Source organism: Lichenostomus cassidix, chromosome 14, assembly GCF_008360975.1.
Source record: "Lichenostomus cassidix isolate B80296 chromosome 14, HeHo_3.0, whole genome shotgun sequence".
In the NCBI taxonomy this organism is placed as follows: domain Eukaryota; kingdom Metazoa; phylum Chordata; class Aves; order Passeriformes; family Meliphagidae; genus Lichenostomus; species Lichenostomus cassidix.
In genome coordinates this window covers 7,928,540-8,072,718 of record NC_139495.1, presented here as the reverse complement: position 1 = coordinate 8,072,718, position 144,179 = coordinate 7,928,540, and the positions used below count along the sequence as shown (strand labels likewise).

The 144,179-nt window shown below is 41.9% G+C and overlaps 3 protein-coding genes and 1 long non-coding RNA gene across 7 annotated transcripts; 1 reads left to right on the top strand and 3 right to left on the bottom strand.

The window, feature by feature from the left end:
• Positions 1-54,456: 54,456 nt before the first annotated feature.
• RPS15A (ribosomal protein S15a) lies at positions 54,457-58,823 on the bottom strand. Its single transcript, XM_085074771.1, has 5 exons — positions 58,718-58,823; positions 57,486-57,623; positions 57,248-57,327; positions 55,712-55,797; positions 54,457-54,592 (listed from the first exon to the last, which is right to left on the bottom strand). The coding sequence occupies exons 2-5, from the start codon at positions 57,616-57,618 to the stop codon at positions 54,499-54,501; spliced, it is 393 nt and encodes a 130-aa protein (XP_084930897.1). The 5' UTR covers positions 57,619-57,623; positions 58,718-58,823; the 3' UTR covers positions 54,457-54,498.
• Positions 58,824-59,331: 508 nt separating this feature from the next.
• On the bottom strand, positions 59,332-65,847 carry ARL6IP1 (ARL6 interacting reticulophagy regulator 1). Of its 3 annotated transcripts, none has more exons than XM_085074767.1 (6): positions 65,741-65,847; positions 64,039-64,172; positions 62,263-62,382; positions 61,316-61,433; positions 60,614-60,698; positions 59,332-60,388 (listed from the first exon to the last, which is right to left on the bottom strand). In XM_085074767.1, exons 1-6 carry the CDS (start codon positions 65,774-65,776, stop codon positions 60,270-60,272), a joined length of 612 nt encoding a protein of 203 aa, XP_084930893.1. In that variant the 5' UTR covers positions 65,777-65,847; the 3' UTR covers positions 59,332-60,269. The 3 variants fall into 3 exon arrangements, with proteins under 3 accessions (XP_084930893.1, XP_084930894.1, XP_084930895.1); XM_085074768.1 differs by having other exon boundaries at positions 62,266-62,382; XM_085074769.1 differs by lacking the exon at positions 65,741-65,847 and adding an exon at positions 65,224-65,480.
• A 3,870-nt stretch (positions 65,848-69,717) lies between these two features.
• SMG1 (SMG1 nonsense mediated mRNA decay associated PI3K related kinase) lies at positions 69,718-131,472 on the bottom strand. 2 transcript variants are annotated; one of them, XM_085074765.1, is made up of 63 exons: positions 131,161-131,472; positions 122,092-122,255; positions 118,077-118,232; positions 115,436-115,572; positions 113,111-113,169; positions 112,208-112,421; positions 111,310-111,435; positions 111,143-111,215; positions 110,311-110,408; positions 108,653-108,826; positions 107,458-107,682; positions 107,245-107,346; positions 106,556-106,825; positions 105,867-105,997; positions 105,008-105,169; positions 104,421-104,539; positions 103,918-104,005; positions 103,734-103,835; positions 103,013-103,153; positions 102,505-102,704; positions 102,061-102,257; positions 101,214-101,381; positions 100,269-100,423; positions 99,055-99,200; positions 98,199-98,400; positions 96,325-96,434; positions 95,807-95,954; positions 95,286-95,445; positions 94,516-94,636; positions 93,628-93,876; positions 93,050-93,334; positions 91,942-92,086; positions 91,530-91,668; positions 91,010-91,240; positions 90,736-90,913; positions 89,965-90,126; positions 89,491-89,708; positions 89,157-89,311; positions 88,029-88,251; positions 86,827-87,073; positions 86,008-86,237; positions 85,220-85,468; positions 84,697-84,835; positions 84,500-84,609; positions 83,659-83,877; positions 83,053-83,243; positions 82,275-82,447; positions 81,609-81,888; positions 80,614-80,886; positions 80,254-80,488; positions 79,707-79,933; positions 78,395-78,545; positions 78,114-78,303; positions 77,416-77,885; positions 76,663-76,800; positions 76,021-76,173; positions 75,506-75,685; positions 75,073-75,300; positions 74,433-74,644; positions 74,122-74,228; positions 73,234-73,413; positions 72,985-73,091; positions 69,718-72,278 (listed from the first exon to the last, which is right to left on the bottom strand). In XM_085074765.1, exons 1-63 carry the CDS (start codon positions 131,247-131,249, stop codon positions 72,201-72,203), a joined length of 10,989 nt encoding a protein of 3,662 aa, XP_084930891.1. In that variant the 5' UTR covers positions 131,250-131,472; the 3' UTR covers positions 69,718-72,200. The 2 variants fall into 2 exon arrangements, with proteins under 2 accessions (XP_084930891.1, XP_084930892.1); XM_085074766.1 differs by lacking the exon at positions 122,092-122,255.
• Positions 131,473-131,509: 37 nt separating this feature from the next.
• Positions 131,510-133,383, top strand: LOC146430793 (uncharacterized). The gene is made up of 3 exons (XR_014855110.1): positions 131,510-131,879; positions 132,497-132,674; positions 132,961-133,383. It is a non-coding gene; the product is annotated as an uncharacterized LOC146430793 (long non-coding RNA).
• The last annotated feature ends 10,796 nt before the right edge of the window (positions 133,384-144,179 follow it).

Sequence of the window (144,179 nt, the reverse complement as noted above, 5' to 3'; positions counted from 1 at the left end):
AATAAAATATAAATTCCCAAATGGAATTATCTTCCAAATAATTAAAACAATTAATTCTCATTACATCTTTAACCCCCCTGAGACAATCAAATCAATTAATATGTGTATGTGTATTACTTAAAAATATTGTAGAATTGTCTAACATTTAACATGTTAAGCAAAAACAGGTAAAACACTGAAGAAGACGACTGAACTAAAAACCACAAAAGAAGTAAAAGAATCGCCAACCAATGGCTACTCTTCTTCGTTCCTGATTTGCATCACATCCTCCTATGACCTTGAGATTCAAGGGGTGGAAATAATCTACCCTACATGGACTTATATCAACATAAATAACTTGTTAAATTGTCTCCAATTTCTATGGACATTCTGAAGTTAATGTCATATTTACTAATCCCTTAGTTGTTACTACTAATGTTTCTTTTATATATATATTTTGCTACATAATCTACTACATAAACCCATAAACTGAAGCAACAGCAAATGCTTCCTATTAACATAGACAACGTTCCATTAAAGAATAATACAATTTAGAAACACAATATATACTAAAAATTTAACAATAATACCTAAATTAAAGAACGTGAGTGCGTTTTATAGCATGGAGGCAAGAGACACCTGCACTGTCACTTCATGAAGTAAGAGTAGTGTCTTTGGGTCACAGGGGTGGATTGTGGCAGGACAGACACCCCCCCCCTTCTCTCTCTCCCTGATTGCTAGCCGAGATCGATGGCTCAGATTAAGTCAATGGCTTAATCCTGACTATCAGTGCTGGCGTCTGGAACTCAGAGCGAGACACTGAGAGAATGTGAAGAATTTTCAGGTGACCGCAAATACACACTCTTTTCCCTATAAAACACCACGAAAAACTCAGTAAAATCAGAAGCTTTTGTACATGGATACTGAAACGTGAAGTAAAAGCTTTCTCCCCTGAGTTTGGACGCAAACTTTGCGGTTACTTCCCGAGGGATTGAGTGAGGACGCTGATGTATCTCCAGCTCCAAAAACTAGATTTGGTGAGATCATTGAGTTTCCTAAATTGTATTATTCCGGCTAACTTATAGGTACCTTTCTTAACTTGCATTTCAGCTAGCTCAAGCAAGCATTTCTTAACTTGCATTATTGTTCAAGCAAGCATTTCTTGCGTTTTTAACTATCTTTATAGTTCAAGCAAGGTTTTACCCCATAATTGCATTTTTAGCTACCATAGTGTTGCAATTATGTATTCATTGTGTGTCTGTGTGTGTCAATCTGTTCTATGTTTGTATGTTTGTTATGTTCTGTGTCAAATAAATGGTATTTTTAGACAAATCAGCCAGATATCAAAGAATCTTGCGAACGGGACTAAGTCTTGGGGAACTAGCTGTCTTAAAGCCTGTCAAACTGCAAAAGCACATAAATCTCCTCTCTCCCATGCAAGACACAGGGAAAAAGAAAAAGTGATCTTAGAGTGTATGTAATCCTGACAGGATTTTTTTGATACAAAAAAATTAGGATAGGCCTGGATATTTTTTTTATAAAAGACCCATCTCTGTACTTCTCCCAATGACAATTATCCATGAGGGCTGTCTGTCAATTCAAAAACCCTTTAAAAAATGGTGTGGCATCAGAACAGGCTTAATTCAAACAATCTGGGTGTCCCAACACATTCCTTTAAATACTGAATCCTACAAAGACTGATTTTCCTAAACAAATCTAATTTCTTCAGCAATACATAGGGAAAAAACCCAACCAAGCAAAAAGCCCTCCAAAACCTATAGCTCCTATGGTGGTATTTTTACCAGCAGTCCAAATGCAACAGCCATTGATATTAATAAGAATTTTTCCACTGGTTTCTGTATATATCTGATCTGAAATCCTAAGAGAAAATGAAGCTTGAAATTCCCAGAAATAGAACTCTACTACCAGCAAAAAATATATATATATATAGATAAGTGTGTATGCATGTATACATGGATATGTATGATAAATTATTATATTTCATTTGCCAATAATGGGGGAAAATCAATATATTTTTATTTATGTATATAAGTTTTTTTTTCATTACTGGCTACTGAAGTCTGATCATTTTTCACACAGTGACATCAGCCTCTAAGACATTCCTTCCCTTTCTCTTTAGTTCCCAGAATGAAAGTGCTTCATGAATCACGAAGGTTAAATACAAATAACTCGCATTACCACTCACAGCAGACATGTGGTTAATTGCTGTCTGCCTTTATTGTTAATTGCTGAACACCAGTGCACTGGCACACCTACCACAGGCTTCTGAAGATAAACAAACTCAGCATATGCCCTAATTGTTTGTGTTCTCTTTACGACACTTTTTCTTCCAAAACAACCTGGGTAAAATTCACAGATCCTGTCCCTTGATCTCCTTTCCTTTTTGCTGAACACATGGATTCCTCTGGCTGGTAACTCCTGTGTTACACCAAGGAGTATGACATGATCATACCAGACCTATCCAGCTCTGGAAAAACCCCACAGGATGGAGAAAAAGAAAGACTGAACACTCACCGTGGAGTGGTTTGGGGAAGTGAAGGAGTTCCACCATTTGATCAAACAATTCTTTCAGGTTTAAGTCCTTTGGAAAGAGGAAACTTTCTGGTGAGGAAAGAGGTCCTATTCCTATTCCTCAACTATGCTGGTGTCTGCAGCCCTTGCAGGATCCCTGGACTCTTCCCAGTCCTTTTCTGGGTTGCCTAAGAGATTTCTCATTGCTGCCAAGAAAGTAAAATATAGGTAACTCAGGCTCCCAGGACAAGAACCCCCACAGGACACTTGTGCTGTGTGAGACTGAGTCTGGCTGGTCAGGAAGGCAGATCTCCCCTGTGGAACTAAATTCTGGTCACACAAGGAGTTTCCCTCCTGCTGACACCTCAGCAGCCTCAGCTCTGACCATGCAAATGCAATTTGAGTCACGAGATGAGATGTATTGTCAAAGCAGCTCTGGAAAAGAGGGCTGCACAGATTAGAGACAGCACATTCCTCAGATCAAATCCATGGATTCAGACAGGAAAACAGCCTGAGTATTTGCTGGGATGATACACCATCTGCCTGGTGCTCCTCTTGAGTTCCCATATTGGGTTCTTGTTAACTTCCTCACTGTTAACCCTCACAGGCAGTTTTTTTTCTCCTTTTCTTATGACATCAACTGAGTTCTGCTAGAGAGCAAGGGTTCTTTGCATTGAATTTAATTTTCTCTCTGTAGAAACAGACTAGCAAGAACCATATTTTCCAGTCTATTCTTGGCCGTATCATGTTCCTGACAATCAGGCTGAAAAACCTAGAAGGCAACAACCTTGCCAAAAGATTCAGGTTAGGATGCAATTGGAGATAAAATCAGTAACAGAAGTGATTAAAGAAGTGTAGGTGCTACTTTAACAGGAAAGACTGAAAAAACTAATCTGTAAAACCAGGCTGAATGATAATTAAATTAAATCAGCACCTTTACGGAATATTGAAGCATTAAAGGCAAATCTCCAAAGACATGGAAATCAAGAGGATTTGGGCCCCTGAATGGTTCTGAGAAGTCAGGTGAGCATGCCAGATTAATATTTTTTTTCTCCGCAGGCTTTTGAGGAGAATTTTATTCCAACTTCATGTCATTGGAATCATCAGAGTCACTGGAACTTTAAATAGCTCCCTACTTGTTACGGAAAAAGCAACAAAATTGCAGCTGAAGAAATTAGAGGATATTTAGAGTGATCGATGGAAATGTTACCAAATAACAGGGTAAAAATGAAAGGAAAAAGTCAAAGTACAAGGTGAGAATCTCGTATTTGCAGACTACTGACACACTGAAAATTGGAGTGGCCAAAAGATGAGTGAGGACAGTGTTGTCCTAGCAAGTGAAGGAATGTTTTTACCTAATTGAAATTCTACATTTATTAATTGCTGTATCACTCAGGACACAGTAGCCATTTCTTGAGAGACAGCAAAGAAGAAAGGAGGAAGGAGAGGAAAGAATGGAACCCTAAGAAGTCAACGGTCAAGAGCACATTTAACAGGTATGGAAAGCATGGAGCCTTCCTCCCTCCTGGGAGATATTTGGAGGTCTCAGCTCCTCATTTTCCTGGAGGAGGAAAGTGGAGGAGAGAGCACTGCCTGCTGAAGGTCACCCAGCAGGCTAACAGCAGAAACAGCAAGAAGCCCCAAGTCTCCAGAGTCCTGCTGAGAGCCTCCTCCCTCTTCTTGCTGCCTGTTTCCATTCCTGGGATCCATCACTCACTACAGATGTCATTAAAGTCCAAATAAAACACAGCAAATACTTATTATTAATTTCCAAAAGAATACAGGCCTATTTTTCCCATTGATTCCTGGCAGATTCTTCCCTGAAATTTGCCAGATTGGTACGAAAACAAATACATATAAATTAGCAATATACGACATGACATGAATGAGAACATTCACTCTCTCTAATCATTCCCACAAGCATTTTGTCATTTTTCTGTCAGTTCTGTTGATAGGAAAGGAAACTGCTTTGCAATTTTAATCTCTTTTCCCTGAGCACATTTTGTTCTTAAAGTTCACTGATATAAAGCGAGCGTATTGGAAACGGGGGAGGCTGGTGAGAAATATGGAAGGAAAGAAGGAAGAAAATGGAATATCTTTTTGTTTCTCCCTGTTCCAGAGCTAACAAACATCCACTGGCACTTTTTCAGGCATCTCACTCCTCCCCCCATCTCCTCACCTCCTTAAAATACTCAAAGACATATTCTCTTTGAACCTCTCCGAGAAGGAAAAGAACTGATACTTCCTCTTGATTAATCCAAAAATTTTGAACAAAGCCACCAGCTGACCTTGATGTCAGGCTCAGAACAGCACAACTGTATTTTCACATTTGCAAAACTAGACCACATCAAAGGCATCAACATATTGCCTGCATCTTCATTTTCTGGCACCAGTCAAGTGAAGCAGAGAGGCAGAGAAGAAAGAAATGGTGAGCTCGAGAGTTGGTGATGAGCACCATGGCCACACCACCCTCCCTGCTCAGCCCTGGGGAAGTTTGTTGCCACGTTTAGATTTCAGTTTCTCATGTACTTTCTTGCACACTAAAAAGCAGATCTAGACATATGCAAAACCATGATGAGTTTATGACAAAACTGCTGTAATATGATATGCTGCAATAATATGACTATTCCATTGCACAGAAGGGAACAAGTAGGGCTGGGAAAAGATGAGATTATAAATGATACCACTGTTTGTTTGACATGAACTGAGGAAGGTTTCACAGCAAAGGAAGGGATGAGGAACTGCACCTTGTGCCCCAGGAATCAGAACAACTCAAAGCTGCAGCAGATGTCAAATGGGGCAACAACTAAACTGTGAAACATTGGCAGCTTTTGATTAATTGGGCCCAAAAACCTGCTGTGGTCTTTCAGAGGGAAGTCTAGGTCCATGGGCCTGTGAGTCTGGGTCATGAGATTTGGAATTACCTCTTCCATAAGGGATACTCCCATGTAACTTGTCCAAAACACATTTTATAAACTAGAAAGACAACGAGCTCTTGTGAAAGTAGATGTTCAGTCATTCCCCAAATCAGAGGCATCTAATAAAAATCTGCTCTCCTATCAGTTTAGATCGCTTTTCTTGGCTGAGACCCATTTTCTGTGAATATAAACTATGTTTTTGTGCCTATTGCTTTATCTTTTTCATGCCTCTCAGACCTAGCTATTATCCATCTTGCCAATAGTTATTTATTACCCTGTGATTATGGGCAAAGTAGGTAATGACCTATTAAATCACAAACCCACACTTATTATCACCAAACCCAAACTCCAATTGCTAGAAAAGAATCGCTTAATTTCATATGTGGTTAAGAGTTTACTTTCTTTGCAGCCAAGATAATAGATGGTCATTGCAAACCTTTCTCCCAGGAAACTGGCAATAGGAGTAAGTACTCTATAGCTCATATTTAAACTGTAAACAGAGGAATTGTTCTTGATACATATTCCAGGGCCAGAGCTATACCCAGGGCAGCAGACAACAATAGCAAATGTATTTTAGGTTTTATATTACAATGTGCTCTAAAAAAGCGCTGGCATTTGTCAACACTTTGTCCCTGGGAACAGCTACAGGTGGGTTATGCAGGCAGGCACAAGGCAGGTGACTCACACACCCTTCCTCCAAGCATTTCAAATTCTCCCCCAGAACCAGGCAGGAGCCCCTGAATGAGGAGCAGATCCAGCAAATGGGGATGTTCTTCCCCTTGAAACAGGAAAAACAGGCAAAAAGGAGCACCAACCTCAGCATCACCTGCCCAAGGAGATGCTCCTTTTACCAAAGAGAGCCAAGTGTCAGCCTGCATTGCCACTTGTGCATTGATGTTTGTGTGATTCTTGATGAATTATTAGTATTGGCTCTGAAATGGACACAAAATCACACAGTGGCAGATACAAGCTCTAGCAAAAAATAAAACAGCAAGAAACATGATAGATATTTAGATCAAATATAAACCAACTGTATGTGTTCTACATGGGAAACTATATTTAACTAGTATTCAAATAGTTATCCAGGAGACTTAGTTAGCCAGAGGTTAAAAAATCTTGTTTGGAATGAATTCAAAATCCAGGCCAAATTAAAAAAAAAAAAAAAAAAAAAAAAAGTGTAGTTAAATTTGACATGCTTACATGAAAACTTTTGTGATAAGTAACTGCAAGTCTTCTGCCAGGACCTGAGTGACTGCCAAAAGGTTGTGTTTATAAAGGTTGTTAGCAAATCATTGGCTCAGGTCTCCATCCAGAAACCTGTGAAGTCATAAAAAACTCTTTGCAATGTTCAGTGACTTACTTTCCCCACTCCCAAACAGTAAACCGTGTTGAAAAATAGCATTTATTAAGCAAAATAGGAAAAGCCCAGTGCAGCAGATAAACCCATCATATAATATCTGTACATTATATCTGGCTCCCGAGGTATAATTAAAACTATTTCAGTTTCTCCTCCAGCAAGGCATTTCTTACCACAGCTGGTTTTATCTTCCTTTTGCACCACCACAGCTCTCCCAGCTCAGGGCTCAGGGAGCAGCAAAGCCTAACTCGAGTCACCTCTGCAGGGGCATGAGCTGCACCTCTGCTGCTGCCAGGCAATTCTGCCCTCTCCACCCAGGCTTCCTCCTGCCTGCTTGCTCAGCAAAATCACAGAACCCCCTTCACAGTTAGTTTTGGCTTTCCAGGTTCTGAAATCCATCTCAGACTTCTCTTTTTTATGCTCAAACCTTTGCATCCTAATAGTAGAAGCCATTGCCTGGCTGCATTTAGGGATATACAAAGCACACTTGGGCATAATAAATCACATGGCAGTACACTGGAGAACCTTTTATTGTTTCATGGCCCCTTTCTAACAGAAATTTCTCTCACAGAAAATACAGGAAAAGAAAAATATTAATGTTTCAGACCCTTTGGGGCTTTGCATTTATCTTTCCTTCCCTCCAGCCCAGTGTTTTCTCTGTTTTGGGATCCTGTTGCCTCTGAAAATCCAGCTCTAGGAAGAGAGTCAGTGGGGATTTTATTTTGTTTGAGACTCCAGTGCCCAGACCTGTGCAGCCTAAGACAAAAAGCAACAGAGCATTCTTCCTGACCATTTTTGATCCACTTCTGCAGCTGCAGCAGCATGAGATTTAAAGTAATTTCACTGTAAAGGCTGAATCCTCAGCTGATATGGGCAGGCACAGCTCTGCTTGGACTCCTGCACAAGATGTCAGATGAAAATATGTCTGGAGAGCATTGGAACCAAAGTCAGGTGTCCCTGTGTGACCCCATGAACCGCCAGGGAGACAGAAGGGTGTACAAATATGTTACTGATTTCCCTTCCAAGAATAGCCCCTATAGACTGTCAATAAAATGGCTTTTTCAGAAGTAGTCAGTTGTACAATGGAACAGAGAGATCCAGAAAATCTCCAAGGTGTCAGCAGAAAACAATGATGAGAGGCCTCAGCCCAAGAAAGCACATAAAACATATTAGTTACAGCATGTGGAAAGTCCTGCTGACTTCTTTCTAAAGAGCCCAAAGGGTCTTGGATTCCAGGAAACTATTTGCTTTATGGGCTTGTTAATACTGATGTGAAATTGGGGTGCTTTGGGCTTTTTCTGTGCAAGAACTAATGGAAAGCTTAACTGTCTTTCTTTTATTAGAGCCAACTGCTTGTTTTTCTTCTCCCCATTCTGGATACTTTCAAAAGTGAAGACCTAGAAGAAATGTATACTGAGGGTTCCCAAAATCTTGCAGCTGAGAGAAAAGTGCAAGGAAATTATTACTGTTTCTATTTATTTATTTGCCTTGAAATACTGCCCAGAATGTCATCTGACATGATAGGATGCAGGATCTCTGCAGAGAATAACTCACAGCCTAAATAAAAGACCAGCCAAATGCCTCACTGGGTGCTCACATTTTGCCAGCCACTTCTCAGATGTTATCAACCCAGATGCTGCAGCCAAGGCAATAAACACTGATCTTTTCCTTTCCTTTGTGCCCAGAAGAGGCACAGCAGAGAAAGTCAGCCTGGTGATGCTGGGAACACAACCTTTCCAGCCACAGGGACACTCCTGGAGCTTTCCTGCACTTGCAGGACTGTCCTGGCTGTCCTTTTCTGCCTCCCTTCCAAAGAGCTGGAGATCCTTTCTTCTCAGCCAAGGTGATGTGGAACCCGTGCTTGCCATACAGCAAAGAAACATAAAAAATATAATTTCCATTTAAAATAGGCTATACAACATTCTCTACACAACAATAAATAGCCTTTATCAGAAAGGAAAAGACCTTTACAAGTTACAGAGATAATATGGACAACACGCCTTGGTAAATTTTTTCTCTTCCCATTAAGAGGTCAACAAAAGAACTGGAGAAAGTTTACCTCCACCCTGCAAAGCAATCTCCCTGTTTGCTCATTGTTGGCTGTGAGTTTTGTGAGGTGATTCATTGGGAAATTTTTCTGTAAAAGTATTTGCCAGGACTCTTTAAAAATGTGTTATATTTGAAATGATACTCACAGAACTCATCCAACTGAGAAACAATACACAGAAACTGTTGTTCTGCTGAGTCCAAATTCAAAGGCCGTGATATTTATAATCTTACAGCGTTACAGATATATTTTAAGTCTTATAATTTCCTAAGGAAAATTGTAGTTTAAAAGAGTGATGCTGGGAAAAAAATCTGTGTGAAGCCACAGGAGCTCAGGTCCTTTGAATTCCAACATATATTTACCAGTGAGTGACTAAGATGTATCCTCTAGCCCCAAACATACCTCATAAATTTCTTTAACAGAAAACACAGGCTTAGAAGCTAGTGCATCACTTTAGTGTCTAGTTCTTTCAATTTCAGAAGGAGTTTGTGTAATTAAACCCTCTTCAGCCCAGGGATCTGCACACTACTGTACAGCACAGGCTCTTTCACACCTAAATGTTCTAGAGAGACCTAGATCAAAGAATTTTCATCCCCACCTTACAGAAAAAAACAACAGACTAACAACAACAACCAAAAAAACCCAAAAACAACAAAAAAGAAAAAATAAAAGAAAAAAACAAAAAACAAAAAACAAAAAACAAAAAACAAAAAACAAAAAACAAAAAACAAAAAACAAAAGAAAACAAACAAACAAGAAAACAAAAAAAAAAACCAAAACAAAACATAAAACCCCAAAACAACCCACCAACACAAAAAAATCCACTTATTTCAGGCCTCATCTGGTGAAGGTATGGCTGCACATCTCTGCAAGTCTGGCACCAGCTCTGGGAGGCAATGCCTTCTGCAGACTCAGTCCATCCCCCTCAGCATTCTTTTGCTTAAAGCTACCCAGTACCTGCAGAATCCAACCTGTAAATCCAAGGGTACCAAATCCCCTTTAAAAACACCTTCTTTTTCCTTTTCAGAGGCTTTTTTTAAGCTGAGGCAATTATTACTTGTCATAAATAAGAACTGCCAGCTGTGAAAAACATTCCATTCGCTGTTCTAAAAATGCTTTATAATTGTTTCTCTCCACAGCAAAGAGTTCTCTAACTACTCTGTGGTGCATCCAGCCAGTCAGGGGATGCAGTGGGAGGATTACTGATCAGGCTATCCATCACTGTCAGTCACAAGGATTGGACCCCCAGAGTGCACTCACCAAGCACAAAGTGTGTTTGCAGCACTCTGGCAAATCCCTCAGGATTGCACTGCAGATGAGGATGCCCAAGAAATATCACCACACAGAATGAAAAATGGTATCCATCAGGCTAAAATCATGCCTTTGCCAGAGCTGGGTTGGGGTTCTTTGCTTTTAAACTGTCTTTCCAAATAGAGCATGCATGAATTATGTAAAAGAGCATATATGGATTATGTAAAGGAACAAACAAGTGTCTTTGGCAGTTAATGCCCAGGACAGAGCTGAGAATGAGGAGCAAGGATGGAGAAGACATCACACTTGCAGACAGCATTGCCTGCAGATGGAGGCTCCAAGAAAGAAGGCAGACTAAGAAAATAACTCTTGCCTTAAGTAACTCCCTTGCAGTGTCTGAAAGAGAGCTGGAGCATGGGAAGATGAGCTGCTCAAAGTTTGCTTGTCAAAAAATTCATATGAATCCAGACAGATTTGAGTTTGCAAGAGTTTCACATTTCCAGATTTTCCTTCTTATATTTATAGGTTCAAAGATCTCAAAATGAAAAGGAAAGAAGTCTTAGTTTAAATGAATGGGGCACAGTAAAAAAGAGAAGAGATATTTAATTCACCTATTGATCCTCCTCTGCTATTCAAGCTTTTTGGGAAAGCCCAAAATGGGGAAAGATTTGGAAAAATCAGCACTAATGAGTGGCTTCACTTTGTCTGATCTACAAAAAAAGAAAGCCAATGGGACAGCTTGATAGTCTTTCTATACATTAAACATCATTATTAAAGGACTATGAGTTCCAGGTTACATTCCACCCTAGTGGCTGAGGAAGCAGGAAGAAAGGATAAGAAAAAAAATAGTGCTTTATTAGCAGCAAAGGTTCTTTTTAGATAGTAAGAAAAATATTTTCTTAAGGTAGTAGGGGATTGAGATACACTGATGTGCAAAAAAACCTCTCAGAGCAGCTGTTGAGAGGAGTTAAACTGTGCTATGTCATGGGAGCTGTGTGGGCTGACTGGATCCTTCCTCAGAGCAGCACCTTGAGCTGCAGAGTCTCTGGGAGATCTCTCCAGCCTTTCACTCTGGGCTTCCTATGTGATACCCTGATGCAACATCAAGAGGAAACATTAATTCTGCCTTCCTGTGGCCAGAGCTACAGTGGAAAATATCTGACCAGGGAATTGAGGGGAAAACATCTCCATGCCAGATGAGAGTGTGGATGACACAGCCAGCCTTGGGGCCAGGGGTGGAAATGAGGGAACAATCACACAGATGCTCACAGCAAATCCAGCTGTAACAGGCAGCCCAGAGTGTGAGCAGAGGCAGCACAGCTCTGAGGGACAGCATTTCAGGAGGAATTAGTACTGCCATGGAGAAAGGCACAGCGTCTGCTCAGTGAAACAAAATCATCTCAAATGAGGTCACGATTTCCACAGCCAGCTTTTGGTGGTTACACAAATGCTTGCTTCCACCACCGGGAAAATGTTGCCTGAGAGGTAGAGTGTTTCTAATGCTAGGTCTCACTGTGCTGTCAATAAAATCAAAGTACTTCCAAGGGAGGAGAGCCAGCCCGGTGCAGCAGAGCAGTTCTGCAGCAAACAGGTTGATTTTTCTCTCCCGAGGCAGCAGCAGTTCCAGGCACTCTCTCCACTGCCACTGCAGCAGCACCTCGGTGTGTCACCACCTGGAATTCCTGTGTCCCTCACAGAGCACCTGGTCATCCAACGAGCTGCTGACATTCCCTCTTACTTCTCCCCCAGAAAAGGAGAATGGATGTCACTGCTTCTCTGCTTGATTGCCAAGAGGTGTTTGGCTGTCACTGTTCCTTCTTGTCACCGAGCTCCTCTTCTCCTGCCCAAACCTGTCAGCTCTTGCAGGCTACTCTGCCTCTGACAAAACACAATCCCTCCCTCATACCAGGTAGCACAGTCACCACATTCCTGAACTCATTGTATCTTCTTTCAGAACTCTGGGATGAAAGAAATACTAATCAGTCATTTTAGCATGACTACAGACCTGGCTGAGAGATTATGTTTTCCAACACGACTTGTGTGCTTAGATGTTCCCAGGTTTGGGAAATAGTAACAGCTCCATTTCCAGAAACCTGTGGGATCTGATGCTTTGGGGATAAATACATCAGGATGTGTGCCTGAATGTCAGAGCCAGCTCAAAACTGAGCAGATATTTGCCAGTGTAACTCAAATGCAGAGTCATGCCTAAGTCTAAGCAATCCAAGCAGGAAGCTGAGAAATTCCAGCTGGAAGAGCCATACTTGGTGAGGGAGCTGCTGGCACTGCTGCAGGCAGGGCTCAGTGCATGATCTATGTGCACTGGTACTAATCATGGTAGATATTCAGCTTTGAAACGCTCATCAAACAGTTTAACACCTCAATGGAGCAGCATAATGCAATTCATCCTGAAGGTGCTCTGTTCCCATTCAAAATGATGGCTGGGCCATATTTACAGTGAAACTGCATTTGTCCTTAGAATTAGCTTTCAGAATGCTGAAAAAATGTGAATTCTCTGTCAGATGCCAACTCTGAGGATGGGTTATTTGGCTCCAAGCCAGCATGGGGCACAGGATCCATCAGAGCCTCCAGGAGAGCTCACATGGCAGGGCAAGCTGGGAACACTCCTGCTCTTTCCCCTCACTGCATTTCTGCTCCAGCCACACCACAGCCCCTCTGCCTAAACCTCATTTGGCTGCCAGTGTCACACACAAAACCAGCACTTGTCCAGCAGGGATTTATGCCTGGTATTCCCAGCTGTGGAGATCACACACAGAAATGACAATATAGGATCAGCTAAGTAAGGATGCCCAGGAGTGCTTCAGCAAGGATTACACAAACCATAGCTAAAGAGAAACACATCCCCTTGCCAGGGAACCAGAGAATATCAAGAAAATAGGTTAGATATGGCAAATCAGAGAAAAAGGTCTTCTCAGTTTGGCCCCATTGGCAGCCACCTGGTGATTTGACCACATCACTCTTCCTCTTCATTCTGTCACAACTGTGTGCACAAATACATCATCTCAACCCCTTCAGTGCTCTGGTTACCTCTGATTTTCCATGCATGCCATTCCTCTCTTGCCAGGCTTCAGGCTGAGCACAGCTCTCTTCACTCTGGGGACAGTCCTGCTGTCACAGGGTTCCCCCCATCCTCATGTCCACCCCTGAGTCCACACTGACAGGGCTGCTCTGGAGAATCAAAGAGAAAGGAGCTGCATGCAAATTGCTCCTTGCAATTCCTATTCTTCTAATCCCTGCCTGACTGCTCTGGCCTCCTTCAAACCATTCCCAGGTCCCTGAGCCTGTTCAGACCATGCTCTGATTCCCACTCCTGCTGCCACCTCCACTATTTCTTCTCCCAGCTCACCTTCCCTCCTGTGCTGCAGCTGAGCAGGACATGTGGCCACACTGCCCACCCAAGGGGTTTGCTGGTTTGGGAGAGAATAACAGCAAAAAACCCTCCCAACCAGAGCTGCAGAGGCAAGGTGGGCATACACAATGAGGAAAAGTGCAAAAAATGACAGGAATGTTCAAATACTTCTTTGATGCTAAATGTGTGTGGAAAGGAAAACATCTGAATTGAGCATTTGTGTGTGAGAGGGTGGTGGCTGTGTTTGAGGCTGGGTTACTTGTTCCAGAGGCCTCTCTGTAAGAGTTCCCACAGCTAAGACAGAAATTCTCACAGCCTAATTTCCAGCAGTGCTCATCACCTGTCACTGAGTGAACAGCTTCAGGAAGAGCTCAGTCATACCCAGTAAACACCTGACTTTCAGAGAGGCTTCCCATTTGTTCTTTTGCAGGCTGTGATTTGAATCCACAGCCTTTTGAAGGCTCAGAGAGCTGAAATTTGTACTGTCAGACAGGTGCAATTAGCTCCATCTGTTCCTGCAACTCATTTACTAGTTTGTGTAATTTCTAGTGCAAAACTGAGCCTGAGGGGCAGGAAACAAAAAGTTATTGCAGAAAATCCTTGTTGGGACATAGGATTTGATGTTCCCACAGTATTTAGTGATGGGACAGGGGAATCAAACATCACTGCAGTCAAACCTTCCCCAGCAAGCAGCCTGGACAGACCTCACGTGCATTGCCAGACCTTTGTTAAACATAAACATGACAAAACCACACAGCTGATCCTAAAACCTGATGCACACGATGCTATTACTGCCCAGCAAGGACCTCTGCAGAGGGCAAGCTCACCCTGCATTCCCTCCCCACAGCCCAGGACCAGCCTCAGACTCCTCCTGAGCTCCCTGGCTGCTGCAAGCACTGAACTGCTACCTTTAATTCAGAGCTCTAAGCTGGGCAAAAGGAAAACTGAATTAATAGCAAACTCATGCTTTGTAAATTTGGATTGAATTCAGCAAGTACTTAATCAAAGAGGGAGAAGCACTGAAAGCCTGCTGGCCTCACTTTGTATTTTCAAGATTCATTACTGATATTACATTCCCCAGAAATTTTGTTCTTTCTTTTCCCAGCAAAAAGTGAAAGGCTTAGATCATTTGAAAATACAATCAGCTATTCATTTCAGGCTGAATAAAACATCTGGGTTGGAATGATGTTGGGTTTCTTTCTACCTGCATTTCCCCCAGAATTAATTCTTTAATGTTGTCCTCATCAGAGGAAATGGCATGCTAATAGCACTGACTGTCTTTCAAGCAGCCTCAGTCTCAGGCTGGTGTGTTTGGGGTTTGAAGCCAGGAATCAAAATCTTATTTTATATTAACAAATGGATGCACAAAACTCTGTTTGTGTACCACAGAAAGTGACAGCTACATCTGCTCTGCTTTTGTGAGGAGTGAAAGGGGAGATGCAGGTCCATGTATAGCTTAGATATATTAATATCTCAATTTGTTTGGTGCATCAAGTCATTTCAACAGATCCTTTTATCAACCTGCAAAGAATGAATCCTACCACATCATCTGACTGGTATTAAAAACAACGGGCTGTATTTCCATTTTGACAAAAAAACATTCCCAGCAGGTATTACAGATGCTATAGGAAGGTTTTTATTCTCCTGCATCAAAGCACTCAGAGTATTATTTGAATTGTTATGATTTAGCCCATCTTGGATACAGGTGCCCACACCTTTCTAAGATGGTGGAGTGATTGCAATGTTATAAAGATGAATGGGATGGTATTAGTCACCTCTATGATGCACAGTATTTTTGGAGAAATAGTGCCTAAAAACAACAAGCAATCCCTTTTTATAGGTGTATGAAGGCACAAAGGAGTGGAGATGGAGCAGTGCTGCAGTAAGGATGTGGTGAGTGTGGGGAGTGAAAAGCACAGAGATATCTCTCACAACCATTGTAACACCACCCAGTTCAGTGCTGAGTAGACCAGGGCTGGGAGAGGTTTACCCACCTTCCTAGCCCTTATTCATACCAATTTTAGTGCTAAAAGGGACTAGAATGGTCACTGGTTTCTCCACCTAGCATGTGACAGGATATCCCCCAGTAAGTCCTTCACCACACACTATCTCAGCAAAGATTATTTTCAGAAAAAGCATCCAGTTTTGATTTAAGGTCTTCATGTGACCATGAATCCAGCACAGTCCAATGTAAATTGTTCTAATAATTCATTCCCCAGGCAGCAAAAATGTACACACATTTTTAGACCTAATACATCTGCTCCTTCTTCCCTGCTTTCCCACTAAGCAGCAGAGATGCTCCTACACCCTGCTCTGGTTTTGTGGCTTGGCCAGCAGCAGAGCCAAACACAAATAATGGGAAGGGTGCTCAGAGGGCTGCACAGCCTCAGCCTTGCCCCCTCACTGGGCACAAAGCAGCAGCCTGTGCTGATGTGCTGAATAAAGGCTGCAGTGAAGCAATCTGTGCCTCTCCTCACCAGGATCAGGCAAACCCAGCTCAGAGACAAACCCACAGCCTTGCACTGCTGGGCATGAAAGCTCAGAACTTTCCCATCTTGACAACAGCAGTGATTTACAGCAGCACAAAAGCTCTGCAGAGCAACTTAAAGCAAGGCTCCATTAGTTACCAGACAGAAGATAGGAGCAATCAATTTTGCTCAGTCTGGACTGAGGTTCTGGAACTTTCCTTGGGTTCAAAAGAAGCACAAAGGTGTTTGAGCATCATTTTTTTTTAACCTATTGAAGAGGAGATGATCAAAAAAATTCATGGGAAAAAACCCCACTGCTTGGTTTATGCTTGGCTCTCCAGCATGTATAAACAAAATTTAAATAAATGGTGGTTGAGATAAATGAGGATTGAGTTAAGATTTTTCTGTTCCTCCTGGGGCTACTTTTTGCCATGCTTCCTGCCATTAAGTAGGACCTTTCTCCTGAAACAGTTCAGGGTGAACAGCAAGATTATTCAGAGAAAAAACTCTTTACACAAGAGCCTACACCAGACTACAGGAAAAGTCAGGATTTGAATAAGAAGGTGCTTTAGGCAACTGGACCTCAGCTGTGCTGAACTAGATCCTTGGTTTTGCACTGCTCGGTGTGTCAGGTGCATATTGTTTCATTTTATCTTCAGTAGGTCTGTCAGAAACCATGGGGGAAAGCAGAATAAATAAAACAATGAGAAGGAGAATAAAGAAAACAACGAGTGATGATGAGGGCTTTGAACAGGAAGAGGTTTGCAGTTGTGTTTTTTTTTTTAAATAAAATACTTTCACAGAAAGGTTTAACAGAATTTACCTACATTGTAATACCCTTAGATTAAAGGCTTAGGCACTTTTGCAAAACGAAAATGAATCCGGTGTTTAATCATTCTATTATAAAATTCATTAATATTGCAACAGCTTTGAATTACACAATTACACAAATATTTTGCATTCTATGATTTGATTCAGTAATCTCATTTATTTTAGATTTTATTAGCTATTTGCTTCAAATTTTTTCAGTGAGATGCTCATTTGGTTTGCAGCAGAATGGGAAGGACAATTTCTTCACCCTAATGGGAAGATCAGAACCAGCCCTCATATCTCAGGGCTGCTCTGGAGATTAAGTCTCCTCTCCCTGGAGCATTGTTCCCCTCAGACAGGGAGGTAAGTTAATCTCCTACCTTTCCCTAATTTTCTTAAAGCAGAGAAAATACACTGAATAAATAACTGGTATTTTTTGCTCGTGGAACTCTCCTGTGTTCCTCAAGGGCTTTGCTGCTCCTTTCCCTCATTGCTGCACCCAAGCTGACAATCCCTACCCTCTCTGTTGGACTTCTCCCCCACTTGCAGTGATCTCCCCTCTCCTCCCCAGCACAGCAGAAGGGGCACTGATGCAATATCTGCTGCTAAGGCACTGAGGACACAAAAGAGCACAGAAAGGACTGCTTGGCCTGTTCTGTTGGTGTGCAGGGTGGAGGAGGAGAATACCTCAAAGTCACGGATTTCTTCAAAGCCTCAGAGGACTTTTGATAAACTGCACAAAACTTATTTTGTTGAGACCATTTCCTCCCCATCCTCCCCCAATACACAGGGATTATACAACGTAACTGATGATTTTAGGTTAACAGAACAAGTGAACAAAAATGAGTCCCCATGGACAGACCTCCACAAACAAATACTCTTCATGACTACCTGATCTGGAAAGCAATTTGTTTTAACAATGAATTACATGTTAAATATACAATATTAAGTGTATTTGCAAAAGCAATGGTTCAATTCCCTTGTCTACTGCTGAGGCATCTCCAGTTTAGAGATGACTTAAACCTTTGGAGCCAAAGATCACTGGGTATAATCCTTCTCTGCTCTTACTGAATCTGTAAACAGATAAGGCAAAGCCTGAAGAAACAATCTCTGGAGCAGGTCAGACATGCACACACACACTTCCTCTGTTCCAAAGGTTCAGAGTATTTTGTTAGCTGGAGGTAAGATTAAAGAAGAATTTAAGTCTCCCAAAGCCTTTCCCTAAATGTGAGCTTGTGATAAAGAGTTGGAGTTGAATCATCAAAAGCAGTGAAAGTTGGGACTGAGAACAATGACAAAATCAGTACTGCAGATTCACATGAGCAATGATTCACATGATTAGCTCTTTCTAGGGGTTAAAAAAATGGATATAGCAGGATTAATGCAGGCAGCCTTAGGCTTTGAAGGCCCACACAGAGACACATTTCCTAGGCAGAGGGCTTCATTCCAACTTGAAAGGCAGAGGGAGGAAAATAAGAAAATAACAGGTGTGATGTTCTAGTGCATTGAGAACTGAAAATCTGCTTTCCATATTCATTACAGAAGAATAAACCTGGAGTCACAACACAACATACCCACACAAAATTAATAAGACCTGCAATTTATACGAGAGTTTAAACCAAATTTTGAAGCCCCTGTAGGTATTTCTAATTCATAATAATGATGTCTTTCCTTAAAATAGCTGGGATGCATCCCTCAGCCTCACACACACACTCAGGCAGATGGCACAGGTGCTAAGCAGAGTGGAAAGCTCGCTGTCAATGGCTCTGTGCTGTGTGATGGGTGAGGACTGACCCTGTTCTGAGCACTGCCAGCACCATCCATCCCACTGTGCCCAGCTGCAAACCACCTGCAGCATCCCCTCAGCTCAGCTTTCCGCCCTGCTGGGATCACCTGCCTGCTGCCAGCCCACTCCAGGGAGCTGCTGAGGAGCAGGGAACCCAAACTGAGCTGTCTGAGCAGCAGACACTTTGCCTCTCACCCCCATCGGCTCATCCCACTGCAGAAACAGCAGCAAAACTGCCCACAAATGGACCAAACCTAACCCACCTCCTAAGGGAAATTAAAGTCTCAAGGAGGGCTGGGGAAGGCAGCAGAGCCTGTCAATGATGTCTCAATTGCTGGTGGTGGAAGGCTGAAGCACTGTGGAATTTCCGCCTCCCTTTCCCTTGCTGAGCTATCCAAAGCTGCTCCCAGCACTCGTGGTGCTGCACAGATGTAGTTCAGAGAGCAGCAAAGAGCTCAACAATTTCCTCACCCCAGAGAAAGCCTGAGCTGCCTTTGGGGGCAGTTTTGGCTGTCTCCAGGGGAATGGCTTCCTTGGCCAGCTTGGCAGCTCACACCAGCCTCTCCTAGGTTCAGAGTGAGGCATTGACAGGAAGAAAAAATCACCAGTTCCAGCTTTTCCCTGCTGCTGCCAACCTATCTGATGGCTTCCAAACTAAGCCAGTAGAGCCAGGATGTTGGACACCTCTGGTAGTTAAAATCCCCTCTGACCCTGGGAGGTGGCTCACTTCTGCCTGGTTCTCAGAGCTGCAGGATGGATGAGGTGTGCTGCTCCAAGTGTCATCTCTCGTGAGCAAGCCCTGTTCCTTCAAATGACAAGAATTTATAAATATGTAAGTGTGCAGCATTTATCTGAAACACTGGCAAACACAAACAATTGCTGCAAGGTCACTCAGACAAGAATCCATAATACTTTGCATCACCTCTTCTCACTGGATATCACTGCAGAATGGCCATTGCTGCCTTTGCAGTCCAATTTTAAATGGTTCAATTCTATTGTGTTTGTACACAGAGCATTGCATTTTGACTTCTAAATTACACCAAGATCAGTAAACATCTATTTCTTGAAATCAAAATTTCATTTTTTCACTTGCAAACACAAAGTCACTTCATGTCAGGGAATATCTTCATACTGTGTATATGGGGACCTCAGTTTCTGCTTCAAGGGAAGGAAAAAGACCCAAACATATCCACGGCCCAAGAGCAGCAGCTCTGTCAGGGATGCAGGGCCTTAAGATGGGTCTTTTTATACCCAAGAAGTGGTGGCTGGGGCTGAATGAGAATCAGATCTGTCATTTTTGTCACAGAAACCAAACTGCAAAGTTGATGATGAATTTAAACCTGCAATTTTGGTTTATCCCAGCACATCCACTGGGTATTTCCTCTGTCCAAACCCCTTTCCTGATGTGGTTGCCACAGTGCAACCTCCCAGAGCAGTTATCCCCCTGTGAATGAGGAGTGCTATTACCTGCATTTTACACCTGGAAATCGGGGGGCAGGGAGGCTAGATGAGCTGTTCAAAGTCAGGCAGGACAGGTTTGAGCTCCAGGTTGCTAACATCAGCCTGCTCAATGCCTCCTGCACGTCAGCTGCTCTGTATGGAGCATCACCCAGCTATTCTCAGCTGAGTCTTACAGAGACACAGAGCCAGGCAGGCATGGCAAGGAAATGACTGCAGTAGAGGGAGGGGGTTGGCTCTAACAGACATTTGAACCACAAAACCAAAACTAAATTAAAATTAAAGCTCCCTGATTAAATTTCTAATTGTTGTGTGATGCTGTGCCATCATTTTTAAACCACTGGCACCTTTCTTTTTACGTGAGACAAATAGAGGAAAATATGGGCTGAATCCAAGCCTTTGTTTGGCTTTATTATGTGCAATTCCTTTTTTAGCATTCTGAGCATTTAACCTTGAAAAATAGTGTTGTTTTGCTGCTGTGTTTTCTGATTGTTAGTCTCAAGGCATCTCAGTGGCATCTTTATAAATCTGCTGTAGCTGGTAAATATTTCTTGTGGTCCAGAGCTGAAGACTGAAAAAACCAGATCACTTTTAGCTGTCAGACAATTAATGTAATCCAAAGGAAATGAAAGGTATGTGCAACTGGGACTGCTTTTAATAACAGAGGGTTCCTGACTCATGCTTCTAAGGGGAACGAGGGAAAACATCAATAAAATAAGGCATAGACAGGGTGCTGGGAAAGAGACTCTGAATGCCATTTCATTGCAGATTATGTGACAACTATTATTTTGAGAGAAAACACTATAAATGTATTTATTGATATCCTGTTCCAAACAGCAGCCATATTATAGTTACACAGGCCTGCATCATCTCACATCATCAGTTTCTAATTTTTCCCCTTTTGGGTCATTCCTGTGTTTTAAGTAAAGCCAAGTACAGGAAGGAGGTATTTGTGTTTAAAGGTGCAATGCCAGTAGTGATGGCTGTGCTCTTAGCCAAAAGACAAGGGGACAGGGGGCTAAGCTGATGGGATACAAAGGTAATAAGGAAAAGGATCAATAACCTGGGTAGATGAGCCAAGAGCTAAAACAAGTTCCTGGGCATAGGGATGCTGCTGCAATCTGGAGTGCAGGAGCAGGGATTTCAGCCTTCACCCAAGTGGTGTTGCTGTAAGCAACTCCAGCAGGTACCACTGAAGGCCAAGGGAGAAGTCAAGTGCTCAGCACTTCAAAATTCAAACCAAAGTTTAGGGATTTGGCAACCTAACTGCAATATAGGGGTTTGGCTATCTAACCAGTAGCCTTTTGTTTGATCAGTAACCACTGCCAAAGGTACAGAAGACATGCAAAAGGAGTGAGTTCAAATCCTGTTTGGTGCAGGGGTGGAGGTGAGTAAAGCAAGGGGCAGGTTTTGTGAGCTTCACCAAGGACCTCTGCACAGCTGGAGACATTAGTGCTTTGGCAAAACAGGGGTTAAACCTGGCAGGACACAGGAGAGAATCTTCCAGTCTCAACAGTGCCCCTGGGCACAGCTGGGGAGCACCAGTGCTAGCAGGACACAGCTCCTCTCCCGAGGGTTTCCAGGCACCTTCAGCCCCCAGAGTCTGCAGGATGTTTCTCTGCCCAGTTCTGCCCCAACCACTGAATAAACAGACCTCTGTGGCATCTCTGCAAGCCCAGAGCCACAGCATTCCTATTTGCATCTCCTGAGTAGTTTAGTTTGCATTTCATCTTGCTTTCTTCCTCTGGAGTCAGAAAGAGTTCTGTCTGTATTAGGATGGCAGGATCAGGCCCTTTTATGGCACTGCCAATATAGAATAATTAAAGCAAACTAAATGAATAATTCCAGCAGATGAAAATCAGCTCAGCCACATAGGCAGATAAAAGCCTCTCCTGTTATTTGAAGTGTCTGTGGACCTGCACCTTTAAACACCATGGCAACCAATGCCATTACTGAGTTCTTTTTTAGATCTCATTTAAAATGTAGGAAAATTGATGCTTTATTCACTCTGGGGTTTATTTTCTTTTTTTTTTTTTTAATGTGAAAAAAATGATACAGGTATGGTCCTGTTTTTAACAACCAAATCCTTTTTCCTTGTAACAGCTGTCCTCATCTTCTGCATACAGCTTTTCCTTCTCTAGCTCCCTGCAGGTTGACCATTTAACCAGCACCAAACATTCCTCTCCAGGAGCCCCTTATCGATCTGTTTTCTCCTCTTTATCATATCCTTTCCCAGCTCCAAAGGCTGCACCTCCTCTCAGGGCTAAAAGCACCTCAGTACATTTTCTCCTTGGCACCTGATTCTCTCAACAGTCCACAAACACTCCGTGCCTTTAATCACCAGAGCAATCACTCATCAGTCCTGTTTACTAACTTGGAGTTAGCAAGTCTCCCCATGGCTGTAAGAGAGCAGTGTTCTATCCCCTGTCACACCCAGCAGATGAGAGGAAGTGGCTCCCTTGGCACAGTGTCACACAGCTCATTGTGGATTTGCTCTGCCTGGTTGGCATGTGTGAGTTATGGTCAGCCCTTTCCTCTGGAACACCACTGCAGAAACCAGCAAACAGACAGAAATCTGAATTCTTCTCCCAGAAAGGCCAGCTTTAAGCACAGGAAGGCTGAAAACAGCAATTGCTCTATGGGATTCAGAAGTCAAGCACCTGCTGACCAGTCCCAGACACCTGAGAAAAGCTGATTACTGACAATCTGTATGAGAACAGGCTCCATCATCCTCTGCTATGCTTGTCTACACCATGGCTGTGCTGGAGGCATCCACAAGGTGTAAAAGATGCATGAGAACTGCCAAAATGGACCAAGGCTTGCACAGGTCCTGAAGGACACCAGACAGCTCCAGATCCATGCAGGACAGGCTGCAGCAGGACACAGGAGAGAATCTCCAGCCTTTCATTTTCTTATTCCAAAAAAACTTCACCTGAGCCACTAATAAAATTTAATTTACAACCTGAAGGACAGCATATGAGTTCTCTTCCATCAGCCTTCAGGATGTTTTTGCCACTGCAATTACAAGCCCAATCCCCTTTTTATTCTTGCTGTATCTTGGCTGCAGTGGTGCTGCTCCAGAACTTAACCCCACAGTTTCCACTCTGCTTGCTGTCATTATCTAACTGTTCACATCCTGCTGAAAAGGCCAGAAATCTGCTGTAGCACTAAAATATACAGGAGGCAGTTTATACTGGAGTAAAATATAAGAAGCCCCTTAGGTCCAACTCTGAGCTACAACAGAGGGATCACACTTTTGAGTCAAACTGTTCATTAAATAAATTACTTATTCAATAAATTCAGCCCTTATTCAGCTCATTAACTGTCCCTCAAAAAGAAACATATTAATTTTTACAAGTTTGTTCATTACTCAGAGCTGCTTAAGATATACAAGAATGCAGATTGCTCCCAAGGTGGCCACAAAGAGAACCTAAACTGTTGGTGGCTGTTTGCTACTCTGAATTTACCTCTGTGTGTCAGTGGCTATTGGGTGTCAATTCTCCCAGCTGAATTGCACATTTCTGATCAATCTTAAAATAATTTTACATTTTTCTTCATACATACTCTGTTTCTTCAGACCCCCAGAAAGGGTTTGCTTTTTCTTGAAGAATTACCTAAATTAAACTTTGGCCATTCAAGTGTCCATGAGCAGTAAAATGGACAAGAAACAAGGTGCCTCTGGTGATTATGGGATCAACCTTACTGGCTCTGATTTTCTGGGTAACATGAGGTGTATCATTTTAGTGTTCTGCTTCAAGGTTAGAAAGGATAAAAGATCTTAACTGTTCCATAAATCATTTAGGATGATGCTTTGACCCTGTAAAGCACCGAGTAAACAGCAGATACAATTAATGGTGTTGAACATATTAAATCCATAATTCTACCCACCAACAAGTTTTACTTTGAGCCACCCTTCCACGGAACTGTTTATAGCCAATGTGTCAGCACAAAGACTTTGGGCAGTTAGATCCTTTAGAGAAGTTTAAAATCAACAAATAGCTTCTGTGAGCTATTTTTTTCATGAAATTTGGCCTCACCAGCAAGTAAGTTACAGCAGAGCTTATACAGATCTACTTTGTCCTCAACAGAGTTTAAAAACTGCTGCATATTCCATTATTTGCACTTTTCCCACTCACTTAACATAAAAGTAATGACATTTTCTACTCAATTCTGCACACTGAGTTAAAGCAGCAATGGCCAGCTCTGAGCTTTCAGCTCAAAAGACTAAAGTCCCTATTTGCCACCCCCAAGAGGGTGACAGAAATTTCCAGGGATGCAGTTTGTACTGGCTGGGATGTCCATCCTGCCTGCTAGCAGAGAATACACCATTCTTACCCCAGTGGGAGTGTTGGCACAGGTGTTGCTTCCAAGTTCAGGTATTGATAGAACATTTTCCCACCACTGCAAGTATTTTTCAGGAAGCACCACACTGGTGCCACAAACACTTGATCAGCCAGGATCAGAATATTGGGAAGAAAATTAAAATCAACACCACTCTTGCCTTCAGCTTGCAGGACATCTGGCTCTAGTGCATGGCTGGAATAAGAGCCCAGCACTCAATGCAACTCCATTCTAAAATCAAGAAAATTCTAAGACCAAGAAAGAGTTCTGGGTGAGAACTGAGGATTTGCTTTGCATGTTTGAGCTTTTGGGATTTATTACCCATTTTTAACAGGCTATTGGGCTGGTATGGGCTGTGCTAAACACAGGGACAGGAAAAACAACTTTATCTTTGCAGTTGGAACAGACATGGCCAGTCAGGCTGGGATTACCTCGAGGCCATCTGCCTCCTGATGGCACTGGTGACATGGAGCTGAACTCACATTTTCAGTTGCCATAATTGTCATCCACAGCACCACTAACATTTTTTCAGTAACAGCTTGTTTACCAGATGAGATATTGCACCCATCTACCAGCAGCATTTTAAATTTGTTGTTGGCACTTTTTTTTTTTAATGTCACTCGACTGAGTGACCTAAAATATGTTTGCAACCACAAAATGTACACACAGATGCGTTATTAGAAAAGATTCTAAAGAACTGAGGAAAATAAAATATTGTACTATAAGCCAAAATGCAATCTTCACAGACCTTCTTATTAAAATCTGAGAAGCAGCTTTTTTAGTACTATTCCTTCTATTGATACATGGAGAAGTGCCCAGGATAGCACATTAACTCTCAGAGAAACCCACTTGGTTGGTTTGGAGCCAGGAGCAGAACTCCTCCTTCCCCAGACAAACAATATTCACTGCATTCACACCTGTTATATTGTGTACACCTAGAAACAGTTGGCCAAGGATAGCCCTGGAATAAATATGTCATTACAATTGAAAATCATCAAACCTGCCTGTCCAGAAAAGAATTTGTCCTTTTGTCCTTAGGGATACATTTTGCTAGAAAGTCCCATGCTTTCATGGAGCTTTGACCCCTTCATGGGAGAAATAGGAAAAATACCACAACTCTTGCTGACCTTTGTATACAGCTGGCCAAAACCTAAGACAGCTGATAAATCAATATCTGTTAATATTGAAACAAACCATGTTATCACCTGGATTTTACTTCCTGAAGATGAAATAATTTTAACTAAAATTAAATTTTTCTTCTGAATATATTTTATTTTGTGGAAACAGGAGCACAGAGTTGCTTGGGGATTTAGTTTGAGGATTTTGCATTTGCAATTTACAGGAAAGCTCTTCCAAACGAATTCCCATTACAAAGGCAACACAAATGGATAAACAAAAGCCACAAAATGCAGTGAGACAGCCCTCACTTAGCTGATCCAATGTAGCTTACTATAAAACCCACACACTATCTTGCATAGGTGAAAAAAATCAGTTTAAGTGAAGTCAATTTCATTACAACTTGCTGACAGCTCTATTATGATGTACATATGTTTTGTGGCACAGAAACCCAAACATTGCTGGTGTGTCCACACTTCTCATGTACACATTAACATGCAAGTCAATCATCCAGAATCACTTTTGCCATCACAAACAAATCAGATGGAGTTTCATTACGAAGATATTTTTATAATACATAATTGACACCCAGAGAACACAAAATATTTCATCTTTTGTCTGCAGACCTAATCTCTGCAGCTGCCCTTAATGAGCTCCACAACTGCACTTAAACTCAGCAGAAAAGTTCCCATAACCAATTAGGACTCATATGCCCACATAAGGAACAAAACATACATCAAGTGAGGTAAGACAGTGCTGGGATTTTACAGAGGCACTGTGGGATACATAAAAGGTTCTCTGCTTTCCCCCAGTCCCTGCTAATATCTATTCCCTACTCTCTTCCAATGCTTTGCAAAATAAATGTGGTTTAAGGATTTTCCAAGGTATAAATTGCAAGAGGGAGTCTTGGACATGCCATTAAAGTATTATCTGGCCCTGCTGGTTCCATTATTTCTCCAGAAGGAAGCATACCTATCAATAAAAGACCATAAAAAGACCATATTATTACCAAGATGCCTCACCCAGGAAGTCCTTTCTAGGATCCTGGTGATGCAAGACTGGAATGCAACCTGATGGCATCAGCAACACCTGAAAAAAAGATATTTACTAACTCCCTTTTGGGCTCCAACAGGTGTGGCTGTCAGAAATACTGCAGTAGACACCTCCCAGCCTTTGCTTTCACAGCCTCAGAGGACATAAGGAGGCAGAGGGAGGCTCGTGGGTATAACTGGGAGACAAGTCAGCAGCACCTCCCAGGCTGGGCAGAGAGGCAAAGGAGCAGCCCATGGGGGAAAGGGAAGCCTCTGGAGACAAAGCAGCTGCTGTACAGAGCAGGATGAGGGGCTGAGACATCCCACCCACCTGCAGAGAGGAACCACTGGCTCTCATTCTGCCCAGCTCTGCAGCTGGCTGCACCAAGGTGGTCCAGGGCCTTGGTGCCAGCAGCATGTCTGTAATTTACCTGCCTATTTCCCCATCTTCTGCTCTTTTCACTCCCCTTTTAAATCATTCTCTCAGCTTCTGTGCTGCACCATCCTCACAAACAGCCCTGAGGAAAGGATCTCCTCGCAATGGGATTTTCTGCCCTGACAGCTCACTATAAAGCTCCTCATCAGCCTGGCTCCACCGTGCCTGTGCCACTTCACATCACAGCTTAAACAATGGGAATAAATCAAGGAAATGAAAATATGCATCCTGAAGGCCTAATGCAAGTGATTTCATCCATTTTAGGAGTCACCAGCTGTGATTTACCTTAGAACCTTGCTTCTGCCTTGAGGGTGCCTCTGAAGTACCCTGTGACTAATGCCCCTATTTTTAGTTTTGTAGCAGAAGCCAAGGAGAAATTAAAGAAATAAAATGGAAAAAATAATGAGAGCTCATTCCAGTTTATAATGGTATTTTCTCAGGTGACTAAACATTCATTTGACTTTTGGTAGTGTTGAATTTGTTCTCCATTAGGGCAAATATGATTTGGAGGCTAGCTTGACCTCTGAAGTGTAGAACTTTATCTTTATTGCCAGCTTCAGTTATTTATCAGGTCAGTGTGCGTGCCCAGATTCCAGCAAAACTGAGCAAAGAAATGAAATTAGCACCAAAGACAAACACAGCCAGAGAAGCTGGCTGTTGACTCAGATGAGCAATTTCTTTCAGACTGTCACCAGCCTCAATACAAGATGAGATGCCTGTCAGAGTCCAGTATCTGTCATCTAAAGATTCATTTCACTGTATGATGGGAATAAGAAAAAACTTTTTCTTTTTTTTCCCCCTCTTTTAAAAAAAGAGTCTGGTCTGGAAGAATTTGCAATAGGTTTTCACATATATCTGCTCCTTTTTGCATGATCCTACAGCATACAATTTCCATAGAAGTCTTTAGAAATCTCTAACAAACCCTAGGGTATGTATTTTTAGGAGCTAAGATTGCTGTGAAAAACACATTTATTAATAAGTTTCATGTAGAAGAAACAAATGTTCTTCTTGAAAGGCAAAGTCAACTCACACTCTGAAGGTGGACAGCTTATTCTGTCTCTTCATCTGTGAGAGACATAAAAAGAGGGACCAGTTTCAGACTCTCTGTGGGAAAATGACAGATTTTTCTGATTCAGATCAAAATATTTCTTTATCTCCCTGGCAGGTCTGAGGCCCCATGCTGGGTATTGGCTGCATTAAGGTTTAAATGTGCCCCAGCCTTTCTCTCAGCACTGCTCCCATCACCTCTGTCCCAGCCCTGCTGCAGTGAACCACTAAGTCTGAACCCATCCACAGCAGAGATTTTGCTAACTAGAGCATTGCTAACTTATTTAGCAAAAAGTCATCCAGGACAAAGACCTTGCTCGAGTCTGTTTTGCTGAGAGTTTGTGTTATGAAGAGAGAGAGTAAAGTGGGTTGGAAAGCTATTAGTAATGCTGCCTCTGTCCCTTGAGAAACACTAAGCCAGATTCAACAGGGCTAAGAAGCTCTGTGATACAAGTAAAAATGGTTTCCAGCTGCAAGGAAAATAAAAAAAGAGCACAGCCCAACCCCAGCTCTGTCAGTGGGAAGTGCTCCGTTTAGCAAATTCAATTCTTAGCAATGCAAAATGCAAACTATAATGCTCCCTGTTGAATAAACGGCACAATTGGCTATGTTCAGCCAGCCTGTATGAAAAGTGACATTTTTCCCAGGAATACCTCGTAGAAAATTAAGGATTTTTGGTGGTTATTTTTTCACAGATCACAACGGGAATTTCTGCACTAGTGAAAGGTGCCAAAAGCAGCTGCAGATAGTCAAATCCAATTTATTCCTCAGCATGAGCAGAGCAGCAGCAATGCAAGCCTCTGCAAACATGCCTTGAAAATGTCCTTGAAAGAGCCATTTCCAGAGGTGACCAGGGAGTTGCAAGTCCCAGCTCCTCTCACAGCATTTTGCCCACAAGAGTGTCAAATGCAGCCTTTGCAGGGCACAGAGGTCCTCACCAGGGAACAGGGTGGGGATAGAGCAGAGTCCACCTAGAGGGGAGCAAAGAAAAGGTGGTTTTCAGGCATTATCCAGACCTTCTCATGCAGGTCAGGTACTGCTGCTGGACCAAGGATCCAAACTGCCACCTAGGCAGAGGGTGACAAGTTGTTCCTTGCTCTCTGCCACCCTCAGAGGGAGAGGAAAACAGAGGAAGCTCTGAGCATGGAAGGTAGAAAAACAATCATCTTCATTAATTGAAAATGAAGTGTGTAAGGAATGATTTCTGGATAGCTGTGCTTCTCTCAGTACAGATTACCTACCTGCTGGCCCTGCTGATAGAGCTCAGTGCCTCATTTAGTTGCAGTGTTTTCCCTTTTTTTCTGAGAAGATACTTTCCTATCAAATTTCTGCCTCAACTCTACTCCATTCTCTGTGAATCCCAGATCCATCCTTTGTTCTAGCAGCACCAGTAGGACAGGAAGGATGACTTTGACACCATGGTGGGTACCTGAGCATCAAACATACCCAGCTGTGCCACTGATTAATAGGTAACACACAGGCTTCCCTGGCAAAGTGCTGCTCACAGGAGCAGAGGTGTTTTGTAATTAATGCTGGAAGGATAAGGGGGATCAACTTGACTGCTGCACCAAGGGCCAGGACATGACAGAGCTTTGTTTGAGTTTCCCAATTAGCTAGAAGAGAAATTAATTTTCTCGAAAACATCCTCTTTGGGATGACAGGAATGACCATAATGGCTATTTCAGCCTCTTGTTCCCCTGCAGCACAGCAGCACACAGAGCAGTAAATGAGAAGCAGAGGGTAAGATCCCCTGCTCCAAGGGCAGACTAAAAGATCAGGACCACAGCAGATCCTGCAACCAGGGTATTCACTTTTTAAATCCCTTTCACAGAACTGAGGATTCCTCCCATCAGGAATTCCTTTCTATGAAAACACTAATTTTTTGTCTCTTAAAAAAAATTAGTCTGTGAAGGCAGCTATCCTGCTTTGGGTAGGATTTCAGCTTTTGATAGCTGCTCCTTCCACTTATTTAACAATGTAAATTATAGTCACAGTGCCACGTCTTCATTCCACCAGTCAAAGGATTTTGCCTCCCACAATGAATTAGAAAATGCACATTAGGAAAAAGCTGGCAGACAGATTATTGTGATTATCTTAACAGCAGGTATTTAAAGCTCATTGTCACTAAAGCTTCTTGCCAATGCCCAAATTCCTTGCCACAGTCGTAAGGTCTGTGCTGCTGGGCTGTTGCCTTGACAGACAGAATCTCCACTGGTGATGCTTCTCGTTTGGGCTCTGTGAGTGCAGCTCAGCGTGTGCTGAAGCAGTGCCACGGTGACATGGGCTATTCATGGGAAGGAGACGTGACCTGCCATCTGCTCATCCTGTATTTTATGGTCTTTAAATTGCACTGTAATAATTTCCTGGCTGTCATCCTGGAAGGAGACGCAGGCAGCGTGAGTTCAGTCAGCCAGCAAGGCGGAGGTGAGCAGAGCTTTCAGCCATTAAAGAGGAGAATTATTCAAGCTTCAGGTGCTGGAAGGATTCTTTCATCTTATACATGGCTGAAATGAGAGGAAAGGAATTATTTTCTGGCGTCCAGCTTTTTCCTCAACATTTGTTCACTCTTTAGCAGAGGAGGTGTTTCTGAAGAGGACACTCAGTGGACAGCAACTGGTCAGGATCCAGCATGGGAAGAGCACAATGACAGAGTGAAATTGCTTGAAAAGGGTTGAAGAAACGACTTCCCATCACTCAAATATCTGCAGCTTAAAAGTGTGTTCACTCTGAAGTTGTAAAGCACATAACAAAGTGCAAGTTAGTTAAGGAACAGCTTTGATCACAGGAATATCATCTTGCCTGTGAGGTTTTGAAAGCTGCACCCCAGGCACAGCTCCAGGGAATGTGTGGCACAGAGGCCTCTGGGGTGCAGGAGTTGAGCTCACATTGAGCCACTCAATGTCTGTGGCTCCTGAATACAAATACCAGGGCAGAAAGGCAGTGGGAAGGGCAGGACATGAAGGACTAAGGAACAAGAGGCAGCCTGTTTGCCTCTGCACAAGGCTGCAGTGGATGCAGTCAGGAGGAGCCATGTGCTCCCAGCAGTCCTCCAGGCAGGGGTTAGCATTCCCAAGGGTGGGGGAACATGTCTTGAGGAGAAAATAGTGGTCAGAGACTGAGGACAGATAAACCAGATTATGATTTTTGCCTTTTCTATTATTTTTTCCTTGTTGAACAGGTTAACAGCAACTATGCAAGCTCTAATGCCAAAGGTCATATTTTTAAAAAGAAGGAAGAATGAAAAATTAGCCATCTTTCGGGGAAACACGGTGTTATTAACAGTACAGACAAAACAAGCACTGGAGGAAAGCCTAAGGAAACATAGGATGCTGGCACAAGAGTCAAATCCTTTGGGTTTCCTTTAATTTTTTAATTTTCTCTCCTCTCTGTGAAGACAAACTGTCATATTTAAGGGTGAGAAAGTGTTTTTGTTTGCTTATCAGGGAAAATGAAGGCTTCACAAAGCATGTGTCCAACAGGGCTTGAGCACAATCTCTGCATGGTCCAGCAGTGACTTTGTCACACGTCTGTCCCCCAGTAATTCTTTCTCTGGTGCAGCTCAGCACAGCAGTGTGTGATCTGCCTCTGCAGCACCAGGGCAGCTCAGCCTGCTGCTCCTTGGGCAGCAGCACCTCTCACCAGCTCTGTGCTGAGCTCAGAGGGAGCCAGCTGACAGCAAAGTCAGCTTTGGAGAGGGAGGAAAGGAAGGGGAGAGCTGTGAGGTGTGCAGTTATGGAGCTAGAACTGGATCACCACAGTGCCATCTCCCACAGCATTGTCCTCCTGCAGGTCCCCCAGCCAGGCAGGAATGATGGCAAATGCTGGCACCTGATCCACTGCTGCTGAGCAAGGCTTTAATTCCAGTCAAATTAAGAGAAATGCAGAGTGAGAGCCCACAGGTTATTGCAGCTGGGATAACTCTTTACCTTTCCTTGCCAGAAATGTCAACACAAACAGGGTGAGCTATGAACTCAGGAGAGTCACTGGTATTTGCCAGCTGGCTACATCAAGCTTTGTACGAGATGTGATAACAGATATGCCACACTGCCTCATCAGCCAGCTTCTGTCAGCTGCATCACAAGCAAAAATTAATGCTGCTTTTAAAAATTCATGTATTTACCTATTTGTTTCTTCCTTTTTGGGAATCTGCCCAAAAACACTGGGAGCAATTCTCCCTGTTCCCAAGCTCCAGATAAAAAGAGATCAAAAGTATTTAAGAATCCAATATGAGAGGGATTCAGACACTACAACATAGGAATCACCTGCCTTGTGTCTGATACACATTAAAAAGTGAGGTGAAGGGGTGGTATCCAGTGAGAGATGCAAGTTAGTCTTTTTTGTAAGATGCAGAAGTGATGGAGAGAGGAATGTCTAGAGCACAGAAACTGAGGCAGAGACTTTCTCCAGCCTCCCCAGGACTAACCACTTCTGGCAGACTCAAGGGCACCAGCCACTCCCTAGGGGACATGTTGCTTTGTTCCATGTCACCATCATCTGAAGTCCTATATCCTCGTCAGAGCAGTCAAGTGTGCTCCGTGTTAATGACCAAGCAGCTTGTGATAGAACCTATTGTTTGAAATAACCCATTATTCCTGCATTCATTAATATAGACACTTTAGCAGTAAAGGAAATTTACAGTGGGATGAAGCATGATCTGTTTGTGCTCATATTTACAGAACATGCTATGGTGCATTTTTGTCTACCCAATAAATCACAGAAACTGCTGCTGTGTCTCATGTACTCCAATATATTAAATGCAATAGTCTCTTTGATATTCTTCAGCGGAGAGGAGTATCTCACACTGGCTATGGAGATTGCTCCTAATGTCATTGAAAGTCAGCAGCCAAAAATCCCTGAAGTACTGAATGTCACTGGCAATATTATGGAACATGGGCAGACGAACACGATGTCAAGCTCCGTGTCTGCTCCAGAAGCTGGAAGAAAAGCACTGTGTGGAGAACAGAAGCCTGTGCAGCATGGTGACTGTGCAGCAGAGGGATTCCTGGAGCTGCTCCCATGATAACTATTAAACCACAAATCCTCGTTTTACAGCAATGCTCGATAGTTTTCTAGGAATCATCCCTTAGGAAATGAGGCTATCTCATCAGCAGTGCAGAACTGGCTACTCTGTAATGCCATACTGCAATTTTGGAGCGCTGGAGAGCTCCTGCCACTCAGAACCAGCCAGGCTCACACAGAAAATCCCAGTGCTGCTCTCCACAGCACACTGTCCCAGTGCCAGTTCCTGCCCCTTGGGAACACCCCAGGGACCTTCACAGAAACCTGAACTGAAATGCCACCCCTCCCCTCACCAGGCCGATGGGGACACTTCCATCCCGTGCATGGGGACACCTCTGCATTGCACGGAGGAAGGGACATGTCTGTGGAGCCACCAGCTGCCCTGTCTGCCTCAGTGCCAGAGCAGAGGTGACAAAACCCCGTTAGGGACTGCAGCCTTCCAGGGGAATCCCTGTCAATCACGGGTGACATTCCCCCAGCCTCACCACCGCGCTCTGGCAGGAGAGATTAAGGGACAAAAGGTTCACCTGTCACTTGCAGCAGATTTTCCCAGGAGAGAAGCCCAGCCCGGGCAGGGCACCGCCTTGCAGAGCTGTCCTGCCCGCCGCTCCCCGGCAGGTCTGACAGTGCCATCTACTGACTCTGCCGCTGGCCACCCGGCTCCCGGGGACAGTCTCCTCGTTTCAGTGCTCCACAGGAGCCACGGCACAGGTAGGGGCTGCCACTGAGGCAAAACAGCTGAGAAGCAAGAAGTCTTTTGTGTTTCACTCACTGTCGCTCCCGTTTCGCCCCAGATTTAGCAAGCATTGCACAGATTGCAGCACAAATCAGTCAGCGAGGATCAGCTATGGGAACAGGCTGATAGACACATGTCCCTGTGCTTTTGAAAGCCACGATAACATGCAGTACTCTTGGCTTATTTTAATTAACAGAGGCAGAGTGAGCTAATTGTTGATGCCTGGGAGCTGCACTGATCCTGAAGGACAGCCTGTGGCACAGTGAGCACTGTGACACACCCTACTGGGCTGGTGTGAATGGGGGCACAGGCAGAGAGAGCAGAGAGCAGGAAAGCTGCAGCAGTGTGAATTCCAGCCCTTCCATCATCAGCAGCAGTGCTGCCTTTGTATGAACAGCCCTTGGGGAGCCAGAGCAGCCAGCCTGCACTGAGGACACACCAAACTCTTTGCAAGAAGAGTGCTGGAGAAACAAAATTTAGAGCACAGCAGAGAAAATGATCCCACCAGCTTTTGTACAAAGTTAGGCAGCAAAACCTCCACGGGCAGAAAGCAGCACAGTGCAACAAAGCAAAAAGTGGTGTCTCTTTTTTAACAGCCTCTGGTGTTTGCAAATAGCAGCAGTGAAGGAATGCAGAGCTAGCTGACAGCTGCCTGCAAGGAGCACGGAGGAGCTGTGGCTGCAGCAGGGACACAAAGGGCTGCCAGCCCCACACTGCCCAGTCCAGCCCTTTTCAGCTGCTGGCACTCTTGGTGACATTTGCTGTTTTGCTCCCATTCATTTTTTCTGCTCCTCTAATATTTCCTGGCTGGGCAGGCTGGGGGATGGCTTGGCAATCAAGGGCTCTGCCACAGCAGCTCCACCAGCACCACCAGACACGAGCTACATGGCCAGTCTGTCCTGGCTCCCCATCCAGCTCCTCGTCCTGGGGCTGCCTTGTCCCTCAGCTCCCAGCACACAGCACTTCTCATTTGCTCTTTTCCCCTCCCCAGCTGTTCATTTTTTTTCCTTCCACTTGTAATATCTGGGAGTTTTAAAATTATCTATTGCCAGAGATTAATCCCACCCTCCTGAGATCCCAGTATGTGGACACTCTTCACAGACAGCCACCTGCCCTCTGCAAATATCCACCTGAAGGCAGCTTTAAACCCCACACCCCTCTGTTCTTTGGGTTCAGTCCCTCAAGTTAATGAAAACTCAGGTCACAACCCCACATCTCAGTATTAAAAGCAAGTTTTGAGTCCTGTCTTTTGCTACCTGGAGTTCACAATGGCTGGGGAACCTCAGTCCATATCTTAGCCACTCAAGAAACTATGAATTCCACTTCCACATCACAAACAGTTTGTTCTGGTCAGCCCAGGAGTTATTTAGGGAATAAACTCACAATTTGTTGCAATGAATTTCTGGAGAATTTAGCAATCTGCTCACAGGGCATTTGCAGACAGAACAAAGGAGGAATTCATCCAACAACTTAATTAATTGCAAATTAATTTCTCATGTGTAACAGAAGGACTTTCCACTGAGCTGTACCTCCTGTGCAAAGGTTTCAGAACACTTTGCATACAGCAATGCAGCAGCACAACTACACTGTCAGAAAGGAAAAACTTGCTCTATTTTAGAAACTGAAAACAATGAACCAAAGCTAAGCATGAAAAAGTAACTAAAATACCAAGGTGAAGAGTGACTGCAAATTGTGACTTTCAGATAATGCGAGCTCAAAAGATTTGTCGGGGAAACATTTCTTGTCCTGGGGAGAAAAAAGACAAAAAAGACCAAAAAAGGCATTTCCTCTTCCCTAGTTAATCCCAAGAAGACAAGATTTCAACATTTTCACAAACAAACAAGCAAACAAACAACACCAACAAGCTTTGAGGAGTGTCAACAACTATCCTGAATGCTCTAGCACAGAATCAAGCAGATTTGCCAAACATATTTTAAAATGAGATTTTGGATCCTGTTTCTGTAATTTCAGACAGTACCCAGCAAAATCCAGTTTGGGAGACTTGCAGAAAGCAGTACTTCCCTGTGGCCTCCCTTTCTGAAAAACACGGAGTTCTTACTCTAATTCCAGAGAATTAGCACACAATTAGGAAACACCCTCTGCACAGGCAGTGCCAGCCCAAAGCATTTGACATTTCAGCCATGCAGTTAACCCCTTTGCCTTTTGCAGCAGAGTGAGGTTAAACATGAGGAGATGTCTCTTTTCTGGGCTAGCCTGGGCTGATGGCTGCACTTTCCTGTGATGCACAGAGCACTGTGCAGGTAACAGCAGCTGCCAGTTATAGCCACCAAAAATAGATTTACAACTCCAGCAAAGTCTCACACAAAGTGAGGCCCTAAAAATAGAGCTACAGCTGAATCCCCTTTCCAAGAGAGGTCTGTCTGACACAGCTGTGCTCCCCACTGCTGAAAAGGGATTTCTTAGCTGCATGCTGAGCACTCTGGTCACTGGTGCTGATGCTAACCCACCTCACTGCATTTTGGTTTCCAGTTTTGAGTTTGGATGTGTCTGTTTTTCTTCCTTGGGGAAAGAGGTTTGTTTTCCTCTGTGTCACTGAGGTCTACTTACCTTCTAATGTGAGAATGCCAGGGTGCTGCTGAGTAGCTTCACATGGAGAGGTGACAACACAACTCAGGGAACAGCCAGAGGGGTTTTCACCCCTTTGAAGAAACACTACCAGACAGTTCTGCTTCATTCAGGCAACTTGGAGCAATAAGGCCCAAAACTTGTATCAGTATATCAAAAAAATTTTGAGACCTCTAGAGTCAGGCATAAAATAGAGCTTGCATGGTAATGTACTTATCTAAAATGCATCCTTATATTTAACTTAACTTGAATAGAATATCCTGTCAAATGATCATTAGGCTTTTAGCAAAGTTAAAATTTCAGAATAGGCTGTTCAGTTGTTTTAATCATCTATTCCAGTTCTAAGTTCCTATTGTATAAATAACATCTTAATGGTGTCACATAAATTAACTCCACATACAAAAGTGAAATCAAATACTTCAATTAAGGTTTGTGTGGTAGAAATATCCTCATCTAAATGAGCTCAAAGGAAAGCACTCTCAAGACTTGAAAATCATTTTCATTCTTTATCTCAGCACAGAAAGAACAGATTTGAGTTGAGGGGGGTTGGGAATGCACTGCTCCAGCAGCTCAGCCCTGAACTGAAGATATATTGCAGATGCTTTATCACCATCATCACCTCAATATTCCCAGCTCAGTGAGAAACCCAGCGTTCTTCCAAAAAGCTAGTGCAGGATTTTCCTGGAAACAAAGCATAGGTGACATCAGGAGCCCAAAAACTTCCATAGATTAAAAAACCCCTCATTTCAGAACAGTTGTGGCTCTCAGAACATCTGCCTTAGAAAGGTGATTTTAGTGCCTACTAAAAGCAGAGCAAACTTCAATTGTCACACAATCAGCACAGCCTATTGAATAGAGAAGCATATTTATGCACCTAACAAGTTTGAATCTGCAGAAAAACCTGCTGGGAGTGGTTTGAAAAGACTAATGAGACTTTTCCCATCAGCAGACGGGTATATTCTCCTTTAAAGGTTTATGAGCATGTCATTCAGTTTCATTACAGCTTTTGCAAAATCATTAATGAACTTGTGAAAACAATTAGAGAGATAAAAGGGCAAGAAATGTATGTGTTAGCCTGAAACCTGTGATAGTTCAGAGTAGGGAAGCAGAGGAGAATGCACTGCTTTGAAGGTATCAGACAGAAGATGCTGGTGGTTTATGCCTTTTAAAATTATCATTCCTAGTTTTGCTCCTGATAATCCTTAAGTGGAAAAATATCTTTTTAGAACTTGATCTTGGGGACTCTGCTGCTTATTAAAACAAGAGGGACAGCAGAACAATCTCCTTAGGGTGAACAGAAAGACATGAATGCCAGGCCATATAAAACACATCTCATTAATATCTGCATGAACTGAATGGCAAAGGCATGAATGCTATAAAGACTGCATCTGTCTTTGATCTTTTGAAGCTACCTTTGAATAAGCCCCAACCAACTACAGACTGGAGAAGAAAAGCAAATGTTCAAAGGGAGAAAGGGCCTAGAATCACAGACTCAGTGCCACAGCAGTCTTTTCTTACTCTGGGTATGCACGGGTTATTTTGGCAAATAAGCCCACCAAACACTGTGAGCAGTGAATACACTGACTCCTTTCCCTTGCAAAGGCATTTTCTCTTCTGTGCCAGGCTTACAGAAGCAGAAATAGACATGGAGAAAACCCTGTTGTACTCTCAGCCCTGTGCAGCTGAGCCTGAGCCTTGGCATTCACCTAAATTCCTGCAAGTGGTTTCTCTTCTTCACCAACTCCTCTCAGTTATACAATTGCTAGGTCAGAAAATGGAGACTGCAAGCGTCACTTCTTCGCCTTTCCCTTGGAAACACCACAAGTTTGGCCAGCTATGTGGCAAAAATATACCTAAATATAGGTCAAAAAACATCAGCTCTCGATGATTTACAGGTTAAGTTTGAATATAAATTACAGTAGAAACTCGCTGTCTCTGGGAAAGTCTGAAAATTGAGTCCCTTCTCCTCTGCACATTAATGACCTGGAACTGGCAAATGGGATCACAGTAGTCTGTCCCATCACAGCCTCATGGCTTAGGTAATGTCTGAAAAGCATCTGGACCACAGGAAGGGGAGCGTTTCCAGTGCGGTTTCATTTCTTAGGTGACTATGTCACTTGCAGAAATAGAGTTTGGCTGCCTCAGTTATGCCATCATTTCTAAGTGGTTTAACCTACGTGCTGGGCTCTCTTTTCCAGTAGCTATGGGTAATTCTAGTTTGGGTCCAGAGTCGCAAAGCTCGAGACAAGTACACTGAACTCCTGGCTTGGAGTCAAGTCATCCTGGAGCGAAAGAACGAGTGCAAATGGCTCAGAGTCAACACAGAGTGATGGGAAAAAAGTAGGATATTTTACCATCCCCTCCACTCACACAAACTGGACTGCACTAAGCAGGATTGGTCCACAGCCCAGAAAAAGTACTGAAAACCTTGGCAATGACTTCAGCGATTTTAAATCATTTTGGTGGTGAGTGAGAAACCCTAGCTAGGATCTTCAGCCTCTAGGATCCACTTCGAGGAAGAGCTGCATTGTATCTCCTGCTGCAACAATCAGCATCTTGCACAGACCACCCTTGTGCAGCCCAGCTGCCACTGCAGCCCCTGCTGCCCCTCTGTAAATCTCCTCACTCCAATACTTGCTCCCCTACACCAGAATCTGGCCCAGCCTCTGAGCCTGGCAGGAAAATTGCATTGGAAGGTTCTCCACACTAGTCATTTCTTCCTTCCCCAACACACTCCAGTCTTCTAATTGCCTTGTTTGGATTCTCCTCTCATCCCTCAAATCTTCCTGATGGGAATAAAACACACAGTAGATGACAACTTTCAAGTCATTTTCATGCCACGTCTGATAGCTGCAGTAGGAAGGTTATTGATACTGTTATTAATTCTTTCATTTCAGTTTTCCCTATACATTTCTGCCCCCAGCAAACCCTCAGTATAAAATTATTTCCTGAACTGTTTCCAGCCTGTTCCTGATGTTGCTCTCAGAATGATCTGAAGACAGATAATACAGCTGTCATTTCCCAAGGCTCCACAGCCATGCTTTGATAAAACCCAAATCGTGGTTTTGATGGTGCCAGACTTTACAAGCCTATTAAGCTGTCTCTGCCAAGTGATGGTTTTCCCTTTACAAGTTCTGGGCTGACACAGGGTTTCCATGCTCTCCACAATGTTTAACATCCCATCTCCACCCAATCGTCTGCTTTTTCTTTTTTAATCTGACTGCCATTATAGCAGCAGACTCAAATGAAAAAATCAGCATAGCCACGAGGAGCAATCATTTTATATGTCCTCAAGCAGGGTGTCAAGGACAAATATTTGCATTTAAACAGGAAAATATAAACTATGAAAAAGAAAAGATACCCTGCCTTCTGGTTTGGATTTTTGTACTTTGTTTTCCTGTGAAAAGATCTCACATTCCCTCCTAAATCTCACAAGTCCCTCCGAAATCTGAGACATTAGAAACTATGCACATGGCCAAGAGCTGCATTGAAATCCCAGCAGCTTTAGTGAGACTCAGACACTGCAGACAGTAGAGATGTAGAACAGGTGGGAAGAACAAGACCTACATTTCATTCTAACACGGTTTGATTACTTCAGACATTTACTATTCTGATCTGCAAACTGGGTCTTGCAGGAGATACCTGACCTCCTCCAGTCCTCCTAGATTTCACTCATGTGGATTACACTGCACAGGGGGCAAACACATTAATTTAACCTTTACTTGAACACCAACTCCTGGCCATGATATCCACCTTCTGAGAGTTTTCAAGAGGCTCGCCAATCCTTGCTGTAAGTTGCCAAATAAAAGAGAGTTCATAGCAAAGGAAAATTATTCATCAAGGATCCAAAAGGACAATGTTTTGTTTAGAAGACAGAAATCAAGGATTCAGAGAAGAAAGGAATGGTCTCTGCAATGCTGCTGCCATTCTTGCATGACTGAAGAGTCAGGCAGCATGAAAGAAACCTTAACTTTGTGTAGACATAAGAACTGTGTCCAGGCCAGAGTCAGCTTGCAGAGAGCAGGAAGACATAGAAATGAGTTTAAATGAGAGCTGAAAGGAAATCAGGGCCAGGAGAACAATTCCTGCAGAGACAGACATAAGGAATTTAAAGTGTCTGAGTAGAACAAAGGCACAACAAAACTGATACTGATATTTTCACTGGGAAGACCCAAGAGTGAGTCTCAGTAAATAGGGCCTGGTGGGCAGAAACTGAAGTCAGAGAAATCCAGCTTTGAAATAAAAGCTTGTTTCCCAGCACTGAGAGTAATTAAACCATGGCTTCCCAGGGAAGCGGCAGATGTCCCCACTGGGAAGTGTATCCCTGCTGGTGATGTACTTTGTCTGCTTCACCTACCCCTACACATCCAGGCATGCCAAACAGGCATATTGCAGAGCTCTGGTCCCACATGGCCTGACCAGGGCTGAGGGCCTTTGACCCATGTGTCCTGCTGTGAAACCACAGTCTGGAGCCAAGGAACATCTTCCCTGGCCAGGGCTTGGCTCTCACTCCCCTGGCAGAGCCAGCAGGAGCCTGGGGACCTCCAGGCTCAGAGCTCCTGAGCTTTTACACTCAGAGACAGATCCTGTTTAATTTTTCTTAGAACTATGGAATATGCTGAATAAAAAGGTATACCCAAGCACTAATGAGTGGAACACATGACAGATTTCAGGTCATTCCAGCCAGGCCACTACTCTCTCCTTTTTTTTGACCTTCTTTCTCAGTAGGGTCACTCTCTGGGAATGACCGTCATCCCAAGGATGCTGAGCCTTGCTGCCTTGGCTCATTAAAGAATCATTTCCCAAAATCCATATTCCAGCCATATTCCTCCAACACAGCAGCCCACCATGGAGAGATCATCCCCAAAATGTTCAGTGTGGCTGTGTCATGGAACTGGCTCATTTTCCTAAACTCTGTGGCAATGTCTGTCACAGGGACTGTGCTTCCCAGAGGAACCAGAGCAGAAGTTTGTACTCTGAATAGCAAGACCAGAGTTGTCTTCAATACAAAGGTCAGTCAACACAGTTCGCTTCAAATTCTTCCCTTCCCATCTTCCTAGACACCTGAAAGAGCCAGCAAAAAAGCAAATATTGCTTGTTCAATTGTTTTTCCATTCATTATACATATTTACAACCAAGAGCCTTTGCTCCAACTAGATAAGCAACTGAGCCACATTTACACTTGCTCCTAAATCCCTGACTTCCCAGTAACCACTTTAAGATGGCAAGAACATCAAGTTAAGAGGCAGTAATTTCCCAGCGTGAAGAGATGAGGTCATATCTGCCTATTCTGCTTTAGATTTTCCAGGGCAAGAGTGAGCCATTGCTTGTTATGCATTGCAGGCGCCTTTCAAGCACGCTGTAAGTTGTCTTCTAACGAGCTGGAACATCTTGCTTGATGACATCTCTGCTCAAATTGTTATTTTCCTCCAGCTGGGTCAGGGCTTTCTGACTCTGACCCAATGAGAAAAGCACACACATTTCCCATGATTTATGTATTGCAAAGGCTCAAGTGTCCACGCTGGCAGATGCAGAGCTCTGGCATCCACTCCTCTTCCAACCTGTTGCTTCCCTTTCCTACCAAGCTATGACCACAAGGGGACATTCCCCTGTCTCCCCTCAGCTTCTGAGAGCAGAACCCGTCACGGTCCTTGCACAGGGTGACATGTGACATTTTCCTGTCTGGCCCACAGTTCAACGTGAGGGAAGCAGCCCGTGTCTTGCAGGGAGGAGCAGCAGCACCAGGCACCCTGCAGAATGTGTGTCTGACGTGTGTGACACAGCCAGGGCTGCTGCCAGGTGAGCTCACCTGTCACAACTCACAGGTCCTCATCAGGCACTTGGCCAATTTGCAGTTATTTGCCTTTCCAGTGTCTCTAGCTTGACAGCAAACCTCCCCCTGCTGCAGTTTCACAAATAGCCACGCAGGGCTTTTACATTCAAAGGGAATTCCCAGTGAGGCCACAGTTTCCACTCCATTACTCTTCCCCCACTGACACCAGGTGTCCACCCTCCCCAGCAGGCACGGAGCAGCAGATGTGTGACAGACCACACTGCACAATTTGTGAGATCAAGGTTAGAGAAAGCAATAATAAGCCTGTCTGTCATGGATAAACAGAGCGGTTTAATTATGGGTATGCTCTGACAGGAAGAATTTGCCATTCAAGCCTTTCATGGCACTCTCCCAAAAATAGATGAGGACCCCAAGAACATCAACAAACATATCCTCACAATCATCCCTGCTGCGTGAAGCAAAACCCATTTTACAGAGAGGAGCTTAAAATGGGGAGTTTGCCTACAGAAATCCATAGCACATGGAATCTACCATCCCCTATGAGGTCACAGCAAAACAAGTTTCCTTGCTGGAAAGTGAGGCCTCCCGTGACAGGTAGGCAACTCATTTAACCCATGTGCAACATTCTACCTAAAATGTCACAGTGCTTTATTAAGCTTTGTGCTGTTTGTGCTTGGTTTATCAACACCCATCACTCAAATGATTTACCTTTCATTTGCATTGCAATTCCCACTGTCCATCCCAGGCAGCCCAGGCATAGGAAAGGAAAATGTCAGCCAGAAATGGAATATCTTGGAAAAAGGACAGCAGCACCATTGCACTAAACACCTGAGATAATCCTGCAGGGAATGTGCAGCCTGAGCAGCAGCAAACCCTCCAGGGGCAGCAAGGCTCTGAAGGGTGCACACAGCAAAGCAATGCACAGCTCATCAAGAATTTGGTCTCCTCTCACCCTGACTCTGAGGAGGTGGTCAAAAAACATGGGAGTGGAGAAATGGGAATTTGGGTCTACAAAAAAAGTCAAAGGACAAGTAGAAGATACAGCAGTGCTTCAGCTGGTATTTAAGGGCTGGGTTGTGCTCCCACCCTTAAATCAGAGAGCAAAGAGCTCAACAAATGCACTGCCTGGACCTCCTGCTTCTGGCCAGACATTATTTGGTGGCCACTGCCACCTCGTGGCACTGTCACCTGCACAGGGCCCAGAGACCAAGCAAGGACTCTTCGCCCTGTCACTCAGCTGTGAACAGCACAGCATAAAACAAAGGAGTTCTCTGGACTGCACAGTGGCATAGAAGCAAGATGAGACCAGACTGTGTAGTTTTCCCCAGCTGGAACACTTTGCAAAACATCCCCTGCCTAATTCCAGGCCAGTCTGTTCAGCCCAGGACTGTGATGCCTGTCCCTGTCAAGACATTTTTGCCAGTCCAACAGAGCAAAGCAGATTCTGCTGCATTCAGAGCACACTTGTAACTAACATTTTTTACATGTGGTACAGTTGCCCTTTAAAAAGGGGGAATTTAACATTTATAAGAACAAGGCCTGGAGAGATAAGAAGTTCTCAGTTCTGATGCATGGCTAGACAAAAGCAGCCCCACTACCACCAGAGAATTTGTTTGGGGCTTGCTGGGTGGTACCTCCTGCAGATGAGGTGTTGCTGGCCTCATCCCAGCTGTCCCTGCCATCATCCCAGCTGGCCCTGCAATCTCAGAAGCTGTTCCAACAAGATTTCCAGCCATTAGCACTACTCACTGACAGATCAAACAGCAAAGCCTGGGTTTCCTGATTCAGATGCTCCAGGGTCAATCTGCATGCAGGCCCCTGCTGAAGGCTGATGTTTAAAGTCTCCAAACTGCTGTCATGCCCTGGTCTGCCTGTATCACCACACCAGGACACTGCTGTGACACTGTGTCACCTTCCTCAAGGCAAACCCTGGTTCCTCCTGCAGACTGACCCACTCATCTCTCCTCAAGGCAACACAACCTCCTGTTTGCTGACAGTGATCTCCCACCACTGTTACAGTACGAATTTCTCCTGAGGACTGCCTTTAGTGGCAGGTCTTAAATCTCAAGTTTAGCACCATTTCTACTTGCCTTTTATTTTATTATTTTTCTCTAAGGTCTCTCTGCCCTTAAGCAGAGTGAAGCTTCAATCAATGCACACAATCCAGCTACAGATGAAATTACAAGAAATGTCTGTTTGAAAGCCAGGTTCCTTCTTCTAGGGGAAAGGGAACAGCTGGGGTTACATTCTCAACAATCTTGAGCTTCCCTTTGCCACTGCAGGAAGATCACTAGACATGTATTTGGTAGGAGCTGATGTAGAGCTCTGTTTTCATGGTCTACACTCAATCCTTTGGGCAAAAGTCACCACAGGTTAATCCAGGCAGCACAACAGCTCAAAGCATTTCCTCCAGGGGTAAAAAAACCTTTTCCAGTCTTCCCCTCCACACACCAATAGCATAGCAAAGCATCTGTAAAAACGTGGGTGAAACAGGCAAGTTACACCCTTGGAGATGTAGCATCCACTCTCAGATGTCCAGCAGAAGACAGCCTGACCACACCTTATTTTTCCCCTGCAGGTTATGTGGGAGAGCACTCACACAGAGCAGGCAACCCTGCATGGAATTACAACTTTTAACTGCCTTGCCCCAACTCCTGGGGCAATGTGAGCAAATCTTGCTGCTGTGTGACCCCTGCCCACTGTGTCTCCAGTGATATTTACTGCTGTGGTCTCCCTCACACTGTGGGCTTTCTCCCAAAGTCTTTTCATTTTGGAATGCATCAAGTAAATGGAAACACAGACAGGGAGGGTAATTTAAGCATCTGGAAACCAAACTGCCATCAAGACACTGGCACCCACAGGAGCACATGCTAATATCCTATGGAACAATAGCCAGTCTGAAAAAATAATGGGCAATTTTCCTCTGTCTCCTGTTCTTTTCATGGCTGATACTACCTGTCACAAGTAGCTATTAAAGAGCCCATACTGCAGCATGGCCAAGGGGAGGGGAAACCCAAAGCCTACTACAAAACCTTCTCCCTCAAATTCTGCCCATCAAAGGGAATTTAATCTCCAGCCGTCTAACATTTAAGAAATATCAAGTAAAATGGTGAGAACAGACTGCAAAATGTCGGGTTTTGCCATTATATTCACTACTGAGGGAAATATTTTTGATGGGGTGACCTTTGCATCGAGCTGTGTTCATACTGAAATGCATTCTGCAGACCATGAAAGCAAAGCTGCTCCTTTTGACAGCTGAACTCAATACATAAGAACTATTTAAGAGAAGCTGCTTTACAAACAGTGGGTGGCAGATGACAATTAGGTTTTTTCTTCTATTATGGTACTGGGGGGGAATGGGAAATTATCACCATTAGTCACAGTGTGCTTGATACAACAACAAAGAAGGACCAGGCTCTCTCTGTCTTCTTTCCCATGCTTTATTTTCCCTGTGTATCTGCATGCATTGCCTTTATTCCTCCATACACTTATTCTCCAGTCTGTTCCAAATTTTCTCTCCCTGTGCTTTAATTCAACCCTAAATATTTAAATATGCTAAATGCAAATCTGGGCAGCTTCCTGAGCTGTTGGAGGCATTTTGCTTTGGTCCTTGAAGATCAGTATAAAAAAGTTGAATCCAAGCAAGATGGGGATTAGAAGAGGAAGAGGGGAAGAAGGGAGGCACAGGGGAGAGGGAGCACAGCCCAGATCTTCCACCAGCACTCAGTTACAGGGACAGCAGGGGTTGGGACAGAGGGAATGCAGGAGCTCCATCTGAGCAGGGCTGGGGGGTCCTGCCTGCAGCCCCTAAAAGCTGGGTGGGCCAGGAGCTGTGCTGGGCCATCAGCCCAGCCTCCTCAGGAGCCATGAGCTCCTGCAGACCTGCCTGGCCCACCTGAGCCCACAGGCTGGACACAGCACCAGGAGAGCAGAGTGGCAAGGGCAAAGATCCCAAAATCCCTGGGAGAGGGGCTCCTGGCAGAGGTGGCCCAGAAGGAAATGGCAAACCTGGGTGCTGCTTGGCTGCAGAAATACCTGGTTTTGGAAGCACCGTCCCATTGGGGATCCCCAAAGCATCACCTCCCTCTGCAGCTCATGGTTCTCCTCTGCCTGCCAGCTGAGCCTGGGAGCACCAGCAAAACCCAGCTGGGCTCAGGAGCACCAGCAAAACCCAGCTGGGCTCAGGAGCACCAATAAAACCCAGCTGAGTCTGCCCATGTCCTCCCCTCATTCCCAATGGCCCCACCAGCAAGGACCCTGCTCCCAGTTGCAGTCCTCACCAGGACAAGCTGTGGCACTCCCATGTTGTGTCCCCTGCTGGTATCAGTACATGCTGACTTTATTGTGTTCTGGACTGGATTTGAGGACACTTCTGGAGCACCAGACAATGTCCTGGGCTGAGTATGTGGCTCACTTTTGCTAAGAAAAGGACTAATTTCACCAGACTATCTGCAGAAAATTGACTTTTTTCCTCAGCTGGGCAGACACCACATCAGACTGAGGGGGCAGAGGCCACGAGAGCTGCAGACTCGTGTTCAGCATGGGCCTGAGGGTGCCTTGGGAGACATAGACAGAGATATTTATTGAGCACATTCCCATCAGGCAAGAAAGTAAACAAAAGGGCAAGCAAAACTAATAAAAAAATCCTATCAAGAAGTTATTTGGCCATAAATGAATATCAGGGTGGCAGCATCAGATATGATGGTTCTCAAATACTTTCTTTTCCCCTGAAGGTCAGGCAGCCCTTTAATAAAATTTGAGAATCACAGCTGTAAAGTCTATTCCTGCCTCTGTTCTTTGCCTGCAGAGAGAATATATATGCATGACTCTGTATTTCAGATAGCTGGGGCTAAGGATAACTCAAAAGATCTTCAAAAAAGGATAAAAACATCCTTTGTCATACAGCAGCTCCCAAACCATGATTTTGGTTGAAAATAGGCACAGTCATATGAAAAGCTACACAGAGCATACAAAAGGCAACAAACAAAAGTATGTGAATTCAGGACACGGCTGAGTCATTTTAATATCAGCTGAAGCTTTGAAAATGTGATTAGCATATAGTTAGGAGACACTTCTCCTTTGCATCTAAAAATACCGTGCCAGCTCTGGAAGAGAGCAGCCACCAGCAGAGCTGGAGTTGCATAAGCCTCCCTCAGCCATTGTCTACAGGGAGCAAAAGGGCCCCAGGTGCTTCCTTGGTGTGGTGGAAATAGCAGATAGTTAATTTAGCAGTTTGATTTTTATGACACTTAGCATAACAAACACATCAAGGTCAGCCTGAAATAGTCAGAAGACATACATATTCACACCATCCATTGGCATCCTTTGATAAAAGGCTGTGCATCTCCTGTAGCTCTTAAAAAGTGATACCTATTTTTAAATGGAGTAGGAAACAGCACAAAGAGACCCGTTTTGTGGCTGTGATTTGCATAAGTCCGTGCTGCCACATAGCAGGGACAATAACGACATCCATGGGCTGCTCTGAAATCAGCCCAGCTGGCAGAGCTGCCTGTGTGAGCCAGCAGAGCCTGCTGGGGTTGGAGCTGTGCCAGCAGAACTCTTCCCTGGCATGGCTGGAGCTCGGATGGGGAGCTGGCACAGCCCTGCCCTCGTGGGGAGATGGGCTGAGGAAGGGCAGCTCAGCACAGCTGTCCACAAAGGGCAGCAGTTTGGGGGTGGATGTCCCCAAGCAGGAGCCAGGAGCAGCCCTTGTCCTCCAGACAGACCATAAATTGCTTTATCCTTCACACTGGGCTAAAGGCAAAGACCTGAATGTCTCCTAGACTGCAATGGGAAGCTGAAATCTCACTCCTTTTCCAGCCTGGGCAGGAGCCCTCTGCTGTGCCCCTGTGCCCTCCCAGCTGAGCACTGGCACAGCCCCAGCCTGCTCCCCACACCCAGCCTGCTCCCCAACCCCATGTGCTTCCCATAAAACCCCAGCTGTGGTTCTGGGCTGGCTGCTGGTTTTACTTAGGGCAATTCCATGCTTTTCATTGTGTTTTTAATTTTCATTTCACCGAGATTCACTCCCACGGCCATGTTTCCTGGCTTCTTCCAGTTTCTGTCCTTTATTTTTACTGCTGGAGTCAGAGATGATTATCTCCAAGAAAGAGACTTCAGCTGCATTATACTGATGGTAAGTGGTGTTTTTCCTGCTCTGTCTGATTTTCCATGCAAGATGCTTTCTGTGTAGCTCTAGCTGTAACAAATTGTTTGCCACGTCTCCAAGTTTCCCTTTCCCCGCTGTGGAAAGTGCCAGCATTCCTAAAAGAAGGGGATTGCAGCCTCTGGCAGACCCAAAGGAGCAATCTGATCAACCTTGGAGAGGACCAAAGAAATCCCACCCAAATGCAGGCTGCTCTGGAGCAGCACAGCCTCCCCAGGTGGTTCCCTGGTGTCTTGGAGCACCTCTGTGTGTGTCCCAGGCAGGAGGGACCCCAAGGGGATCCCAGGCTCCCAGCAGCCAGCACATTGCACTGCTGGGACACAAGCTGTGACACCTCCATCCCTGACAGCACACAATGGAGATCCTCCACCCCACTGGGAAATGTCCAGGCAGCAGGGAAGCACTGCTGAAGCCCAGGGCTAAAGACACTGATGCCTCCAAAAGTCAGTGGGAGCTGGAGCTAGCCAAGACCATCCTTCTGGAGCATCATCCTCTCTACCACAGGAGGTGTATTAAGGTGCCACATGAATCTCACCATTCTTCCTCCTTTCAGACAGAGCACAAATGCTCTCCCCACCTCTCCAGCAGTGCTCTGTGTCAGCCTTGCCCACTCTTCCTCCCCAGCACCATTTTTTTCCTGCTCATGCTGCAGACCAGCAGCCCTCAGCTGCTTCCTCAGCCCTTTCACAGCTCCCCAGTGGCCTCCCTGTCCCTTCACCCCTGTCACACAGAGCCTGGCAGGGCCACAAGCTCCCTCACCTCTCTTCCTGCACTGGCACCCCAAGCTGGGAGAGCAGACAACCCTGTAAGGGACAGCAAGAGCATGAAAAGTGTCCCCACATTGTCACAGGTCACCAGCAGCCACAAAAGATCCAATAAGGAAATAATCTATGTCAGGGCAATGCAACAGAGCAAGCACTACTGAAAGTTGCTGCTGGCTCAGCATTTTTATTTTCAATCAAAGCAGCATTTTTTATTTTTTTGTAATAGTTTTTCCCCCTTTGGCATTTTCATTAAAAGACCAACAGGAAAAAAAAGTCCTCAACAATCCCAGAGTGGAAGTTATAAGCAGCCTGACACCTGGTAATGAGATATTTCAAGCTCTGGCCTGGCACTTTTATGGTATTTCTGAACCAGGCACTCAATCAAGTGGACTTAGAACAGAAAGTTTGTTACTCCCAGGTTTTTCATCTTATATCTCAGCCATGGAAGAATACAGTACAATAAGGGAGGCAAATACCTGGCAAGTAAATACTTTTACCACAGTATAACTATTCCCCTCAACAAAAAGGCTTGTGAGATGGCTCCTGAGACAGAGCTCAGCATTCACAGCCCACCTGAGAACCTCCTGGCTTCTCATTTGAAATGCCTCAGGACTTTTCTTCAGGAGAGAGAGCTCTGACAGTCCCCACTCCTGCTGCTCTTGTTGGGCACAAGGAAGGGAAGGTTTGCTCAAAGCACAGCCATGCCTGGGCCACTCACTAACTCCCTCCCTCCCTCCCTCCCCAGCAGCTGACACCACCCAAACACCGGTGCTAATCGCAGAGACAGCAGGATCAGCTGCATTCTGCCCAGAACAAGCCATTGTTATTTTCACTCACGCACACACAGACGCAAGTAAAGAACCCTTCTCATTTCAAGCTGTGCTATTATGCTAACTACAGAGAAATAAATATGCCACACTGTAGCTAATAAGTGTCATTCACATCAGTATTTATTCCAAACATGTTTCCCCCATCACGTCTGCTCTGCCTGGAACTGCTCATCACTAAAGAGGAGACCTTTATTTCTAGTGATTTAAGCAGACAGGAGAGAGCTGGCAATTAAAGCACACTTTTGTACAGTTTAATTCTTTTTATTTCAGTTATCAGGGAGCATTATGTGCTATCACTGTATCTATTTCTGGAGCCACCACCTACCAGCACTGGGTTTGTAATTCAGCAATTTGCAAGATGTGTTCTCTGGCCTGGCATGGGAACAAGGCTGACTCCTGATGGACAATGGGCTTGTGGCTCTCAGCCCCTTGCCTGCTCCACAGGACAGGGTGTCCCTCAGGAAAATGGGCTCAGAATCATTTTTTTCCAAGCTCAGATGCATTCCTGCACTCAGCACTTTGCTCTCAGGCAGTGCCTGCAGTAGGTGGTGGCTGCAGGTGGCTGCAGGTGGCTGTCCCAGCACTGCCACAGCCACCCCAGGAGCTGCCAGCAGCCCAGCACGGATCCAGGCATCCCTGCCTGCTCCCTTGAGGGATTATTTCTCTGCTCATCAAAAGCTGGTGAGGACTGAATGTCATTCAAGAGAAGTATTTCAGAGCTAAAAATAGCCTCCTGATTTTTGCTTCCCTCCCAGAGAGAACACCTGTCTTGCAGATGTGGTCCTACGACACACATCTCATCTTTCACCTGGGGTAACACACACTGCACCAGGCTTCACACAAAACTCCAACTCCTGCTACTTGGGCTGAACTAGAATGTTAAACTGAAAATAGAGCCAAGCCAGAAATCCACCACCAGGCATGGAAAACAAGCAAGGCTATGACTTCTGCCCACGAGGGACAGATCCATGTGCCCATCCTGAGCAGAACACACACAGATCCCAGCACAGCCACAGTGAGGTGTGCAGTCAGTTCCAACCTCAGTTTCAAACTCAGACTTGAGGAGTGCAGATGTTTAACTGAGGGGCTGATGTTGGTGCCCTAAGGAATGAATCCCAAGGAGTGAACGAGGGCCAGAGCTAATTACCAACCCACACAGACATGTGGATTGTGTGTCGAGGATCCTGTTATGCAAGAACACAGCTGGGCATGTTCCTGCAAGTGAGGAGACAAGCAGCCATGTGGATTGCAGAGGGGTGGGGAGGAAAGGAAAAATAACTTTAATTTCCCTCCTTTTTTTCATTCTTATGGTTAAAGGACTGATTTGTAAAGATACTAAAAACCTAAAGCTGTCATTGATGTTCCTGGACTTTGCTTTTTAAAACGGCACAGAACAGTGGACCAAACACCAGTTGGGCTCCATCCATGGAGCTAGTGAGACTGGGATAGTGCCCAGAGGTGGGCTTCAGCAGCAGCTTTTCTTCTAACCTCACCCATCAACTACTTTTCCTCCACTCCCAGATATAATCCTTGCCTCTTCCCACTGACAGCCTGGTCCAGCTGAAAGCACAGTTAGCCTGCATCAGTGGAAGACAAGAAGAATGGTTGTGCCACATTTCTTCCCCACAAATGAAGGGGCCAATCCTATTCTAATCTAGCTGGGGAGGTGAAGATGGAGGAGTGTTGCACATACATATTTCTATCCAGGATCACATACCAGTGTTTTGGTTCTTCTTGCCTTTTTCATATTTTCTTATACTAGGGCAAGAGAGACATCTAGAGATGACAGGCAGGGCACTGCAAGCTCCTGGAAAGAGCTTTCTGGAGAATGTGTAGCATGGGTTGTTCACAGAGTTGGAACAATAAATCAAGGGAATTAAATATGAAAAAAAGCAAATAAATCATAAAGGTCCAAGAGGGAATGGCAATGGATTATAGACTAGCAGGAATGCTCTCCATTTCCATGGCACTCACACAGCACAATCCCCAAACTGTGAAAAAAGCACCTCCTTGGCAGTCAGAAAGTTTGGGTCACATACCCTGCTAGAGTACCTTGTCCTAAAGCAGACAATGCCACAGGAATGCACAATTATTAAGTGTAGCACCAGCAGATAAAACTCTCAGTAAAATGTAACTAAACTAGACTTGGCACATGAATCCTGCCCTTTTAATCCCAAAACAAAGCCCCATAGCCATCCCACCAGCACAAACACACCAACAGCATCACTGTTCCCAATTGCACCACATGACTGATGAGATGAGCTGTCCTGAGGATCAGGAAAATTACAGCTCATTACTGCATTAATACAGCAGCAGTGCCTGAGCAGAGAAAACATCAGAGACATGAACAAGAGCAGAGGCCATCAGCCTCTGAAAGCTCTTGACTCCACTAGAATAGTTCTCTGGACTGAATTGTGGTTAAATCCATCCAGATATTTACTGAGAGATGGATATTTATGTTAATTGGCAGTAAGACAAAGCCTTCTCTTAAATATAAATTAGCTAAGTAGCATTAGACAGAGGGATGAGGAAGGAAATGTGCATTTCCTGTGAAGCCACAGTCACACATCAGGTTTCTTAGCCTGCTGCAGTATTTTGTAGGTCCATACTTATTCTCACCTCCCATATTATCTTAAAATAGGCTCAAAGCATCCAAGACAGAAAAAACTGTCTTTGTGGACTGGGCCACAGAAGTCAGGAGATTCCTCTACGCACACCAGGCTCCCTCTGTCTCCAGCGATTCCAGGTCAGATGCTGCCATCTGCTGACACCTTCTCATGCACCAGTATTTCTCTGGATTCATGGCAGGCAGCTTGAACATCTTCATCCTGTTCTTAAGCTATGGCACAAGGAGCAATGGCATCCCAAAACACTGATCTGACCACAGAAGTGAGGCTGGGCTGTAGTAAATTCATCCAAAGGAAGCCTTAAATTGTCACTGACCTCCTTTCATCAGGTATGAGAAACCTGTGTTCTATTCTAGACTTGATACAAACCAAGATTTTATAAAAAGGAATAGTGGAACCTTGATATAATCTTCAGAGTAACACTGAGCAAGCACAGAATCTCAGGTATCAGTGCCTGGTTCTCCAGAATATCCATTAAGGATATGAGAAACGTCACCTGTCACAAAATAGCTTGATTTGACAATAAAATAGGGGTTTAAAACAGACTTCTGACATTGTAACTACTCTAATTCAGTGTACAGATCTTCAGCTGAGCAGAGTTGTTTCCAGTCAAACTGAGAACCACAGTGATCCCATTTGAATGTTGATGCCATCTCCAATCCACACTTTGTGACATTAACCATGACAGCTGTGACAGAGCAGGTAAGCCAGTTTTAGACTGAGCTCCTGCTCTTCTCAGCCAGGTTCAAGTCAGAACAGTGCCACGTTTCCTCTAAGCACTTTCAGAGCTCTGCTGGCACTTCCATATTCCTCGGTGAAGCACCACATAGGTGACACTGCAGTGTCTGTCAAAGACCAGTTTGCTTAACAGTATCACCTTCAGCTTTTCTCCATAAAGAGTAACATAGTGAACAGAGAGAGGTTACAGTTATTGAGCTGAGTTGGTGCCAGAAGAGTTGCTGCCATGCCAAGGCTCTGGGAAAAGGTTTCTGATGAAGTATCACCGTGAGGGCACAGCACCTCCAGCTCCAGCAACTGTACATACTGGGCATGGAGATGTATCACTGAGGAGGAAAACTTGGTTTCCAACTGGTTGTAGCAGAACTACAAATGCACCAGCTGGTTTAGAGTGTGTTGAAACAGGCTTGCTACATTTCCTTTCCTGCTTGCTTCCCACCCTCTACCAACTGAAATTGTACTACTCCATGTACTGCCTTGAAATACATTTGGTTTCTCTGTATCAAGTACATTGTGCTGTCCTGTGCCTGAAGCAAACAGCAACAACTCATTCAATACTAAATATTCCCTACATGTAGGTTCAGACAACCCTATTTCCTCACTCGAAAAACTTTTAAAAATTCCAAACAGTTCTATCTTTATGCCAACATGCAAAGCAGGTGCAAAGCAACCACCCTACCCGAAATTCTGTTATTTCAAAAGACTTTCTAAGTAGAAATTTGAAGGAAAAAAAGAATTATTTACCTCCCAACCTCAGTTACTCCTTAACACTACATGCTGTGGAACAAGTCTGTGATCTGGTATCAAACTTCAACCATCTTAGTCATTCCAGAATCCTACATCCCACAACTTTTAACTATAAGCAGGAGATACCTTCTGGCAAGGCATCTTCAATTATTGAGCCACAAGGTGAAACTCCAGAATCACACACAGGTAACTGTGGAGACACATGCATTGAACACCTGTGGGATGACCCCATGCAGGACAGCTGGGATTAGCACCACTTTAGCATCAGAGCTCCCCTACTGTGGCTCTCCTGCACAATGACCCCAAACTGCCACTCCAGTGGTAACTACTAGAAGTTCATTATATCATTAACAGAAATAGAACTGTGACCAGGGATGGTGTGGAACCCAAACAGCATCTGAAGTGAAGCTGGAACTTGAGCACTATTGAAGAGCAGTCTGTTACAAGCATTGTGTGTAACAGGCAGTGTTTGAAGTCATTAAAATATCGACTGGAAACAGCAGAGTCCATTTGAACAATTTATTAGTATCCTCTTTTTTTACAAGTTTTAGAAAAAGAATCCCAGGATTTTGCCTCCTGTGTGTTTTCGTCTCGCCTCCTCATGGTCCATGATGCCAGCTGAGGTTGTCAGTACAATATACCTGCCAGGAGAGAACAAATGCTCAGTTAATCTCTCTGCTGCAGTCTGCTGCAGAGCTGACAGCACCAACTTTATCTCTGTGTTACAACAGGAAGGCCTGCTCCTGTAAGAACAGGCCCAAGGCAGTGAGATTGGGTTACCAGCAGTGCAAAAGCAGCTCCTCTCACGAGCACAGTGAGAGGAGCACACAGGACAGCAACAGGACAAGCCTTCTGTTCTCCCAACTATTCACCTCTTGTCTTGCATATTCCCCCTGGGCAGTCCCTGTCCACCTCTGTCCTCCACAGATGCTGTCCCCCAGCACAGGCAGAGGTGCCACAGCTTGGATCTCTGCCTCAGGTCTGAGCCCTGCCTGGTGCAGGGGAGGATCTGCATCTAGGCTGGCAACTGCAACAACTGCCACTGCTCATGCCAACTTGTGGGTTACCAACACACCTCACCCACAGAGCTTCATGTCTGAGAACCTCCTGTCCCACCACAATACAAATACTCTTAAAACTCCTAAAGACAACACACAGAGTAGCTACACAGGGAGAGCTGAAGCAGGAGATACTGCTGGAGCTTTAAGAACAGAAACAGCACAGAACTCTTAATCCCTTTGATGGGACAGACTGGCTGAGGCCCTGGAGACTCTTCTAGCTCTGCCATCCTGGTGCACTGGGATTTACTGCTTTTGATTCATTCAGTACATTTTGTGAAGAAAAAATACACTGCACAATAGTAAGATTTCCTGTGCTGTGGAGGTTTCTTTCACAGAGACTCCAAGTCTCTTATCACTTCATATCAGATTAATTTGCACACAACCAGGATATTTGAATTTAAGTAGTACAGTCAACTTTCAGTGACTTGGTAACTTACATAACTCCTCCCCCATTTAAAAATGGCCATTGATAAAACCAAAATAAGTATGAGAAAAGTCCTGTTTTCTGGTAAACTGTGAAATGATGAAATGAGGATTTTACCAAAGCCAAGAGGAAACAGATCCTTGCTTGGCAGTGTCCCTTTAAAACTGCTTTAAAAGGGAATTTATATGGCAGATGGATTTTTAGACTGGTATTTATCTCCAGACTGACCCCACATTTTTACACACAACACACACCTGACCCTCCCTCACACTTACCCAAACTGACGGGAAGGCAGCAGGTTGTTCTGCCACTTTTCCAAATCCTTCAGCTGAACATCAAATCTGGGACTGATTACACCACACTGTAAAAGAAGATTCTATTACAAACTGCAGAACTTCATGGATTTGCACATTTGTGACCCCACTTCCCTGCCTGAAGGACTTTAACAAGTGCTGTTACACACACTCCATGACCCACAGCACTTCCTCCTACCCAGGACCCTCAGAGCCAGCAACTCTTCACCAGTTACTCCATCAGCCTCACCCCTTCCTTCTCACCTCAACAGCCTTAACCTGCTGCTGAAACTACACCACCCAAGTAATGCCCACACCTGGGGGAGCACAAAAGCACTCTGCAACATCAGCAAAAGTCCTGTGATTGCTCAGGGATATTCTACCTCTAGCCATCACACATGGTGAGCAAAAAAACATGTAGATTTTAATCAGGAAGAAATTAACATGCATCAAAGCTACTGGAGTTTTCAAATTTATCACATTGCTGACCATGACCACCACTTCCAATTAACTCACTGGCTCCAATTATCTTAACAACTATCCAACACCAAACCAGAAGCACACTTTGCTGCACTATGCACATTTTTCTGAACCAAGTAACTGTTCCCTTATTGCAACGATTGAGAGAAACATTATATCCAGCTACAGCCTGGAAGATCCATTACAAATCACCCTGGAAGAGTTCAAGGAAGCTACACTCAAACCTGACACACATCACTTTTATAACACACACACAGCACTGTAATTACTACAGTAATTTGGGGTGTCAGGATTACCTGCCTTATACACTCATGCAGTTTTCAGATGCAGTATTTATTCATCATGGAGACAGCCCCCAACATATTCTGACCAAGTAATTTTTTTTTCTTTCTTTATTGAAAAGCCAACTCTCACTTGAAGAGCTTAACTGTAAACAATGATGCACAGCAAGCCACCACAGAACTACACAGCTCAGTAGTTTGAGACATAAGCATTTGAAAATTTTCCAAAAAACATATTAATGCCTCATATGTCCCAGGAACTTAACAAGCACCACTTAATGTAACATCCAACTTTCCCTCACTGCAAGCAAAGCCCACCTGGCAGCAGGAGAAAGGCTTGTCTTCTCCACATCTGCAGGTATCAAACACCAGTTGGAAACAAACTCAGCTCCTATCTCTTAAGACAAGTCTTCCAGATAGCTTAAACATCAAAGAAACTGAGAAAGCACTAGGTAGCCAGAAAGCCTTTGAAGAAGAGAAATACACAGCACTTGCAAGCAGACTTCCCTGAATGCCTATCTTACATACTGGGAGTTTAAAAGAAATGTAATTAGTCACCCATACCATTATGAACCTAGACAAATTAACTAGCCTTTTAACTGATAACATCCATGCTACTCTCACTGACACAGATTCAACAAATACCACCTTCTTTAGAAGCAGTTCTTTTAGAAATGGAGCAGACAAACACCAAATTTTAAAAAAGTCTCACTGAAACACCTTCTTAGATAACTGAACTCAGGAAGACAAATCCTACCTTGTTGAGTCTGCCTGTGAGGTTGACAACAATCTTCCCAGCTCTGTGATCATCAATTATCTCGAATTCACCGATATAACCTGCAGGAGACCAGCAGACACAGAAACATGAAACACTTAGCTACAGTAAGTGTACAACTAATTAACTATGTTGCACTCAACAACTTCAAGCAACTCGATTTACTCCTTTTACCACAGCAGCACCCCCAGACACCCCGGGAAGCAGGGCCAGGACTCACCGTGCTTCATCATCACGGTCAGGAAGCGGACGATCACTTTGGAGCACGGCCGGATGAGTACCTGGCGTTTGCCACGCTTCTCTGCATTGTTGATGCTTTTGAGAGCATCGGCGAGAACGTTCATCCGCACCATGGTGCCTGCGGGAAGGGCAGCAGTTACTGCAGCAGCTCTTCAGCACACAAACACGGAGCAGCGCTTCTTCTGAGGCTAATTCTAGATCTAAAAGATCCCAGACTGGCAGAAAGCTGCATTAAACCTTAAAAAGCACTCCCAAGCGAAATAAGGGAACCAAGTCACACGCTCAGCTGTGATCAAGAGGAGTCACCACTACCATAACAAGTCAGGAGATCTAACAGTTAAACTCGGCTTTATCAGAGCACACACACGAAAATTTCAAACCCACCCTCCAGACATCATGTCAGCAGTGTGACACCTCCCCAGGTAAACCAGTTTGGCGTTAAAACCCCACTGCACAGTATCAATCCTGTGCAACAACTAGATCCTATGTGGTATTAGACCAAGAGATGCTGCTCGGCTCACTGATCTGCAAACGACCTGCAGAATGCACGAGCACAGCATTTCGGAAAGGCAATCCGGCAGCAGCTCTCCCATGCTCACGAGAAGGAGCCCTGGAGCAGCCCCGGCACGGCAGAGATGACTTGGCACTCACACTCCTCTCAGGCAGAGCCCGGGCGCTGTCACAGCCGTCCCCAGAGGTGTCCCCGACCCGCTCACTGGGGCACGTCCAGCGGCACACGAGGACTCACCACTGAGATACCACCACCGCGCCAGCCCATTCCCGCCCCGCGGCGAGAGCCGCCAGCCCCCCGTGCCGGGGCCGCCTCTCCTCCGGGCCCTGGCCGCGCCCGCTGCCCCGCTGCCTCCTCCCCGGCCTGCCCGCACGATCCGCACGCCCTGGAGCCCACCAGCACCGCGGCTGCCCCGCGCCCCGCTCGGCCCAGCTCCCCGCAGCTCCGGCCGGGCCCGGCCGCCGCCCCAGCTTCCCGCCGCGCACCGCCGCAGAGCGCGCTGCCAGGGGCAGGAGGTGCGGCCCCCCGCCCCGCATTCCGGCGGCTCCGGACGGCGCCAGCGCCGCTGCCGGCGGCTCAAACCGGGCCAGGCGCGTGGGGCGGTGCCGGCTGCCCCCGGCGGCGCGGGCGGGGCGGGCGCGGGGCGCGGATGGCGCCGGGACGGGGCGGATGCGCACGGCCGCGGCTCCGGCCCTACTCACCGAGAGCGCGATGGCGGAAAAGGAAGAGCCCGGGCCGCGCGGGCTGATGGGAGGGCCATCGGCGGGGGAAAAGATATCGCGAGACTTCGCGGCGCAAGCCTGGCCCTCCCCATTGGCCGAAGCCGCGCGCCGCACTTCCGGAGCGACGCCACCGCCCCGTTTCCATAGCAACGGGGACGCTCCGTGCGGGCGGTACGGCGGGGCGCGGCGGACAAAAAGCGTCTCTCGGCTAGACAGACCGCGCAGCTGAGCCCCGAGCGCTGGGCGCGCCCGGCCCGGGACAGTGGCGGCTGGACACGGGGACACGGAGCTGCCGTGAGCAAAGCCCGGCTGACGGGCTGTGCCTGTGCTCAGTTCCAGCTCCAAGGGGCACACGGCAGCGCTGTGACAGCAGCGGGCACACCTAGCCCGCTGTCAGTGCATTCCCAGCTCTTGGGAACACGGCAATGGGACACTGTGCCATGTCACCCCTCGGATTTCACATCCAGCATCTCTGCCAGCGGCAAGCTGTGACAGTTCAGCACAGCACTTCCTCAACCATTCCCAGCTTCCCTTTTGATTGAAAAATGCACTGACACCCTTTCCTGTACGTTCACAAAGAGCAAGTCTTCAAGTAGTTTCTCTTTAGTCTGTATTTACCTATTCAACAGTTACAATAGACACTGAAGAGAGTTCATTTTAAAACAGTAAACTTTTAAAACATTAACACAGGTTTTAGCTTTTTAAAGAAAAAAAGTTCAGTTTTAAAAAAAGAGGGAGAGGTCATAGAAAAGCACAAACAATTCAGGCTTATTTACAGAGTCAAACTCAGCATATTCAGAGTAATTTTGTATACAGACAAACATTCATAAAACCAAACGTGCTACAAGGCTCCATGACAAGAGCAGTTTCCAGAACAATCAGCTGTTAAGGTTACACACACCTTCACTCATTTTCTACAGTCTCAGTGCAATGAGTTTACACTACAGCTAAATAACTGAACTACAAATTCATATATTCCAGACTCCTATTCAACACATTCTCAGGTACACAAAAGAAGCAGTCAGGGGGACAATGGAACCACCTTCTGCCCCCATTTTGGATGTGCACCCTCAGCTATGGCCATTCTCACTCAGCTAGTTGTCCTCCTGCCACAAGGATCAGTAGTAACAAAACTCCAAGAAGCATCAGCCTTCCTGCCTTTCACACTTGCTGCAGCCACAATTAATGATCAGCAAAACTAACACAGTTACAGAAATACTATCAGGCAATACAGCTCTGCTGTTGGGGTAGTTATGCACAGGGTCTCTTAGTTTGAAGAAGACACTTAACAAGCTCCATACATCAAAGGAGAGGATCTTTCACACAGGATCAGCTCCAGGCTGCAGAACCCTACTCAGCACACCAAGAGACAAACCCACAGCAGTTGCTGGAGTGACTTTTTCATTTCATCAGGGAGCCAATTAAAAAAAAAGTCAGTGAGCAATACAACTTCTATAGTCTTAATTATACATTAATTCTCAAAACTGTTCCCAAGAAAACCTTTTACTAGAGTGAACATCAGTTAAGTTCTTCATTCATTTTTCTTTTCCTTGTGCTTGAGAAGTTTGTTGATCTCCCTTTTTGCCATTCCAATGTACTTTGTGATGATCCCATGCTGGTTTAGTCCAGGAAACAGCAACACGAAACTTACTAGAGAGGAGGGAAAATAAAAGTACTTAATACTCCCTTAACAAGCTTCTGTCACTCTGCAATTCTTTGCTTCCCTTAAGCCCCATTAACTGCTTGAAAAGAGAAGAACATAACCCTGCAACAAAAACACCCCACCACACTTCATCAAAAAATACTTCCACCAGTCTCAATCCATTTCAGGCAGCTAACAAAAGAGCTCCTTGTGTTTTGCATGCTCACACTTACCAATAAGATAGGTCAGAAAGAGATTGTGAACTTGCTGTCCAATCCAGGCAACCACAGAAAGAGTGAAGAGCATAGTCATGAAGTACTAAAAAGTGAGAAGGGAAGAGTTACCACAGACCTGCTGCGGATTCTCCCTCCCCTTCAGTATTTGACAACACTTCAACATTTAAACCTAACTTGATATCTATGCACAAGTGTGTTAAAAATGAGATTACAGGATCTGTAATTGTATGTTCTCATTTATTTTCAGGCCATCAGCTGGACTGGGTGGCAGTTGTTTCCTGCCCAGATATCCCTTAGTGCCAGACTATGCCATCCCCACACACTGCACCCACAGCTGGTTTTGGGGCAGTGGCTCAGTAGCTCATGTACCAGCTGACACACTACTAAAAATCTAGGTCTTTGGACAGCTTGTGCACACTGGAAAAAGCTTGTTTCCAAAAATTTACCTACCCAGAGATATCCATTCTTCCTTTATATTATTATTGAGAGTATGCTCCTAAACTGCACATCTGTAAGTCTTGTACCTTGCCACTCCAGGTTTGAATAAATGTGTGACCAGAATCAAGTCACAGCCAGAACTGTCACTTCTTGGTTTGGAATACCAGCTCATTCAGGCATGTGCCTTGCTCAAATACTTTAGACAAAGCTAAATCAAACAAAATATTAAGATAATAGAGATTAACTCCAAGAACTCAATACCATTTTAGGCTTTTCTTCCTTCAGAGTGAAGAGGCGCTTCCACCAGCCAACAATCCGGCGACGAGATTTCACCAAATTGCCGCAAATCTCATGAAATCTTTGCTGCTGTTCTGTGGTCCTTTTATCAAAGGGAGGAAAAAAAAAGACAGAAATAAGAATTCAAGATTTAATTTAAGTTTTTTAAAAACCTCCCATGGCATCAGTGCTTATCTTGGCATTTGTTTTGCTTAATTTGATATCTCTTACTGAGCACTGCAATGGAAGTGCCCATGTAATTTTCCTGTATGCTGACTCTATTAAATTGACTCCCAAAGAGCAAACCACATTCAAACCAGAGAGCACTGATCTTAATCTGACACCAGTGTGATACACACAATTAATACACATCTGCATAAGAACATTCATCTGCTAGTCATCTTAGAGCAGATACATTAAAATTCACCTTTAACTCAAAATTTAGTTCAAATTAGGTTCTTCAAGTTACTTTTATACAAGCCTTGCCCTTTTCCAAATGTTTCAATCCCAATCACATTCATACTCTCTGCATTACTCTCTTCCTTCCTCACATTTACTACTGCCTCTTTCCAAACATACAAATCAATACTCTTCCACATCATTTTAGTTCTTAGTATCTATTATCCACTAACTACTAAAAACTAGTTTAGCAGAATCAACTAGCATGCTTAATGGAAGAATGTACCTACTTCTTAAAAAAAAAAATCTTATTTTTCCAAAAGAAAAGGAACAAAGGTATGTTGCAGTAGTTGTCTTTCAGAAAAAGAATGAAGAACACCTTGCTACTATCCTCACTTTATGTGTTACAGAGATTGCCAATTTCTCACTGCAATGACTCTACAAAGTAACCATTTCATACTTCAAATCAGACATCCATTTTGATAAAATCCTATTTACACTCAAGAAACTGTTTTAATTGAAACTTTCCTCACCACTTATTAGAGCCAAAGATCCGAGGAGCAAGAGCAGGAACCAGGTAATCAGCCAGACAGAGGAACATAACGAAACAGGAGACGCCTGAGAGAACTGATGGGTCCAAATAGTAGATCATCCTGCAGAAAGAAGATTAATTATTTCTGAATGCTCAAACTACTAAACACTACACATGCTTGGTCCATTCTTCAGACTGGCTCTGAACTTCAAAAACTAGACCCACTCTCCTGCCTAACCTCAAACAAAATTACAAAAAATACCTTTTTCCCTTAATGTACCGGATAAGAATATGTTACAAGCAAAGAAGGTACAAAGTTCACTAGAAGTAAAAATTCATCATTATTTGTCTCTCAGAAATTGACACAAAGTGAACTTAACACTGACTGAGGGATGAGGATGAGTGAGCAAACATATGAAATAAATAGGTAGAGTAAAAGCTGTAATTTTGTTGTTCAAGTCACAGAACTCAGAGCCACTACAGGCTGTCATTTGCTCTGTCTCTCCTGGGAGAGCCAGTCAAACCTGCTCTGGACAAGAAGCCATCAGTCTCTACTTAGGACAATGCTGCATTTTCCATGTTCAGTTTGCCTTCACTCAAACACAGCAGAAGGGCAACTGGACAAGAACCAGCTCATCTCCCAAGTGTCTGATAACACCCAGCTGGAGCCTCTGCTACTCTACTGTACTTCACAGAACACTCTGAAAACTGAAACAGTGAAAGCAAAGAAAGAGCCCAGCCCACAGCAGGGCCAGGTGTTCTGTACATCTGCACAGTGCTGCTGTGCTGGATGATCAAGGTCATTTTGATGAATTCAGAATCTGAAATAGTTCTGCATTTCCACAAAGTATTATTCAACACAAGATCTTTCCTTCTATAATCACAGAATTCATAACAGAATACCCTCAATTTCACAAAATTACTTCTTTTAGAAGTTACTTTACAGTTTCTGTTTGATTTCCATCCTCCTCACATCCCCTGAGGACCATAAGATACATTAGCCAAAAGACCAATTATCCCTGTCTCGCCCGATTCAACATTTATTTTTCTAACTCCTCTCCTTACTGCAGGAACAGATACAAGTGGCAAACTGCACAGCTGGCATGAACAGCTGTCTGTGCAAGGCAGGTCAAGTCATCTTGACTACAACCATGTTACATAAAAGTACATCTAAAGTGCCTCCAGCTCCTCCAATCCAACAGGCAACATCCTCCCACCCTGCTGACTAGAAGTTACCTGCAGCCTTCCTTTTTCCCCCCTTTCTCAAAGGACGTGACAGAGAATGTAAAAAACCTGAGTTCTGCAAAAAACCCTGAACTTATCCTAAACATCGCAGCCAAGATGCAGAATAGGAAATCTTGCCCCATGGAAACAGGCTTTTCATAATGATACTGCTATTGGCTTGGGAGGGAAAAAAGCCAAAGGAGATCAGCAGATCTGACTAAGAAGCAGGGTACAAAGAATGAGGGCAGAACATGATTGCACCACTAAAGAACATTCAGCTGAGCACAGTAAAAACCCCAGCAACCACTGCTGGCAAACAGCTTTTGCAGAAAGCGCTGTCCCACCTCTGAGCAGGATGTGACTCGTTTTACTTCCTGTTTTCAATACCTCTGGTCTTCATTTCCAACAAAGTTCACACGTTTTAACAAACAGAACCTGAAGTAAAAGCCTTCCTATTAGACTTCTCCAGATGTCCTCCTAATTTTCTTAACAGGTTTGGTAGCAGCCATGAAGATGCAATGATGTTCCCAGGCTCCCTCCAGAAGGTACTTACAGGAAAGAAAAGGAAACAACACTCATCAGTGCCAGAGGAAACCAGGCTCGCTCCCAGCGAAGAACTTTATCGGTCATCAAAATCACTTCTCCCCATCCTTGCAACTGCTCTTCCAAGCTTGCCGTTTCAGCAGCCTACATAAAAAGAGAAGAAAACTCCTTTACTAACCAGAGTATCCAATTAAGTCCCACACTGAAGAAGCTAAAAAAAATCCAGTGCAATAATTAAAGATCCCAGTCACAAACCTTTCTGAGTAATTAAATTTGGAATAATACTGTGAGTTTTGTACTAAGTTATGACACTGTAGCAGTGATGCTTTAAAATAGTCAAAATTCTAGCAGCATGTATAGGCCAAACAATACCTCCTCCCAGATCTTGCCAAGATGTTTTCCCCCAGTCTCCCATTTACCATACTCCATCCCCCCAGATTAGTAGAAAGCCAGGTTTTAAAGCCTAGCTAAAGCCTCTCAAGTTTTCAGCGTTAACATCTGGAAAACAAATATTAAAACTATTTAAAAATAAATGTATTTTCTAAGACAACTCTACCACATTAAACTGAAGCTTTCTAGCTGCTGTCCAATGCCAATTTCTTATTATGAGGAAGATGCATAAAGACTCAGAATCCACAGTAAAGTTACCCAACTGATCACATTTGAACTGCAAAGCGAGTTTTCCTACAAGCTGCCCAAGACAGCCTTTAAACTTCACTTCCTATGCGATTCCTACATTCCTCCCTACACCTTCCTGCAAGGAGGCCTCACCTTTGCTGCCAGCAGCTTGTTAAGCAGTTCACCTGAGGTGTTCCACATTTAACAGAGCTTAACAATCTCTCCTCGGTGGGAGAAGGCATCGCAGAGATTACAAAACTCAGGTAACCGCGAACAGAACCGCCTGCTGCCCGAGCAGCAAGAGGTGAGAAGTCGTCTCGACATGCACGTCTGCCGTGCAGCGGGAACAGAACAGGTTTCACCCAGCTACGTGCTACACTTAATTCCAGCGAGAACTTGGACACCACTAGAACAACAAGGCCAATACAGCTCCGTGGACTCTCCGCAAACGCTGAGCTCTCGGAGCTGCTCTGTGCCCAGCCGGGGCTGCAGCACCGCAGCGCCCAAACGCCTCCAGCCCCTGCCGCTCCGCAGCCTTTTACAGCGATTCTCCCCATTTCGCACGGCAGCCGCTTACCAATTGAGGCATAACTATATATATCCTTGTGTTTAATTAACTATTCAAGCCCGTCTTGGCACATTTAGTTAAGCTGATCACCCAGCGCCTGCCGCTCTGCCGTGTCGCCGCGGCGCTCGGTCCCGCAGCGGGAAGCCTCACGGACACAGACGGACACACCCACACGCTGACAGACAGACGGACACATCGGGGGTAACCCCCGCACGGCAGGTAACGCCAGGCGCTGGTGGGGCCCGGCCCGCGAGCAGCAGCGCAGCCGCCGGCCCCGCGCCCCGGGCCTGTTCACCAGCAGCGCCCCACGCGCGGCCCGCCGGGCCTCGAGCCCATCCCGCACCGAACCGTGCGGGAGACAAACGGCGTCACTGCGCGGGGCGAGGCGGCGCTCGCCAGCCGCCGCCGGGGGTAGGACAGGGCAAGGCAGGGGAGGGGAGGGTAGGGCAGGGCGGGCCTGGCTCCCCCGCCGCCCCCGGCAGACCCGAGCGGCCGCCAGCCCCTGCCGGGCGCCGCCCGCCCTCACCAGCTGGTAGACGCTGTTGTTGTCCCCCTCCGCCATCTTGCGCCGCTCCCGCACCGCCGCCCGCCAGCCACGCCCTCCCTCCCCACGCCGCGCCGCCGCCTTTTATAGCCTCCGCGTGCCGCCTGCGCGCTGTGATTGGCCAGCCCCAGCGCCCCTCCGGCCGCCGGTTGGCTGCCGGGATTCGAACGGCGCGGGGCGTGCGCGCGCCCCTCCTCCCGCGCCGCAGTGCGGCTGAGGCAGTGTCGGCCGCGCCGGGAGGGAGCCGTGAGGGGAGACGTGCCCCGCGCCGTAACCCAGCCCGAAAGTCACGGAATTAGTTGCGTTGGAAAAGGTCCCTGAGTCCAACCTGTGACCGAACACCACCCTGTCACCTGCGCCATGGCACTGAGTGATACATGTCGAGTCTTTCCTTAAAGCACCTCCAGGCACGGTGACTCCACCATCTCCCTGGGCAGTCCGTTCCAATGTTTAGTCACTCTTGCTGTGAAGAAATTCTTCCTTATGTCCAACCTAAACCTCCCCGGCGCAGTTTAAGACTGTGTCCCCTTGTCACTTGTTTCCTGGGGCAGAGCCGGACCTCCACCCGGCTGCAGCCTCCTGTCAGTGATAAGGGTTCCCCGAGCCGCCTTTTCTCCTTTTCTCCAGGATAAGTTCCCACCGCCCTCAGTCTCTCACCATCACACTGTGCTCCAGGCCCTTCCTCACTCCCCTCTCTGCCCTTGCTGCAGCCCCTGCTGTCCATCCTGAGCAGAGGGCCCAGAACTGGACACAGCACCCCAGGCCAGGCCTCACCATGTCCAGCACAGGGCCAAAGCTGTTGGTAACATCAAAGCCCTACGACATGCTTTATTTCCTTCAGAACTTGTGGCAGCTTGGGAATAAATATGGGAGAAAGGCACTGGGATATAAATACTGTTTCTGAGTCAGCTTTCTAAATTCTTCAGGCACGTGTGGTAATGAGCGAAATCACTGTGCCCAGGATGCAACACAAGGCTATAATTGAGAGCAAAGAAAACAGCTCGGGCACAAAAACTGCTCTGGCACCAACTTGATGGAGAGAAAAAAAGAGAAGGACTAAGGAGGACACTGTAAAAGTTAACATTGCAGTCCTGAATGGTTTGGTCTTTCACAGGCTGCTTCTCACAGTCACTCAAGAATGTACGTAAAGAACAGAGTCTACACTGAAAAACTTTCAAATTCACATGCTGCTGAAAGCTAGCAGTATTTTTGTGTAGCATTTTACACGTATAAATGGTGGAGTTCACTCTCAAAATCTGTAATTTACCACAGCAAAACTCACACAAAAGGTGATTTCATAAGGAAGTGATGCCAGCAATAATTTTATTTGTCTTTTAAGAGTATGGAGCCATACAGAAGCATGACCTCAGAGCAACCTTCCAGTATCTGAAGGGAGCCTACAATGAGAGGGATTCTTTGCCAGGAACTGTAGTGACAGGACAAGGAGCAATGGTACAAACTGAAAGAGGGCAAATTTGGGTTAGATGTTAGGAGGAGATTATTTACTGAGGGTGGTGAGAACAGGTTTCCCCAGGGAGATTCAATTCTGGGAGATGTCCCTGCCTATGGCAGGAGGGTTGGGATTAGATGGTATTTAAGGTGAATTCCAACCCCTCAGCATTCTATGATTTACGATGCATTGCATTTCCTAGGGTAGTTGCAGTGTCCTGCAGCAGCACTGCTCTGGCTGATACCATCAGCCACCTCCTGGATTATCCATTTCTATGATTCTCACCACAAAAAAACCCAAGCTCTTACCAGTGCAAAAAGCAGCCACTTCCATCATCTCCAGCCCATCACATTCGCTGTCTTCCAGCCAGTCTTTCAAACACCAGCTCCCAAATCAGGTGGCCTTGCAGCTTTTCTCCATCCCAGAGGGCCTGCAGAGGTGCCTTTCCCTCCTATGAAGTGTTGCTCCTCACCTCAGAGGGGCAGAGGGGAAGGTGAGTGTTGCTGGATGCCCTCACACCCAGAGATGCCAGAACACAGGACAGGCCCCTTGTGGCGCCCCATGTAAAATAAAAAAATTCATGTGCCTACATTTACGTGTGATTTTAAATTTCCTTGTTAAAATCTGGGCCCTGGTGTAGGAGGCAGAGGATGAGCAGTAGCTCAGTCCCACCTCCTGCGCTTTACCTGAGCTACACACAACTGTTTTGCTTGGCTCAATTCAGACCATGCTGCAATGGGATCAATTCTTCCTGCACCAAGATTCTCTCTTAGCACATACACAGGAGATTAAATGCCCAAGCTGACATCAAAGCATTTTTAAAAGGGGCAGTGCAATTGCTCTGTGCACTTAGCACAGACACAAAAAGTTTACATGTCAAGCCTCCACCCTTTCAGCATACTTAATACACATTTATTATGCTATTAATAAAAAATTAGCCTGATGAATGCCAAAATTGCTCTAATCAGCTATGCATTTAAGTACACAACAGTAGTTGTAGATAATATCTGTCTTTTCTATTAAATTCTTTAGCTAAAATGTTAACAGTATACTCATTTTTTCCACTATAGAAAAAAATGCATTTTATAATTTGGGACCATGTTAACAAACACAGATGGCAGGTATCATCTCACACTTTTGTCCTAGTCAAACTCTTTAATGCACAAAGTGTGTCTGCTAATTTTAGGAAAAGCTTGACAAAAAAAGAAAGAACAGAAAAAAGCAAAGAAACCTTTGAAGTACTTGAGTGTACTAAAACAGAATGGCTAATGTACCAGGCACAGAACATATTGATGAATAATTGAAGTAAATTAACCTTAAAGAACACAGCACTTAGAAAAACTTTTCCATCCCTCTTCAATATTTCTGAAGGAGTACATTTTACATGGTATTTCTCATACAGAAACCCCAAAGGAGTTAACAGGGTAAATATAATTTGATCAGTTTACCAGAGGGTGGACAGCACTGACTGTCACCAATGCTTTTATAGATACCTCACTCATTCTTCCTTGGAAAACTAGCTTCTTCCCTCTGATTTATGTCTAATTTATATGGGGGACTTGAGTCTTTTGCCAACACTTGAAAAATTAGACAAAACATTACTATTTAAATAGACCAATCCTTAAGGGCAAAACTAATTGTTGCAAAGCAAAATCAGACCGTGAAGTCCCGAAAAAGTACAAAACTAATTTCTGTTAACTCTATAGATCTGCTGCATTTTCAATTTGTTATTTTGACAGTGCCATTATCCTACCAAAATAATCTAGAACACCACTAAAGACTCCAGTTTAACACCTCCCAGCAACTCATCTGGAAGAGCTGTGTTCAAATACTGCCTTTACACAAGGGGAGAGGGAAGAGAGCCAAACAACTCCATTTTCAAAGAGTCAAGAGCACCTCAACCACGAGCCTATATAATTGTGAGGGAGTAACGAAACTGCTGAGAGTATGTGAAATTTGGCTTTGAGAAATTACTTTAGAGCATGGTCCCTTGGTTAACATTTACTGCAGGTTAGCAGCAGGCAGTCGAGCATCAGTTGAGCTGTTTGACTTCTATAGCTCCAGTTGTATGTATTTGTGTATTTAGAGAGGTGATTCTAGACTTGCATTATCCTAGGTGTGCCTCACTGCAGAGAAATTAAACACCAGTTTTACTGAAAATAAAGGAAACACCCTTATGTCTTTGTAAGAAACTGCCTTTAAGGGAATGTAACTAACACAGTTTTATTTACTATGCAGGATGTGTGCGCAGAATCTGAATTTTAGGTTTCACCAAGACTGTACCAAGCCCCCATCTTGTCAACATTTCCAAGTCAACAGTGACAGTCCCACAAACGCCTGCATATCTGAGCTGTCTCCTCTGCATTAGTTATGCAAATTTAGGTCTCTGGAGAATCCTGCTCTAATTTGGGGTTTGGGTTCTATTTGTTTGTATCAGGCACTTCATTCTTCCCTGTAATTTTCACAACCACACAGTTTTGCATACAAGGAAATGAAAAATACATATTCATTTTTATTTTTTAAAACTTTATTAAATTACGCAGTAAGAACCCATCTCCACACAAGTGTTTCATTTCTGGATGGCAGAGGTATAATACATGAGCCACAGGTGAGTGCATTACCCCTCCCTTCCCCCCAGCTTCCAAGAAACAAAACAGCAGCTACAACACACTCCTGTCACCACGCTTCTCCAACAGATTGTTCGTAAGGTTATTTTGAACTGGAGAAAAATGAAAAGGACCAACAGAGTCAAGTGTCTTGTTCTGCATATGAATGTTCTTCACTGCAACATTCCAACAGCTTTTCCTGCGATGCGTGTGGCAGAGGGTCAGGAAGCAGTGGCAGTGAAATGCATTTGCACGGGTATTGTTAGATGCAAAGCCTGTGACTTCCCTAGAGGTAATCAGGCAATCAGAGTGCAAGGAAGGCCATATGACTGTTGAAAACTTACACTTCAAAGTGCATGTCCACAAAAAATTGGCAACAGAGGAGAAAGTGAATTCTAAGACCTACTGCGGAGGCAGAGCAGTCAGCATAGTGCAAATACTGAAAGGAACAGAAGTTTGCCTGGAATTATCCAAAAATTGCCAGCCAAGCTTCCTACTCAGATGAACTGCTGCAAACCCTTTCAACTGAATTAATTTTATGCCAGTAGTGGGCTTGGCTCAAATCTTTTAATACTTGGATTTTGACAGAAAAAATGCAGTATTTAAAGTGTGGTTTTACTCTGAAAAGTGACTACAATGGCATTAAGGATCTTCCCACATTTTTCAGCAACGTGCATAATGAATTCACCAAGTTTACAAAAGAGGAACTTTTTATACATAGCTACACAAATTTATCTGGTTTGAGAATACCAGGGTGCATTTCTGCTTTAGCTATCAGCACCTTTACAGTTCTGCAGTTGTAACTCAATTCTGTGGGGTTTATTTGCTCTAAGAAAAGGAAGTTGCCTTTTCCTAAAGGTATCCCACTTAAAAAAGCAAGAAGTCTTTTAGACAACCAGCAGTCAAGCAGGACCTTGATGTAAGATGATGCCATTTTTCAAGATACTTTTCTGACCATAATCACACTTTGAGAACTGATTTAAAAAAAACCTTGGTGGAAGATTCCCTATGGATGCATTACTGAACAACCATCTATAGAAGAAATATGGCAAAGGAAAACTATTTTGCAGAAATCTTTACAGATCTAGTTGAACAAAAATTTGAGAGTCCTTCATTTCTTGGATTATATGTATACCCCTGTGAAGTGAAGCACTAGAATTTACAAGTGTGAACTAAAAGGATTAGGAAAGTGAAGTAAAAAGCGTATCACTCTACCTCCACCAGAACATCACTTTATTGTTTATCTGTCATCAACAATGTAAAACTCTACTAGATACTCTATCCTGGTTTTTAAAAAGGTAAAGATTACATTGGATTAGCTACGTACGAAAGAAACTACAGCAATCACAGTAGAATGAGATTGGAGGGACAATTTGAATTACAAAAAAGTGTACACTGCAAGCAGAAGGAAGTGCACATTAAATCAAATGCCTGTAGGAATCATTACTTTTAAATGCACAGTGACAATTTTGAGAAACTGTACATAATAGAATCACAAAAATGACTTTAAAATAACCAAAATTACATTTTGCATTTGACCATCCAACTCATAAGTAATCATTGATGTTCTATATTTTCAGTGCTTTTGGAAAAACTGTTTACCAAACAGAATTTAAGTTGTTAATTTGACTAAACTGTGAAGTAGAAGGATCGAAATTAAAAGTATATTGGAAGTACGCCTAACCTACAAGAATAAGCCAAGAGGGGTGTATGCAAGGAGAGGCTGGGAGGGAGGAGTGAAAGGAAGGAGGAAAGGGAGAAGAGAACAAAGGCTTTTTCTTCTATCTCAGAAGTTCTTCCAATGCAGCGTGTATCTGATGTACAGCTCTTTGCTTTCAGTCCATTTCTGAAGTTTACATTTTGTAGCCTTTTCCCATACTAACTGGTCAACTCAACCAGCACTGCTGCCACGTAACAAGAGGAACAAGAATCTGAATGCATCAAATCTGCCCTTGCTGTGATTTCTTCATGGCCCCATTTTTCTGTTTTTCTTTGAACAGGGTTCGGTGTTTCCTGAATTGTTCACAGGGTCAGATGGAATTGAGTTCCAAATCACTCTGCGGTTTGTAGCATCCTGATTTCTTTCTGCAGCTGACCCCCAGACACGTTTGCAGTTCTTCCGTAGCAGAAAGACAAACCGTGTTGCTCAAGCGGTGAGCGTTCACCCTTGACCGTGGGGGTTGCAGACCATTGTGTTTAGCGTATCCCTGAGTGCAGCTATCCTGCAGGATTCACTTCCCAGTGCACCGAGATTTCCTAGGTTTCCTCAGATTAAGCCCCAGTATGCATCACCACCGACTGTGGTGCGGCTACGGATGCCTGAGGCCGAGTTGATTCTGGTGGATGTCTGACCTCGCTGAACCAGACCGATCTGCTGTCTCCCTACTCATACCCAGGCAGTCCAACCTTCATACAGCTGAGCCAAGTTATCTAGATTAGTTGCTTCCTTAATCACAAAGTCAACCTATTAAAAAGGTCAAACAAGTAATTAAAAATAAGCTAGAATTTTAAAAGTGTTTAAGTGATCTTAGAATTTACTGTCGAAAGTCACCTGCAAATATTTGACTGAAAAAAAAACAATCTAAGCTAACTGTAAACATAACCTTGTGCAGTCCACATAAGAAACAGGAAGCTGTAATGCAAAAAAAGATTACACATCATCTCATTCATAGCCCCTATCTTGAAAATAGCCACGACATTCTCAAATTGATGTGGACAACTGTGTCCCCTGACTCTGTTGCCCAGAGACAGGAGTGGTTGTGTTGTTAGTGAACACAGACAAGTTCTGTCCCTTGGGCAGCTGTACAAATCTCGTGCTCTCCCTGGCTAGCAGCAGCTGTGGAACAAAGGTTAGCTTAATGACAGACAAAAGGCAGTTTTATCTAATTCATGGTTTTACATAAACCTCTCATATGGAAAACAAAAACATATGACAGCAATAAACAAAAATACCAACCCAAAACAAACAAAAAAAACCAAACAAACAAAAAAGCCAGCAATAAAAAGTAGCAGCAACCCTGATTTGCCCTGGAATCTCTCACAGCCCCCAAAAGGAACCCCCCAGTAACACAACAGGATTTTAGTCCTCAAGGCACACTTCAGCATATACGCCTGCTAATTACTATGTGTTTAAAGCAAGGACCAGTACTGGAACTTTATTTTCAACTCACCTGTTCAGCCACAGACATTCTCCTGTTGGGATCCACATCTCGGCCCTCTAACTTGGCTTTGACCCTCTTCCACACGCTAACTGCGTAGGAATTCCTCTCCTGCACGGCTAGAGGCACAAAATAAAGTTAATTCAGCTTTACATTCCTGCACAGAAACCCACTGAGGTATTTTAACCTTTTTTGTTGCTGTCAGTGGTCAGGTGGTTGGTTTTTTTCCCTCTAGTTGGTTTTTTTAAGGTTTACATTTACCTTTTCCTGTTTTAGGGTCCCTGGCTGTCTTTTTGGGACTACAAGCAACACTTTTGCCAGTTCCTGGGACTGTGTTTGGAGGAGTATCTGCTGATGTTGCAAGATTTTTCTGAATTAGCTTTCTTGCATTCTGTGACATCACCTCTGGCTGAGTTTTCTGCCCTGTATTGCTACGTACAGCTGTAAAGAAAGTTTAAAAACATTTAAAGTCTTCAAAATAATAGCATATTATAGAGGCAAGAAAAAGTGTATAAAAAATTCAACTTGTATCAAATGCAGCTAATTTGGTCTTCAGAACAAATGAATTTAAGTTTGCATTTTAAACTCAGCACCAGTTTTCCAATTTCTTTCACTTCATAAACAAGAACTTTTGTTCCACTGCTAAGCATTTATTTAAGCAAATTTTTATGGGCTCTCAACCTCTATCATTCATAGGGCAGTTATGAATGACAATTCTTGTTGTTGATTGAAATGATAAACCTGCACCTAGTCCAAACATTGAGAGTACAGTAATCCTTTAAATTGAAAGGATTTCTCATGAGAGATGTTATTCATGTTTTTAAAGTAATGAAAACTTTGCAGACATTAATGGTTTTGTAGGATTTCCAAATTCCAAAGTCACCATAAATTTTAATACTACTTTCAACAGAATCTACAATTCATTTGAGTGACAATGCTTTCCATGTATTCTGGGTGTTGTGGGGTGAAAGCAGATCTCAAAGGCTATGCTCAAGCAGTCATTCAGTATTGTATGATGAATTACTTAAATTTTATAGGCTTTCATAATCTTACAGAAACTGTCTTTATTTCAAAATTCAATGAGAGCTATGATCTCCTTTCTAATATAAATTCCTAGTTGCTTCATCTTTCTACTTTTGCAAGTATTACCTGCAGCAAAGGTTGGCTGATATGTAGCAGCTGAAGTTGGGCTTGAGCATTCATTTGCTGTATCCGTGACTAAGGGTGATGCAAACCCCACCAGATTATTGTAGACACTAGGAAACATAATGGAGTTGATAAATATTCATGCAACTACTTGATTTACAGAAAACTCAAATAGAAAATTAAAGTCAAATTTTGCAAAAATATTTCTGAATTCTAAGGCAGTCATCAAGTAGGTGCCTCATGATGTGTTCCTGCTACATGAAAGTAGGTAAGCAAAATGCCTTTTCTCACCTGAGACACAGTGACTTTCTTACCTTTGGCTCTGTGTTTTTAGCTCTTTCAAGGTGGGAGTTATCTCCTGCAGCATCTCAACATGTTCCTGACTGCGGACTTGACCCATAACCTGAACTAATGTAAACAGAACTGTCTGAATATTATCTTGCCACGATTTATACTCGCCCAGGAACTGCCTAACACTATTGTCATAGGGAACATCTTCACCATCTGCCAAAGCCGCTTCTTCATCCTGTAACCAAGATGTGCAAAAGGGTCAACTGCAATATTTTGGCTAAGAGAATTAAGTTGAGCATTTCTTAGCTCTTTCAGCCCCTCAGTTTGTCATTTGATTACAAACAACCATAGTTTTCAGTAGTTACATATCAAGAAAATAAATTCTAAAATCATAACATTTTTTACTGATTAAGAACCCAGAGGACTTAAAAACACAATGTTTCAACTACCAAGAGAGAGAAAAGGTTCAATTCAACCAAAGCCTGCTAAGACTAATGCTAGAAAGTTTCGTGAATTCCTAAACATGAAATGAACTTTATATCTTGAACTCCATATGCACAGACACATTTTACTGTTTCTAGATACTTTACAAAGCTGCTTTTTTTTCCTTCAACTGCACTGACACAGGTTTGAGGAATAAATTTAAGGATGTTTCAGGCATACCTTTGCCATAGCTTTCAGTAGATGTTTGACATCTCCAAGTTGTCTGTTATGACCTGTGAGCACAGTTTTAATACTATCCACCAGATTCTGAATTGTTTCACAAACTGTTTCTATTTGCTGTTCTCTTTCTGTTTGTACTGTTCTCTGCGTAGATATCTCCTGGGTCAACTGCTTGTGAGCTGAGTGAAGCCATTCAGAGCTGCCAATAGGATGTTCAAGACCAGTGCCCTAAAAATAACAGAAGCATTTTTTTATCTGTATACAGAGATAAAATTCACTTACTGTGTAGACAGCACTGCCAAGTGTTTAGCTGCTGACAGCATAAACTCTGCAGCCACACTCCATTTGAAGGTACATTTAACACTAATTGAGAATGGAAGACAAAACTGAGAACTCCCTGCAGTGATTGTGAAATGTTTCATGTTTTGCTTACCACTCTCTGCAGCAGGCGAAGCTCCAGGTCAGACACTGAGCTGTTGAACTGGGATGCAAAGGAGCACATTTGTTGACAGCGTTTGAGGAGTTCAAACAATGCAGCATCAAGATTTAAGGCTTCTGCTGTTCTTGTACGTAAACTTTCAAAATGAATGATATTACTGCAAAGGAAAGTGACCTGAAAATCAAAGCCAGAGTGAGAAAAATTATTTTACTTCAGCTGTCTATTAGACAAACAGCATTTTTTTTATCATCTCCTTTGAAGTGAGAATTTTGAACACACAGATACTGCTCTGTTACAGTAGCAGTATCATCTCAGGGTCATCCAACCCTGCAGCAGTTCTCACAAAGATTATTCCTATTGCTTTCAAGTGGGATTCCCAGAAGTATTTGGTTATCCATGTTTGCTCTGTAGATGCAGAGCAGAAAAATATCTTCTACATAAACCTCGAGTAGGAAATTAAGAGTGAACACACTTCTGGAGTCAAGAGTATTGTACTTAATCTGTAGTACCTGATTTGCTCTTTGACTTTCTTTCAGTACAAGGTTTCTTCTTTCAGCAATAGTGGCATCAAAATCTTGCAAGACTGGGGCCAGTGCAGGATTAGCACCTCCTGCCCATTTTAAACGCTGCTCAATACTTGCTTCAAGTGCTGCTAGTTTCTCCTGCATTACGGAAGAAAAAAACCATATAAATAATTATAAATAAGAATTATAAATAAGAAATCTAAAATACTGAGCCCAAGCCACAGCACACAAACCTTAACATACAGAATAATTAATTTGCCCAGATCTACAAAGGAAACTTCTGACATTTAGGTACCAAAACAATAGTAAGGATGATTGATCTAAGGCAGACAAACTTAAAGAAAAGGAGCATTACCAGGCTTCAGAAAGAGAGATACTTTCACAGATTTGTATTTTTCTTCAAAGAGATTTACTGCTATTCCAAAGAGAACATTTTGGATGAGACAGCAAAATCAAACAATGTCACAGAATAGATCAGGCAGACTGAAAGAGATCAATGAAAATGCCCCCACATTTGTGTAAGACAGCAAGCCAGATAACGTAATTTGAAAGTGGCAGATGATTTTGCAGTTTGTGCTAGTCACATTTCAATATGCCGCTGAACAACCCTCCCCAAAACAGTCATACCTGGACCGTTGCAATGGAAGCTTCAATCTGACTGAGTGTGTGAAGTTTCTTTTTCATGCTGGCTAAAATTGCAGAACGAGGTGGAGGAGTGACAGAAATCGCCTGGGGGCGACTGATGAGGAGATCTTCATGCTGCCACTTTAAGAAAGTAACAGCAACATTCGATTATCAATATTGCTCAGCACAAAACACTTTGCATCACAAACAACAATTCCAATGCTCTGGTACACTTTATAAGTAAGGGCACTTAAAAGGGCTGCATGTCAGACAATACCAGCACAGCTCAAAGTCCTAAATCATTAGAGAGCATTAAATTATACAAGTAGTTGCAGACTGTTTTGCTGGCCTGGATGTGTATACCATTAAACAGTCCACTAACTTACTAGAAGTGATTTATACACATTTATCTAAAGGAAAAGCCATCAATATTCAGAAATAATCCACTTGTGATACATTAAAACCAAGGCAATTTTGCTTACCTATGAAACGGTTTATTAACTGACATGGAGAAAGCCTTGTCCCTTAACCTACAAGTCACTATAAAATGAAGATCACTGATAGTACAACACAGTAACACTGTTTCCTTATATATTTACAGCACAATTAAAACCAAAATACTTTATAAAGTCCATTAAAATACTTTGGAACTTATTAAAAAAAAAAAATCAAGCTTTGTTGTGCTCAGACACTGTAACTTACACTCCCTTTCCCCAGAGGCAGTTTGGAAATAAGCAGCCTGTGCTGGGATCTCACCTGGAACATGGCAATGTGCAGCTGCACTCTCTGCAGGCTGGTCTTGCAGGAGGAAATGCTGGTTTCCAGTCTGCGCACCAGGTCGTGCTTCTTCCAGGCAGTATCATAGGAACTGGCCAGGACTGTGGCCCTGTTCATCACCAGCTGGGAGAACTTGCCAATCTGGATATTGTGCTCCACAGCTTTCTTGCACAGGTCATCCACAGAAACTTTGCTTTCTGCTCCAAAGTCTTTAGCCTCTACCTGAGCAATGATATCGACACCCAGAGCGCTGATGAAACTGCACAAGGTCAGTCCCAAAGCTTGATTTGGAAGGCCAATTAAAAGCTGCCTCACAAAGTCAGCTGTAAAAGCCTTAATTGGCTTGGCCATTTGATCTTCACTGAAACAAGAGTTCCTGTAAAGGGCTTTCACATTGACAATCTGAACAGGTCCATTTACAGCATTCTGGTCTTCAAGTGAACTGATTCCTTTTAAAGGGAAAGAAATTGTATTTTTGTTATAAACAGAACATTTGATGCATCCAGAAAAATATTACCTGGCTTACGAACACAGCAAAATCACAGGAATTTATTTTTCATTTCTGCATCCTTACCATATATCAAGGAAAGTTAAAGTAAAAGTGACCATTTTTCATTCTTCTGAATGGGATGAGAAAGGGATAAAGGCATATGGAATATCTTGTAACATTTATTTACCTGACAGTGTTTTAGAAAAGGTACCACAGAGCCTGAAAAATTCTTTAATTGTTTGCAGTCTCTTCAGAAAGAAAATTTCCTCCAGAACTTGCCGATTATTGTCATCATCAAAGAAGTTAACTTGGGTGCTGCGGGCTTCCCTAATTATGTCAATCTTACGCCAAGCAAGAGGTATCTCCATCTTGTTTAGCTGAGCAATGTAAAGGAAATTAATTAGTTTGGTTTTTTTGAAGTTCCCTATTTCTGACTCAAACAGTACTCCAAAAAGAACAGATCCATACCTTTTCAATCAATAAACCAAATGCAGTTTCCACTTGGGCAAACATTCCGTCAAAAGCTACCAAAAGCATCTGACCAGCTGACATTTTGGGAGTTTCATCAACTGAACCATTTCTTGGCTGAATCAGTTCACCATACTGGGCATGAAGTACTCTTAAGAGCGGAAAAAAAAGACAGAAAATTTACATGGTTTGCTTTGTAAACAATAAATAGGATTGCCTCAAACAGACTGATTCCACAGATAGAACAGATTGGAATTAAGCTGCATCTGAACAAGGTGAAATTTCTGCAAGCTTCTTCCACCCTCTCTGCCCCATTTTCACATGAGTCCCAATGCTGGTCTTCCAAGAACAGTGAAGGGTATCAAATAAATCAGGACTGTATTAAAGGACAAGCTACAAAGCTAGCTTAAAATACAAGTAGAAGATACAGACTGTACTTCCTATAAGCATGATAAACTCATGAATAGTTAGTGATGTAAATACCACCTTTCATTCTTGAAAGCCAAGCACTAGTTTTATAACATGCACATTTATAACTGACAGGAGTGTGGGTAAAAAGGTGCAGGATGAGGTTGCAGGTTATGGCTGAGACAGTTTTAAGAGCTGGTTGCTCCTGAAGAGTGGTTTTATCCCCTCCTTGCCTTTTAATCCTTAACAGGCTTGTCAATTGGAAAACCAGGAGAAAAACTAATCTAAGAAAAAAGTAAATTGTTTTCAACAGGTACAGCAGCCTTCACTGCACCACTGATGGAGGCACCACAACTGGCTCAAGGGAAGCACCACCTGAAGCTTTCAAACTGGCTTAGTTGTGTGCCAAGTACTTACCCAGAAAGGTACTGTCCCACATTACAAGACACACAAGTCTTTTTGTTTGCATTTTGGTTTTTTAATCAAGTCACTGACTCATGAGGCAAAAGCTGCTCATCAAATCTCCTGATGAGGAGTGCCATGGTTACAGGCTCTCCCTTTCACAGGTTCCTCCCACAAACTAATCAACTAGTTCCTACTTTTAGCATCCTTTAACTTCAAATATAAAATCACAACTATGTATTTTGGAAAAAGTTGACTACCAGAAGACAGCTTTAAGCAGATGGCAAGTGTAAATTGCCACAGCTCCATATTTCTGCGTATGCATTTGGATAAACACAAACATGCAGAGAGGAAAAGAGTGCACACTTTACACACTGCACTCTGCTTAAGGGTATTCTTGGGCAAGAAAAGCCTGTATAACAAACAAAAAAATAATTTAGACAAACTAATGCTCTGCAGTCTTCACTCTGTCACACCTAAACTGAAAAAAAAAGTGATTTACCTTGCAACATCAATGTAATGAGTATGTGTCTCCTCCTCTATACCCATAGCAGCATTCCGTAAGTAGGCTTGAAGAGATTCAACCAACGTTTGCAAAGGAACTCCATCAGTTGTTTGCTCTATAAGATTATCCAATTCATGGAGCATACTTTCTAAAGTATACTCTCCTTTCATTAAGCACCTAAGTGCTTCTGGAAAAATGATCTGTCGGAAGTTGGAGTTCAATTCCTGTTAGGAAGTAAGTATGAAAAATAAGAATTTTTTCCCTGTCAAAAGGTACCACGTGCAACATCTTCTGGCATTTTAGTACTAGACCACTGTGCTGCAGACATGATCTAAAATATGTGATATAGTCAGCCATAGTGGTTAGTCAAAATTCTACTTTTATTAACTTTGAAGAAATCAGCCATCAAGAGCAAGATTTAAGAAAAAAAAATTTCAGCACCATGATAGATAAACATTTAGCCCATTAAGGAAAAACCTATTAAGAATGACTTAGCTGAAGCCTTGAAGGAGAGGGGACGGGGAAAGCAACATAAAAGTATCACCTGAAGTGAGATATATACTCCATTGGCTAAGTGAACAGCTTCTGATGCTTCCATGGGGTTTGGAATATCTAAGTCCTGGGGTACAAGGTGACACTGCTTCAGCAGCTGCACAAGGCACGTGACATTCCCACTCATGCTGCAAAGCTCCTCCAAGAACCAGGCTCCATCTCTTGAGGTCAAATCCACCAGCTGCTCTCCAGCACTCGATGCCGCTCCTTCCATCATCAGATTCCGCCTAGATGAATCGGGACACTTAGACAACGTGCCTGCTGTGGCATTCTTCACATAATTAAATCACCTGAATATTCCTGCTGAGGTGTCAAGCACCAACTCCCGTGCAGTGGCACAGAAGGAACTCACCTGGTCAGCGCGCACAGAGCGGAGATGATGACGCTGGCCAAGCTCAGCGAGCCCTCCTCGCCGTTCTCGTGCAGGAACACTTTGATGCAGCGCTCGATCTCCTTGAGCTGCTCCTCACACACCGGCACAGTGACTGCCTCCTGCTTCAGCCGCTCCACCTGCCTGATCAGCCTGTTGTTGATATCGGCCGCATAGCGCTGCAGGGTCATCTCTGTGGCCGTGATGAACTGGCACATGCTGGGAGGGGGCTGGGGAGCATACTGCATTTCATACCTGCAAAGAAAAAGTACAGTGACTAAGTTTTCCTTTCTCAGGTGGGAACAAATTGCATTCTGTTCTGTAGGTAGGAGAAATACCAGTGTTTGAACCATTCCCATATCATCTACTACCTTATCAACAAGCAGTTGATGGCTACCCTAATGACACTTCCATAAATTCTTAGAATGCACCATATTTCACACCTATTTGCAAGGACTTTGACATTGTCCTTGAGGCAAAGAATGAACAGAAGACAAAAAGGAAGGAAACAGATTTTAGAGTAAATGCTTGAATGTAATCTAGATTTTAATCCTGAATACTAAAACAAGCCATAATAATGCTGAAACAGCCTGAGTTTAAAAGAAAAAAGGAAAGAAAAGAAAGTGTTTGAAAATCTACTAATTTATTTTTTTTTTACCTCTTTCCTTAATTGATTTTTGAATAACAAAAATTTCTAAAACCTGAAATATCACTACCCTGAAGCCAAAAACAGGGCTCATCATTTGTTCATTACAGGGCAATATTATGTGATTTGTCTGTTTAAGTACACAGAGGAAACTCTGAAAAAGTATTTTTCAGTTTTCTATATTTCTCTCCAAATTTCTAGAATTACAACTTAATCTTGGTTTGCTTTAGAATTAAATAGGTCCTTGCAAAAGTATTTATTTAAATGATAAAATGAGGGTAGTAGCTTGTAAATTATGTTCTTCGAACAATTTGTTATTCTGCCAACTTACTTCCTAAAGATATCCTGACAACGCTCTATCGTCATGTTACAAATGAGTTCTTCCATCCAGGTTTTCCACTGCTCTATTCGGTGCTTCTGAAACACAGCTTTTGGATACTGCAGAGCTACTGTTGCATAGTTGTGCAATTGTTCCAGACAACCACGTAACACAGATCTTCTCTGCTGCAGAAGAGCACCAACTTCTCCTTCCAGTTGTTCACACTGACTGATTAGATGTGCCTGGCCTGCATTTTGCAGAAATGCTGTTGCTGGGACATAACTTGGAGGACCTTTTAAGAAAGATGATTAAAATTAAGACATCTCTGAAGCAGACACATTTTATACCACACAAATACTGAGCATTATACCTTTTCAAAGATATTCTTTTGCTTGTGACAAAGGAAGCATAGAGAATTTATACTGAGAATTTTAAACACAAGGTAAGAGAAAAATTTCATGCTTAGGTAGGATAAGACAGGCAAGTTCTTTCAGACACCTTGGTACTCAAGCCTTTAAGTGCTCTAAATCACTCTTTGAAGAAGCCCCTTTCTTTTAACTTATTACATACAGATCATTGCCTTTAAGTTAAAGGATGCTCATAATGCCTTCTGGTATTAAATTAAACTCATGTTACTTTCAAACCATTAAAACCACCCCCAGAAATACTATTCTGTACCTAGGTCCATTTGGGTGCTAATTTCTTGGAGAAGACTTGCAAGTTGCGTTGCCTCTAAATTACTGAAAGCAGTTTGGTAATGTGTTATCCACTGCTCAAACTCGTTCAGCTTCACCTGGATGGCTTCCTGGACAGCTCTTTGTTGAGACTGCAACTGTGTGTGCTCAGAATACCTGAATTAATGAAGCCACAGAATCAAGTAAGTACTACAAGGAAGTAAATACTTAACACTACACAATGCAGAACCATATTGAACAATACAACGGCGTTAACCAGAAAATGAACATGGTCTCACCAATTACATAAAACTAACAGTGTTACATTATTCATTAATTGTTTTCCTACAAAACAATTAATGCCTGTGCACATTCAAGCAATTCTGAAATACTTGATCAATTTCACATAACCTTCAAAAATAACTTGAAGAATTAGAAACTTAGATGAAAAGATTTTTGTGCTATTTATCAATAGTTCCCTTATGTGGATTATGATGGAACATCATATTCAGAACATTCCCTCAAGGGTCAAGTGTGAAACATGGACTAGCACAGGTTATATTGATGGAGTATGAGGTGCAAGACATAAATAAGATTATTCAGGAGGAAAACAGTTTCAGTAGCTCTTCTGTACTAGCAGTGACCTGCTTACTGCAAGAATAGCTTTTACCCAGCTATTCACTCACATATAGATTTCTAACATTTAATCTATAAGTACATTGCTAAAACGCTATCTGTATTGAACTGTCAGACTCTTGACAGAATTCCTGGCTCCCCTGTACCTGTGCTGAAGTGTGTGGGAGGGATGATCCACTCCTTCTGCACCTTCCAGAAATTCTATCTCTTCCAGTAGTTTTCCTTGCAACTTTTCTACATCTGTTAACTGCTCTTGCAGGTTCAGATATTCTTCTAAACTACTGTCCAGTTTTGGCAGCACAGCAAGCATTTCATCTCTGTTCTTAAACCAGTTAACCTGCAATAAAGACACAGATATTAGAGAACTGGGCTTAATTCAAACTGGTAAGAGAAAGTCAGATATGGCAGAAATCAACCCTTCAACAATGCCATTCATCTAGCACTGCTACACATGTCAAATCTTAACAGATATTCTTTATTTAGACTGCTCTCTAAACCTCTATTTTTCTCCTCCTAGTCCAGATTCAAGCAAAGCACTGAAACATATTTTAGAATTAAGCATGAAGAAAATGAGAATTAAATATTTCCAAGTTCAACTTCCCTTAATACAAACCTAATTTATCACAACAAAATTCATGAACTATTGCTAATATATGACCATATCTCTCCCCATCCCCAAAATGCAAAAAAGTGAAATGAAAGCACAGAGCCTACTCTAGTTATGAAATAGAAAATTATTGTAGTACACTCACCTTTATCTCGGCGACCCTCGAGGAAAAGAGACTCCGTGTAATATCCCTTTCCATTTCCCTTTTGCTCTGCTTGTTTTCAGCCTGCTGGCCACCACCACCATAGACAGCTCCAGCAAATCCTGCCTCACCTCCAGCTGTCCAGTCCACCAGTGGATCATAAACAAAAGCTTCAAGCAGTGTAAGCAAAGTCTCTCTCCCACGCCGCATAATGTGAAGGACCTGCATCGTATTTTAAACAGACTCATTTTGATTCTGCTTTATCTTTGTAGAATAGTGGAAATTTAGATGTGAAATACTGTATCTGAGTAGGTACAGAAATCCATAATGTATCCCTAACTACTACAGAGATAGGAAGAACACCACAGTGGGTACAAATACAGCTAAGTTTGCAGGAACACCACAAAGTCAAGACTAGATTCTAGCCTTCCACATAAACTCTATGGACAAGTCACAGACACTTAAGGAGGAAACGTCTCCCTTCTTCAGAGCATTTTTCTTTTTAAAAACATATCTCTCATGTTTATACAAGATGAGTCCCAAAGGAAGAGGGCAAGCAAAACATCACAAAAAAAAATCTTCAGGAAAAACATAACATTTTAATCTAGAGCTAAAAGTCCCACTTCCACCCTAAAGTTTAGTTGTACCACTACTTGCATGTGCATTTATCAGACAATCTCATGTTTCTTAAATACCTACCATAGGATATAGCTAAAGCAAGTCCAATTAAAATCACAGCAGAAAGGGGAAGGCTCTATCAACCAGCAGCAGAATGTGTAACAGAAAAGTTCTAAGACAATATTTGGTCAGTGATAGCCCTCAGTCTTCAGATCTCCTACCATACCTGCTCACAAGAAAGCCTGAACACCCCTTCCACTCCTGTCACTCCAAGTGCTGTTTCAATGTTGTGCGTCATCCGGAACGGAACCTTCTCTGGGACCCTAAGGCTCTTCCCTTTAAGATAAAAAATTAAGTTGTTTCTTTTAATTACCAAGAAGGGAAACCTTTTATTTGAATAACATAGAGCATTTTTTAAATTACCTTTTTCAAAGCAAACATTATAATCTATGTGGACAACTTCTCCTGTAGTCATATCTATAAGAACATTATCCAGATGTCTGTCTCCAAGACCAATGATGTAGCCAACCATGGACATAACTGCAGTGGATCTTGCATACGACTTAAAAGAGAGTTTCAGGAAAAAATTATTTGTGGGAATCCTCTGCCAGCACATTGGACTGACTACCATCTTAAAACATTATTTTAAGTGTAAGTGTAAGACAAATCAAGCCCAACTTATTCCAAGCAGTTTTCTATTTGTTGTTTGATGATATCTTACAAGAGTTTTCATTTTTTAGGCTTATAATTCTAGTATAACAATGTAGAGCTATCTGGTCTATACCCATTTAATTCCAGATAGCACAATTGCCAACATTTCCTGTTAATCAAACTCAAGCAGCACTAGGTCTCCAAACTCACAAGTATCACACCTCAGGCATTTGTTGCCCCTCATCCCATTAAAACCACAGCCTGTCAAAGGTAAAATACAGCTCTTATAACTCACCTGTGTAACTCTCCACCACTCATCTGGTGTGGTACACGATGACCACAGCTCCTTAGCGAGGAGATTTGGGGGAGTTGCTTCCATCAGCTCTTCCAGAACAGCCCTCATGACATTCAAGGGCCAATCACGACGTGACACGTCAAGACTAAGCCCGACTGCCTTTAAAGCAGGTCCAATTTTACTGTAGTAAAGTTCACTGGGTCTAGGAACTATGCCAGGATTCTGAGGGGTCTGGTAAGAGTCCTGAGCCTAGAAGAGGTAAAATGGTAGTGTATGTTTTACCACACAAAAGCACCCCAAATTCAGTTTTGGTGAGAATGAAATATAAGACCAATGCCTCTACTGAGCATGACTTCTACAGCTCAGAGAATGCTTTCAAAATTCAGTAGTTTAAGTCTAAACAAACAGAAAACACATTGTTTTGCCTAACTCTACTCTCAAAGTAAACCTCAAAAGCGTAACTGCAAAAACAGTAGTTAAAATGAAATGAGTAAACAAGACATGGAACTAAAATAATTTCAACCAAGATGAACTCTATTTGTAAAAAACAGTTCTCTTGAATTACCACACCAGAACAGCATTTTTATGTTACATACTGTAATTATACATAAATAACACATATGCAATTTTATTGTTGAAGTCCCAAGATACACAAATACACACAACCTTTCTGCATTATTCTGAACAAAACACAATCCCTGTAAGACTGCGTAACTTAGAATTACAAAGCAAAACAAAATAAGCATTTCTCTTTTGACTTGTTCTAGTCAGCAGAGAGCAGACATTACCTTTTGTGCCTGTAAAGCAGCTTCCCGCTGCTGCCAGCGCTTGTAAAGCCCAAACAAAGGTGTAGCTCCATCCACCCACTGGATGAGGCCTGACCTCGTGCCCAGAGGTGTCACTGAGTAGTGCCTGGCGTGGAACCGTGGTGTCTCTTGCCGGTTGATTGTAGCAAACATGGTGTTCACAATGGATAAAAATTGCATGATTCTTTCATCTAAATGCAAGTCTTCCAAACCTGTGATAAGTTTATTTAAAAATTAGCTTCTAGATAAAAAAAAGCTCTCCTAAAGCCCAAGATTTTTTAAACCTACGATATTTCAGACTATTAATATCTTTATAATATGTAGATGAAGGATGAGTTTTCAGCTGAAATGTTTACATGGCATTTACCTACCAGAATCACCACTCTATGCCAGCTCACTGTGTGAGCAGTACACACAACAGTTACTAATACAACAAACAGGTCTTTGCCTTTCAGGGAAAGCAAGAAGTCTCTAAAATTCTCTTTTAGGGACTACCTTAAGCTTATGGAAAGCTTTATCCAGCTAATCCTATCAGAATGTAAACAGAGCACTGCTTCTGATGAAAGCCTTATAAAGAAGGGATTTGAAACACTCTGGACTCAGTTCCACAAGGCAAAATTCCTTGAAAACGTGTGATGAAGTAGGAAGTAGAGAAGAGAGAGAGCAAATGCTTCAAACTCCTCCTTCTCTGTATCATTCAAGCAAATAAAACTAGAGTTGCACCATGCAATCTTCCTAACTTTAATATAGTCCAATTCATAACGAGACAGTACTTAGTATGAGAAAAATGCAATTATTTACCTTTGAACAGGTAGGGATAATTCTTGCCATCTGAACCCAGGAAAAGCAGCTTTTTAGGTTTGGTTTTGGTAGGCAGAATGGTGATGGTGCTGCCCACGCTGTGGATGGTGACTGTGTCCCTGGTAGACACCTCTCCAGGAAGGGCTATTTCAGTGTTCATCATGGCAGCCAACCAAGGACTGATTTCTTCAAGTCGTAAGAGGTAACTGGCCCGTTTCTGTGCTCTTTGCTGCAAACTTAGCATCACCTGTTCCAAAGAAATGGTTTTCTTTTAGGTCGAGGTTTACCTTAACAGTTAGCATTAAGAAACAAAAATACCATCAAACCGAACTCAATGGTGGTCATCTTCCAGAAAACAATGATTTTTCTTGAACTCCCTTTCACCCTTGCCATGCTGCTAATCCAGGTACAGTTTAGGATGAAGATTACAAAAACTAAACAACATCCTTTATGCAGCAAATACACCCTGTGCAGTGATAAGCATCTAAGTCACAACAAATCATGCTCCTCAAGAGGTTTGCTCCTGTATTTATAAATATTTGAGCTGTAGTTAAAGGCAGCAGCATTCAGCAACCTCCAGTTTATGTATCTGAATGCTTGTTTGTTCTGCAAAGGAGAAGAGGAAGTATAAGGGAAAAAAGTCTATTTGCATGTAAAACCTCGGTTCTGTCTAGCAAGATTTTAAAAACCACCAGGCTGGCTCTGGATAGCCAAGTGAGTATTTTGTTTCTCTTCAGATCCACAAAAAAGAAAGAAAATATGATATCATTAATAAAATATTCTTGAGAAGGGTTGATCATCTGAAGGTTGCTTCACAGCCCAAGGACTATGCTTAGATAAACAGAGAATCAACTTGTTAAAATTGAAACTCACAACTCAAATGGCATGGAGTCTCACACAGCATTTAAAGAAAATAAAGCCCTCTGCTCCCAAAACTAAAAGCATCCCAGATGGGAGAAGATGCAAGATTTGAAAAACATAAAATAATTTCAATGGATAAAAATGCATAAACAGACAGTTAACAGGACTTGATAGATGTAAAAATTATGGTGCTTTAGTGCCCAGTGTGCCTGTGCTGATTGCTGAGAAGACAAAGTTTCAGGCTGTAATTTTGATATGGCAAGGGAACAGCAAGAGGAGAAGGTCAAGCACATGCTGCAGCAAGAGTCTCTACACTGCACTCTTCATCTTGCATGTCATACCTCTTTAAATGGGAGCCAGCTGCTTCCAGGTTTAGCAGGATTCAAGGGATTCTTAAGTTTCTCTAGTGCATTTTCAATTGCATCTCCATAGTTATCCTGAAACCATTTCTCATGAGGAGTTTCTGCAGGAGCTGCAGTAATGCTCCTCACATGCTCCAAAGCAAACACAATGGGCTTCATCAGAGCTGTGTGCTTCTCACGCATGATTGCTATTTTCTCCTCTCTGTTATAAAAAACAACAAAATTTCCTCTTAATGACATAAAACCAAATTACTTCCATCAGAGCATTAAACAACGAGACATTGAAGGATTCAGAAATACTATTACATCTCTAAAAGAAGGTCCTCAAGTATGATCATATTAAGAGTATTTCATTCCATATTGAATACATGTTCCTTTGAACCACACTTTTTTTAAAACATTTGAATTGCATTGTTCATCACTAGAAACCCTGATTAGAAGCTCTGAGCAGAAATCACTCTAAGCAACTGATTTCCTTTGATAAAGGACCTTTTCACTACTACTCCTTGAAGATGCACCACACTGTAAAGAAGGGGAAGAGAGATTCAGATCATTCTGCTCTCCCACTCCATGTCAGTCCTGACTAGAGAACTCAAGAGGCATTCTTAAGTTTAGCCACATGCCCAGTGAATGGATCTGCTCCTCCACTATTCTGTTCAGAGGAGAACCCAGGTGAGGGGAAAAAACCAGACTTGCTCAACACTGAAAACTAAAACCAGATTAAGACATTCTGTTTGCTCCAAATACCTGCATCTACAGTGAGCTCTAAACAGATTGCACCTTTCAACATGCTTATACTCATTTCATCTGACTTGGAAATCAAGAACTATAGGATGTCATAATCCCCAGTTTCACATGCATTGGGTTCTAACACATTACTAAAGAAATCCCAGAATGGACTCACAGGTAGACTATTGCCATTTCTCATTTGACTGGAGTACTAACTGTAGAATAAAATGTTCCTGAAGTAAGGTCCCAGGCTTAAAAAGCAGCAGCTGGAATAGTATGAATTCAGGAGCAAAACCACTGTTAATTCATTTGACTATACACTTCCCCAGGAACAAACATTTGTTATGATTACCCCTTGTATTATTGAAAAAGACATACTTGCGTAAAGTGTTGTTGTTTTGGACCCTCTTGACTTCATCTTCCAGTTGTTGGATGCGTCTGAGGACATACATGTGCTGCTGCAGTAAAACTCCCAGCCAAAGCTCATCCCAGAGAACTGTCACTCTGCGCAGCTCAGCCACAAGCATCTGAACCTGGATAAAGTAAGATCCACTTTTTAAAAGAACTAAAATTCGTATTTTTGTTTCTGTAGATTAACAAGTTGGAAAAAGGACAGAGACAACCCAAACTTTCAGCAGGCCAACACCCAAGACATACAAATTACATACTTTGTGGTTCAAGTACCCAAGTAATGTACATTTGGATTACTTACCTGCAATACCATTGTTGGATTTGCAGCAGAGAGTTTCTCCACAATTTTGCTGTAGCAATCTTGCATCATTGCTTGATCTTCATTTAATCCAGCTTTTGTATCATCTTTACTACTTTCTTGGGAAGCTGGGGTGCTCCCTCCATCACATTCACCACCCAACAGCTCTTCTCCTTGAATATTACCTAGTAAAGTAGGGATGGCAGAAGGCAGCTTGTTTCCTAAATTAAAAAGAGATGGTAACATTGACATCAGGTCCCCAATACACAAAAAAAATACAAAAAATATGCAAAATTGAGAAGTCTGGTAAATGAGATTAAGGGTATCAGTGAGGTCCCATAATAAAAATATTCTTAAGATAAAAAGTATCAGAATTACTGAGAAAACAAAACACCAAAAAACACCTCAGTATAATTTTATGCAGTATATAAAAATATTAGCTTAAGTTTGTTTGAACACTTTTTCTTTTCTCCATACCTGAAGTCTGGGATTCACTGCTAAGTGAAATGGTTCCCACTATTGCAGGATAGAGGATGAGATGAGGAGAATCCTGAGCAACTCGACACAGTAAGTTGCAAATGCTCTGACGAACATAGACTTCTGGGTGATTCAGGCGGGAGAAAAGCTGGGGTATAATACCTGCACAAAGAGGAAAAAGAAATGTGCTGATTCACTTCATTCCACCTCAAATGAAGTAGAATTTTATTTTTAAAAGCATGTATCTTTTAGCATAGGGAGAATGCAAACCACAATGTACTAATTTACTAATTTACAAGAAAGTCTAGAAGAAAGTGCAGTTTTGTAATAGTTGGCCTCCTCTGCCTCCCACACTAACTCCACAACCTTTGAGGGAAGTCCCTGAACAACCAGAACCAGCAGTGCAGTGACAAACAAGTACTTCTGAAACATGTGGCTTTAGTCACACATCTTTCTCAACTATAGCTAGAAAAAAACACCCCATTTGGTTTTTGAAGTGGTAATATGATGTAATACTTCACAAACCACATCTCCCTTCTCCTTCACATGTCTTCAAGGGCTGGAGGGAGGGGATCAAAATCTGTGCTACTTATCTACTCTAACATCAGAGTGCACAGCAGATTTTAGCATCTCTAATGACATTATTTAGTAAAAGACAGATTCTTTCCATCATGCTTAAATCAAAATTTTATCAAAGTGCAACAAACCACTTTCTGCATTTAGAGAAAATGCATGAAAAATAATTTTAACAACTAGGTAACATATACTTACCTCTCCAAGGAGCAGTAGGTGTAGTTTCCAGCCCATGCTCTAGATACTGTCGAAGTTCTCCAGCATGTTTCACAAGCAATCGTAACAGTCTCAGGGTTGCCATCACGATTACATCATCAGTGCTTTGCTCCGAGTTGTTTCTTAAGTGCAGTCTGGGATCTTCTTCATCAAGGGGAACCTTGAAACAAAGAAATACTCATCTAAGTTAAGCATATAGTTCCTACCATCATTTAGAAGTTTATAACTTGGTTTCCACATCAGCATGAACACTAACCTGACCAGCATTGAGTTTGAGGAAAGTAAAGTATGCACTGCAGGACAGTTTATAGAGACTGAAGATTCTGTCTACAACTTTCCTCCAGACTTTAATTAATCCTTCTGTTGCATTTTCATCAAGATCTGAAAGCCAGGGACAACTTGTTAATAACTGACGCCATATTACATCCACCATATCATCTTCATCATTGTCCTCATTTTCAGTGATTTGTAGAGTCATATCTTCATCCTAAATGCAAATAAAGGGAAAACAGATTTGATTTAGTCCTCCAACAATTTCTACAAGCAATCTTAGTTCCTAAGTTGGTTTTTGGCTAGCAACTCATGCAACTGCATTACTTGATCTCATTACCATAGTTCATCCAACAGATGTGTTACCACTTAGCTAACAGATGGTTTCTTGTACTGCCTGAATTTTAACTTTAAGACACAAGTGTTAACGTGAATTGTTAGAAGAGGAAAATAAGGTTCATGCTGAAATTGAACATTTTTTTTTAAGCAAGCAAATCTACACTTACTTGAATCCCAGCTGGCCGACACACTGCCTGCCCAAGAATCCCATAGATTTTCTCTTTATCTTCCTCTGCAATGTTGTCTGGAAGCAAGTTCTGAACCTCAGATTTTTCCCGGGGGAGCAGCCGAACACCTTCTCCCTGACTGTAATATTTAATGAATTATTGATCCCCGTTACATGAGTATTTGTAGAGTTACTGAAAGTCTACATAGTACACTTTCTGAAGGAAGAAATCATCTTTATCTCAGAATTAAGTTAGCTTTATTTTACACAGGGCAAGAAATCAAGAGAATATTTATTTCTCTGCTCACATGCAACTTCAGACCACAAACAGCAGCAATCATAAGTACAAAGTCAAGGTTTATCTTAAGAAAACCAATTGTGTTGTATAAATTCAAGCATTAGGCTGAATTTACCTGGCATTATCAACTACTTTCCGGCCCCATCTATAAGCCCAGCTAGCCAGGGCTGCCCAAGACTTGGCTACTTCAGGTGCCTGTACTGAAGACAGGTGATACAGCTGGCCCAAGATGAAGTCTGGTTCTCCAACTCCAATGTTTACTGTGATGGGAGAAATCGAGCAACATGTGTTACAGTACAAAATCCACTTCTGGCTTCCTTAACTCAGAAAATAACACCAAAAAATAATGGGTATACAGTATTTTTTTAGTAAAATTAGTACCCAACAGTGCAACTGTTTTTCAGTTCTGACACTGCTTCAAAATAAATCCCAGTTTTCATTTGCCAACAACCACTGCTGATACTCTACAATTTCTTCCTCTTTCATAGAAAGGTGGAACTGAGGCAAGGAACTCATGATCTCTAAAGGAACACAACGCTCCAGACAGCAGATTTCTATGAAGTACCCACGGCACTGTGGCTGTGTTTATTTGTGTATATATTTCCTTTCTTTATCATCAAGTCAAAGCATCTGCTGTTTAACATTCACCAACAGCTCTAAAATATTTCTGACTCTGCGTGAGAGGAACTAAGTTATTTATGAAATCCATAAACAAAAACAGAATTTATTTCAACATTTAAAGAAAGGTCTGCTGAAAAATCGGGAATGAGAGCACATTCTGCAGCAATAGCAGAAGTGTTCAGATTAAATATACATTAAAGATCATGAAGAAACCTAAAGTACTTTTCACACTTATCGGGGCCTTCATAACATAAATTCTGTCAATGCTTAAACTTGAAAAATCTATTTCAAACTTTGGCAAATACACAAGCTGAAAGCAAACACACAAAGGACAAAAACTTGAATCCTCAAGACAAAATAAACATACCCCAGTTTCTTCCTCAGGCCACCATTACATGAATGAGAAAAATGTGACAGATATGAAATGTCAGTATTACAGTGTTTGTATTTTTTTACTGTGTTTAGTTACCTAAGGCACAAAATATACATTATTTATGTATTAGAAAAACAAAAACACAAGTCTCTATTGATATAACTGCAGTTATTCCTCAGTGGCATCATCAGTAGTTAATTTAAAAAAAGAATAATGAGAACAAATTTACCTGTAGATTCACTTTCAATCCTAGGATACTCATCTTCTAGTGTATTAACAGCTGGCAGATCAATCAAATTATATATGTTTTTAGACAAGGTAGACAGACCAGTGTGATTCTGTTGCTGTCGAGCTCTATATACTTGTTTCAATTGTCCTGAGATCTCTTTCCATTCTGCTTGAATCCATTTAGCCAGTGTAAGAATAGATTTAGCAACTGCATATTCAGCTTTGGCAGATTTGCAGAAAGATATGGCACAAGAACTCAGCATTTCCATGGCGTGTGTTGACTGACCTGCATATCATGAAAAGCAGATTTTCAGTACACTGTTAACATTATTTAAAACAATTCTGAATCTCAGCATACTCAGACACAGCTTGTAGCAATATATTTTAACCAGAAAATTGTCTTTTAAAATTAAAAATTACAAGCATGAAGAAACATGTGAAAACACTTCCAGACAGACAACAGCTAATGGGATGAAATCCATTCCTAATGATACTGACCCACTGTGACTTCTCCAAGGTAAGGGGAATTAGCCTGGTTGTAAGGACAGAAAGCTTGAGTCACTACAACATAACACTCACCTGCTGTGTATAACAACTTTGTTTTCTCAATATCAAGTTCAGGACCCCATTTCTCATCTATCTGACCAGGTGCAGACAATTTTTTAAAGTGCTGGACTAAGTCCTGTGCAGTGGTGGTTTTCCCCAGCTGAACTTCACTGCACTGGGCGAGCAGTCGTGTAGCCAGGGCGATGTTTCCTCGCTTTCGTGCAAATTTCGCTGCTGTTAAGCCCAGTTCCATTAGATGGCTTTTAATTGGGACTGTTGGCTCTAGAGAAGAGAGCAAGACATTGTAAACACAAGTATTAAACCATTATCTGACAGACAGAATTTCTGCCCAATGTATTCTGTACGTGGCCATCAGTAAAAAACTGCTTCAGAAATTTAGATGACTTCATTTCTGTCAAGATCATTTATATACCCCACGTCAAACAAAATTTATATCCACCAATTATCTGCTGGACAAAGACTTTTTTCCCACTCTAACCATTCTTCTCAGCTAACAAATCTACTTGTACCTGACAGAATTTATTTTTCTCCCACTACTACTTATCGTACTGCACATTTAAATGGCTTTCATGACAACTTTTAAAGAGCAATTATTCATAGTGTTGAAGTATTAGAAAATGAAAGCATGTAAAGTACAAAGTGATGAGCAAGTAAGGTGTTATTAGGAGTATACAACTATTAAACACTTCAGAATGTTGTTTTTTTTCTTTTGAACAGTGTCTACACCACAGCAGTAATTGAGACAGAGTTGTAAAGCAAGACACCTAAATGACAAAACTTGGCTTTTAAAAAGTAATCCATCTAAATAACAAAAAAATACACAGCTGCTGCTTCCAGCAGATGACTGAAGTTCAAATGCTGCAATTGCTTTTCCTAACACCATAATGAGAGCTTACACACCTTTAAGCTTTTCCATCAGTTGATTCTGGTACACTGTGTACCTCAGTGCATGCATCCATGGCCTCACATCGTGCTGCTTGCATGACCTCAAGGCTTCATTGAAGAGAGGTATAAGACAGTCCTGGAAGAGGAACAGAAGTTGCACAGCTGCCACAAGAGACAACTTTACTACAATGCATTTTCATTTATGAAAACCAAAGACCATTTCAGAGCAGAATAAACATTCTTATTTTTACTAGTGGCCACACTTTATCACTAACTAATAGAAGATAAATGTTTTATGCTTGATTTTGAGAGGACAACACTAAGAATTGCTCAAGATCAAGCAGAATTGTCTTCTGAACGTGATTAGAAATTACATCTAGAACATTCATAGTGGTTGAAGTCTGACATTGAGCTTTTAATTGCTAACATGACCTTTTTTATTAGAATATTTTTATGTTGCTTTGAAAGCAAATCATGTGTGTTGTAGGTTAGAACACATTCAGAGAAGAATTACCAACACTCTAAAAGGCAACTATCAATAACACTTCAAAAATACTCTAAGTGTAATTGAAAGAGAAGCATATTTATAACTACAGAAAGAAGTCCAATTGAGATGTAAACTTATAAAAAATTGGGTCAAGGCACATTAGAAAACTAAATGAGGTCTTTTTACAATATGGTTAACAACAGTCAAAACAATTAATGTGTGTTTTATATTCAATACTCCATGACATGACATCGAAAAGGACATTATCCCAATTTAGGTTTTAAACACACAGAATTACCTCTGATGTCAGCCTGTTGCATACAGTGTTTTCCAAAGCAGAAGAACAATACAACTGAAGAGTGCTCAACACTGGCAGAGACTGAGACACAGTGAGTGTGGAAAGTCTCAAAGGCCCAATAGCAATGCGGGATGTTTGCTTTAAGTACTTAATAAGATTTCTGAAATAAAAGGATCCACAGTCATTTTTTCTTACCTAGACTTTAAAAGTATATAGTGATACTGAAGAAGAATCCACATGTTTAAGAAGATGAGAGTGTTGCAACATCACACAAGTTACATTACAACACTTTATTATTAAACTGACATGCATAAGTACTTTATCGACTCAAGTACTTCATAAACTATATAAACAGCAAGTTAAACATCATCTTATTTTTCCTCAGTAAGCTTATAACTCACAACAGCTAGAATTAGCAGCAAACTACTAAAGATGCTGAAGCTTTACATAAAGTTATGTTTAACAAACTAGAACAGGTTTTCACAGTGTATTGCATTAATTCACAGCACATTTCAACTTACTCAGATATTGACTGCCACTTTTGCTCCTGTTCTATGTGGTTTACAGCTGTTGCCAGACATACTGAACTTCTCAAAAGCTGTACTTCAACTGCTTTTTGAAGTTCTCTTGGATCAGGACTTAGCATATTAGGAAGGAGCTTCTTCATGTCTACGTGGAGATCAAACAATTGAAACCAACTAGAACTGCCAAATTTTATCAAGTTTTATCATCTGAGAATGCATTTTTGACAGTAATGAAGATTGGAAAAAACTTTAAAAAAATTTTAATATGTATGTATTCATATTAGAAATTCATTATTACTTATAAACAGCCACATTAAATCCAGAAAACACACTTGCATCAACATTTAGGATGACCACTGCCAATCATGTTGAAGCTTGATTCATAAAGGTGGTGGTCAGCCCACTGAACGCAGCAAACTGCATTCAGAGGTTTCAGTCTATCATTTATAGGGACAGATACATGAAGAAATATTTACTTTTGCATTTGAAGTAAATGGTAATTTATGCAATTATACCTATTTTTTCTTTGGATCCCCCTGCAAGCAGGTTGATATTTTCTCCTGGTAATAATTCTAGTTGTTCAGTGCATTCAGTAAGTTGTCCAGACTCAAAGCTGCTCAAAGATCTGCAATTCAATGTTTATAGTTTTATTTTTACATTTCTTACTTCACTCCAGTTGCTAAGTATATTATAAAGCAAAAAGAAAAGACTCAAGATAAATTCCAAATCCTACAGAGCACTCATGATTAGTTCTAAGGAAAAATCCCAGTTCTCACACAGATCAATAAAAGGCACTAGGTTCTGCACCAAGTGGATGAATTTGGTATCAGCGACAGAAAAGCTTTCCAGCTATGAACCTTTTCATATTACCATTACACTGTACATAATGCTCTTCTACCACAGACTGGAAGGAAATGTTTGTTTCTAAACCCTTCCAGTCAAAGGAAACACTAAACTTTTCCCCCCACCTCTGTGCACAGAAATGTTTTATAGCAGAATTTCCTGAGGCCACAGTTTCAACTCCTCAGTTTACATGAAACCAAGACTGCAGAAATACTGAAATATTTGCTGGTCACAGATTAAACAGATTTATAGTGCTTAAATGTCTGAAGCAGCAAACTTAAACTTCCACCCCCCCCCATTCTACATTAGAAAATAATTTGAGCTTTACAGACTTTTACAGAGCTTCACAAAAAATAGCACTGTACAGTTAAAAGACTTGATGCCTCTGAACACAGAATATTGCAATGCTCAATATTCTTATTACTATCCACTGAAGAAGGAATTACTTCAGTGTTGGCATTAGAAAAGAAACAAAACCTCAGCATTCCATTTTTTCTGGATTATTTTGATCCTCATTACTACAGAGAGTTTCTTAGTCTGCCCAGGAGCAAAGAATCAAAGTGCTGTCCATTCCTGGGAGTTCTTTACAGGATTTTTATGATGCTAAACTATCTTCCTGTGATTATCTAGATGAAAACTCAAACCAGTCAAACAGTGAGACCTGTGCAATAGTACTCACGCATTTGTGATGTTTACCACAAGTACAGTGGGTTTAGTTTACAAAACCACAAAACCTCAGAAATTCCACATTCCCATCCATGACAAGCACTCCCCCTCCTAATGAATCCACTGCACAACATTAAGCTGCTGCAGTGAGAAGAAGGATTGCCTCTTTCTGACGGAAGCAGTCACCTTATCAGACCTGCAAGATTTTATTTCACTACTTCATTCTGTGCTTTTATTTTCAAATCAAAGAATTTCAGCCAAAAGCATTTTATTGTTTACCACAACTGTAGAAATAGAAAATAATCAAGATGTCAAATAGAAAGAAAAGATGCTTAAACCTTGAAAGGCTATTCAAAGTCACAAGCATTTTTTCATGAGCCAGAAAAATATCAAGGGTCAGGAAATAAATGCACAAGCTACAATTCTAAATTCCATTTTAAAAAGAAACAAAACTCAAAAATTAAGGAGCCAAGACCACTTTTTTCTGATACTTTTTACATTAAATTAATAAATTAAGATGTTTTGTAAGAACTGTACAACAGAAACACATTTTATATAAGTTCTGCAAAAGGATGCATCTTCTGCTAAGTGAAGCAAAAGAAATTTGGTATTGTTTTCCTTCAATAAAAGATTTTTTTTCTTGAATACTATGTAGCCTTAGCAGCCAGAAAGCTACAGCAGCTATTTAAAAAGATGTTATCTCTTCTCATCTGTAAATGCCATGGCCAAGTTTTCACCCTCCCAAAACCAAACTTTTCTTCTTTGCATGTCTCTATTTAGAAAACGACACCCAATTTTTAAAACCCATTAAAACTTTAGTATTTCAGTTGTAAAATAACGAACTCTAAGGTACTGTGGAATAAATTAATTATACCCTTACTTTATGTAGTTAAAATCTGCTTTCAGATTGATTGAGGTATTACTATTGCTTTTCTTCAGTTCATGGACCATGTTTTGCCACTCCTGAACAGCAGCCCAGTCCGCAATGGAAATGTAACATTCACATGCCTTGTTACCCAGGTAGTTTATCACTTCAGGAGAAGAGTCACTTGGCTTAGTCAGAACAGTTTTTCTAGTTTCTCCTGGGAAATGAAAAAAAATTTATATAAACACACTTAAATATATTTTTTAAAATAGTAGTTTTCTACTCAAATGTTATTTCTATGTCTTTTGTCAAGAAAAACTCTTAATATAAAGAAAATACACATAGTTACACAACTTTCACAGTATTCTTCCACTGACACTTTTTCTAAGGGAAAAAAGAACCTTTACAAAAGAGGTTTTGAAAAAAAATTTAGTTCATATCTGCAAAGGAGCATCAAAACAGAAAAACAGAATAACTAAATTAGGAACAAAGAAGGTTCATTTTCAAAGATGAAACAGAATACTGCAACCTAGACTTAGTTAAACACCTGAGTAACTAGTGCATTAATTATACAAGTATGTCATAATCACAACGGTTTAAGTTATGATGATCTAAAATTAGAATTAAATGAGTAAGTTACAAATATTTTACCAATAATCTTTAGTTTCATTCAGCTAGACCTCAGTACTGCAAACCCTCCTATCTACACATAATATTGGTTTCAAGGGCATTAAGTGGCTCAGTTTAACTGCAGACAGAAAGGTTTTCAGATTTCAGAGTTAGACATTACCATGGCTATATCATTGAATGTTCTCATTTTCTGCACACACATTTACGAGATTGTATTTCTCTTAAAAAGATTAACACTGACCATTTAAGGAATGCTTTGGGCTGGCATTATTCACACTGTTTGAATTGGCCAACTTCAGAACAGCCTTGTCAAAGCCTGTTATACAGCAATCCACTCCAGTCATGGAGCAGAGGTGCTCCTGGTATTCCGCAGTTGCTTTTTCAAACCTGAAACAGTTTAATATTTCAGTCAGCATTTTGAAGAACCAGGTTGGGGGGGTTTGTAAATAGACTACATTTTGAGCATTATGTCACCCCAATACTCACATCAACTTCAGCAAAAGAAAAGGGGTTAAGATAGGATACAAGTTTACTGGCTGAATTTCCAGGTTACAGTGCAAGATAAAAGCTTGTTCATACAAGTTTTAATTTCAATTTTAAACCAAGTAAAGACAGAAGAAAATAAATTAGTTTTATATTTGACTGTCACAATTTTAACCTGAATGAATAGAGCTGAATACTGATCAAATAAGTATGATTTACTAGAAGATTACAGAACTGGGTCTAGGGCAACAAGTCACACCTTAAGTTTGACATTTCTGAGAAACTTCTCACCTACTACAAAAATGTATGCGATTTTAAGATGCCTTAAAAAATGGGAAAAATGTTTTAAATTTATAACTTTTTTTTTTTGTTTGGGGATTTTCACATAGGAGGTAATTAACGAAAGGTCTCCCTTTCTCATTTCATACAGAAGAAAGGATGCATTCCTTTAAGGAGATGAAAACACCACAATCAAGGCACTCCCTATCTGGAAGGATGACCCACTTATTTGGAGCTGCATCCACAGTTGCTACTGGAATAGACAGAGAAGCCACTTTTTCAAAGGTGAACTAAAACTGCAAAGCATGTCCCTGTCTTGGCAAAGTGAGGCAGGTAATCAGATCATACACTGATCAGAAACTCCACTAGAAAATATTGAAATTAGTAACATTTTGCGATGGAAAGTCAAATACAATACAAAACCAGCTTTACAATGTATGAAAAACTAAGAAAAGAAACGTAAGAACACCATTTATATTCAAATCCTGGTAATTCAGTTAAAACTAACAATTAAAATACCTAAACATGCTGGATGTATTAGGTATGTCTGAAAAGATATAGTGATTATAACCTACATGGAAATTACACCAGCAGCCTTGACCTGTGCCACAATTTAAAAGACTCAGAAATAGAACTTTCCATAGAAGGAAAAAACGTCCATGTTTGTAGTACCCAATATTTGAGAAAACTTACCGCCCTTCTGCTTGCTGAGCCACGGAATTGATCCAGGAGAGACTCTTCCCAACTACAGCAGAAGACCAGACAGCAATACCCTGAATAGCTTCAGGACAGTGAAGCTCACATAGTGCTTCTACCAGCATCATAATTGTCACTTCCAATTCATTTCCCTAAATCCAAACCAAAAGCATTATTTTACAAAATTCGCCTAATGCAAGAGCCATATATCTGTGGGTAAATACTTGAAAATGGTGAAGCAGAATTTTGTTATGCATCTACAAGTGCTCCTCATATCCATCCATTGTACTGCTTTTGGAAAAGACGGGGAGCCAAGGGAAGAGTATGTGCTGTGAATCCACAGCCTGAACATCAATAGCTAACAATCACTATGTGGTGCTCTTATACCTATATGAGAATTCATAAAGGAGCATGAAGTAACAAAAATCTATCAAACCTCCTTTGATAAAACATTTACGTAATGTACTGAAGAAATTATTCAACCTTTTCAAGAAGGCTTTAACTACTTTATCCACCCATCTCACCCCTGCACTCACTTGCTAGTTACTTATAGAGGAAGGATATCCTCATGATACAACCCCACTTTTTCTCATACCCACGGGTAAGCAAAGACATTACACCACAAGCTTTACCTGGCCTCATACTAATGCAGCACCAGTTTCCTAAGGTTTCCAATCAATTAGAAATTAATCAATTGAAACTGTGAATGAACTATAGTAGTCATTCCTGTGTAGTATTTGACCACACATCTACATCACATCCTTACTTCCAACCCACAGTATCAAAACCACAATAAAATGTACAAATTAAAAATGTGGCTTTAAATAACTCATTCTTTTACATACCAGTTGCTTTAATAACTACCAATTGCCTTAGCTTAATTCTTTTAGAATATCATGGGAATATTTTAGCAATAGTCTACAGAGTTTGTAAACAGAGTACCTGAGAGATACTATTATTAGTTTTCATTTCTGTGAGTAAATCAAATCCATGCCTGACTGTCACAGCAGGCTGGCCAGCCAGCAGTCCAACTCTCATGATGGAAAGTCTAATCCGTGTCAGCCAGTCCTGGCATGTCTGACGATTGGTATAAAAGAATGTCCTGATAACCTTCAGAGACAGAAAGGAAGTTTCACAACACCATTCTTCTGTACAACCAAAATAGTTAAGTACTTAATATTTCTATCAAACACAGACAGGTTTCTCCAATTTACAACTGAGAGATGAAGAAACAGGTAAAATTCTGCATCTTTAATTTTATTATTGCAAATGGTCTGAAATCACACATAGCATGCAACTGGCCAGGCAGACTGGCAAGCCAGAAGTCTTGACACAAAATGACTATAAATTATGTATTAGTGTCACATCAAAGGCTGGTAATTAAACAGTTTATTTCAACAGTGAAGAATGTTTTGCACGTAGAACTACACAAAAGGGTATGATAATAAATAATTGCTACATTCCTCAAATAGCAATTTAAAGCCTCAAATAACTGTGTTACTTTATAATAGGACTGCTGACAATCTACAAATAAGTGACTGCTACCAATCAGAGGTACTACAGGCTTGCTGGATTTACACCACTATACAAGCTGGTACTCCAGAAATAAGCTCCTCTTTAACATCTTCTCTAGGACTAAGCCAAAGTCAAAGCCATATTTTTTTAAAGTCTCAAACTTTGTTTGGAGAAGCTTTTCTGAAGTTCCATGGCAAAGAACTGAGCAACCCTGAAAACACTGTTCATTTAACAGAGTGTTCCAAGTCACATCAGCACTGTAAGACAGACAAACCTTGGGTGGAGAGGTAAGAGCATTGGCACATCCTTCATAAGCATTGTACATCAATTTTTCCAAGTTCTCCAAATACTGCAGAAGGAGAACAAGCCTAAGCTGGTTGCTACTGTGTCCTTCATCATTGTCTGCAGTAGTCCACTGGCTAACATCTTGATCAGGGTTTAACGTGTGGGCTGCAAGGCTCCTAATAATACCTACACATTTTACCAAAACACAGGGAAAAAAAAAAGAGTTACCAGAGGGTATTGTAATTAAATATGTCAAGGGATAGCAATGCTATCTCTCAAAATCTATTACAACTTAACAGTAATTATGCAACATCTTTAAAATCCATTATCACTGAAAAATAAAGCCACTGAGCTTCTTGCCTTGGACATTAACACCTCAGCTTTGTAACCTTACCAAAAAACTCATTAAAATAAAGTGTATTTTTTACTTTACCTTCAATTGTTTGAAATGTATCTTGGGCTCTCCCCAAAGGAGTTCGTAGCTTTGAGAGAACAGTGAACTGAGCTGCTTCCCAGACTGCCCATTGCCACAGCACAGCATCAGTCTTCAACAGGTTCCGAGGGATGGCTGGCTGATCTCTCTTATCTAGTCTTTGACAGCTATAGAATAACCTTTCTAACCAATTATCCTTCCTGAAAGAAAACATTGGTGCATTAACACAAATTCACGTGGTAACAAGTTTATACTGTACACACTTCATCTCCCTACTGATCACAGACAAATCTCTCACAAAATTAATTTTCAAGAAGCAATGTACATAGGCAAATATGCCAAAGAGTGTGTATTTAATATGTTTATAAATACTTAGAAGTATAAAAAAATTGGAAGTAAAGCAAGGTAGTTTGCAATGATAATTACATTTTTTTAAACTAAATATAACTTGGACTTGTTTATTAGAAAGTCAACATTCATAGATTTCAGTTCTACGAGAAGTTCTTACCCAGTTCGGTGGAGGTTTCCATACAAAATAAAACTAATGACATCAGAGAAGTCCTGTGGGTGGAATGTATTACTTGGAGCTTTGCTCATGTGACTTCTTATAGCCAAAGAAATTTCTTGTATTTCAGTGTGGGTACGATTACTGCAGGAAGAGTGGGAGAGGGAAAACAACCCATGCTATAATGTACTTGAATAAATCAAAAACACTTGTGTAATAGAGTTGCACACACAATGTCTGTGTATATATATATATTTACATACACATGATGACTAAAACTAAATATACACTTTGGTATTAATACCAAGTGCTTTCAGAGTTCAGGTCTTCAAGACAAATTGTAAGACATAATATTGCTCAAATTGTAGGATATAATATTGCAGAAGCTCTAGATAACATGGACCTTACAATTACTCAGTATTTACTTCAAGAAGTGATGCATAGCTTATCAAATTTGTTGAGTACTTCATGTACTACATAGTGTTCTTAGAGCTGTAAAAGCGTAGGAGAGATAGCAAGACACTTAGAATCACAGAATCACCAGGGTTGGATGAGACCTTTCAGATCAAGTCCAACTGTCAACTCAGAACTACTATTGTCACTTATGCTTTTTGATTTGAAATCAAGGCAGTATGATGACATTCCACTGGCATTAGTTTTCAGGTTAAGTGTCACTAAGAAAGCTAAACCACTCTTTATACAGAAGTTCATCTGAACAACTTACCTCAACACAACATCTAAAGGAATTGACTTCAGAAGTTTTCCAAAAGCTTGTCTCACACGAGCACCACTATGGACTAGCTGAACACGACACACATCAACACACCTGCAACACCAAAAAGGAAAAATGTGTTAACATCTCCATTATCAGCAGAATTCAAATAACATACAGAACTCTGTGCAAGTACCTTTGTAAAAGGTCATCTGGAAGGGAGGAAGACAGGGCATGGAGGCTACTACATGCTTGAAGACAAATGTTCACATCTTCCAGAAGTGCTGAATTAAGGAGTTGAAAGGAAAAAAAAAAGAAGTTATTCTTGCTGGAATAAGGTAACTTCTGCACTACTCTGCATTTGTTCCCATATTTTTGTTTACAAGTTTTGAAATTGAAAACATCACATTATGGAACAGTCCCAGTGCTTTTGATAAATAATAATTTGTGACTGGGACACTGATCTACCAAAAAATGCCAGAGATGGGTCAAATCGTACAAAGACTACCTTTTATTTTAAGAAATTTTTTTAAATTATAGGTAGGGATTACAAAAATTCACCATAAAAAGAGTAAGTTCTTTCACAATACAACCTCAAAGCATCCTTAAAGTACATGAAACAAGTACAGTTGTTGCTATCAGTGGGACAATGCCACTTAATTTTGAAATGTAAAATTATGCACTAAGTATATCTCTTACTGTTTGCTAAAAGTCCTTTGCAAAACTTATGAAAAGATGGGAGAGAAAATAACGGTGCATAAGTTTCTGATTTCTTCATCAGAAGAGCCACTTCCAAAGCCCACGTTGTAAGTAGTTTCCTTCAAAAACCAAGAGTGTTAGTTACTCTACACAGTTACAGAAATATCTTCTATTAGAACTTAAACTACTTCATGTTGCACATGAGTATTATACCACAGCTCATACTTTTTAAACAAGGTATTTCTTAACTTTAAAAATGTCCCCCAGCTTTCACAGCATTTTGGTAATACAGGATGGCAACTATTGCAAAAGGGTACTTTCAGTGAGCAAACCCTTTCTTTCAGTAAAGTTTGATAGCTCTGCTTCTACTGGATGGATCTTAGGATGGTTGAAACTTTTCAAGTTTTCATGCATAAAAACAAGCAGCTACTTTTTAAAATTATTTCATTAATAATATTTTTAAAACACCAAATATTTGACTGGTTCAATTTACCCCACATTTTGCAAATTAAAATTACCCTGGTTTCTGAATTAATGTATTCTACTGGAAAAAAAAATCTCCCAATTAATAAGAAAGTTTTCCTCACCTGGTATCTTGAGTAAGGTTATCCTTCTTAAGCAATAGCCCCAAAAGGTTCAGTATGATTGAGAAATGTTTTTTTGTTGCTGTGGTTACAGTACTTATAACTGCTCCATCAAACAGAGAGGGAGAGGAAGAACTGAGGCTACTGGATATGAAATGGTCATGCCTGAAAAGGCAAGGAAAAAAAACTGTAAGACTACCCCAAGATTAGGGATACTTCCCCTAAAGTTCACAGGAGGAGAGAAAAAACAGCAACAATCAGCAGCAAAAGGTGAATGAACACATACACAGAAACAAACCACTCTAAGTTAAAACCCAAGTATTACGATCCCTAGCCTAAAAGAACAAAGCTACAATTTGCCATGAGTCACTGCAGGCCAGTAACCTGTCCTCAACTGTGATTGGTGTCCAATGCTTAGTGAAAAATCACCAAAACTAAGACACAAAGAGTACCAGTTAAACTGGTATATTCCCTTACTTTGACAACAGTTTGTACTAATAAGGCCTGAAATGTATTTACATCTGTTGTTTAGATCTCATTACCACTCCTAGATCTCTCAGTAAGCAAAGTAGTAAACAATCTTTCCTAATTTACTTTTGGTAGAGTTCTCCCTCAGTTATCTCTATTCAAACACAAGATTTCTAATCTGCCTTTGAGTAAAAGGCCAACTTTAAGCCAGGATATCCTTTCCTGGCTGAGATACAGCTTCCTTGCAATTAATGAAAGTAAAACTGATTAGAGAAGTTTGGGCAAAAGCTTTTTTGTAATAGCCTATTGAAATTCATCCCTCCAATATATCCTATTCAGATCAGCCCATCCTAGTGCTCTTAAAATAGTTATTATGAGTTATTAAAGCACATACCTGGAGCAGTGTGAGTACAGTGTATAGAGCACTGCATACTGGACAGCAGGAAAGTGAACTGCTATGTCACCATGAACAATCATCAGGTTTTTACTCAGCAGTGCAAACACAGTCGGTGAAAGAGCCCACATCTATAAAACAATTGCAACACAAGCACAGAAACATAAAATGTAGGATCTACTTTTAAGCATAATTTTCATATCATTAAGTCTTTTGCCTTCTCCCCACAGGAAATAATTTTACTCTATTATTTTCTGACCTTAATTGTAACTATTTTCTTTCCCCTTTTTAAAGTCTGTTAAAAGCAGTTCATGTTTTTATTTGGAAAGACCTGGAAAGTGTTTTCATATGGCTGATATACGACCAAAGGACACACTACAGCTGCTTTTATCTGTCTTGATTTTCAAAAGCAATTACTATGATGATCTTGGCACCAAACCATTAATAACCCTGATTAAGATGCTCTTCCCTAGAAACTGCTTTTCATTATGCACCAACCAGAGATACAATCCACCCACTGCTTCCCCCAAGTTTTAATACTGGAAGTTTTTATAAACTTAGGAAGTTTGGAGACAAATATGATCATTTGAGTTACACATATATGCCCTACTGGTGTAATACATTAGTTTTAAGTAATACAGTATTTTTTTACACTTATTGCACAAACTAACTGTACAGTTTTTACTCACCCCAATTAATGAGTTTTTAGCATTTCCAATAGTACTTAGAGCACTGAGGTCAAATATAACAACAAACTTGGCATTATCCACATTGGATATGAGCTTCTTGAAAGAGTCATGCTGGATTTCAGAACAGGCCTCAGGAAGATGTAAACTATGGAGAAGACTATTTAGAGCACAGGTCATTTCTCCCAGAATCAACCTGTAGGCAGTCTCCAGAACAGGAATGTTCTTTAGGCTCAATACAGCTTGGTATACAGCAAGGGCTGCTGCAACAACCTTGAGAACAAAATGAGAGCAATAATAAGAACAAATCATAAAATATACTAATCAGTACCAAAGAATTCAAAATCACTCTTCTTTATCTGTAAATAGCTTAGTCTGATACACATACATATCTTCAGTTTTCTGTACCTCTTACTTAGAGAATATACTATTTTATTGATCATTCACCTAACACGCTGAGTATCAAAGCCAGATGAAGTAAGGACTCCTCTATGTGCAATGATGGCAAACTTACCAATATCTTATCAAATATAAATGCTAAAACCAAGAAGCAGCTGTATCTGTCTCTTCATAAGTTTCAGGCATTTAGACTTACAAATATACTCAAGATAAGCTAGATTTTGCAGCTTAATATATTCTAGGAAATGCATGAAGGCTGTTGGAATACACCTGTAGAAGTTAGTTACTCTTACCTCTTTCTCCTTATGATAACGAAGAACAAGTAGTTTAGACTCTGGTATAAATAATTTCTCTACAAATGATGATGGCAGTTTTGTATTTATTTGTTCAACAATCTGGGGATAAAAACCAAAATAAGAATCTTTACCTGAATTTTTACTAATTACTAAATATTAAACAAAATACTGTTTTTCTAGTCCCCCACAATAATAAAAACAGGTACAAACCAGTGTCAACAGATTCAGGACTGAAATGACATAGTCAGTGCCACAGGTCTGACAATTTTCCATTTGATCTAATCCATAGGTGATGACCATGTCGCAGTGGATGGTCATGCTGGGATCCAGGCTGCCAAGCAAAACCCCAACACACTCATTGGCAGCTGTAAGCACAGCTTCAGAAAAGAACACTTGGTTTGCTGCAGTCACACATCTCATTACTCTGTACAGAACCTGCAAAATTAAAAACAACTGAATTTAACTCCATTAAAAAGAGATGCTATTTAATTGTATTCACATCCATTTGGTATTCTGTCCCATCATCTACTCTGCAGCTGGTCAATTCTGCTCTGAATGATGTCATCATGGCATTACACTTCAGAATTGTAAAAATAAACACACTTTCAACTGCTTTGTTTCCAATTTAGAGACCTAGAAAACCTAAGTTCATTACTCACAGTTCTGTTTTGCTCCAACTAATGACAACAGAACTCTTGCAAAAGACAGACAAGTTTTCTTGAATTTTTTTCACAAGAAACCTCTGCAGATTAAGGCAGAAGTTACATAACTGTCTTCTCTTCAGCTGGGAAATCCACACATTTATTTATCCAAGAAGTTGTGTCCCTCATAACATTCTGCAAGGGCACAAATTCCAGTTGTGCAGGTCATCCAGCAACCACAAGACTGTGACTGCAGATATTTTTATCTTATCTTCTCACCCATTACAGAATTACAGCACCCACTTAGCATATTATATAATACTTATTCCGAGATTACACCATTGAATACTATAGAACAAAAGGAGTTTGCTATCAGATTTGATAGACACAACTTCAACAGAAATAAAAAGCCTCACATTTTATGAAATCAAACTCAGAACTTGAATTCAAGTTTCCATAGCAAAGTTACCTGATTAAATAGTTACATGATTTCAAAGGTAACAAGCATAAACTTAGCCACATGAACCTAAAATGACTAAAAAAGTTAGTTTCTGCTACAATTCACAGGTGCCACTATCACTATCTATACCTTAGTATTTAATAGACTTATTGTAGCATATTTCTTCAAGAAAGTAGATTTACTCAAAGCTGAGAATATATTCATGTAACATTCATAAAACCTAAATAAACTCAGTGAATAGCTGCTATATGGTGATGAATCAGGCGAGCAACAAAGAAAACCAAAGACACTCTGGAGTTCTTACATCAGTTACATAAGCTTCTGTAATTGGTGGTCCTCTGATGGGGCTGAAGCGCTCCCCAATGCTCCTCACCACAGTACTGAACACCCGAAGAAGTGCAGCCAGCTTGGGCAGCGACACCGAGGGAGGAGGAATGTCCTCATCTACCGACTCCCCAGAAGCCACGTGGCTGAGGTCCTGCAGCATACAAGGTTTATGGATCAGTGCACACCATTAACTTACACATGGCTTGGAGATCAAAATATGAGATTGAAAATACTTAGTCTCTTTTCCAGAATTAAACGGTACAATCCAATGACAGATGTATTTATCCAATATCTCTTAAGCACACACACACAAGAAGGTGGGATATAGGCATACAATGACAGTGAGAAGTCCCAGAGTAGTAATGAGATGCTGCTCATTAGTTTAGCCTCTGAAACAAAGTACTCAGAACTTATGAAGTTCCTGGTCCCTGGAACATGATCATCTGTATTGCTGCACTGTTACAACAGCTGTCTCCACATTTTTACCACTCTTCCAGAAAATTCCAGTCCCCAAACTGGAATTGACATGTTTGACTGGCCATTCCCTTCACACGTGCAAACTGTGTTGATCTGGAGACTAAGAGTTTACTAACAGACTACTCCATGCCAGCTGGCACCAGTGCCTGGGAACATTCCCAGAAGTGCTGATCTCATTAGTAGAGCTGTAGCCTTGGTCTACCCCACAGTGAGATAAAGGGACACTGGCTGGAAGCACCTCCTCTATGTTAACACACGTTATCTTAAAACTCTTCCGTGACTAAGAATACACACATTGAGCAGTGCAGCAGCCAAGTTGATAAGCAGTGATTTACTGCACTGCCCTGTGACTCCCAAAGCTGCCCCAGCAGGAGGCCTGGTGTACAGAGAAGGAAGTTGACCAAATTATTGATTGAGAGTGAAACAGATTGTGCTCCAAGTACAATTTCACCTACAGGACCTGCATGTTTGCATATACAATATAGTATAATCTACCAATAAATATGTATTCACATGAGCATATAAACCTTCAAAAACAGCACTGCCCCCCACACCCCAAAACTCTTCTTTTAATGACAGCATCAGATAAACTCTATGCCCTGTTACCTAAGCAAAGGTTACAAAGTAAAAATGAAGTATGCTAAATGAATATAATCTAGCTTTCCATCAGTTCCTGCTGCTTTATTTCCTGCACAATACAATCTGTTACTTTGTTTTAAAAAAGACAGATTTATCATTAGTCTTTTGAAGCATTAAGATTTCCTCTCTCCGCCTGTTACTTCTTTTGAAACACTCTGAGGTTGGACAATTAAAGAAAACACCAAGGAAAGACCATGAAATGTCTTCATATCAGCTCTTTGAAAATGAAGGCACGCCTGTTTGGTCAGCTGGTTATATTTTTATTACAACACAATATTCTCAGTCAACAATGGCTGAAGGCCTGGTTGTGATGCTACCTAAATAGTTCACGAGTATTTGTGCACAATGGTCTTTGTAAATGACTGAAGCATACCCCATAATTTGGTCCTCCTTGCCCCAGGAAAGCCATGTAATTTTATTTTCTACAAATGTAATACAGCCATAAAAAAATCACAGCTGTGGATTTATTAAGAAAACCATAACAGTTAACTCTGCTATATACCATAAAGTCTTGTTTACCTCAGCATAAGCTTCCATATCTTCCAAAAACTGACCCAAGAGCGTGGTAGAAAAAGTAAGATCAGCCACCCAAAAAGGCTCCAAGCTCTGCAGCCATCCTGTATAAAAATACCAAGCTAGTTAATAGAGGGTAACATGCAATCATTAAATATTAGTTGCATATTGCTGAGGGAAAAGTTGCTGAGCTAAGAGAAGGTCATCTGCGCAAAAATACTAACACCAGACATTTTTAAAATAAAATATGATTGTCTCTTCCTCTTTTGTTCTTTTGCAGAAATCATTTTAAGGTTCAGTATTGCCTCAGAGCAATTAAACATTTAATTTAAATTAAATGTTTAAATTAAACATTTAAATTAAACATTTAGGAGAGAATCTAAGACTATGACACAAGAAACATAATAGACTTAGTATGAATAACTCCCAAGAAAACTGATAAAGCCATAGGAAAATCTTTCCCCATTTTTCAAATGCCAATACAGTATCTTTACCACAAGGATCTTCTAGAAGTATTTAGGAAAAAATATATTCTTTCACAGATGATATACTAAGACATATAAATGTATCAAAGATTGTTATAAAATTGCACAAAACAATTGATGTTTAAATAAACCCTGAATAAAGCATCCCATTTTTCCAAATTTAGCATAAAATAGCAAAAGCAAATTTACTAAAAAGTTAGAAACAAAGTCCCTTGTTATGTAGTCAGAAACTCAATCTGCTTTTAAGTCAACTTCCACATCAGTAGAATGAAAACTTGTGTAAGTAAATCCACAACATCAGCAAGCCAGAGCAGACTCTGAGACTCTCCATGAGCTCCTCTGGCCAAACTCACCAGAGACTTGCTGCGTCAAAGAAGGTTTCTGAGTGTGATCAATGTGCCACCCCACCAGTATGTCCACTGTGTCCTGGAAAGCAATTGTGAAAACAGAGGAATTATCCAATTTGCTGCACCAACACTTCTGTTCAAGAAAGAAAACCCAGAGGACAAAGAAAGCTTACCCTAAAATTGGTGCTGAAAATGTGTGGGTAGCATCGAGACACCAAAAGGATGCACTTGACACACTTGCACAGTAACTCTGGTGTATCAACATTTTCTAGGATGGACTGCAGGCTGGTCATTACAAGCTGAAAAGCAGAGCAAAGCCAGCAGACATTTCAGCTCATTAAAAAATGTCAGAGAACACATTGTAGCAAACTACTTTGATTCAAGCAACAAAACCCTACTCCTTCCGCTAGAAGAAAGAAAATGTAAAAAGCATCACATACACTGCACAAAAATAATCACTTCAAGGGGGCATTTGCTTGAAATATGGCAGAGCCAGGGAACACTTTTCCTTAGTTCTTTAGCCACAGAACAGCTAATTGTTTTAAGTCCTATTTCTCCTGCTGAAGCTTTTTGGCTCTGTAAAGTAACTATTAAATTGGAGCACAGACCTGGCCACAGCTACTCCATATCCAAAACAGGAGACCCTAAAATTTGAACAAGGGGACCACATCCTGTCTGCACACATCTTACTCCCTCCCTCTCAGACCTATCCACAATTGAAGCTAGAAATTGTAAATAGGAGGTAGCACAAACCAATTAAAAGGCTGGGTTTTGTATACCATTCCACTTGAGTTGGTCTCAACAAGATTCTTCTTCTTGGATCAGCCATAAATACTAGGAAGTTGTTTGTATCAAAATATGTATCATCCTACAAAGAGTTGTCATTCTTTTCTAATGCAACCAGAATCAAAGAATGCCATTCAGTCAAAAAGTTCCTTCCCAGTCCTAATGATATGTATTTATTTATTATGTCAATATAGCATTACTTACTGTTCATTCCTGTTTAAAAAGTTCATTCAAGCATTGCACTGGGAAAATCATTAGTAATCCTGTTTTAACTTGTAGTCTTACCTGCATTAAAGATGAAAATGCTTTCTTTTCCCCTACAGTCTCTAGTGCTTTGTAGGTTGCACATAAATAAAGAAGTTTAACTTCATCTTTTGTGGATGAACTGAATTTGCTAAAAATCCATTTAAAGATCTTCTCAGCCTCGTAGCTCAGAGAAGCACAAAGTAGGCCAAGACAGCAAGCTCCTTCCTGTCTCAATTCTTGAAGCAATTTGCTACTGTATTTTTGGGGAGAAAAAAAAAGAAACTTGGGATATCCAGGCATGACAGCAGAACAGAAGCATGAACAAATTAAAGCATTTTCTGAAGCAAAAAAAAAAAAAAAAAGGCAGAAATGAAGCCACTTCTGCCCTACTTAATGGCAGCACTGGTGAATTTAAATAAAACACTAGAAATATTATTTCTACTGAATAAGTCAACTTCAATAAAAGTATGTAACAATTGTTCTGTTCTACTTGCAACACACTACCAAAGGGAAATAATTCTGGGTAATAACACTGACCCAAGCACCTAAAGCCCACACAAACCTGAGCATTCTCTACATATGCTCTTAATCGGATGTAACTGAACCAACCTGTAAAAAACCTTCAGTTCAGTTTGGAAGCTACACCACCACAGCAGTGCACAGCTACACCAGGTGGCTGAGCACACCTGAGACAGACTCCACACTACCTACAACAAAGCCACACTGGTGCCTTCACATTCTCTCCAAGGGAAGTGTATTCTGCACTGTCCAACAGAATTACTGATATGCCTAAGAGTCTTAACTATCCCCCAGTTTCATCCTGCTCCTGCATTGGGACACTCATGCAAAACCAGTGAATTCATTTCTCTCAGCCTTTCCCCTCTCTTTTTCAAACCTAATGCTGTCATAATTTTTCCCCTTAAGAGCATTTTTCCAGCTTACCTTTCATTGAGTACATCATGGATGGCAGTCAGGATATTATCCAGTTGTTTAACTAGTACCTGCAATATAAGATACATAAAAGGTGTAAGAATAAATGCCCAGTAGTGCCTGCACAATAGGTCCTGCTTACACCCACATTAAACACAACACTGCCAGCTCTCCTTGCCAGGAGAATGCCATTATGCTTTCCATGGCCACTGCAGACTAGCATGAACTATAATAAGCAATACTGCAACATTATCCTAGATGTTATATTTGATATTTATTTACAGCAGCCATGAAAATACTGGCAGCCTGCTATCAAGGTCTGTTCTAAGTTTAGTTCTTGCTGATAACATTACATCACAATGTAAGACTCGTCATACAGCTCACAAGTAGCATCTGCTGAAGACCAAATCTCTAATACTAATAAATCAATTGTATCACCAGAAAATGGAATGGAACACATAATATAATCCGAAGTATTAAAGTTTCTACTTAGGCAACCCTGCATTTCAGCAAAATGAAATATGATTTTGTGGATGAAGCATTATTGATGAACCAGTGCTTCCCAGTAAACAAAACCAGAAAGACTTGTTTTCCTAATATGCACTAAACCCCCACCACATTAGTGAGTTAATTGCAAAATCATGCATTAGCTGCAACTGTATAAAACATTAACAGGAAGTTTTCTGGTCAAGTTAATACAAAGGTTTGTCCTCTTTTCTTTAGGAAGACATTCATCTTTAACACAGTTTTTGTTGCAAGTTTTGAGCAATATGATGCTTTTGAGGGTGGGAGGACAGAGACTCACAAGCCTGGCCCCTCAAAACTCATAAGGGCATTTTAAAAATGTGTCTGGTATCTGCAAAAGAGGCTAAAAAGGAAAAGGTACTTATATAACTTAGAAGCTAAAGCAGAACAGCATTAGATGACAAGTGACTACTGACTTTTACTACTTTACTTTGAATATATTTCAATCCTGAGAATGAAAAGAACTCTGTTAAGCTACACTTAATAGTGTAAAGAACTGCAGGAGCTACTGGCTAGATTAAACACTGTCCATTATAAAGTTTTAGGCTTGATATCACTTGGCATCTGATCTTATTCTCATTAGTGAGCTCAGAGAAGTTTAACCAAAAGTTTTTCAGTGACAGACATTTAATATTCTGACCACTAGCAAAGTTTGTCACCACCAAGTAAGACATTATAATGGCAATTTCAGTATGTTCTGAGATACCAATAAACCTAAATAAATGCAGTTTATTATAATTTTTTATAATATTATAATTTTATTAAAATAAAATTAAAAATAGGGAAAACCTCACGGAGAATAATGGATGTAACAAAAAAAATTAGCACAGAATAACTGTGGGAAACATTTACTTCCTAAACTCTTGTAGTAACAAGAGGAAAGCTAAAGCATTACCTAGGTTTGCATGGGGGCTGCTTACAGCTAGGGGCACAGACTACAATACTACCCATATTCAAGTCTCATGGAAAAGAGCACAATTATCACTGGTTAATTAACACATAATGAGAAAATGAGTCAATTTCTTATAAGAAAGGATAGATGCAGAGCCCACAACTAAAATATCAGAGCACTGCCTGCAAATGATTGGCAGGATATTAAACCATCACTTCCTGCTCTTTCAGTACTTGGAGAACTCTTAAGCTCTCCAAAACAGTGGGGGAGATGTGTCAGACAAAATGCTCTTTAATATTTCATTACAAAATAAGTAATATTAAAAATGTATACGCACAGTGGGATACTTCCCTTCCCAACCCCAAATCCTTAAAAAACACTTGAGGGCATTAGAGACTTCAACAAACCATCAAAAATCCTAAAGATGCAATGAAAACAAAGACTTACCTAGCTCTCTTCCCATGAAAGGGAATCCACATACAAAGATGTTTAGTTAGAAAGCTGAGTAGCTCTAAGATGAGCTATTCACAAAACTAAATACCTGTATATTCTTAATTTAAAATACAGAAACACTTCTTGAACAAGACAAGAACACTTTACTTCCTTTTCCCTCTGTTCCTTGCTGAGAGATTCAAAGGATATTCCTAAGACCAGTCATAGAAAGCCACACACATGCCACGTTTATTCTTATTCCTACAGTTCAGGCATTCAGCAGGTTGGTTTAAGACAATATATCATAATAAAACATTTTCTGAAATAGGGAAACAAGAGACAATCCAGGAAAACACTCTCCTTTTTTTGTGGAATAAAGTTCCTGGCATACAAGATAATCCTTGCAGCTATATCCCAATACTCAGATTTGAAAAAGACAGTTTTATAAACCAAGAAATACCCCAATGCTATTGGGAAGAACTACAGACCAGTTTGTTTTCTGGTTGCTGAATGAATTCTTTCAGTTGCTTTACAGTAGCCAGTCTTCGGTCTCTGTCGTCTTCCCGAGTAATCCTCCGAAGAAGATTTGACAGTCGAGACTCGTCAGAATAAGACAACGGTCGCTCTGAAAAAAACAATTATTTCTTTTTTCCTACAGTGTTTATCAACAGTATCTGTATTGTCCAATACGTGTATCTGTGAAATCAGTAAGTCATAACAGTCATCTGAGAAAAAAATTAAAAATATATCTTGAGTGGTTTTAAACTTTCGGAAAAAGAAAGTTAAATGTCAAATCCAATTTAGCAACCAAAATATTTCACTGCTTCACATGGACACCTCAGTACCTGTGTAGAACTTACTCAGAACTGAGCAAAACTGGTTTACTGCTATACAAAAACATGCACTTAGTTCCCTTCCACATAAACAGAAGACTAAAAAAAAAAAAAAAAAAGGTGTGGGTTAAGGTTAAATCAGAGTTCTGATTGAATAGACAAAAATAATCCAACAAACAATATTCTGAGAAAACCTGTGGAAGAAACAAGCTGCTTCCTGAAGCGAAGAACCAGTTTAAGTTCAAGCAACAAGGAAACAATAAGATTTTCTCTGTGATAGGTAGCAGGGTTCTGCTTTGAAAAGGAAAATAGATCTGCTATTCCTTTGCTGAAGAACAAAAGCCCCCACAGCATGCAGAGGGATGTGGCTCTTCACTTAAGCAGATCATCATGTGGGAGAATCAACATCTTCCTAAGAAAACAGTTCATTAAACTTGGCCAACAGCACTCCATCCCAGAGAAGGTCACAACTCAGTTTACCTGATTTAGAGACCAATCATCTATGAATTCATACAAATAATTAATTTCCCTCATTTGCAAAAAGGAAACAAAATTTCTTTCAATAGATTTAACATTAGATGTTTCATGGTGGTTCAAATTAAGAGGATTCATGGATCACGATGAAGTTGCCTTAGTCAACATTACTTTAATGAGAAAATCCAGGACAGCTACAGGCAGATTTTTGTTCTGCTCAACATCAGTCATCTGATGTGACTAAAGCAGCATTGTCTTTATTCAGTTAATAGCTAATCTACATTGGCATTACTCCCCAAGAGTGTCAGCTAATTGTCAAGTCACAATCACAACCTTAAAAAAAAAACAGAACCAAAAACACTAACCAAGAACATGACTGAAGCTACACTAATCAAAGCACTAGTTAACAAATACCTGTGACATCCACTTTGTGAAAATTCAGCAAGGTCTCAGCCACATGCTAACTGACTCATAGAAGACTATTTTAAAAACTGTTTAATGAATATATTAACAAGAAAACATCAAAGAATTTAAAAACCAAAATCTTGTTGCAACATAATCCCATTGTATTTTAAGGAGATATGAAAAAGCAAAATGACTTGCTGAAACCTACAACAATCAAAGACAGCCAAGTTCAAAAGGAGAAACTCTTGAAATCTGACATCTCAAGCAGAGAATACATACAGAGGCACACAAGTCATAGGCAGCAACTTCAGTCAGCCAAAATTATATACCCCAAACTGTAAAGGATTAAAGAGGTGCTCACATACCCAGGAGAACAGTTTGAATTAACTATTATTTAGTACTGACACAAAGGTTTTTTTATTTAAAGAGTTTTCTATTTCGTCTACATAGACATAAAAAGATACTAAAAGGACTACATAATTTTTACATCAAGACACCAGAATGGGACTATAAAGTCTGAGTTTAACCTATTCCTAAAATCAGATTTTTGAAACATTCATGCCACCACTTACACCTCAGTTCTTCCATCTGCAAAACACACTGAACATTCTTATCTTTTGTCTCCTCTGAAATACTAACCCTTGAGAAGGAACAGCATGTCCTTATGTTTATAATGTGCCTGGCATTAATCAGGCAGTTTTTACCAGAGGCCTAACTACTACTTATATTAAGTGATGCAATAAGTGACAGTGCTTAGTCAAAGTTTCTATTTTCATTCAAAATTGTTTGGAATAACTTTTTTTTAAACTATGACTCAGACCTCAAATAGTGGGAAGCCTTCCTCAAAAACACAAGCCCAGCATTCCTGCACCCTCTTGAAACTCCAAATTTGTTTTTGCTGCATCTCCCAAGACCTTGCCCACATTCTTAGGATGTTTCCAGTTCCTCCCTCCAATCCTCAGCTGAGCAGGAGGGAGCAGGAGTAGCCAGGCTCAGGAGTACTGAGTAATCAGCTGGATGTGGTGAGTGCTTGACCTGCAGCCCAGGGAGAACAGGTAACGGCTGAGCTGCTCCCAACCACTGCTGCTCTTCACACACTGGGGGGAATTAACAACTTTTTACTCAGGCATCAATTTTCAACAAATCCAAAGCAAATTCTCCTTCTTCGAGATCCCTCTGTCAGATTTGGCTAACCTAAACAAGGGTTCAAAAGCTATTTACAGGAAATTGGAAGATTCACAGCCTAACCTATGGAAGAAAGCTCAATGCAGGGAACACAATGACAGTTTGATGTTGATCATCACATCATAAAATCCATATAGACTGCCCAATCATAGTGAACTTCTTTTCATATTCTGGACACAAGAAACGTTGCCAAAAGAGATACCCTCTTCCTGAGAATTGGTGATGTCCTTACCCTGTGATTTCCTCATGTCTTTTGTGGCTAAAGCACGATTCCCATGCGGAACACTGGTAAAATCAGGATTGGTCACATTGTTAACTCTCAGCTCTTGCCCCAACGACTTCCGACCATAAGTATTTTCCCCAGATCCTCCATTGACACTGTAGCCACCTGTGGACAAACCAATGTGACATTACAACAAGGCTTTCAGACCATGTATTTAGTAGGGTGGTGAGTTGGGAGTTACACAATTCACATGCAAATTAGCAGCCCTATCCTCTATCACATCCTTTAGCTTCCTTTTTCACTTCCACATGCATCAATGTTTTGTTATACCCTGTAAGCTTCCAGGTCACAGATTTAGAATCTCATCTGTCTTTTTTTGAAGTACAGGAAAAAACATTATTGGCATGAACTTTAACATCAATTTTGTTGCATTTAATGTTTTCTTATTACTTTGACATGAAAGGCTTTGTAAAATACAAGGTCAAACTGCTGGTACACATGGCTAGATACATTCGCTTACTTGCTCCACGGTTATGCACATCAAATTTCCATTCTGTTTTTGCTACAAATCCACCACAGGCTCAGTAAAATGGCAAAAGAAATAGGAACGCTTTTGAAAAGACAAGTATCTGTTATGCACAGATTGAACAGCTCTCCCTTAATATACAAAGGTCAACATTTTCACACACTAATTCTGACATCATCCTTAATTAAACTCAATTCTACGTTCTCCCACTTGAGATACGTCTTTGGTAACAATATAAAATGAAAATACAAGCATCATTTTGAGTAATTCAGTTGATCTTAGTCCTAGATCCACAAGAATAAACACACTCAAACGTTGAGACTGGACATTTTTCCAGTCTGCCACACCACTTTGAGAGGCAGGCTCTTCCCCTCAATACTGTGCAGAAGTGAAACTGTCCCTGAGCCTGCCCAATACATCACTTAATGCATCAAAGATCATTTCCAAGGCAGATTTCTAAAGTGCTTTCACTGTCCAAGACTGGGAAGAATCAACTAATAAAATCAAACCCAGAAAAAAAGAAAACATGCAAGATTTTGTTCAGAAAAGGTATTTCCAAAAGTCCACCTGCTTCGATGTATGAAACAAAGCTCGGGGAAAAGGAGAGGTGTCTCCCCATGAAAGGCTGCCTACTGAGACTAAAGGACTGATAAAAAATTAAGTTCAACCCTCGAGGTGAGCCTGGACCTTAGTCAATGTAAACAATGTTTCTTGAAGGCAAAGCTTTTGATAAAAAGCAAATGTGAACTACTGGTATACATCTGTGTATTTCTATACATACAGGGCTACCCTACCATTACAGAAAACCCTGTGCAAAGTCTCACTCGTAACTAGCTAATTACATTTACAGTAAAGATACTCTGTGTATATTTAGATTTACAACATGAGTTTTACAGCTCAGTTTTTAAACATAAACTATCAGGCATGACACTTTGACATTATTTTGTCAGAAAAAAAACAACATTGACCTATGAAGGAAATAACTTCTAACAGCAATTAATACATTTGAAACTAAACAAAAGTGTATCACTAAAATTGAAATCAACAAAGAAATTAGTGAACTGAAGATGTCAGATGATCATGCATTCAGGACACGAACATCAACTACCAAAACCAGACAATAACAAACTACTAGAGTTCTTACAGTTGTTTTGCATTTTTCCCCTAGAACACAAAATATCCCAGCTTTGCTAGCTGTCTGCAAAGGCTATGCAGTATTTCCTATAGCACTTCTGACATTATCTTAACTGAATTAAACACAAACCTATATTCTTCCATTTGACACATACACAGTACATCTCTGGCAAAAATATTACTCTAAATCACAATTTGTTTCATTAAAAAATAGCAGGGCAATCACTTTTTTGTCAATAAGGCTGCAAATACCATATTCTAAATCTTCACTTATCTCCTGGTCTGAAACCATTTTGAAAATCCTAATATATACAAATTATATTGATTTCCCTTTTAAGTGTTAAATCTCAGGCCGGATAACAATATGGTCAATTATATCCCTGCCATTAATTTTAGCATAAATATGCAGATATCATGACATACGAATACCGATGTGGTATCTTTCTAGCAGTATGGACCAGAGGACATCATGGTTACTAATCAAAGGGGAAGAAAGTGTCACAGAAAAGGAGAAAATCTCATCAGTAAGTAAAAGCTCAAAACTTTTAGTTTTAAAATCTCACAACTTCCAACTTCCCTGTCTTGTTTTCTAAAGATGACAAAAGGGAGAGCCCTAACTTCAGTCTTCCACTAGTGTGTGTGAAGAGATACTTTCAAAAACAAAAAACCACCAGCCTGACTAATCTTACAGATGCAGAGCAAAAGGACAGGAGTCAACAGTCATAAGTAGCAGCAAGGGAAATTTGAACTGCATAAGGAAAAACAATTATTTACCAGGAAAGTGTTAAAGCTCTGAACAGACACCTAAGGGAGGCTGCAGCCTCTGGATTTCCTCCAGAAATCCCTGGAGGTTTTCAAACCTCAAAATCTTCCTGAAATTATCAATTTGGAAGTAATTTTTATTATGAACACCAGAAACTTGGGAGAGGCAGGTAGAGGATGTATGGAATCCAGGACAGAAAATCTCAAATGAAAACTCCATTCTGGCAGACTCCAACAGATAAATCGAAAAATCTTAGCAAATGAAGAAACTATTCTGCATCTGTAAGCTTACAAATGTCTCCAATAATAAAAATGAACTAGAGATACCTGGAACTTGATTTCACAGTACACAATATCCTAATCACCTCTTTTCAAGTCACACCTGAACAAAAGAGCACCAAGTGCTGAGCTAGCAGAGACATGCCCTCCAAGATAGAGTATGGGAGGGAGAGCCAGATTCATTTTTCTTCTCAAATGGCACTTTTCCAGCAACTTCATGAACTACCTTTCTGAATTTGTCCAAAACTTACTATTTCACTACACTGCCAGTACTTAAGTCTTTAAAAACTAACACCCTTCAAATTATAGGAACAACCCATTATGCCAGTCTGTGTTAAACACAGTCCAACATTCCATGTTAGACACACACACACATTCTCTTCCTAAGCATTTTCTCTACTTAAGTTAAACAAATCAAGGTTCTCAAACTATGCAGATAAACATATTTCATGCTTCTGCCACCTACTAACACTATCTTCTACTTATAAAAAATACAGGGCAGAGAAGTAGAGGGAGTTAAAATACTTTTTAGGTTCCTGAACAAAAACTCCCACACTACTATTGCTGTGATTTTTTTTTTTGAGTCTGGCCTGCCTGAAGATTTACATAGTGTAAAAAGTGACTCTGCAAGTAAGAAATCCTCCAATTTGATACCTGTATTTGGCAATTAAAGAAAGAAAAAAAAATCTGATTTCTTTTTCATAAATATAAAAAAGACACTATTTCTTAATGTTTAGCTATTTTCTAGAGATAGTAATTCCATCCTAAAAATAAAAAAAACCTCAAAACCAGTAAAAATGTATGAATCACACATCATGTGATTTATATGAAATCAGACTGAGGCACATGAAAGTAGAAACTGCCATTAACGATAAAAATATAGATCTGACTACTACAGAGATTCCAGTTTTGTGTAGTAAAGCTACAACAGGCAATAGATCAGCCTAGCAGCCTGTTTAATCCAATGCCAGAAGTACCAGAGACTATTCAGGAGGAAATTGCAGCCTGAAGACCAGACACATCCAGAATATTAGTCTTCAGAAAAAAGTGCTTATTCTGTTAACATATCATGTCTTCTCTTGCATTCTTCTCCTAATGCAACTGCATATTTTTCCCAGTATTCACATCAACCACAACACTTCTCTGATCCCTGACAAATCTCCCAAAACAGTCATACTGTGGCAATGAGACAAATCACTTCACTGCCTTTTTTTTGGGAAGGAAAAAAAAAATCCAAAACAAAAATTTCTCCACCATTTCCAGCTTACTGCCTTTCCCTGAATCTCCCCTCACAATTCATACATGAAACAGCACTCTGTATACCTTTTTCTTCATTCTGTATGTCAGTGTGGACTCTGATATCATCGTGTCTTTGCCGAGACACCACAGCTGAATTTGAGGGTTGTAATCCATAGGAGGCAGAACTGCCCCGATCTCTGGATGAAGAGTATTTTAAATTGTCCTGGTCAGCTGATGCACTGTCAGTTCTACAAAGAGAAAAATAATTTTTTTATGTAGGGATATAACAGGAGCGGAATTCACATTCACTTATAAATACAACATCTTTAAATGACAATCCTCAATGTATTTCCCTGTGTCAAAAAAAGTTGTATGTCTAACCTACTGCTTAAAAAGTAACCTTAAATTCACATTGGGATGGGATTTGACTAATTACACATCACAGCAACATGCAAAGGAAATGCATTCTAGTGTGCCAGCGCCTTTTCTTAGGACATTTTCAAGTCTTTTCAGCTGGATGTTTATATAAGGAAAAAAATACTTCCCAGGGGTGACAAATAAAATACAGCTAGGTATAGGCATGTACTACAGCTGGATGATACAGTGCCTACCATTTGTGAAAGTCATTACTAATCCACACATAAGCATTTACATAATATGCCATGGGCCTTATTGAGCAACATAAACCCTCTTATTAGATGGAATAATGTAACTGATAATCAGCACAAAAATCACATTTTAAGTTTTTACAGAATAAAAACTGCAAAGGAAACAGGCTTTACCGTGAAAAAACTGAAAGGTTAATTAAGAGCTGTGATCCTTTAGTGTAAATGTCTGCAGATAAAAGGCAAGTTAAAAAAAAAAAATCCTGCATTAGGTTTAAGCCACTCTCCTATCAGAAAACTGATATAGCCCAGAATAAACTTTTAAGGAAAAAGATTAAAATTATGAAATCAGCTCTTCTCCCTGGACATACTAAGTGGTTTAACTTTTAAAAATACAGGACTTTAATAAACTTGTGTGCGTGAGACTTCAGAACATAAACTCAACCAATCATATAAATGCACTCTTACAAGCAATGACGTGGGGTTGACATTAAAACAAATAAAGTAACGCCCACCCAAAGGGAGAATCAGCAGAATTTTGCTCAACTCAAGTGTATTTGGAATCAGACTATTCAGATTATCTACAGCAAGCTTTCCCTAAGCAAATTCTAAAGATCTATTTTTACTTAAAGCTTTGGATAGTTCATTTGATTATTTAACAAAAAAGCAGGACAGATCATTCCTGTAAATTAACTATAATTTGTATAAAGATAAACACCACATGTACTTGAGAAGAAGTCTTTCATTCTTTCTTTTCAAGAGAACACTGTGATTAGAACTGGTAGACAAATTTAGGGAAAAGGGAGCCAAGGCCAAAAGGGAAAAACACAGGTAAACTTCTTGATAAGCAGTAGTTACTTAAGCAGTCCTAAAGGCTTGCTACTGTCCAATACAGCTCAGCCTCAGTACTACTGGAAGAGGAATACCATGAGCACTGATACTTGCAAAACCAGCTGGAATTAAAGACATGCATTTTATTCTCCTGAGATTGTTAAAAGACTTTATATTAACAATTTGGAACAATAAGAAAATTGTGCTTTTGCCCTGTTCTCACAGTGCAAGTTGATATTAGATTTGCTTGGCAGGTATTATTCCCTCTAGCACTGTAAGCAAGTTCATTTTTAGACATCCACAGTAAGACACTTTTCCTCATTCAGTATTCACTGTGCCATCACATCTACTGCTGTGTTGGGCACTTGCTTGGACTATTTATAAAATAGGCTATGGGACTCTAGAGGCAAAGCCTTAGTGAAAGTCTTTATTAATGACAGTTAACTAGGATTGTAAAAGTTTTTATACAACTGGCCCACCATCATTCATCTAAACTACGCTGAACAAGTAAGTTCCATACTGTACCTTCACATGGTATGAACATTAAATGTGCCCAAATCCTGTACAAATGTCCAGACAGATACAGAGACCCCAGACCTTCTCCCTGCCCTAAAACCTCCCTGTTCATTTTGAGCCATTACTTTAGCCTTTCAATGAAACAGGCTGACAAATTTTCAGTTGGTAAATTTGAGTACTTCTTACGTTTACCTTCCCAAAGGGCATTGCTTTTTTTAAGGCAATGCGCTGTAAACTGAATCATCACCAATTGTCAACCATTAGGCTGAAATTCCTACGTCTGAAGAAAAGCTGATTAAATGTACAATTTTTAATGCTGCTCTGTGCATCCCAATCAACTGAGGAACTACGTGTGTTCTCAGCTAACCCCACTTCCCACAGGACAGCCTCTGAACGTTTTGTAAAATTTTCCATTGTGGTAAAATACGTGAGCCTATTGTTTCCCCGGGAAAACCCACACACTCACTTCATTCTGGCTTCTGGAACAGCTATCTGCAAGCTAACCTGCTCACACTTTATCACCAACTAAAAGGTGAGTCCAATTTTATTAAAAAATACATAATTGTTCTCCTGTATGTCAACTGAAGAGACAATAATGCCCACTGAAAATAGCTGTCCAACTACAATAAATGTGTAGCTTAGATAGGATAGAAACTCCTGGCTATCTTTATGAGGCAGAGAAAAAAAAACACATCCTAGAAAGATGCTGATGTTCTGGAACCCAACTGACTGCTATGATCCATGTTGCTTGGACAGAGGATTTTGAACAGGAAGGAGCTTGCAAGGAGATTCACACCAGAAGCACAGCCCAGGACTTGATGGACCTGTGCATTTCTAGCTGCCCAGTGACACACACCATTTGTCAGGTGGGAAGGGAATTCCAGAGCTGTACTGCAGGCTCCTGCATCACCACTCTGGGAACTTGTGGCATGGGCTCATCAAGACCTGGGGCTGTGACCCCAGTACCTGTCACCTGCCCCTGTGCTCCTTGACCCAAAAACCCACACAGCTGGGTGACACTGCTGTGCACAGGCAGAGACACTGAATTTCCAAATCTATCTATTTCTGAAAGATTTTTCACCTCAGGAATGTAGTCAGGATTTTGAAAGACAGCCCCTCAGAACTCAAAGGCAGGCACTCTGTGTTCAGGTACTTGCTAAAGTCTTACAAATAATTACTTTTTCCATCTTCCTCCAGCTAGTCCACCAGGCAACAGGCAGAACTGTACTCCTGGCTACCTCAGCTCATGCCTGCATTTCAGGAGGGCACTGCTCCTGCTCACATGGTGATATTTCCACTTGAATTGCACTGCACCAAGCAGATGGCAAGTTACATGACAGACCTAACGCTCACCATTCTCTTTCAAACAAACTGTAACAAATTGAAGTTACGTACATTGACACTGTCACAGACCTAACAAACATCATATTTTAACAGAATCTCCATGTACAATGTTAACAACAGATAAGCAAAAGTAAAAATACAAATATGGTATTAGCCAAAGTCAGAATGGGAAATTGCAAGGATGAACATGACTACGATTACCTTACAGTGTAGCTTCCAAAGCTTATTTGGCACCTTGTGAGAGACTACACTGTTTTACTTCCACTTGAAAAGCTCACTAATGGAGACTAAGCAAAGTACTTCAAGGGCTCACGTGAGAGTTTTCATCTGTGTCTGCTGCTGGTGGAAGATTACCCATCACCACCAACAGGCTGCAGACATTGTTTTAGCAATACCATTTAAACAGAAGAGATTGCATTCAGTTTTCTGCAGGGTGATTTTAAGCCTGCCTTCGTCCATCAGAAAAAGAAAATAGTTTACCCATTGAAATAAGCAGAAATGGCCACTGGTGTGTCCTCCCTCTCCAAAAAGGCTGCTTACTTTTTTTTTCACTGGCACACAAAAAGAAACTTAGACTTTTCAAAAATAAGTCTACTATTTCATTCCATCAGAAGTATCAGCATGATTTGGCTTGTCAATTTGTTTCACTGAAGAGAGCATGGCTGAGAGCAACTAGTTTAAAGAAGAAAATCTTTATCTAGGAAAAAAAAATAGGTCAATCAAAAATATACTGTTTCTTTAGTTACAGGGAAGCCTTAAGAATTTTTGTCCAAGAAACTTGCTGCAATCTGGTGTACACTTTTCGTTATGTGTAGCTTTTTCAGAGCAACACTGCCATATGGACATTATTTTGAGACAAAAATCACTCAATTATTCTATTTGATTTTATTTCCAAGTACCGGACCTACATGAAATATTTACTCTGAGACAACTCTACTGTGTGAGCTCTATTATTGCTCCAGTCAGTTGATTTTATTTGCCTGTCTGCTCTATTTGCCAAGTTTATTTGCTGTAACAGATAAATTCTTCATTACTTAAATTCTTTATCAATAAAATATTTAAAACTTAAAAGAGTCACTGTATCCACTCAAATTAACAGCTTCCCACCAAGTTTCTGGCTGTTCTGCCACTGGCCTGCAGAGCCTCCTTCTGCCATGGTCTTCTCATCACTTGGTCCACCCCGCCAAGCCAGAGCCTGGCTAAGCCCACCCCAGAGCCTACTTTTGCTTCTACTCCTGTGTTGAGAGAATAGAAGTGGCTGTGTCTTCTACTTGTGAAATAACTAATTAACTATTTTCCTACTGCATTTCTGCAGTCTCCATTGCTGGACATCTGTGTGCAGTAACAGCAGCATTTCAAATCACCTCTTGATTCTGCATCACTCCCTTCTTATACAGCAGCTCATCAATTTAATTCTGTTCCATGATGGATATTAGAAGGGAATGTCAGGGAAATGTATCACATATACACATCATCTTCTTTTTCCACAGGTATATTCCAATAGACATTTCGAGGCACAGGATGTCATGCTAGCTAAATCCCTGGTCTGATTTAGTATGGCTGTTCTTGTATGGAAAACTATCTGCACTCCAAGTTTCTTCTGCTTCCCACTGACATACTTTCATCTTCTTTCATCTTCCTCCCATCTCATTCTCCTCTGTCTTCACATTAAAAACAAAGGTTTTTACATTACAAATTTCAGCTCCTCCATTTTACCAAAAAACAAAAAATCTCTTTGATCTCACACCTTCCCAACCTTATCAGCATATTTAACACAGATGTGAAAGGAGATCAAGAATTATAGCTGAGTCCAAAACTGAACCCATTCCTGTTCAGCATCTCCCATGTACAGCCCATTGAATCTCTTCTCAAGGTTTCCATTCATGTTTTCACAATGACACCTCACAACTGACACTGCATCTCATTCTTTAAGCTGCCTTCAACATCACTGACTACTTTTCTCTCTCCCTCCCTATCTCAGTCTTTGCTCTCTCCTCTCTCTCAACTACCCCTGAAGAGAAAGAAGTCTTATCCACTTTCATCCTACATGACTCCACACCCATTCTTAGCTGCTCACAGCAACATCCTCAAACACCTCTACATTGCCAGCTTTCAGGTCTCTCACCTGTGCAAACTAAGGTTTCAGCCTATTTCTAACAAAAGTTTTACAGTTACCTTGCTGTACAGGCAAGCACAGAAGAAACACAGTCTCTGTTTCAACTTTCCTTCTACACAGCACCTGCTACTATCACCTGTTTGTCATTCACGGCATGGATCCAGCATTATGATCAATTTCCACAGTGAGTGCTCGCTTTTCGTAAAAGAACATGCCTCTGCCCTTCACAGCCATGTGAAAAGCACTGCTCTGAACAGCACTTTTCTGGGCCGTTTGGTCTAATGGGTTTCTTTGCTTCCTGCCACTATCTCCCAACCTGTGTGTAATTAAAGGCAGGATACTTGTCCTCAGTTACAAAGTTCCAGCCAATATGCTCTCCTGCTTAAGGCCACAAGCTACCTGGAAGGAGGCCCCTATTTTACTGTTTTTTTCCTCATAAAGTCTAGACCCATGGGGACCAGGCAATAACTTGGTCTGGCAAGCACCATGATAACAGAAATCAGTAACTCATAACACTGACTTACACTCTAGGAGGACACATGCCATTTTCATGAACTATTTCAGTACTAAAACCTAACAGGACACTTCTGGAAGTTTGCTCAAATGTGAGATCTTGTTTCACACTTTTTCAAATCCTCCTGTGCTAACTTACATTTATGATAGGAGAGACAGAGATGTCCTGTCTATTAAAATCTTATCTTCCTTTCCACACTTTCACCAAAGAATGTCAAGGTGCACCCTGCACTTGCTAACCTGGTACCCTGCACTCACACTCCTGCATTTCCTTCCAAAGGGCAATACTGCTTGTTTCAGTACATAATTAGCTCTTAGTAGTTGAACAAATTAACTCTGTTCACACACAAGGCCTGCACACTGAAATGATTTTATTTTTTGCCCTGATAGCTGTAACAGGGGGAACACAGTGAGATCTGTTAAACAATAAGAAAAGAAAGAAAGCAAAGGTCTAGAGAGCTGCAAAGATTAGGAGAAGGGGGAACAAGAGCTTATCAAGCCTTCTCAAAAAACCCTTCACTGTTCTCTGTCACATACATCCAACATCTATCTACAAACTTTTTGTGTTGCTATTAACTGAGTCTGGTACACAGCAGTGCAAAACTAACACACCCCTATATACCAGGAAATCTTCTTCTGTAACACAGAGAGCTCTATCTGTACACACACTGTTGGAAAAGCAGTCCACATGCATCTGATGTATGACTGCATCCACACATGCACACACAAAAAATCTAATTTTAATTAAAAACTACTTTTCCTTAAAAAAGAATCTGTGCTACAACTTTCAGTTTCACATTTTCACCACAAGCCCCAATGCTGATTAGCACTACTAAAAACTGAAAGGAATCTAGACCTACTAATGAAAATCAATCTAGTAATTTTTACACACACAAAAACACACACTTGAAAACACAATCCATCTGATGATAAACCCATGTATGAGCAGTTGCTTGGGAACTTGAAACAACTACAATTACTACAGCTTTCTCTACTTTGGCCACTTCCTTCAACTCTTCCACGCCCTGCAAGAAAGCATTTACCACCACTATCACCTGAAGTAAATGAAACAGAAAGTCAGCAGAAAGGGGAAGGAAAGAACATGTGGGTATGCTTGTGATGTGGGGTTTATCCAAGATTGTATTTCAAATTATGAAAGAAACACAGACTGTCAGTTTTATATAACAGATCTCCTTTCAACCATGCATGTGAATCACTTTTAAAAATTAGTTAACGCCACATCAACAAAGAGTGATTTAATCTCTGCACTGCCCTTAAATTCTTAGTGTAGACTCAGGTTTCCCATCACCAATCTTTTTGAGATGTAAAAAAAAGGGAGCATTGCATGCAGATGAAAATGTGCTGTGTTTGGGACTGTGTGAACATTTCTGATTCCTGGTATCCCCCACCATAATTTAAAAAAAAAAAAAAGGAATATTTAAAGGAAAGCATTAAATACTGAAAAGTGACAGGATCGGTGGAGAGGTGTTGGCTATTTCTCAGCAGAAGCTCTTGCTCCCACAGTGTGATGGAAACACAACAAGACCCTATCCATGTTGAGGCTCCCTTAGGCTGCCACACTTTCTCTGGTGCTCTCAGGGCTTTGGTTCTGGTGTGCCTTTGTGGATAATTATTTTAGCAGCCCAGGTTACAGCAGCTGAACTTGAGAGCTAACGAGGCACCAGACTACAGCACAGGGAACACACCAGAGCCACACAGGGAGGGTAACTTCCTAAACCAGCCTTATCACCAGGCAAAGCATTTCTGCAGCATCTCCCTTACTTTCACCCCTAACACTACTGACCCTGCTGTAGGCAACACTAAATTGGATAAAATCAGCTTCCCAACCCTTGTAAGATGTACTTCTTAGACAAAAAGACAGAACTCATGACAAATTCATACATCCAACCAGAATGCATTTATAGAAGTCATCCACTGCAAAGACACAACCAATTTCTTCCAGATGGAAAGGTCACAAGTTAGGGCCCAGAATTACAGACTGCAGCCCAGAAATCTGAAGCAAAGTAGTAGGTAAGGAGTAAGAGACCAGTCTTCTTAATCCTCTCCCAAAAAAAATCCAGATGCTCTAAGAAAATGTCACCAATGATGTTCTTAAGATCTTAAGTGAGGAAAAAATAGTAAGTTAGTTGACTAAGTATTTCAATTACAGAAGAAATTAGAATTTAAATAACCATACCCCACACACCATTAAGAATTGAACAGCCTCTAGCACTGGCCCTAAAGGCTGTGCTGCTAGCTGTTCAAGCAAAAGGAAAACTTCTTCCATAGTAAATGCTGAAGTGACATTTGTGTTTCTTATGATGTACCTTCACATCCCCCCAAATTTTCTAGTCCAAACTGCATGAGACTGGGACCATCACCTGCCAATATATTCCCAAGCACGTGCCACTCTGTTCTTAATTGGGAAGTTTGTAAGTAGGATCCCATGTTGTGTTAAACTTTCAAAAACAATAGAAAAACCCTTAAATCCACATATTTTTAAAAAATCTGAGAAACACCAAATTTACTTAGGATTTCTACATGACAATTTTGACTCTTAAAACAGCACGGCTGAGCAGCAGAGCAAATACACTGGCATAAGATACATTAGAAGTAATGAAGGCCTGAAATACACTCTCTAAATCCAACTACAGAACTGAACAGACTTTGAATTTTACTAAAAAGTGTCAGGTCACACCCAAAGCCTCATAATAAATTCTAAGTTGGCTGGGATGAGAGCTTACACAGATCAACTATTCTCCCCAGATTAAAAAACAAATCAAAATAAACCTATGTAGTACGTTGCTAACCCTCAAAAGACTACGAGTACTCCTGCAGCCTCAGTTCTCGCCTGGCTGTGTTCCAGCTGAAAAACAGGCTGAGAATACGAGCCCCGAGCCCACCCCCGCTCCGCCGCCAGCGCAGCCCCCGGCCCGCCCCGCCCGCAGCCACACACCGGCCACCGGGCACACGTTACAGGCCGCGGCAGCGGGGCGCTCCGGGGGCAGCCGAGCGCTGACACAGCCGGCCCCGTCCCGCCTCCCGCCACCGGCAGCCGCGGCCCCGTCCCGCCGCCTGGGCCCGGCCGCCCTCCCGCGCTAGGCCCGGCCGCCAGGAAGTGGCTCCGCCGCCGCCCCGCTGCCCCAGGCCCGGCGGTGGGGCCCGGCCGAGCCGCCCGCCCCGCTCTCGCAGCCCCGAGCCCGCGCCCCCGGCCCCGGCCCTGCCCACCTGGGTTGCCAGTCATTCCAGCCCCGCGGGTGGTAGTGCTGCCTGCTGCCGGTGCCGCTCAGCCGAGACCCCGGGGCTCTGCGGCTCATTACCTTGCCCGAGACGGCATGGCCGGCCGGGCAGCGGCGCGGGACAGTGGCGGAGGAGCAGCAGGAGCAGGAGGACGGGGGGGAGAGGCGCGGGCGGCGGCTCGTCACTCGCGCTCCGCAGGCGGTGCTGCTGTCTCACAGCGCAGGGAGGGGACGCGGCCGCCGCGGCTGCTCCGGCTGCTGCCCGGGCGCGCAGCACGCCGGGATGGCGGACATGAGCCGCCCGCCCCTCCGCGGGGCACGCCGGGAGGGCGGGCACGGGGCGCGGGGGCGGCGGCTCCGCCTCCGGCGGCCGCGGGACGGGATCCCCGCCCGGGGCTCCCCGCTGCTCTCCGCCCGCGCCTCCCCCGGCAGCGGCCGGCCGGCGTCGCCCCGCCCCGGGCGGTCAGAGGGGTCTCAGCCCTCGGTCCTGCGGGCAGTCGGGGACAGCCCCTCAGCAGCCAGGGGAGCCTGCGCGGGAGGGCAGCCGGGACATCCCAACGCCACCAGCGTGAAGGGATCACGGGGTCACCGAGGTTGGGAAAGACCTCTGGGATCACCGAGTCCAACCTCCGTCCGAACATCACCACGTCAACTGTACCATGACACCGAGTGCCACGTCCAGCATTTCCCTAAACACCTCCGGGGACGGTGACTCTACCACCTCCCTGGGCAGCCCATTTCAGTGTCTAATCCTTTCTGTAAACTACTTCCTAATGTCCAGCCTAAACCTTCCCTGGGCACAGCTTAAGACGATGTGCTCTCATCCTGAAGATAAGGGTATCCCGGGCCGCGAGGGCATCCTGGCACCCTGAGGTGCCCGGGACATGGCGGGAGCAGGGCTCCCAGTGCCCAGCTGTGAGGGGAGCCAGGGGATGGCAGATCCCGAGTTCTGAGGGGAGCCAGAGGATGGCAGACCAGCCCTGAGGGACCGAGGTTTCAGGGTGTGAGGGGAGCCTGGGACCCTTGAGCCCCAGGAGGAGCCGGGGCTGACAGGACCTGAGTGGGGCCGGAGGGAGGATCTCTGCCCTGCTGCCATCTCCCCCTTCCCTGTGCACTGTGCTGCCCACGCCTCGCTGGAGCCTGCAGGGAGCTGTGTCCCTCCGAAAGGATCAGATCCCCATCCCCACACTGCTCCCCATTAGGACATGTGGCCCGTGCATGAGTGACAGGGAGATGTCTGATGTTCAGCAGCCATCGGGAGAAAGCTGACCAGGCCCACACTGAACACTAACTGAACCCCTGAGGTTTCTCTGTCTTCCTCACAGGGAGCTTCTAAAATGCATTTCAGAAGCAAAATAGTGTCTTTCTAAGCCGGGATATGTTCCCATGTGAAGCTGCCTCCGCAGTTGCTGAAAGGGCATTTGGTGCCCGCTGTGGGTAAAGTGTGTCTGTTACCAGGAAGGCAGACAAATCTGAGGAGAGAAAAAAAGTCTCCTCCATTTGGTAGGTATTCCAAGGACATTTCCCCAGACAAGATGTGTATGCTGTCTCTGGCATATTTTTATTTCTCCTGCAAGATCCAGAAATTTACATTAGCTGGTTTGATAAGTCCAATTCTTGACAGCAGAATATTCCTTAGTTATGAAAGACCATCATAGTTTGGTCAGATATTCAGCAAACAGACCTGAGTAGATCAAAATCCTTTTTTTAATTGCGATATCCGAGGTTTGAGACCACCACAAGACCTGAGGAGACTTCTGAAATTCTCCTGTTCCTATTTCTGTTTTAGAAATCCTCCTAATATGCCACGGTTCTGTTGGAGACTTCACTCAGACAGATGGCATACTGCCGCCTCCCTTGGACTCTGCTGGGCAGCCCTCATCCTGCTGATACAGTCCTATTGGCTTGCAGTCAGGAAGCAACGCGTGCAAGACATGGACATTTCAAAATCAATTTCTGGACCAAAAGAAAAAAAGAGGCTTCATCACAAGGCTTCATCACAATAAAATGCCATTTTCATGTAATGACCCCCTGCCTATTGGTCTGAGTTTCAACTCATGTACATTTGTGTATCTTAAGTGAATTAGTTTTGCAAACCAATCAGTTCCATGAGCCATGACAGATTTTTTTTTCCGTCCCTTATAATTGAGATGGACATCCAGAATTACACAATATGCCGCAAAATTGCTTTTTGTAAATATAGCAACAAGACCTGCTGCAAATTTTCTGACCCTTTCCAATTAAGTCAAGCAGATCCTCTGCCCCAATGATGCAGCAGGTGATTCTTTTAGTTTCATTACTGAGTAGCGTCCCAGTGGTAACAACAGGAATCACTCGAGGAACAAGGTAACAGCAGCAATGTATTTTTAACCACGCTTCTAATTAATTAAGTTGGGGGAGGCAATAAAGCAACCTGGCTACTGTGACCAACAACTGCCTGCCTACACCAAGACTTTAAGAATCACTGAGTTAGTGTACCGTAGAGTAAATTTTGTATCAGAGATCCTGTATTCTAGTGGTGAATTTGCTGCAGTCTGTGTGGTCTAATGCAGATCCCTCTTCAGAGTGCAGTTGTCTCCATTTGTAAAATGGATCACTGATGCTCAGCTTTCTAAACTGCTGTTGTGCACAGCCTTAGAACTGTAAAATTTTATAGAGCTGCCAAAATAAAAGATATACTAGATTTGTTTCTACAAGGATGATTATATTGTGAAATTTGAATGGCACTATAGATATTAGTTAAAAAGCTCATCAAGATTTGTGAGATAGGGTAACGATTATTCCTATAGCATTTTCTCCGTTGCAGATTTCAATCAGCCAAAGATGGATAAGGCCATTCAGATATCACGCAAGGAATTAAGAAGCCCAGGGAAGCTGAGGCCAGGATTTTCAAAACTGCCTTCTAATTTTCCATCCTCAGGTTTGGAACTTGGTGACTGGGTAGCAAGCACAGACATCAGTTGGAGCTGTACATCCTTGAGTCTTGCTAAAAAAATAATTTAAATCTGGACCCTCTCAAAATAGAAATATGTGTACTTAAAAGACCTGCCTTAAATTTCAGAAAGAGTTGATGACACTTGTGGATATGTGCCCTGTCTCACTCCTGGCTGTACACTCAGTCCACTCCATCAAACTGCCTACATCCATCCTAATGCACAGCTCTGGAGTGACAGACACTGCTAACCACACTTTTCCTGCTTTATAATTCATGCTAATGATTTCTCAATTTAATATATCAAAGAAAACTGCATTAATCTGAGTGTTATTTTTAGTTGGAATGAAGTGCAGATTGTATATATTTAATGTGCTGAAATAGGGTGGTAAGCACCATATTGTGTCTTTTACCCCTCACTAATTTATTTCCTTACTAAGCAGTATGTCTGGAGAAACCAGCATGTGCTGAGGATTGCAAGTCACTCCTGGCCCTTGGCTCCCTCTGATCCATAACAAAGCTACAGATTGAGAGAAAAACAACCACCAACCATGAGAGGGAAAGAGATGCTATTTCCTCTTCTGGAAATAGGACAGAAGCCAAGGAGCAGAACAGTATTTAACCAGAACAGGGAAGTACCACTCGCCAAGATCCTGTGGTCTGTGTATTTCAGATGGATATCTCTTAAAAATTATAAAGGACTCTTAGAGGAGTTACTCCCTCTACCTGCCAATTCTACTGTTTTGATGGCAGAATCCAGTTTCTATCAATAACCAACCAGATTTCCAGAGGAACAGCCCTACAGACTAATTTCTGGCCATAGCAGCCTCAAAGCACATGCACTGTGTGGCCAATCTGTGCAGGCATTGGAGCCCAGGGTGTCCAGGACATGTTGTACTCGTGGCACAGGCACAGCCACCAGGATGAGCACAGGAGCTCCCCCAGGACTCCCACTGTGCTCCTCATTAAAAATGTGCCCAGCTACAGGGATCCATAGGGGTTTTACTGCTCAGCAGGGATACTATCATCAACAAATGGTGCAGCTCCTATTGAGGCCTACCTTGTCTCATCCCAAACTGGAATTTTTCGTTGTCCTATGGGGTGTTTTCATGCAGAAATCCAATGTACAAATAATTCTAACAACAATGCATAATTGAACCATTAGTTCACCACCAGTTTTGTGTTGAAAATAATTTTAGTGTAAAAAAGTAAATCTTTTGTTTTGGAATTCCAACTTGAATATTAATAAAAATCATCTTTTCCCTTCTTTTCTTTGCATGAAAGACTAAGGAAAACATTATTTTCTTTTTTCTGTGTATTTATAAAGCCACTTTGAATTTAAGTGGGATAGCACATACAACCATCTGCTCCATTTCCTCAAGGTCTTTTAGAGGATATCTTTTCCTGAACAGTATTCCTCTGCAACAGTGCAACAAATACAAGACATTAAATTTCTTAGAACTTGCATCTTTGCTCTCCTGAATTTCCTTATGATTATTAAGGTATTTTACATCTTCTAGGTAAGTAACATTATGTACAGTATGTGAGTAAATATCTGAGTTCCTGTCACAGATACCATCCTGTCATAGATTTATTACGTTGTGGAGTACATTAGTCCTTGTTTGTGTGTATAAGCTGTTTCTTCACATTCTGTTTATCAACAGTATGTTTTTCTGTTTATTAACTGTATGCTTCCTGAAATGTCCTCACATCATTTACATACTACCAGCAACAAACTGAGCATTTCCATTTAAGTGACAGGTTTCTAAACAAGTAGTTGTTGCAGTAACTTCAACCTGACAAGTACAGAACCTAAACCAGTTTCAGGCCTTTAAATATTTAGGCCCTGAAACTCAAAGGAAAAATAGTAGGGTTTTGTTTTGGTTTGGTTTTTTTTGTCAATACAAGCAGTCATAGTACATCTGTTAAATTTCAACCAGTATAAAAATGGTGAGAGAGCCCAAAGCAGTAGTTTCCGTGCTGGTTTCAGGAGAGTGGGAACTGCAGCAATCCTTTTCTGAGTTTTGGAATCCACACAGAACTCCTTAGAGGAGAGTCACAGTCTGCATGCAGTGTGTTACGTAGTTAAATTGACAGCATCGTAACAACTCAGTTACAAAAATTTTTCAATGTCTCCAAAAATCAAACTTTGTGGAACAGCTGAGTGTCTGATGTGCAGGCAGCACTGGCTGAGAATCAAGTGTGCTTTTACTCACACCGACTAAAAAGGACTCCATGAGCAGCAGCTCCCTGTCCTCTGCTCAGTGACACTGCCGTGCCCCAGGTCCTGCCCGAGATGTCCTGCTCCCAGCAAGCCAAGCAGCGTGGCTGCTGATCGGTTCATGTTGCTGCAAGAACTGGCTGTTCAGGCAGCTGTGAGGAGATTTGTGCTGCTTGCATGATTCCTGAGAGCCTGGGCAGAAGCCTGAGAAGCACTGCACCCTGCAAGAGGGAAAAGCTGAATCGGGGCTCACGAGCAATTGCACATTATGAAATGCTGCACAGCGCTGGAGCAGAGCTGGCATGCTCTGTACTGCACTGCAGAGAAAGGCAGAGTTGCAGCAAGAAGCACGTCTCTTTCACCATGGATGCCAATAGTGCATGACTATTACACTGTGAAGCCCTTTTCAAAAATTAATGGTGTGCTTGATGCTTCACCTTTCTGGTGAATCAGAGAATTCCCACCTGTTAAAGTAACTGCTCTTGCACATAAATTTTCATGCTCTGCAGACCCAAGTTTATGTCATGTTTGTTGAATGGGTAATTTGAAAGAGGCTGCCAGGAAAGTATCAAGCCTTTAAGGCATAATAAGCCCAGGGAAATTTGTTTGAATGCTGTAATGAATCCAACTTGTTAATTTAGCTCAGTTTGGTGCTTATGCTGATAGTGGAGTGCTTCAAAAATGAAAAGAAAAATTGGTCTAAGAGGTGCAGTACAAACAGAAGTGAAACATACAGTAAACTCCCCCAAGGTATTTATCCTTTAATCTTCTCTAATTTTAATTGCTTTTTCTAGGCTTATTTTCCTACCTGTTTTTTAATGTGTTCCAGATCTCAACATTACCAGGTCCTTATCTCTCCATCTTTCCTTGAAGCCTCTGGAAAAGACTTTGATGAGATCAGTAGAGATGTCACTTGAGTCATACTTCGTGAGACAGCTCAATAGCCAGCCTTTAGGAGAAAAAAAAATAGTATCAGAGCATGAAAGAGAGGAGCCATGAGTCCAGAAAGAGAAAGGTTTAAGCAGCAGGTCCTTATCTCTGAGAGCTCAGTGCTCTGACCCAGACAGTGTTCTGTGGAACTAATTTAATGTGTGAGGTACAACCAGATTAGCTGTCAGTTCTGCACACATTTCTCAAGTGCCACTCAGGTTTTCTCACAGCCCTTCTGAAGGGTGTTTTAGTGGAAACTCACAGGTTGAGGTGTCCAAGCTCAAGTTGGCAATGTAATTCCTGACCAAAAGTAATTCCTAGAGGATTCATGACTCCTCTGCTGGCCAAGTGACTCTACTTCCATAAGAAACCAGTTTAAAAGACAATACCTTCATCTCTGTACGTTTGCATGATAACATGCTGACAGGGTGGGAAAATACTCATGAGGAGAAACAAATTGAGCTGGATAGACTTGGGGCACATGGATAAAGCCAGGGTAAACACAGGGAGCAACAGCAGTTTCTCTGGCTCTTCTGCAAGCAGGGCACTGCAGAGGACAGGCATCCCTGTGACAGCGGTCACTGGCACTATCTAGAGCAAACCTAGGAGGGTTCAAAGTCTCCACAGGGGAAATTGAGGCCCCACGCACTACTTGGTTGAAATCTCACCTGCATAGTTGTTATGGCATGTTATTTTTGTGAGAAAGGCTGTGTCCGTGTCTGAATAATGACACAATTCAGTCTGAATCAAAGGAGGATAAATTGCCTTTTACTGCCAGATACATTCAGTGCAAGGACTCAGCACTCATCTGAGCCTGTGAAAAGCTTGGTGTGGGAGAGCTGTCTAGCATTATGTAAAAGAGAATCTGATTTCCCAAATAACATACATGCATTGTAACCACCAAATCATCTTCCCGTAGTGCCCTGTAAAAATCACTACAATTTGCAGCTTCTCTAACAACAGCCTTACAAACCACAGCTTCCTTCAAAAGCAGCTTTGACTCATCTCCAGACCAGGGGGAAAAAATAGCATTTGGCTTTGTGCATGAAAAGCACACATTATTCCCAGTCAACCTGAATTCTGACTTTTTCTCCAGTTTTCAAGTTTTGCTTTTTTCAGCCTTCAGAAAGTTCTCTTAATTCAATTTTTGCATGTTTACAGAGAAAACTCCAAGGATTTACTCAGAAATAAACAAAAGAAAGACAGACCTCATCACGCCCTATTGACATGTTCTTTCAATTTTTTATTTTGTCATACTCCTTAGTCTGCAGTAGTTGTGATTTCTCACACAAAAACATGCTATTCTGTAAACTATTGTATATCTTAAAGCTTTCTAGGCAGAAATTACTTTTTTTCTTATGTTTAGCATAGTAAGACCTTGATCAGGTTGGCATCTTGCAACATAATATAACACAATATTGTGTAATAATTCTGCTATAGAGGAGTTCAAGAGCTTCATCATCTGAAGCAGAATGAGCCCTTAAACAGAACACATCTCTCTCCTTCTCTTTCTCATTGTTTTTCTAGACCTTATTCATGCCACAATTTTTCCCAGTTCCCTGTAGCAGCACCATTCTTCTTACCCACAGCTCATGCAGCCAATGCACACAGAGCATTACAGCCCTTTTAACAAACATTAACCTTTCATTCAGCTAGAAAAGTTACATAAACATACTGTTTTCTTTCACATAAGTTCCTTTAAATTCTTATTTGAGATATTAATTAGTTTGTTTTCAACATACAGCTTGCAATTATTTGGTTCTTTCAGTTCTTTGAACTTGTTGTTCCCCAGTCTTACAGATATGGCGACCATTCAGAATGAATAAAATTAACCTTGCAATAATCACTAATGCACAAAGATAGTGCTTCATCATGGGGCTTTTTCTTGTTATTTCTGTTCACTGAATATAAAAACAGTCGATGTTTTGTTCTCTCAGCTCATTCATTCAGATGTTTTTGTAAAACACTGACACTAGAAGCTGCCCTGCATTTATTCCATGTCTGATGTGCCATTAGTTAAACACCTACTCTCCCCAGATAAATGGAATTTAGCTCCAAGCATGCAGACTCAGTCCGCCAGCCCCTTAATGACATGTTCACAAATCCATAAATCCTGGCTGTAAGCTTTCACCAACACACAGCTGAAGAACAAGCCAAGCCTTTAAACACCCAGAAGAAAACCCATGATGAGACAAAAAAATGCCTCTGAGAAATGTAGCCATATGAACCAGAGCTGCACATGGAATTGCTGTTTGGGAATAGCTACTCCAATGAAATGCAATCCCATGTGTGGTGTGTACAAACAGACATTTCTATGGATACTACCTGGATCAACATAATTGACTTCCTTCAAACCTGGGATCCAAGCTGAAAACAAATAATCTAAGTTTGAGTGAAACATATCCTTTACCTTTTGAATTTCACAAGATTAAAAATGGTGCTGAAGCAAATTACAAAGCAGCCCATCTCAGCATTGCTGAGATACTGAAATGAACTGCTCGGGGTAGATTTCTAATGCATTTCCCTCCTCTTTTCCTTCTCCATAACCCGGAGGAAGATTTCAGGGTGCACATCCTACACCAGCCCAGCTCTGGGCTGTGCTGAGCCAGCCACAGTGCAGCACGTGGAAACAGCCCAATACACATCAGGGAGATGCACATCAGCATTGTAAAGCAGTTTCATGTGTAGCCAACTGATTTTATAAATCAGTGAATAGAGAGTGATTTGCATAAGTGACAGGGTGTATGTGAATCCTTTGGGTTTCCCAAACCCTACTTCATTAGAAATCACGTGCCTTAGTAAAATATGTAAATTTGTACACTTCTGTAAAATGACTGAATTGATTAATTACCTCATTTTATTTATATATTTAGATTCTATTAGCTGGGTTCAGCTGTTCCTAGTACCTGTTGAATATTTATGGCTCTGTGTAGCACTAAGGTGGAGATTTGGAGACTGTCTGGCTACTTAGAGATTTCTGGGTGGAGATGGACTGACTTTCACAGGGAGGCTAACAGAGTTACTGTCCCATCTCAGAGCCCTGCTATGGCCTTCTAGCCCCAGTAGCCAAATGACAGTATATCTGCTCCTGAGGTACTGCAGGGCATGGACTGACATATTAATGCATACTGGAATTGAGGGTTATGCTAATATGTCAGACTGTGCACTGGAGTGGGGAAACAGGGCAGGGAGCTGGGAATTGCAGCCTCAGCTGCCCTCTCAGCATGACCCACAGAGCTATAATTCCCTCCTTGAACATGGGACTTGATTATTTTATAGGCTGCCCTATCTATTTCTGCCTACTTACTTGCATCCACTTTGGAAAGGATCTTCCCATGGTATTAAGTCCGTCTTGGACCATTTTGCAAAGATTCTTCTCCCTTGTGTCTCAGAAGGAAGATGCTCTGGTGTGCTCAAACCCACTGCTGCTCATGAGGGCTCAGCACAGAGTCCCTGGCACAGCCAGGCTGGACATGCAGGTGAGCAGCCAAAAATTAAGCAGCACTCCTTGTTCTGAGGAGTGAGTTATGAAATACACATTCCTCGTGGGGCACGAGGAGTTGCTAAATGAGTTTGTGATAGTCTCCATAGCAATGGAAAAGAATACTAAGAGGAGAAACCACAGAGAAGATGTATGCCAGAGATACGTCTCCTTGACAACAACCCAGGCATGGGACTGAGAGCTGCCTGGAGCAGCTAAAGCTGGATCCCCATGTCCTTCTCTCTGAAGTGACTCAGGACATCAGAAGGGGCTGCTCTTAGTAAAAGCAACAAACACCAGGACAAGAATAAATTAAACCACTAACACAAATTTACATGAGTTAGAAATATGTGTCTGGGCATATCAGTTCCTTTACCTACCTATATGAATCATGTATGAATTCTATATATTCAAATGCTGTGAAGTCAAGTGTTCAAAAATTATCAGTCTTACTCCAGGCCATGCAGCTGTCTCCTCTCCTCCTGTCTCTTTGCCTTTCAAGATACTCTTTAATAACACAATCAAGGAGATTTTTCTTGTAGGACCCATGCCTTGTTCGGCACAGTGGGCAGATGATGCTCACTGAATTGTTGAGTCAATATTTTGTCTTTTCCTTGTTCTTCATTAGCTAGCCTCAGGCCTTCTTTATTTCACGCAGTGCAAACATACTCACAAAGACAGAATAAATTCTCTCATGACAATTTCTGCAGCCAGTTATTATAGCAACAAAGTTAAATGCTACCAAACTGGAATAATGCTAAAAATACCAGCAAAGAAACCAAAAACCTGCAACTACAAAGGCAAAAAAAAACCAGGAGGCAGCAAGCCAAAGCTTCTCCTGCTATGCTGCTCACCAGCTCACCTGCAGTCAACAAATCCAGCTGTTACCTTTGCTCTCATGTCTCTTTCTATTTGCCCAGATTTTGATGTGCTACTCCAGCCTGGGACTACTGGAAGGCTCCCCTCACATGTTGCTGAGTGCTCGGCCCCTTCAGGGAGAGCCTGAGATAGCTGTGTGCTCTGTAGAAGAAATACAATACTTGGGGGGGGATCTAAAAAATATTCTTCATAAGTAATACCCAAACAAGCAGCTCATCATTCACTTTGGTGCCAGGTTCTCCCAGTGAACTTTGGCACTCATAACAGATACTGCTGGGATTTTAATTTTAAAACAAAGTGTAGGGCCCTGTTTTCTTTTTCAATCAGATACTGAATATTAAGCAAATTCCATACCATGGTTTATTGACTCAATGGTGAAGGTAAAGCATCTTATTTACAGGCAGAGTATTGCAATGCAGGAAGTTCCATCACTTTAAATTAAATTAATATAATAGCTGAGTTGGTAGAGGTATTATTGAAATTAAATCCTATTGTTTCCCTCATCTTGCTTATAATTAAATGAAGTAATTGCTCTTTGATTGTTTAGGTAACTTAAAATTAATTCCATTGTTATCCCACTGCATTTATTAGCTGATGGATGCAAATCTCCCAGGGCTGTTGAACAGCTCTGGTCTTGTTCCTCCTTCTTCCCTCCTTGCTGATTCTTCCCTGCCTTGAGGTTTACAATATTCCCTGGAAACCAGGAAAAGCCTGTGGATTCTCCTGCAGCAATGTCAGCAGAGAGGACTTTACAGTTCGCTGCCAGCAGTCAGCTTAAAAGGAAAGCAAAGAAAGAAAAAGAAGGAAAAGGGAAACTACAGTCAGTGCCTGGGGCTTGGCAGGATCTAGTCTGGAAGTGACAGATTCTCCAGACAGGAGGCTTGCTGAGGAGCTCTCCCTCCCTTTAGGTCAGCTGCTGCTCAACCCTGGCAGCTCCTCCTGGACCACAGTTTGCCCCTGTGAGAGGGAAAGGACCACCAAGGCTCAAGGATGAATTTGCTGAGAGCTGGGCTCATCCTACAGGTGTAGTTGCTGGAACAGAATAAAGTACAACCACGTTGACTTCAGGCTCACCCAGTGCATTCTCTGCTAGCAGTCAGCATTATTACTCCCTGTGATCTTTCTGAGCATATTTTTCATTCTCTGCACAAAACAGTGAATTTTTATTATACTTAGCCCAAAGCTGGACACACTGCCCCTGCTCTCTGAGGAAGTTTTTCTTCCAGAGACCATGATGTCATCAGTGACTTGGACCTGGCTTCTCTGGACACTGTGTGCACACACTTGTGTGCCAAGTGGAAAAGAACAATGGCAAAATATCTCCAAGGCTGCCAACAAGACAGACCATGGTGTGAGGTGCCTTCCTGGGAAGCCAATTAAATCCACAGCGCTTGAGGAGAGCTCGGAGCACATTCAGTGTGAGAGCACAGCCCTGCACACGGGTCAGGCCCAGAAAAGACAGCACATCAGAAAACCAGGGGAGATTTCCTTAATGCCTTTTATCCATGTGGGCAAGGCTGGCAGCCTTCAGAAGTCCAGGCATAGATCTTGCTCATACTGTGTGAGTAAAACCACGTGTCTTGTGGCAAGAAATGACTCTGTGTCTGCTTTGGTTCAGCTTTGCAGCTCACCAGCCTGGGGTGTCTTTTGCTGTTGCTGCAGCACAGCTAGTTCTGGAGCAGGGAACGACAGCCCAAAATACAGCTCAGCAATTCCCCAAGGCAAACATGGAGTGCACCTCTACCATCCCAGGCTCTGCAAGTGGCTCAGGCCCTTTAGAGGTCAAATATTCTCCTTGAAGTCTGGGGATTCCATACATAAAGATGGATATGGCCCAGCCTGACACAGTGGCAGAGGCTCTATGTCTCCACTGACTTCAGGTGAGTTACAGGTTAGCAGGACAGGAGGAGGGTGTGCATCAGGAACACCATCATGAAAGTGCCTCTTCTCCTTTTGCTTCTCAGAGTTGTTTTCTCTTTAATAGAAACTGAGGTGAAAGAGGAACCCTAAACATATCAACAACAAACTCAGCACAAAAGAAAGTGTTCATGAATATCCCAGTCCCCAGCTTTGTAAGGGATCAATATTCATTCTGTACCAGATGTGGCAAGAGTAACAGTAGCATTAAGTGCTACTCAGGATATTAAACTATCAAATAAGAGAGGAAATTGGAATACAATTGCTGTTGTAGACCACAGACAAATCTCAGCCATGTGTGGAAAGATTTTCACTTGCAATTAAGGACTGTGGTAAGAAAGAGCACAAAGCATTTCGCTCAGCAGGATGAAGGAATTGCACAGGATTTGTGGTCAAAAGGCTCTCCCCTATAGGGCCCTGTGACAAGGATTTTGTCCCCATACCTCTAACACAAGTACCTTGCTCTTCTATAGGACATCTCCACCAATTCCTTAAGTCTATGGCCGGTTTATTTTTTAATCCAAGCTGAAACAAAAACGGTGCTGCAACAAAACAGCGACAACACTTACTCGAGCTCCACAACACAGCCTGGGCAGCATTTGTCTGAAACAGCAGCTGTATCCAGATTTTGCAAATTGCTCATGTCTG

What these genes read in the sequence shown, in the direction of transcription:
- SMG1 (XM_085074765.1), bottom strand. Translation starts at nt 131,249, where the DNA reads ATGAGCCGCAGAGCCCCGGGGTCTCGGCTGAGCGGCACCGGCAGCAGG. An exon ending in GCTGGCTCCCATTTAAAGAG is followed by an intron (nt 87,074 to 88,028) that starts GTATGACATGCA and finishes TCTTTGGAACAG; the next exon opens with GTGATGCTAAGTTTGCAGCA. An exon ending in CTTTTCTAAAACACTGTCAG is followed by an intron (nt 77,886 to 78,113) that starts GTAAATAAATGT and finishes TCCCTTTAAAAG; the next exon opens with GAATCAGTTCACTTGAAGAC.
- RPS15A (XM_085074771.1), bottom strand. Translation starts at nt 57,618, where the DNA reads ATGGTGCGGATGAACGTTCTCGCCGATGCTCTCAAAAGCATCAACAAT. An exon ending in GACCGTGATGATGAAGCACG is followed by an intron (nt 57,328 to 57,485) that starts GTGAGTCCTGGC and finishes GGTCTCCTGCAG; the next exon opens with GTTATATCGGTGAATTCGAG. An exon ending in TCACAGGCAGACTCAACAAG is followed by an intron (nt 55,798 to 57,247) that starts GTAGGATTTGTC and finishes CTTCTTTTACAG; the next exon opens with TGTGGTGTAATCAGTCCCAG.
- ARL6IP1 (XM_085074767.1), bottom strand. Translation starts at nt 65,776, where the DNA reads ATGGCGGAGGGGGACAACAACAGCGTCTACCAGCTG. An exon ending in ACAACAGCGTCTACCAGCTG is followed by an intron (nt 64,173 to 65,740) that starts GTGAGGGCGGGC and finishes CTTTTTATGTAG; the next exon opens with GCTGCTGAAACGGCAAGCTT. An exon ending in CTTTCTGACCTATCTTATTG is followed by an intron (nt 60,389 to 60,613) that starts GTAAGTGTGAGC and finishes CCTCCTCTCTAG; the next exon opens with TAAGTTTCGTGTTGCTGTTT.